Source organism: Scomber scombrus, chromosome 5, assembly GCF_963691925.1.
Source record: "Scomber scombrus chromosome 5, fScoSco1.1, whole genome shotgun sequence".
In the NCBI taxonomy this organism is placed as follows: domain Eukaryota; kingdom Metazoa; phylum Chordata; class Actinopteri; order Scombriformes; family Scombridae; genus Scomber; species Scomber scombrus.
In genome coordinates this window covers 23,517,281-23,661,459 of record NC_084974.1, presented here as the reverse complement: position 1 = coordinate 23,661,459, position 144,179 = coordinate 23,517,281, and the positions used below count along the sequence as shown (strand labels likewise).

Below are 144,179 nucleotides of genomic sequence, written 5' to 3'. Positions count from 1 at the left end.
GCAGTGACCTCAGTGGCTGAGTTTTAGCAATAAACCATTACAGCCATACTGGTTTTATTATTCAGTATCTTTACAGATGACTTTATTTTTGGCTGTGATGATATTTAACCTGTGGAACAAAAGGTTGGGATCAGTGTGAGGCTTTCAGATTCTACCTTTGGCCCAGATGTAGATGTTTCCACTGGAGTCTCCTGTGATGGCGTCTCCATTCTCAGCAAATGCCACACACAACACATACTTTGGCTTTTCATGTTTCTAGAGAGAGAAAGTTTAAGTTTAAGTTTTACTTACAAATATATTGTTCAGGTAGCCTCATTTATGATAATTAAGTATCTAATTATAGGAATGAGCTTGTGCTGGTCATTATGATGTGATCTTTACATTTGAGACGATTAACTCTTATGGCTAAACTGTCTATTAACGTGAGGAGACAAAATATTAAACACCTCACACTAAAATGCAATACAATTCAACAGTGACACCAGACTTATTAGACTGTATGTAGTTATTGAGTGTATTTTTTATCATACAGTGTGTTCATAAGGTTGATGTGAGGAGGGAGGGCAGTGTGACAGATTGTTATCACGCCATACCTCAAACAGGCCCTGTCTCTTGGTGAGTGTGTTGCCCTCCATGGTCCAGAAGTTGATGTGAGATTTTCCACAGGTGACAATCAGGTTGGCGTCCATGGGATGAAAGACGGCACCCAGCACAGAGTCATTGGAGCACTGCAGACACAGAAGGCATGAAGATGTAAAACATGTTTCACTGCTGTTATATAAATGATAAGGTAAGGTGATTAGAGGTCAGGGTACCTTGACATCAGCCAGTTGTTTCTCCTTTTGCCAGTTCCAGACCGACAGGATGTGATCGTTGGAATCGTCCACAGCGCAAAGGAAGGTGCCTCCGTTCTGATGAAAAAAGTAATAATAAGTTCATAATTCTTCAAAAAATGTTATCTTTTTTCTGGTCCAAAAATGATCTGATATCATCTTAGACATTTTCAGCACATCAAAAAGCAAAATGAACAATGTCAATGTCAACTTTATTTATATAGCACATTTAAAACAGCCAATGGCCTACCAAAGTGCTTTACAGCAAAATAAGTAGAAACAATAAAAACAAACAATAAAAACAATAAAAACAAAACTAAAAAAAAAAAAACTAAAAAAAAAAAAAATAATATAGAGAAATAAAACAGATAAAAGACCCAATAAAAGCGGCTATCCTCCACCAAAGGCCAAAGTGAAAAGGTGCGTTTTAAGTAGTGTTTTAAAAGTGGAGAGGCTGTTTGCAGTCCGCACAGTAAAAGGTAATGTGTTCCACAGGGTGGGAGCCGCAACTGCGAAGGCTCGATCTCCTCTAGTTTTGCTGATGGATCGAGGAACGTCCAAGACCACCTGGTTAGCTGACCTAAGGGCTCTGGAGGGCTGATGGAGTTTAATAAGGTCAGACATTCAGAGACTTAAAAACAAATAAAAGAATCTTAAAATCAATCCTGTATCTAACCGGAAGCCAATGAAGAGAAGAGAGCACCGGAGTTATGTGCTCTCGTTTCTTAGTACCAGTTAGGAGACGAGCTGCTGAGTTTTGAACCAGCTGCAGGCGGTTAAGCTCTGACTGGTCAATGCCGACATACAAGGAGTTGCAGTAGTCTAAGCGAGATGTAATAAAAGCATGGATGACTTTTTCAAGGTCTTTCTGGCTTAGATAGGGTTTAACTTTGGCTAGAAGCCTCAGCTGAAAAAAGCTAGACTTGACCACAGAGCTGACCTGTTTATCTAATTTAAAAGCACCATCAATAATAACGCCAAGATTCCTGGCGTGGGATCCTATGTAAGGTGCTAGTGGGCCAAGGGAGCTGGCAAGGACCTGAACCAGGTCAGGGCGACCGAACAGGACAACCTCTGTTTTGTTCTCATTTAATTTTAAGAAGTTTAAGTCCATCCATGTTTTAATGTCCCTCATGCAGTTATGCAACAGTTCAAAGCTTGTATTCTTTGGTAAATCACCAGTGTTAAATCCTCTGAAAACTGTACAGGATGTGAAGATGCTCACCGACTTGGAGAAAGCCACGCAGGTGACAGCTCTGTCGAACACTCCCATCCCGATCACATGGAGCGTGTTGAGACTCACGGAGTCCCAGACACGAACATGAGGAGCCAGCAGCTGTACAGAGAGGAAGAAACGTGTACGTCTGTTAGCTGGACAAACTAAAGTGACACACAAACAAAAAAGTGGGAGGATTTAAGAAGAGGAACTGATGAATGAATTAAACAACTTGGATAGTTTACATAATATTAGATAACATTAGCCACTGACTTTCTTTGACTCTCTGTTCAATGCATGATCAATTTACATTCTTAATGGGACTTTTACATCACATGAAATACTGTGAGAGAAAAAAACTGTTACAAAATCTGCTTTGCAAATTCAGGCCAACTGGTTTTAATGAGATACAGTAAGTCTCCTGTGCCAATATTAACCAGCAAGTTATAAACTGACACTCAGTAGGAGGATCTAAGTGATGCAAGTGTGGTTTTCACGGTACCTTTCCATCTTTAGAGTTGCCAGCGACTTGCCCCGTTGCTATGGTAACCATGTCAGGATGCACAGTCAAGCTAAGAAGAGAAAAAATAAATTAATTAATACTTCATTTTCATAACATTCATGAGCACTAAATGGAACCTACAGTCAGACATGTTTAGGATTTGCCATCACTCATCAACATAACAAGTCATGTTTTGTTTTTGGCCTCTGCCCTCCATTTACAAAGAAGTTTGGGAAATTGATTGATCGCTCTTCTGCTGTGATGATAGCAAATTTTAAATATGTGGTTAAGTAACACACTGTTGACATTATACTACAAAAGAATCCTTAAAACATAAATTGCCAAATTCAGTGATTATTCATTTTGGAAACTACAAATCACAAAGATTTATTACCACACGTCATATCATCTTTATCTCGTCAACATCTGTGCCTTTAAAAAAAAATTAAAAAAGTGCAATAAAAAACCACAGTAGTTAAGACGGGAGCCTTTTCATGGCAGGATGAGCGTGAGGACACGATGTGACGGCGTGGGAGAGGAGAACACGATTGTTTCCCTGCAGAGATGGAGAAGCTTTCCCAGCATGCCCCATGGGGGATTCAGTTTGTTTACATCCCTGTGGCTCCAGTCACAGAGCTCACTCAGGATGTCAAATAGCGCTCATTAAAGGAACCAAAAATCACATAAATGTTAAACACAGTCAGCTGCATGAAGCTGTCAATGACGTGTTTCACAAAACCAAGAATGATGAGAGAGGTGAGTGTTTTCTTTTTTTTCTTTCTTTTTTTAGATGTTGGAGTTCACGAGGAAGCTTCTGGCTCGAAACGTATACTATAAAAATCTAAGTACTGTGTACAAAATCCTTTCAGTAGATGAAATACATTAAATATTTACACTGAATGTTCCAGCAATATCAACGTATTATTGAAAAGATATATCACATGAAGAGTGACTCTGTTTAAACAAATGTTTCCATGTCCTGCTATCAACTTTATTCAGTGTACTTTTCTTCGTGTGTACTGCTCACACAGCACTTGAGTGGTTAATGTTTCAGCATAATGAGTATGTTAAAATGCACACTGGAGAAATGGGAGAAATATTTACATGCACTCTTACTGTAAATTAATGTATACATGCCGCAGATTGGTAATCAGGTTTTCCCTCTATCCCTGACAGTATGTTATATAATCAGAGACTTGGTTTGTTTTAAAGCCTGATGTTACTCACCATTTGACATCATCGTTGTGACCCAAGTAGTGTCTCTGCTGCTGCTCCTCGGTGTTGTACAGAACCACCACAGAAGCGTTAAAGTAGACAATCTCTCCTGTGGGCAGCAGGTAGAGGTTGGAGCGACAGTCACGACCGCGGTAGCCATACCTAGTCCACGCTTAAGTTAGGGACAACAAGATAGCTGAAGATAGACAGGGCCAACAAGCCAGAACCTTACATATTTTTTATTTTAGGCATTTAGCTGATGCTCTTTAATAAGTGAACTGAACTTTATCATACTTTTGGCATTTCTAGATTATCAGCAAATAAGAAACAGAGTCCAAAGGTGTGTCTCTCCAGAGGATACAAAACAACAAAGTGGTTATACATGTACATATGTGTGATAAAGAAGAAATTAAAGCTTCTATGACCCTAAGTTGTTTTTAATCAATTCCAGTTTCCCTCTGCCAGTCTGAAGGATACACCCACTGCAGTTTGAGCTTGCGGTCAGGCAGCGCCACCTTGTGGTCCAGGCTGTAGCTCTCCCTCTGCTGATCAGGGATGTGCATGGTGACAGGACGACCTCGGAGGAACATCCTCACATAGCCGTCCTCTGGAGGGAGAGAGAGAAACGGAAGGCAGGGAGTCAGAGTCGGTAAAGAGCACTTACTCATCCTATTTACAGCTCAGTAAAGTGGTGCAGTGATAGGATGGTAACTCTACTACAGTCTTAAATTAGACACACAAGACTTATCCATATGAATTAAAGCAAAAAAGCAAAACTTGAACTTACCTGCATTGAAGGTGCATTCTTTGGATTTGCTGAAACAGAGGAAAAGAAACATGAATGAAATATTTCATGTTAAATTTGATCTGAGCATACTCCATAATTAAAAATGACACTAAAAAGAGGGATAATGTAGATATTGTTTTCACCCAACTGCCTCAAACATTACACAGAACCTATGGTAGTATTGACACAGCTGCTGAGAATGTGTCTCATACAGATCACAGGATAATGTGGGTCTGAGAAGATTTCTTTGTAGCTGGAAAAGACACACAGCTAAAGACACAGTGGACTTATTCTTTCGCGAATAAAGAAAATGCAAATGAAGTTCTCTTTAATGTGACTGTGTGCACAGGTAGATAAAGAGAACAAGTGTCTTTGATCAGGTCAGCACATTCAAAGTACACAGACACATCCTATTTTGTGTGTAACCAAACATGGGTGGTGACACTTTTTTATCAGATAGACACACAGTGAATGTGGAGCTCGGCCAAACAGTTTGACGGAGGAGGAGGAGGAGGAGGAGGAGGAGGTGAGGATGAGAGGAGTCAAATGGAGAACTAGGACTAGTATCACCTGATGTCACAAAGAACAGCAAAATGCATGTAGATGAAAAACTTAGACGTTAAATGTTACAATCAATCAGTGAGTCAGCAAGTTTGCCAACATGAATAATTAGACCTGTCAATCAAACCCTGTGGCCGCCTCATCAGTTTGCAGCCGCTGCTCTTCTGAGTCAGCTGTCTGTCTGTCAACCAATCAGAACTGCCCACCGAGCACTGGAGAGCATGCTGACCACTCAACCTAACCTTTCAAGATGCTGCCTAACTTGTCAGATGCTGTTATCGCTTCATCTGACAGTTGGATATCACCATGGCAACAGCAGGAAAAAAGTAACCATAGATAAGATAAAAGGGAACTGAGGGCTTGTCTCTTCCTGCTCAGCAGCAGGAGAGTCAGGCATTATGTGTTTGACTTTCCTGTGGAAGCACAGGTAGAGGCAAAGTGGAAAACAGCCACTTTCTACATAAATATTTATTACAAAACCGCACACAGTGAGTCTAGACTGTCAGTAACGGCAATGCTCTGAGGAAAAACTGACGTGACTACCTGAATTTATCTCAGGTGGATGGGATCTGAAACAAACTGAAGCCAACAAGAATTTCTACATTGATGAAAAAGAAGAAATAAATAATATACAAGCATTTATAACTTCTTCTTAACTGTTAGTGCATCATCAACAAACTGAAACAAGGTAAAATAAGAAGAGGTGACATATGAGGGAAGTATAGGAATAAATTAGTTAAAAAAAATACAATAAGTGAAAACTTTCCCATTTCAGGAATAACAAGCCCTATGTGTACATTACATACATAAACTGAGGATAGATGCAGCAAACTATGAAATGTTAAGGTACTCTATGGAGATTTTACCCACTTATATTGCAATGGAGAACTGTTTTTACGAGTGTGTTCTGTTTAATTTGCATGCGGGTGATGTGGTCACTTCACATCCCTGTGGCCATTTTCAAACTATTTTGTTGATTGACAATGTGCATCACATTTTAAAATATTCAACAACAAAAAATGTGCTTTACAGACTTTTAAAAAGAAAGAAATGCATCCAACATTTCTTTTTAGAACTCAAGGACACAAACTCAAGGATAATGATCAACGCTGAATGTAAGTAGGATTTTTTGTATACAGGAAAATTGCACACTTCACCTTTAAGCACCGCGATGAGCTGCGTGTCTTGACTTATCCTGACATTTGTTTAACGGGAAGGTAACTAGAAAAGGTCACACGACACTCAGACAACTCACTGGATAAAAAAGCTAATTGTATTCATGAATGAATTTTTATATCATCATAAATCAGGTTTGCCACAATGTATTTTACATCAACAAATGACCTAGGTAAAAGAAAAGAGAACAAATAAAAAAAGAACGAGAATCAGAAAGCATAAAAATGAGACGTGTGTGTTTGAACATAATACGTTGCATTAAAGAAGATGAAACAACAGACTGCAGAGCAAACAAGTGACTGATCTGAGGACCTGTTTCATGTCTGTTGTGTTTCTGGACAGCTCGAGGCGACCAGGCAGGGTGTCCGCTCTTTAAAACAACCACATAAAGGCCCGTTTGTCTTTTGAACTGTGTTTGTGTGTGCGCATGTGTACGTGTGATCTGCCAGGAAGATGAGGAGTGGTTTGCTTCTAGCCAATCAGAGAACAAGATTGATTCAGAGCCAGTAATTAGTGCAGGGCATGCTGGGTAACTGGCAGCCAGGCAGACAGGACAGCTGGGAGCAAATAACTGTGGCACTAAAACCCATGCGGCTTTAGTTGCAGTCACCAGGTTTCTAGGGAGAGGGAATGCACAAACAGACCATTGATTAACATGCACTGAGTGTACTGTTAGCGTTTTCTGCTTGCCTGCACTCTGAAAACATGAGTTCTTTTACCAACCAGAGGGGACTGACAAGCAGCAAATACCCTTCAGGGGTTGTCTTGTCATTTGTCATTTGTGCGATCAAGATCCTAACCTCCTTCAGCCGAGACAAGAAGAAAAGAAAACTCTCTCATTGTGGTCTGGGCAGCCTCGACACACTATTGCTTGAACCTCATTAAAAGGGCACAAAGACAGCAGCTTGGCAGGTGATCAGAATAGCCTCCAATACAAGAGATAGAAACAGTAATTGATGTTTTGTGCTTCTCTAAAAACATCAACATGAACCCTTATTGCAGCTCAGGGCTTTCTCTGGGTTTTCAACCCCCCCAAAAAACATACTTGCTGTTATTAAAATATAAATGTTTCCAGGAAAATCAACCTCTGAATAACTCTAAGGAATCAAACAGTTGCTAAATCATGATGAATTTATATTTAACATGTTTTCAATTAGCAAAGTTAGGATATGCTAAGTCTGGATGCACTTGAAATTCAAAGTCCAGCGCTGATTGCTGTTGCCGTTCTTATCAAAAAGACTCCTCACCTGTTCACTGAGTGACTGGTCTGGCTTCCAGCTGGAGCCGAAGCGAAACAAAAAAGTTTATCAAAGAACTTTTCAAGTCACAAGTTTTCAATGTTTTTGCATAGAGATTAAAAGACCACAGCATGACCAAGTAATGAAGCTTTTATGTAATCTTGTGAATTAGCTTGTTTATTTGAATTTACTGAACTTGCCTCATACTTGTGTAATATTTTGACAACTGAATACATAACTTTTGTATTATTGCTAGTTGGTATCCAATTTCCAGTTTAATTAATGTATATTTGCGTTCAGTTTTACAGAATTTTCAAGCTGTCTGCTGACAATTTGCACAAACCTACACTTTTGCAGGTGTGAGTACATATTTTCGTTGCCGATTACATGGTTAAGAGGGAAGTCTTTAAGTGCCTTATCTAGCTGAGAAAGGCTGCAGTGTTGGATGTTGTAGTAAATCAGAGAGTTGATGGATACTGTGGTCTGAGTGATGGGTAGTGGTCTCCTGAACTGTGGGATCGGTGGTAATGGTCAAGAGTGTGTCCATTTCCTGGTCCATTATGACTGAAGTACTGCAGTGGTCCATTAGACTAATACTCTCTGAAGTCAGTGTGGCATTTATCTGACAAAATACCACAGAGAGAGAGAGAGGGAGACAGAAAGGTGGAGAAAGATTTGATTGGACAAAAGGAAATGATCTCAATTTGTTTATTGTAAGATCAGATCTTTTCCTCCATCAAAATTTGCATAGGTTAAGTCTGAATTAGGGTAAGTTATTTGTTCTAGATGTTAAATCTCTTCTATTTATTTTTCATTTTTTAACAAAGGTTATGTTTGGTATTCTTTGAAGCTGAACATTTTAAATCAACTTCATAATATTTTCCTGTGGATTAAAGCCGTTTAGTCTACAGAATGAAACACTAACACAAAAGGAGAGTGATATACTGAATTAACATGATATTCATCTTTTCCTTATTCCTTGTATTTGCATAAAGTCAGACCTGAATGGCAACACTCATCTTTGTACTCTGCTGTTTGATATAAAGGGTTACTTCACTTGCACTCTAAAATGTACAGTTGTTAATATTAGATGAGGAGAAAGGTAGCGATGGGGACAAGAAGTTTCCAGTTTATTCAAGAAAGACCTGGTTCTAGTGGTGCAAAATGCCTCTCTGCAGTCAGGGATTTGGGCATGATGTTTGTTGCATGTAAAGCAGGATGTCCAATCAATCTTATCAGGGTTTCTGTAAGCTGAGCAGCTTTCCTCTTATGTTTGTGGTCATAATGAAATGAGTCTCTGCAGTATTTTGTACTACCTTCTGTCATAAGTTGCTGTACAGGTTCACTAGAAAAAACCTAAATTTCAGGGTTATCAAAATGCAAAAGTGCACCATCCAAGGCAGTATATGTTTACATGACCTACATCACCTGTAGTTTGTACAATGTGAACATGTGTAATAATCTATTTGTGTGTTAACTTGTCATATAAAGCTGAAGCCTTGCCAAAATCAATTAGATTTAACAGAACAATCAGTTAACTAACATAACTGCTGAACACAGTCAGTGTGACTGGTCCTCTGTCACTTTACATCCACTCATCCCATCTATGTGTGTGTGTGTGCGTGTGTGTGGGAGTGTGTATATGCTTCATTACTGGACAGAAATGTGACATCTTTGTTTCCACCGTTGAAGAAGACAAAAGAACCACTGATGACACAAAAAAGCTGCATCAATTCACATAATGTGGAAATGAAATAGTAGGACATTTCTAAGCTATGCAGATCTACTTCTGAAAGACACCACATTTAGATAACGCTTCATTATTATTTCCACAGAAGTCAGATTTCATCTTTTGAGCAGACGAACTGAGTTTAATTCATTCCTCGAGAGCTTTCGTAATGAACAGCAGCGACTACACGATTATACTATAGTACATTCTTCTCATATGTCACATTTTTCTGGTGTTTTAATTTGATCTGCCTCATGCAATCTGATCCATTAACACAACCGGCTCTCATTTCTGTTGTATTCATGTAAGTGTGCTGCTGCCCCTCCCCACAACCGCACACAGTCCCGCAGACAGTACTGCACCAAAACGGATTGCGTGACAAGACCAGAGTTTCATTAATAAAAGAACACTTCCTCAAGCTGTTTTGAAGCCAGACCTAATGGCTGACTTTGTTTAGAGTGAAAAAAAAACTTTATATGGTGAAATCTCAATGCATTTTTAAACAAAAAACCTCACTGTGTTTCATTGTGTAATCTATGATCTATTCAAATAAAACTCAAACAACAAATAGAGTACTGAATGTGTGTGACACAAGGGAAGTATTTTTACATGCTGATGTTAAAAGCTGCACATGAATTTAATAAAACTTCTCTCAAATTGTTAACAGCTGGTAATCTGAGCACTAAAGCCTCCTTCGTGCACAAATAACTCAGTTATTTCATGTTTGTGCAATGAATCATTGAGAGTTCTTCCAAAAAGGTCCAACAATAAAGTCTATGCGCTAACAATCACTCTGTTAATCATTGATTATCTATTGTAAAAGCCTGTATTTACCTTGAGGATCTCTTCATGGCTGCAGGGTTTCCGTAACAGTTAGCTGAGCGACTCCTCTCCAGCAACCACAGCAACAAACTGACTTCCTCCTTCACTCGGCAAACTTTTAGCTCTGCCTGTTCAGCCCCTGTCACCCAATCAAAACACACTTCCTGACTGTGGAGCCCCACCTCCCCTAACCATGCTCCCTTTTAGCAAGAACGGTTAGAAACCTGATGCCATCAGCAGAAAGAGAGGATTAGAGAGGAGAAAAAAGAGAGCAGAAGAAAGAATGAGGTCTGACTGAAGAATGAGGTTTTGACAGAGAAGAAAAGTAGTCCAGAGGAAGACAAATTAAGGAAAGATTAAAAAAAATGGGTTTAGTAGAACAAGCCTTGAGAGACAAATCGATTAAAAGAAAAAAAATAATCAGAGAGATGGTGTGATTTGACTAAATAACAAGCCTTCCTCTTAACAAAACATCCAAAAACACAGCAACACATCACTGTATTCAGTTTACACCGGGCTTGTTTAATGATGACAAGTGACCAGTGAGTCGCGTTCACTTGCCTGTGGCATGTGGATACTTATGTGTCCATCAAGCTCACAGCTGTGGCATCGCAAAGACCAACAGCCCCATTACATAATTCACTGTGACATCTGAGATTTACTGAGGCAAATGTGTGTGAGTGCTGACTGTGGAAGAGCTACAGATGATGATAAGACACAGACAATACTACTGATGATGCTTATCTGTTTTTTTCTCTCTCTTTTTCTCATGCAGTCTGCTTCTCGAAAAACATTCACAAGTGCACTTTTGACTCCAGAAGCTAAACCAGCAGTTTTCATAGCAGGGGCTGCCACACTGCGGGCTGTAAATGTAAAAAAAACATAAAACATAAAATTCAGATACCGCTCTTCTCCTTTCCTGGATGCTGTTTAAGGAGGAGAGGCAGAGCAGAGGCATCTAGTCTTTGCCTTTTTATTCATGCAGCACTTCTCTGTTTGTGTTAATTCAACTATAAATATAAAGATGTGCAGAAAAAATACAGGTGGAGCAACATTTATGCTAATTTAATTAAGAACAGAGGAAAATAAACAAAGGCTTCATTTATAGTTTGCAGTTCATATGTGACAGCATTTAGATGAATGGTGAAATAATAATATATTTCATAATAATAATGATGATATGATGACATTTGATATCATGATTTGGCTTTGTATTATATGTAATACATCCTGTACATTATGACTATGAAAAATACCAAAAACCTAAATTAATCTTCTGCTTTTATTAATATTTTTAGGTATGACTAAAATGTAACTTTAACATCTAGACATTATAGGCTGGTTCAGTACTCACTTAAAGCTGTAGTGCAGGACTTTTGTCTCCCCCTTCTGGCAGTGAGACTAATTACAAAAACACTGTCAACATGCTTAAACTATAGGCTCCACTGTATGCTATGAATGTGATCAATTTGATCAAGTCTAGATGACTCACACAATTACATTATTTTATCCCCCATTTGAGTAGCAGAGAGCTAACTGGAAGTTAGCTGGGTGGGCTGGTGAAAATCTCTGGGTGTGCATTCAAAATATATATTTTAGAACACATATTTTTAAGTTGTATGGGTATGAATGGTATGTGGACATGGGTATGGGTGAGATGTGATTAGGCTTGTGCGTGTGTGTGCTATTGTTATGTGTATATATTTTATATGTTACATTTTATATTTTTATTCTGCAATTTGACTGCTCAAATGGAGTTTCATTGTATACTTGCAATGGCAATAAAGACTTATTGTACTCTAAATAACCAGAGTATGTCCAGGGTATGTCCCACCTGACATGAGATTTAAAAACTCTGTAAACTACTAAATACAGATATTTATCTGGTGGTGATAGGATTAATCAGCATTGTGTGAGCTTGTTTGGAAAGGGCTTGAATGCAACAGACTTTCATTTATAATGTAAGAGTTCGAGTTTTTCTGTCTGGCAGCTGCAATCAGGATTACTATAACAAGCAGTAACAAACCCTAATGAGACTCGTTTTCTTCTTCCTGCTTCTGACTGACACAGTTTGTTCAGACCGACTGCGGTCAGACTGTCTGATAGTCAGTCTGTCTCTAGACAGACAGACAGACAGACAGAGAGAGCATAGAGGTAAAACAGCTCATTACAGCAGTCTGACAGACCCTGGTAAATCTACTGACCCACAGTACACAAACATGCTCTCTGAGCTTGTTAGAGGGAATGTCAATTCAAGAGTCAATTGTCAATTCTACATTTATGTATAATGCAGCATTTTCTTCACAGAATAGTGAATGTATCCCACGTTTTAGGAATTGCTCATAGGTTTAAAAGAACACTGTATAATTTAGGCTGTTACCTTTTTCCGCCAGATGAGCTGCTAGAAGAAGTGGTTCGACTCCGACTCTCCGCTCCCATCTCTCTCCTCACCAGGGTTAGACGCTCTGTGGACATACTCTTCCTAGAGGAGAGGAGAGGAGAGGAGAGGAGAGGAGAGGAGAGGAGAAGAGAAGAGAAGAGAAGAGAAGAGAAGAGAAGAGAAGAGAAGAGAAGAGAAGAGAAGAGAAGAGAAGAGAAGAGAAGAGAAGAGAAGAGAAGAGAAGAGAAGAGAAGAGAAGAGAAGAGAAGAGAAAGGTGTGTAAAAATATGTTTAGAAATTGGCACTGATCACTGCCCTTCTTTATATCTACTCCTCAAGGCCGCTATTAAAAATACGAAATTTCACTCCTGGTGAATTTGCTTGGATGAGGGTGATAAAGATGAAACCAGGGTGACAGATAAGACAAAACGATGTGTAAAGGAATGTAGAGCGTAAAACGATCTGGCTCCACCGTGTCCATAGACTTTCTGGTCAAACATGGCAATTGGTCCAAAATATCACTTTGTGTTTCCTGTGTCCTGAAGCCTGTGTCCAAATTTTAGATTTACTCAAAAAGTTGTGTCAGTCTGCTGTTTTTCTTAGTGACTGTCTCTAATCTTTACTAGATTACCCTTTTAACCCTCTCACTTTACTTAGATTAAGATGAAATAGAAGAATACAAACACGTGTGTGAGCAACACGTAACACAGATTTGTTTGTGGCAAAGCTTTCGTTTCTTTAACATTGTGCGTACCTTTTAATAGACTGCAGCACCTCTTTTTTAGGAGACGAAGGAGAGGAGAGGAGGCGTTTCTGTTGAACATAGCCATTACTCAAAGGTCTGGAGGGAAGAGCATGCAACAGCTGACGCACTGGAAGGTAAAAAAAACTATCATTAGCTTCATGAAAACAGGAGGAGAATGTAAACAATTTAACAAAGAATTTAAAGTATGTAATAAAACAGGGTCAAAACTCAATCTCTGTATGTGTTGGTATGTGCAGTGAAACTCTAACATGCTTTTCTTTTCTTGCTTTTTTATTTTATTTTATTACATTTGCACACACATAAGACTGCATGAAATCCAGATAATATAAAATTAAAGTTATGTCAGGAGAGGTCAAGAAAAGAAAAGATAGCACAATTTAGGGAAATACACAACACACACACAACACAATCAGTAGACAACAAAAACAATACTTTGAATTCCTAAAGGTTTTCTGTATTTGACATAACTAAACTAAACTTAAAACTATCACCTATTAAATGTACTTTGTTGGCAGCATGCCAGTGGCTAAGACTTATGTAGGCTACATGTTCTTTAGTGATGATATGACCCAACTTTTTTCTCCCAATGACTAAACTAATAACTCTACTAAGCGTATCTGCTGATGCTGAGTACTAGTCCATCCAGTGCACTCTCTATCTCCAAATTTAAAATCCAGGGATTATAATGACATTGACAAAGAGACTGTTTGTAATGTGGATCCATCATCAATCCAACACCTTACTTACCCTTTGTAGGGGGTGGTGGAGCTGTGGTGGCCAGAGATCTCCTCCCAGCAGCATGCTTTGCCCCTGTTTGCATCCCCTGGCTCTGCTCCTCACAGTAGCCCAGTCGGCGTAGAGCGTCGGCCAAAGCTGCTTTCAGCAGCTGCATCTCGTCCTCTTGCAGCTGGAGCCTCTGCTCCAGATGGGAAACCCGGTCCTCCATGTCCATGTTGCTGCTGGCTGACACTGTGTCATCTGGACAGGGAGACAGCCAGAAGAGAAAGGGTTTTAGTTTAAATACTAGTTACTGCAGACTTAGAGCTTACAGTGCTGTTTAAAAAGCTGAAAATTGGACAAAAAAACACATAGTGAACTTTTTTTTGTTTACTTCCTTTCATTATTAGTAAATAACTACACTTCATCTTCTGTGGTTTTACAAGTCTGAACTTTAGCTAAATACTTTGTTACACCCCAAGGTAAAAATTAGTCAGTTGGTATTTTACTCAAAAACACTGCAGATGGAGGTTTTATCATCATCAACTGAGAAAAACTATCAAAGTAAAAAGCTATCATGGTTCTGGATGTATAAGTGATAGAGAAGAGATTATGAAGCAGTGGGTCAAAAGGAGTGTCCAAAAGAAGAGAAGAAATAATTTATGATGAAAATAAATTATAAGAACCAGTAAGCTGCCTGGGTATTTAAACATTTGGGTTCCTTTATTTTGGATACATATACAAACAGATGCTATAGGCGGGTGTTGTGGATATCTCCTGCTTCTGCTGCCTTGTGAATCAATAGTTTTGAGTTTCATGGTGGGGGTAAGAGCATACAGGACACTTGACTGGTTTAAATTATTTAGACTTTGGGTGTGAGTGTGAGGCAGAGATAAAGAGAAGGTAAACAACACCAGATACCAGGTTGTGTGGCTGCTTTGAATGGACACCATGTGAAAGTGGGAGGGAAAAAAAGACAGAAAGAGAGACGGAGACAAACAACTTTGTTCTCTCATTTACATCCTTGTGCATGATTTAATGACAGACTGTGGACTTTCTTATTAATAGCGACTCTACAAAGAAATGTCTGAAGTCCATTTTGCTTTTACAGTTTAGCGTACTATTTTACTGACATTAACTGCAGAGGGCGGTAATGGAAATGGTATGCATATTCCACTGACTGGAATTGGATGACTGCTATCTGATGTGCAGTAAACATAGATGATATTGATACAGGTTTCAAAGTAGGTTTAAAAAAATTTACTTTGTAATATTTTGTGGAGGAAGAAAATGAATGAAGCATGTTTGTTGGGTCTCAAGGGTACAGTGTGTTTTGGTCAGAAACGCTGAATGTAAACAGAACTGTAAGATCCACTTAGGCAAATACTAGTATTTGTGCTAATTGTTTCTGTTATAATCACATGCATCAAGTTCATACAGCAGTTTACATATTTTAGAGGATATTATGGGTAAACTTAGCTACACTACATATTGCACTGTGTATAATTGTGTTCGATAATTAAAGTCTATTTTTATATGTTCATATGTTCATATTTTCATACTTTTATATTGTTTTTAAAATGTTCAAAATAAATAGGCAAAAACATTTAAAGTAAGAATTTTGGGACTTTTTGAGTTGATGCTTCAGGAGTTACAGATTTAGAGTAAAGTACCAAAATGAACTTTGGTAGATTTTGGTACTTTGAATGAAATCCAATTTTCCTGTGAAAACCTAATGTACTGAGTATTCTGTTTTAATTCATTGGAAAAACTGAAATACATAAAGACCAAGTATTTAAATGAGGGTTTTGCGTGTCTTTATGGAGAGTTTGGACGAGCAGAAAGCTGCAAGCGCAAAATGAAATGTGATCAGGTTCTAGTGGAAGAGGTTAACAAATATATTGAGTTATAACAAAAACAAATATTACCAGAAAACCGACATATGGGAGAGTATTTGTGACGAAGTCAATGCTGTTAGTAAAACCAAAAATATTTCACTCCAAAATTATTAACACAGGTGGAAAAACTCCGTCCTGTGCGTATTCTGTCATTGTGCCTCTGTCTCCTCCTCTCCACAGTAACAGAAGTCATCTGTGCGCAGTGAGCAGCCGGCTAATACCTGTCCTTTAAAAAGGTATTATTTATAGACATAGCATCAGAAATAATACCTTCAGGTTTGGTAAATCACAATGCACGTGCTAAATAACATATTTGCATTTTCTCCTCCCTGTATTTTGCCTTCTGGGATTGAAACGCCCCATATTACATATTCATTATGGAAAACATACTAAATGGACAGTGCGTATTATCTTGCACAGTTGAAAGATGAAAACCTCAGTGCGCTGCGTTAGTAGATCAGCTTGCACATTTTTTGCGGGTGATGTCAAGTTTGCACACGTTTCTACACACGTAAACCTTAAGTAAATCAGGCCCTGTCTTAATCACAAAGATGTCCTATAGATGTCCTTTTGCTTCCTAAATGAGTTTCTGGAGCCACTTGTAAAACTTTCCAATAAAGGGAAGGCTCACCACACACACTCTTGTTTAACTGCATGCAAATCAGTATTAAGGGTAAACATTGTTTAAGCTTAAACCTGTTAGTCCTCTGTATTACAAACAAACCATTTTACTTCTGGTTGGACACGTTACTTCTGGTTGGACACAAAAAAGCTCACAGTGAAACAAGAAGGAAATGATTGTTTTGTAGAAGAAAATCTGGTTCAACCACTAATGCTAGAAAACTCAGCTGCCCCAACATGTGCCAAAACTGTCTGCCAAATAAAAAAATACATGCACTCCTCCCCTCACATCCCTGCCTCCGTCCTCCGCCTTTATTCCCCTCATCTTGACCTGTAATCAGCCTAATCGTCCACCGTCCTCTCACTCACCCTGGTGACATCATCGGACGCCTACCAGATTATGGAAGGCAAACTGCCCAGTGCGGATTATTAATCTGTGGCCCACATTGACAGATTACGAGCCGATAAAGTCAAAAACAAGTTTCTGTTTGGACAGAATATCTCGACCTTTCATCATGCGTCCTAAATTATAAACTCTATCCCCTCTCTGTCACGAAGCCAACTCTGACACAACCATGTCCTTAAAATCACAAATACAGATTTTTACTCAAATGAGATACTGTTATGCCTTTTAAAATGTTAGATCTACTGAGAAAGTACTTGAGTCTTAAAAATGAATACTGACAGTGTGCAATTATCTATTTTTAACACCTTGGATTGAATATATTTCTCATAAAATGAATATACTGTACTTTATATGCCACGGACTACATTGAAAGCCTGAGATTATTTATGAAAAACATACTTAATTGTGAATTTTGTTTTAAAATTTCTGCAATATCAATAACTACTTAACATCAATATCAGCCTTCAAACACCTGTTTCAGTTGAACACCAAGTTAAACACTTTAGTGACAATGAGCTAGATTCATTTTTAAAAGCAAAAAATTCAAATTCAAATATCACTATTTTAAATGCAATTACATCTGAACAGCAGAGCCAGTATGTCTCACGGCTGCATAGAAGATAAAACTACGCCTACAATCAAAAGAGATAAAAAAAGAAAAAAAATCAACCATGAACTTCCCTCCTTGTCATCATTATTTTTAATGCAAAGGTCACAATCATATTTACACCATCCATAACTTCAATAATATAAATTAAATTTAAACCTGCAGTAAAAGAGCACCGCACTGTAAAAAGGGGATTTTACATGTCAGACTGCTTCAGCTAATGCTCCCAGCATGCAACAGTTCAGCGCTGTGAGCTGAGCTGGGGGACACAGGGAGTACTGTTACTGTTACTGTATCACATCTCCCAGTCAAATGAGCCAGGAAGAGGCCGCAGGGAAATCAAGCTTCAGATTTACATACAGAAATCAAACTCAGGGGAGTTTTGCATGGCAGAAATGGACAGTGAACCAGCAGCAAAACACTAGATCAGACCACAGGCCTTCATCATTGTTTGTCTTCTTTAATTTCTCCAACTTTCTCAATTTATAAAACATTTGTAGTAGGGTTAGACTGATTTATCCAAATGATATTAGCCTTTTGTTTAATATCAGACATCAGATGTGTGGTCCATTACCAAAAATGAATGCTTCACTCTGACCACAGGGCTTTAGCTACTGAGAAAAAAAATGCTCACAATTTCTGAATTTTATATATATTAGCAATTCATTTAAACCTGGTTAGTATCCCAGATTTTCCATTACAACTGAAACACATTATGGCTGACAGCTTTTAAATGCCTCTCATTAGTCTTCATTTGCTACTGTTTCAGAGTCTTGACACTCAGTGACCCATTTGAAAATGAACTCTCAGACAATATGAGTAATGAAAAGCCTGGATGCTAAGGTTGGTAAAATGGTACAAATACAATCAAGTGTCACCTCTTGGCAGGGTGATACTACACAAACAAACAAACTGACAAATCTCTATGTGTCTATGATAGCTACACTAACACAAATCCATCTACTAATGACCAGATGACACACAGAAACCACCATAGACAGTCCTATTTGTAATCCAAGAGCAATACAACTCAATGACTCTTATAACTGAATACAGATGAGGTGGAAAGCACAGACCATAGGCTGAAATAACTGATACACAAACTGAGAAAAAGAGAAAGAAACAAACATAAGAAAGAGGCAGTAATCAAAACAAGAGGAGACAGATTGTAGGTGGGAGGAGATGTTGAGTGAGAGAAAAAGATGGGAGTAGAAAGAGATAAGAATGAGTAATTTTTAACTGAATACAGCAGTAATGCTGTTTATCTGAACTGATGTAGCCATTAGGAACACTAAACCGAGCATAGAAACAGAAACAACAAATGAGGGGAGATAGACAGAAATCATTACAGAGACCACATTGCTTTTCCATGTTTCTCTTGACTGAAGACTGTCAGAAATCATTCCCATTTTCATTATTCTACTATACAACATATAATTCTTTATATAGGGGAACTCTGTATAGTGTTTATAATGTGTATAGTGTATACTGACCATTGTTTGTACTGTAAATGGAGAATACAACATAAAAAGCCATAGCTATGCTAAACTGCACTCGTCAAACCAGGAAACAAAAATGCTGAATGATGGAAAAAGTAAAGAGACATTTTCAATACTTGTGTATATTTACCATTACTAAGAGTGGCACCAGAGAAAAGGCATGTTATTACTCAAATCAGAGAAGTTTATCCTCTTTAACCTCAGACTCGGCTTCTCAGGCTAAACTCTACGTTGTCAGAGTCTAAACTGGATTTCAAATGTTTAATATGCACTGGATATATGACTAAGTGCAATATGTAATTATTTACTGTGTGATATGTTACACTGATATTATATATATCAGACAAAATCTACAGACTCTGATCATGTGGCCATTAAAGTGAGATGAAGTTAAGATGCAAAAAATGTAATGTTCCCAACTTCAATTTTCAAACTTAAATATGCGCCGGGGGAATCTGTCTTGGCTTCCATCTGAAACACAGATGCAAACATAAAGATATGCATAGATGCATAGATAAAACATCAATGTAAAACATACAGTATGCATGTTTACTGTGCATGTCAGAATAAGATTATTAACATTTAGCTAAACATGCTAAATGCAATGAAAAATACTAAGAGAGAGACAGATGGGAGAGCAAAGAAAAAAAGAACAAAGATGGAGAGATCAGCAGGGTACACCTTCAACCCCTCTACTGACAGGACACCTGTTTAAAAACGCTGCAGAGCAGGATACTTTTCCATTTGCCCTTGAATTATCATGCACGCACAAATACACACACACAGACACACACACTGTTACAATGGTTACTCAGCATTATTCCATTACTGCCTTAATAAACCAGAGGCCACATCGACTTGATAGTCATCAGGCGAGACACACTCACACATTTTGTATTACTTGCTAACTTCTTTATCCGTCCCAGCACAGAGAGACATTAGTAAGTGTTAATGCAGACACATGACTGCTTCCAGGAACCAGAAAAATGACCACAGAGAGCCAGACAAGTGGTGGCAGAGCAGGAGTTTACAGAATGGAGTAAAAGGAAGGGATGGAGAGGAGACAAACGGGGAGATATGGAAGATGAAATGGAGAGAAAATAGTGAGCAGAGGGGGGTGGGCTCTGTGTGTGTTTGTGTGTGTGTGTGTGTGATGCTGGGACAGAAAAATGGACAATGGGAAGTCGGCGAAGGGCAAGAAAACTGAAGGCTGCTGAAATATTAATGGTGCAGTGAAGTGTTGATGAAGGTGGAGTTTGTCTCGCCTACCTGTCATTATGCCTCGTTGAGTGCTCGGTCACTCCTCCTGTCAATCAACCAGTCAGTCAGTCAGTCTACAGAGCAACAGCCAGTAAGTCAGTCAGTCAGGATGTCCACTTGCTCTCATTTGTCCTCCCCCAGAGGCGTCCTGCACTCCTACTCCATCCCCTCCCTGATCACGCTCTCTCTCTTTCACACACACCACTCCCTCAGTCATCCACCATCTCTTCTTCCACTCTCCATTGCTTCCTGGACCACTCCCTCTTCCTCCTTCCATCCCCTCCCCCTTTTTCCTCCTCTGCTGTTAATTCACTTTCATCCCTCCTCCTCCTCCTCCTTATCTCTCGTTAACTACAGGCAGAGAGAACTGAGGCAGAAGGGGTGGAGCCTGGCTCTGGGCCACACACACAGCACCAGCATCAGATACTGCTGCAGAGCTGGAATCCAGCAACACACACACACACACACACACACACACACACACACACACACACACACACACACACACACACACACACACACACACACACACACACACACACACACACACACACACACACACACACACACACACACATTTAATTAATTGGTAAGAACTGATGTGTTTTGGGGCTCTGCGCCACAGACAGGGGAACCAGAAAGTGGTGAAAGACAGATGAATTCATTGTTGTTTTTTGTCTTTTCATGGGATTTGTTGACAATAAGAGAGATACACAATAACAGAGATTTCAGCAAACAATCAGAATCGTAAAAACAACATAGTGACCGGCTGTATCCTTGACTTTTAACTGAACAACATAGAAAGAAAGAAAACCTGGTGGATAATGACTTGACTTTTTAGTAGACTTATAAAATTGGATGATCACAGGGCTGTGCAGCGGTACAATGTGCCATGATTGACTTGTTGTTCCACTCTCTATGCTTCAGTCGTCAGTCATTTCATTTCAATCTAAAGCTGAAGGAACACTCCGTGCTGCACTGCCAGCATACACCCAGGATACATTTACACTGTAGTGCTCTGCAGTTTCTTAACATAGTAAATGCTGTGCTGATGTCACCATGCGCTGTGTAAATGTGCGTATTTTTCAGCATACATTACAGCTGCAATTTGATGCAGCACTCTTACCAAACTGTATCATACAGTAAATAAAAAGAGTGGCACTTCACACCACAATTCACCCTGTTTTCCTAAATTAAATTCTGGAAAAGAGCACCAGTGATAAATATTCTCCACACACATTCTCCAGCTGGTGACTAAATTAAATCTTATGAAACCCAAAAGTGCACAGAGAAAGCTGAACACACTTACAACACCTACATTCTCTCAAACCTCCTTCAGACACTAAGAGGAAATGACCTGTAGGCACAGTGGAGTAGTTACTCCTTTCTGCCATTTGGGGCTGCTGGTCTGTAATTTCAAGTACAGATTTAAGTCATATGTGACTCAAGTTATTGTGAATGTATTTAACTCAGTGTTTCTTTTTCATACTGTGGAGACTCTTTTGAAAATGTCACAAGTTTGTCTGCTGATGTAAGGAGAGTATTAAAAATATTCAGGATTTCAAGGGGAAATTGTTTAATTGAAGCTTGAATAATCATCAGTGTTTGTTTAAAACTGCCTGTAATCCCAGGTGGGTGGTGTTTACCTCAGCAGGATCATTTAGATAAAGCTATGAAAATGTTCAGCACCAAGGAAGCTAAACTGACTATAGAACATCTATAAAACTATAAAAACTACAAAAGGGCGTGTGCACACTGTATTTGGCTCGACATATAAGCAGGTGGTGGAGGAGAGCACATCTGATGAACATGCTGTAGAGAATCTCTGGTTACAGTGAGAGAGAACAGATGGCAGAGGAGGAAGAGAGACAATGAACACAAAGGAAATAATGGAAGAAGATTGACAGACAGAAAAAGAAAGACAGAAGTTGCTTGATGCTCACTTTGCAGATGCTGCACTACTGATAATATGACAGTTGAGCAAAGCCTACAACTGAATATGCCCAACACAATTTGGTTCTATTATTCTCCAGCCTCTTCATGTCACCTGATGCAGCACAACTGAGTGAAAAACCTCATCATCGTTTCTCTCCTCACTTTGTGGTTTTCTCAAGTGCGGTTCTCACTTCACCAGGCGCTATATTCAGCGTCAACTTCAGCACCTATTGCAGCTTTAAAACGATTCCTGTTTAATTACTTAATTCAAGATTTAAACCTGCAGTGCAGAACTTTTACAGTACGTATAAATGAACGTCTGGTGTATTCAAGCCCCTCTGTATTTCACAGTATACAGAGTTTTTTTTGGTGGTGACATTCCTGTGCTGGCCGGATGAATGAACACTTACTGCATATGCTAGCATGGGCATCTGAAACTTCTGTCACCCAAATTCTGCTAACTTAAATAGGAATTAATATAATTAATCATGCAGCTCTTCTAGACTTTCCAAATGTTATCGGACCAAATGGATCAACTTCTAATAGTGAAACAAGTCATTTTGTGGTGGTTTTGTGACGCTCAAAACAATTTATCCACTGTTTTATAGCCACAACAGTAGCAATGGACGTAAGCATGACGTAAGCATGTGTTGACAGTGTTTTTGTGATTACTCCTACTGTCAGAAGTGGGAGACAAAAGCCCTACTCTCCAGCTTTAATATTGGACTTTAGCCTGTTGATCAATTTTATAGCTTTATAGCTGGATTCTTCATGCACTTAGAGGGGTTGTGTAATCCTAACGCATACAAATCAAGGCTCAAAACAGTCTCGCTCCTGATTTCACAGGATGGTCTGCCCCCCCATGTCTAACTCAAACAGTGTCAATCTGTAAAATCAGATGTTGTAATGTTTGGTTAGATGGAAAACCTGCAGACTATTGAACCACTTTAAGACACCTTTGGGCAGTTTAACAACATTGTACGAAACGCCTATAAGCATACAAGCAGACAAACTGCTTTTCCATTTATCCTCCATCATTCTGGTTTTTGTACTTAAGGAGAATTAGTGGATTTTCTCCCTAAACTTTATTAAAAACCGCTCTTACGAAATATCACGAGGGCTAGTGTATTCTATGTCTTTTTATGTCATATTCTTATTGGTTGGTTTGTAGACGTGGGTGGCAGAATTTGGTCCAATGAACTTTGCCTTAGGTGTCTTTGGACGCCAAAGATCCAAATTAATTGACGGTGGATATGTCTCACAGTGCGATTTAGGACACTGTTTTGGATTGATGACCAAAGATTTCACTACATTTCTCAAATAATTGTGAACTTTCGTCACAGACAGCCCAAAATCACACAGTGTAAAGGGGCCTTTTCAAGAAAAAAGGGGTCATTCAGAGTTAGGAAACTGAGGGTTTAGTCTGAAGTGCCCTTGATAAGATGCTGAATCTATTCCATCTCCAGGGAGTCTAACCTCTGACGTTTGAGAGGAGGAAGCCAAGCAAAAATACAATTCTCTTCTTTCCTTTTGGTCATCAACACAATATCTGTGAATGTCAGCAAGCACACAAAAGGTCTGTTATTCTGAAAACCTTCACATAGACATTAATTCTTTGACCTAACTTTACTCTAATCCAAACTTTAACCTGAAACTCAACCCTTACAAAAGTAATGTCGACAAAAGATGCTGATAAAACAAAAACACTACATTTTTACCTTTTACTGGAGGACAGCAGACAAAAAGCCCTTGACAAAAAAATGTTTTTTTTTAAACCCAGCTGATCCCTCACTGCATGCCTGGCCATCTGTCAACATAAGACATTATTTGCTTCATTTTCTTTTAATTTTTTTTACTGTGTGCGTTGATCTTAAGAGTTTAACTGGAATCCTTATGAAACGGTGAGCTGCAGGAGGCTTTGCACCAAAACACTCACCAAATGGTTTGAACGGCACATGTTACATCTTGGATAAGAAACATCACAGCTCTAAACAGACTCCCCTGACCCCTCGCTGTCTCTCCACCTGCCGCTCAATATGGCTGTCTGTGAAGTTTAATAGACTGCAGGGACAATCCAAGTAAAGCTCTCTCATATAATATGCATTAACTGACCTCTTGATGAAATTTTCTGACGGAGATACTATTGTTTTTTACATATTTTGGTAAAATGCAAAGGTGAACACGTACAAAATGAAGTTTTATTACACTACTCCACTTTATGGCAATACGTTTAAAATGGACCATGAGCTAGGGTTACCCAAAGAGAAAAACAGGCACCTATTTTGTTTGAAACTGTGCAATTCTCCTTGTCACATCAGATACTGTATAATCTGGCAGCTGCAGGTTATTTGCATTACATTTGTAAAGCAGGATGTGACCCAATACAAACGAACATACTTAAAAGTGACAGTCGGAAATCAACAGATATTCAAATCCACAAAATGGATCATGTTCATAAAGTTAAAAGTAGAAATATGATATCACAGCAGCATAGCAGGGCAACCTAGTATCCTTCCACCATGTTAGTGTTACAGTCAATGTGTGACTTGTGTTTTGTGGACAGCTTTTTGTTACTTTAGACGAAGAGGAACTTCTATCATATAAAAAGGTTAATGATACTGATAGGGAAATACCTAGCAGCTTATTAAAAAATATAGATAGCAGCCTGATATATTTCATTTTCTAACACTAAATGACAACATGAGACAGCAAAAATAACATTAAAGCAATGAGTGGAAAATGCAAGAGGAACCACAAAAAGGGGATAAACATTAAATACAATATAGCACTGGAAAGCTTTAAAAATAAAATAAACTAAAAATATATCTAAAATATGTCCAAGCATCTGTCTCTCTGTTTCTTGAAATCCCAGTTAAACATATTTATTTATTTGTGTGAGAGTGTAAAAACCTTTTTTTAAAACATAATTAAGATAGGTTTATTTGTATTTATAATTTTTTTTTAAACAAAAAAAAACAACACACACACACACACACACACACACACACATTTGTCTTAAAAAGTGGCAGCATATATATTTTGCACAATTACTACCTCTGAAAAAAAAGCCTAAAACTCGTGAAGACGTAGGTGTAATGCGTTCAATCATGTTAATTAAATGGATCAGCAGCTGAAAAATCATTGGCTACAGTCTATATTTTATACCGAATGAATGCCAATCGTCAATGTATTTACGATTCAATTTTGTGCGTTTTTCTTAAGACATTTCAGGACACGCGTCAAAATTAATGTAAAATCTCTCCATATTTTTCTTTTCGAGACCTTTTTGAATGAGATGAGAGCAGCCAGCTGTGCATTTTGACGTGTTATCTGATGATGTGAAATGAGAAGCGGCTCACCGTTGTTGCAGTACTGCAGCAGCAGGTTGGTGCTGTCATACAAGCTCCCACATGAAGCTATCCTCTCCGACATCCTTTCCCCTCTTTCCCTTATTCCTCCTCTTTCCAGCTTTTCCTCCCGTCGGTCGGCTCCTTTGTCCTCCTTTCACCCCTCTCTCCGTCACTTCTTCTCACGCCGTAACCCCTTCCTGTCTTCCCCACACATTCATAAACACCTTTACCTGCCTCAGCTCCCCCCCTCCAGTCTCCCGCTCCAGCCTGCACGTCAAGCTGCACGCTGCGTAACAAGCTACACATCCACTTCCGCTTTCAATGCAAGAACATTTTAATATATATTATAGTTTTTCTTCTTTCATAGTAACTTAAGATTCACGTCGATTGAGATTTTTTCATCAAATTTCAGTATTTCCAATAACATGTATGGTGTAAGATATCATTTGCATTCACATATATTAACTTGCATCCCATATAATTAGGCCTTTTCTAAGCATATTGCCATTATGTTCCCCACTAGCCTCTTCCCTTACATTGATATTTATATCATAATTTATTATTATGTATAATTTTTTTTACATGTATCTCAGCTTAATACTTCCAATTAAGTGGATTTCTGCATTTGTCAAATAACAATCACACACCCCACTGTAGTCTACATATAATTAATTACATATATAAAATTATTCACATTCAACCAATTTACCACTTTCACCAGGTCTGTGCTGCCAGCCGTGCAGGACCCTCTACATCCAGAGGAGGGTAAGGAGGAAAGCCGGAAAATCAACAAGGACCTCAACCATCAACCACCCCAGCCGCAAACTTCTCTCACTGATTCCATTAGGCAAGTGATGTAAAAGCATCAGAGCCTGATCCAGCAGCAGGCTTAACCACACACACACACACACACACACACACACACACACACACACACACACACACACACACACACACACACACACACACACACACACACACACACACACACACACAGTCTCTCTCTCTTTCTCTCCTACGCACTTACTCACCCCTTGCCAAACACACACACTTTCTTTTCCTCCTACACAATATTTATATTTTTATCAAAAGTATTTATCACACATCACTTTGCCTATTTACTACTTATGTGCATTACTGCTTCCAAGCACACCAATGTGCAAAATCATGTCTAGTTGTATATTTCACTCTCAGTCTCCCTCTCATTTTATAATCTAATCTAATTGAAACTAGAGCTGGAAGAAGCCAATTTTCACTCCCTTCAGTGTTTCCATCTGCTGTGTTGTTGTACATGTGACAATAAAACCTCTTGAATCGCTTTACAATAACAATATGTAACTCAGGTACATTATCATTCACCAACAATATTATTCTTGTACATATATTACATTTTTTTGCAACTATTGTCTTTTCATTGCTATTTTTTTTTCTTTATTCTCTCTATTGATGCTCTTTGTCTCTCATTTTTGAATTTATTTTTGTTACCCCCTTTGCTGCTGCTAATGTAAATTTCCCCACTCTGGGACTAATAAAGGAACATCTTATCTTGACTTGAGCAATAGGCTACTTTAATACTCAAATTTCACAATACATTTTGGACATTTAGGCCTATTGTTGCCTACAAATAAGCACATTTAATGTTGTCAAATAGACGTTTTATTTTTATGGTTTCTTTTTTAAATTTAGCCTTTAAATATGTTTTCAAGGTGACAGTAACATGGTTTTATGTTGAAGAGAGTACAATCCGCTCCCCGGTATTGATCGACTTGTCTCTTGTTTGCTTGATTAACATCCTTGGCTCCGTCTGCCTTGAGTGCTGTTGTTACCATAGCAACAGCCTCTCCGCCAGCTCCGACTCATAGTCATTGAAGGCAGCAGAGAGAGAGAGAGAGAGAGAGAGAGAGAGAGAGAGAGAGAGAGAGAGAGAGAGAGAGAGAGAGAGAGAGAGAGAGAGAGAGAGAGAGAGAGAGAGAGAGAGAGAGAGAGAGAGAGAGAGAGAGAGAGAGAGAGATATGAACCTGAACTGCTGGAGTCGGTTGTACACACACGTCTTGAAGTTTCTTATCAGAGAAAGCTGATCCAGGTGAGTTGAGTCACTGAATAATTGATCGAGGAAAGGTGTGTCACACCTGAGTGCACTATTATTTGTGGAACTGTTTACTTCTGCAAATGAGATAACTAGTAATATCAAAGTAAAGAAAAAGTTGTTATGAATAAATGATTCAATTGTATGTTGATGTGTGACATTGATCTCCTTGATCTACAGGATATTATTCTTATTATTAGGGCCATATATGTAAAAAACTAAAATAAAAATACTGACCTGGGGGGGTTAATATTATGAGAAAAAAAGTTGGATATTCTCCGACATTATAAAGTCGCTAATTTACCAGAAAAAAAGTTGGATATTCTCTGACATTATCAAGTAGCAAATTTAGAGAAAAAATAGCTTCACTTTGCAACACTGCTGTTTGTCGTGCATTGTGCCTGCCGTGGAAGAACTGATCAAATTGTAGCCTACTTTTCAGTTGGGTTTAGGCAATAAGGAGATACTTGTGTAACCCAGCGTTATAGGTCATTCTATTTTCTTTTCAGGAACGAGTATTGAAAAACAAAAAACGAGTTTTTTCAAATACATAGGCCTACATAACAATTAAAATCACTGGCAAACAGAAACAAAAAAATATACTTTTGTGCTTAAGTACATTTAAGAGCCTGTACTTTCTTACTTTTACTTATACTTGTACTTTTATACTACTTTTTTTTTTTACACAAGTATCTGTACTTCTACTTAAGTAGGCTACATAATGTGAATACTTTTGCCACCACTGATATTTAGATTGAATATTTATTTATACATTTAACATTTAGATTTAGATTTTAGAAGTAGGCTACACACATTTTAACAATTATATATAACATGTTGTTTTATATCTGTCTCAAATGAAAGAAAAATTAGCCAAATGTGAGTAAAGTGCATGTGTGTAAATATTTAAAATGTATCAGCTATAAAACTGTAACACAAATTTTGCAATCGGTGCCCAATATAAGACTATTCAGGCAATTTAAAAAAAAATGTAATTAAAAATATTGCACTTTAAAACGTGATTTCTTGACTCTTTCATCATTCATCATTTATTTGTATTGACATGAAATATAACTACTGTAGATTATCATGTCTCACTTGACATGATATTATTTGAAATTGTCACACTGATTTTGACTTGTTCATATTTATATTAACAATAACTGGCATTAGCTATCTTAACTATTAATATAGTGATACATTTCTTCACTTTGACCACCAGAGGGCAGAAAACACTCGTTTTTCCTCAATACACTAATTATAGCCATACAATTGAACAATTATAACGTCTTCTAAGCAGAATCTGTCCTTAATGACATTAAGCCAAAATGTGATGACAATTAACATCAATAAGAATTCATTTCTCAAAAGAGGCGGTTTTTTTTCCTGTACTTGTTTGTGTGTTTGTTTCTTTGTGTTTTTAAACAACATTATTAATACTAATAATACTACTAATAATAGCAACAACAACAACAAATAAAATAATATTATAATTATAATTATAATAATGATACCTTTATTTGTACAATAAATTCAATTCAAAGTGCTTTACAACAAATGTATATACAAGTGCTTCTCATAAAACTTCAAATCTCAAAATAATGACTTCGTGACTCAAAATAATGACTTTGTATCTCAAAATAAGTATCTCAAAATAATGACTTATCTCATGACTTATTAGTATCTCATTATTTTGAGATAGTATGTAATTATTTTGAGATAGTAAGTCATTATTTTGAGATAGTAAGTCATTATTTCGAGATCTTTTTTCATCACATTGTTGGAAATGGGCTTCAAATACCTGACAAACAAAATGTATTATTATTATGATTATTATTGGTAGTAGTAGTAGTAGTAGCAGTAGTAGTAATCATTATGTTGGCTAATGTTAAAAAAAAAGAAAAAGGAACAGGTCTGCGCCTGCGCCACCTACGTCGTCTTTTTGTTATTGTCACGTGATATCTGATGTTACGCCGAGTATAAATATTAAGTTAGTGCTAACTTCTAGAAATGATGAAATAGTGAGAAATACGGTGTGTTGACGTGTAACTAAGGTTTTTATACGTCGCTTTTACATTTCGCTTGTGGTAGTTGGATCCTCTGAAGCGGACTTGCGGTACTAACGGGATCAAAAACGTCCAATTATCGGGGGAAAATAGCATTAGCGTTAGCCAAAGAACCACAGACCCAGGTAGAGGCTTCATACTGAACATCTGACTGACCTGAAAGTAAGTTTAATTCAAGTAACTAATGCAGTGATTCAGTTTATATGTGGGGGGATTTTTTTCATTACGATCGAAATGTGTAGTTTGTCACTAGTGTTAATTTATACAGGTGAGCACATAGAAGTAGATGTTTCAATCCCTCAGATAAATAGGCACTCTAAAATCTTGAGTGGAGAAGTAACAAAAGTAACAAGTAGTATAATTTAGTATAATCTGCTACTACAAAATAATTGCACTAATTGCATATTATACATTAGGTGTATGAAGTAACATGAATAATGCAACAGAGTATGAGACAAAAATGTAACAACAGAAGGGAGACAAAAGAAAACAAATGGAAAGACAGAACTTACTACAACAAAAAATAAGCAAATAACAGAAAACAAAACAGAAAAGTCAAAAACATACAAAACAAATGGTATGGATCGTTTATCAATTATTTGTTAACCTTTATTTTACCTCGAAAGACCGTTGAGGAGGAATCCTCATTTACAAAGGTGTCGAGAAACAGATACGATACAGTGAGGTTAAAAACATCAAACAAATCAATTAAAATAAGGTCTGAGATAAGGCCTTTGAACTGCTGTAGTGGTGATTAAATTTTAAAAAAAAAATCTAATTTAAGGCCTTTTGCAGATTATTCCAAGTGTAAAGTGCATCATAAGAGACATTTTTCCTATTTTGGTTCTGACTAATGGAGTGTAGAGCAACAACCTATTTTGTGATCGAGTACAAATATCATGTGTCTTCAGTTCTTTTGTGGTAAGTACATACAAACTGAAGTCATATGTCATCTATTCTTTGTGGAATAATCGGATGAAACTGGATGAAATATAAAAGGCAGAGAAGATGATGTATCAGCATAAAAAGAGTCAACTGTGAAATATAAACTCAAATAAATAAAGATTTGCTCTAATATTGTTATCTCTGAGACTTTGCCATTGGATTCGCCAGAGCTGCGGAGCAGCAAAATCACCTTTAGTTTTCAGCCTCTTCCCTGCATCCTTCCTCTGTAAATTTACAGAAAAATAATCTCACAGTTATCTCTCCCCAGGTTGTTTTGGGTATGCGGAACCGACCGAGGGGTACCCAGCTGGGCTTGCTGCTCCTGGCCTCCCAACTGTTTCAGGTGGGTTTGGACAACATCCCCCCCGTCACTCTGGCTGTCCTGGGACTCAACGTGTATCTCTACCTGTTCCCCGCAGCTCCAATGATGAAGGTAACGCATTATTAAAATGGAGACAGTTATTTTATTTGTTTTTTATTAAAACATAAAAATGTCAGAACTAAAATATTTCGTAGTACATAATAATATAACGTACTTGATTATGTGGTCAAATGCAGCATAATTGACCTTTCTGACATCTGAACCATCTGTCAGGAAAGACATAAGATAAGCTGCTGTACTGTTAATATTATATGTAAAATCTTCTACTTATTCAATCCCCAGGCCTGTGTAAGTGTCCAAGAGGTATACATGTCGAGAGACTGGCGCCGTCTTCTGTTGTCTCCATTCCACCATTTGGATGATTGGCACCTCTACTTCAACATGGCGTCCTTTCTCATGAAAGGTATCAGGCTGGAGCGGCAGCTGGGTGGTGCCTGGTTCTTCTACCTGCTTTCAGTCTTCTCTCTGCTCACCGGGTTTGTCTATCTGGTGTTGGAGGCTCTGCTGACAGAACTCACCGACGACCCGTCCTACAGCATGACATGTGCTGTTGGCTTCTCAGGTATTAGTCCTCTCTGTGAGACTGAAAGATGTTTAATATGTGTAAAAATACATTCTTTTCTTAAAGTGAAGTTGAATAAATGCACGGAAGTATGTATTTATTGTAGGTTTAATGGTGTCCTAGTGTAGGGCCCGGCCGATGCTGGGTTTTTGGGGAGTGAAAAAATTCCGATATCGATATATTGGCTGGTAATATTATATGTACCGAATATATAGATAAGCAAATGATCCCTCAAATGTAATGAAGGCATGATATTTTACAGTTTAAGAATAAACATTATTGTATCAAATAACATCTGTTGCACTAAAACCATAAACTTCTGTGGAAATGTAATAATTAGAATTGGCAAAAAACAAATATGTCACAACATATTCACGACACTGATATATCTGTGATAGGTCAATATCGGCCGATAATAGGTCTGTAAGACACTGACCATGTAGTCACATTTTCCCTCAATTGAATACAGTCAGAGGCTCATGCTGCATCTGTCCCATCTGTCTGAGGATGAGAACAACTAGGAAAACCCACTTGTACCTGACCTACATGCTCTACTGCCCACCACCTCATAAAACCAAGAAGAATATCAAAAGTTAATTTTATGTACAGTAAAGCTAAATGCTACAACCTAATTATAGATGTATGGACTAATGGCTTTTTATTTATTTATTTGTGGGCTCTTATGTTGTTGTTGTTGTTGGTCGGATTGTAAGGCAAGGTCATAAAGGATTGCTGAAAGGAATAAAATACAGACCACCACCAGTAAAAGCTTCATAAATTTCAACTGGCGCTACACTCATTATAATGGTGATGCCACACTGATATCACATTGCAGTATAAGCACATATATTGTATCTCCCCACTCGAGTCCTACCATGGCAAAATTTCATTTATCTTTGTAATGATGATATATGTATAATATATATGTGTATGTGTGTGTGTGTTTCTAGGTGTCCTGTTTGGCCTGAAGGTGCTCAATAACCATTACTATCCAGGGGGTGTGACCTATGTGATGGGTGTCCCTGTGTCCAATCGCTATGCCAGCTGGGTGGAGCTTGTGCTGATCCACATAACATCACCAGGGTGAGTTACCAGACAGAAATCAACAGGAATAAATATACTGTAGAGGTACCAGTGTGAAGACTAGCATTGGCAGAGCTAATTGTTCTGTTTTCATTGGGAAAACCCATGCATAAAGGACCAGTTCACAAATGTTCAATTCTCCCCTTTGAAAACACCAGCTAATATAAGCTATTAAACAAGGTTTGTGTTTGTTTGTGTGTGTGTGTGTGTGTGTGTGTGTGTGTGTGTGTGTGTGTGTGTGTGTGTGTGTGTGTGTGTGTGTGTGTATGTATGTTTTTGGGTTTTTGTTTGTCATTTGTTTGTTTAACTACTGGCTGCATTATCAAGTATAGCATTTGAGTGATGATGACACAGTAATCATATCCCTTCTGTCAACACCCACACTAGATTACGTACCTGCCCTGGAAGATAGATCTAGACTGGCTGGACAGGTTTGATCTGTAGCTGAATGTGAAAAACACCAAGGAAATTTCTCTTTTTTTCACCTTCTCTAGAAAACAGCACCATAGGCACTACAATAATCCACAAGCAACCAGTTAAGGCAAATTAATGATCAGTGTCTGAAATGTCATAGCAACTCAACTGATATAGTTTAAATTGCCAGATATGGTGTTTATCAGCAGGTCAAACTTAAACAAAATAGACATAGAGATCATTTTAAAAATGAGTGAAGTGCATGGGTTCCTGTCTGATGCTATGGATTAAACCGTTCACCAGGTGGCAGTGTTTCATTAGTTAAGAGTTGATCTGTGCTCTGCTTCTTCAGGACCTCTTTCATTGGTCACCTGGCAGGTATCCTGGTGGGTCTGCTCTACACTGCCGGTCCACTGAAGACCTTCATGAAGACTTGTGCAGGTTTGAATTAATGTGCGAGTGTGTATGTTTTCACTGAGTTTCCGTCACCTGAGGTGCTTGTATCCTGTTGGAACACTTTTCCTGTCTTTTTTTTTTTTTCACTAACTTTGTCAATACAGACTGGCTCAGTGACATAACATATGTCTGTGTATGTATGACATATGTTATGTTACTTAGCAGGTGATTATTTTGAGTCTTTGTGCAGATCAGTGTGTCTCAGTCTTGATAGAAATCCGTCTACAAATCTAAACGCACATTAACAACACTGTTTGAAATGAAATCATCTGTTTGTCTTTACTCTCACCAGGGTTTGTGTCATCGGATCAATATTACTCCCAGCCAAGAGCATACTACAGATCCTCAGGTACCACACCCTTTAGAGAAGGTTACATACAAAGGCTTTGCCAGAATTTGATAAATTGGTTAACTGCAGCACAGTTGTTTGCATGATATCTGAGGTTGATCACTCTACAGAGAAATGTAAAGTCTTTGACCTGAAGGGACAGACTTCTAAGGACCTCCCCCTATTCGTTTCTCTACCACCATTGAAACTTTCAAGAAAAGACGTTAAAACTTACTTTTACTCTTAAGCTTTTAACTGTGTCTAACTGTCACTATGTATTTTATGACCGTGTATTTTTATTTCTGATTTCTTTTGATTGTGTTTTCTATTTTTTGTCTGTGTAGCCAAAGCCTGACCATCATTGGTGTGTGTGTGTGTGTGTGTGTGTGTGTGTGTAGGCTACAGCGGCACTGGTGGAGGATACCCAGGATACCAACAGCATACAACATACCAGACAAGAAATCATACAGCACCTTATACAGATAGACTGACTGAGGAAGAGCAGTTAGAGATGGCCATCAGAAACAGTCTGAATGAACCTGGTAAGTGAGGAGGATTGAGTAATACATAAAGTGTATATATATTAACAATAATAATTTCTAATGATATGTTGTTGTTGTAGGACAAACCAACCAGAGAGGAGCTCCTCCTCCGCCTGGTTTCCACCTCTCAGGGGACGTGAGAGCTGAGGAGATCAGGTGGAGGAGACTGAGGAGGTTTGACAGCTAAGTGGAGGGGAAGAAGAAGGTTTAGTTGACAAGACAGAACAAGATCTCACTGATGAAGCCTGGACCAAACTCTGCTCCTACAGGCTGAGCTAGAGTGCCCTGAATGAGAAGGTCTCACCACATAGTCTGACACATTCAGACTCTGTGTTAATGTGCCCCTGAGTGTTACCAGAGAGTTTATAGTAGCTATGAAAAGCTACTTGAATATGTAATCATTTGAGAGACCAGAAACCAAAGAGCAACTTAGATTTGGATATTTTTTGACAACACTGAAGTTGTCATCCAATTCTGGAATAACCGGCAACAAAGTTGGGGGATAATATTTATTGGCCAACTTTCTTTTGTTACACTACTTCAAGTTGTGATGGGGAAAGAAAAGACATCTTAATAAATGCCTTAAATTTGAATTATTATAGTATTTTCAAAGTATATTCAGCTGATTGACCAAAGCAAAGCACAAATTAGGCTTTGAACTTGTGAAAAGCTTTATCTCTCTTCATGCTGTTTATGATATTCTGACTACTTCAGTTTTTTCCTTTCAAATTGTCTCTCATCAGATTTACATACCCTGATTCATATGGTGCCAAAAACAGTTAGCTTGCTACCATAGTTGATGAAAGCTGTATAGATTAAACTATACATCTGGCCTCAGGAAGGCCCAATATGTTTCTGTTACGTGTTAATCAGTAATAAATGTTATTTTTTTAATCACAAAAATGTGCTACTCATGTACTTGTTATTTTTTTGAAGTTGGCTGAATTTCTAATAGAATCAAATAGGTTGTAACTTATGTTATATTCTGAAGCATCTTAAAACTTTTCATTTTCCATAAGATCTACAGTGTCCATAGTTACAAAGCTCAATCTTTTCATCTGCATAAGATCTACAGTATCCATAGTTACAAAGCTCAATTAAAAAATGTAGGGAATAATACCAAATCCATGTCATAAGTAGCATTTCTCATGGAGTAATAATTGAGGAAAAACATTTTTAGGAAAAGCATGTGTAATATCTTTTTTAACAACCTCAACTCAATACTACTCCAAACTTCTTTTTTTTTTTTTTACAACAATCTCCCCTGAGAGTGATATTGGCTTTAAGCAAAGTTGCAAAAGGAGTGTCGAAGAAGTGCATAGCTGGCTCTGGCTCTGATTCGCCTAAAGCCCTGAGGCATGATGGGAAGTAGGACAACCTAAATTAGAGCCAAGAAGCCAATGAGCCATCATGCCACATGGGTCTAAAACCATGCTGCAGCTGATGTGATCGAACTGTTCATCTCAGGGGTAAAAAAAAAAAAAAAAAAAAGGTTGTGTGTTAAATATCCACAGACAAAATTACATTAGGTGGATGTGTGACTGTTTTGACGTCTGATGGATTTGACAGTTTGCATAGTTTGATTCCTCATATTGCCGAAGGGAACGTGGGAGCTGAGTGGAGCGCGGGGCCCTGGCAGAACATGAATGGCGGAGGCTGAAGAGTGACAAGGGGATGACAGGATTGGGACGAGGATGACACATGGCGCACAGCAGTCTGTGTGTGTTTGTAGCATGGATGTGCTTTAAAGGCGTTTCTTGGCATGCTGGTGGGTTTTATGACTTTACTGTGTGTCTGTAAAAATTGCAGAAGTTGTATCTCATTTTATCATTTCACATCACCACTCTTCTCTAAACTTGATTTAACTGATTGATTCTGTGAAGAGCTCCACCTGCTGTGATACTGTCACTGAGCATTAAAAACTGCCTGCTGGTTCACGTGCAGAGGCTGAGTTCAGTTTTAGGGTGGCGAGCGAGAGCAAGTGTTTCTTAACCTTCATAAGATTGATTCAGTTTGTTCAGCAGGCGGTTAGAGTATGAACCTCATTATTGGGCTGAAGTGTAGGTGTTCAGCTGCTGCTCTGCACTGAACTAACCTTTGAGGCAGGTGCACGGCTTCGCTTTTGGCTCATATACACAGCACATAACGTGAATGCTGAAGTGTGAGTGAATGTAACAGTTGAGTGATTTGTTTGATCGGTACAATTTGCTGTTCAGTTACTTTATTAGACTAAATAAACCATAGCCATGCTGTTAAGTAAATGTTCTGGTCACCACAAAAATTTGTGAGGCTTCGTTGATAATTTTGTGATCACACTGGTTACAGGAATATGCCACCTCAAAAGAGAAGCATACAAGGTCATTTAATAATAATAATGATGATGCATTTTATTTAAGGGTCAGTGACAAATGAGGGTTGGCAAGATGAGAAATTCAAAAATATCTTTTAAAAAATGTTTTAAAAGCAGAATTAAGTTTGTTAAAATGTACATTTTGTATTTTTGTTGGTTTTATGTCATTTGAAATGACATTCAAATGACAATTTTTTAATCAGCTGAAGGCTCTTGACCCCATGGTGGTGAAGTTGGCAGATGGGCTAGAGCGCAGGATGGCAGAAGAGGATCGGACAGTGCGGGAGGGTGTGTAAATGTGAACAAGTTCAGAGAGATACAATGGTGCCAGGTTGTGAAGGACCTTGAAAGTGAGGAGTAGAATCTTAAAATCAATACGGGATTTGATAGGGAGCCAATGAAGCTGCTGCAGGGCAGGAGTGATGTGTTCAATAGAGGGAGTTTTGGTGATGATATGAGCGGCTGCATTCTGGACGAGTTGGAGTTTATACAGTGATTTACGAGGACAACCAAAGAGGAGAGAATTACAATAGACCAGATGGGATGTAATCAGGGTGTTTACAAAAAATAGTGAGGCAGATTGGTGTAAGTGATGGATGAAGACGATTGAAATTGTGTAGATGAAGGTATGCAGACCGAGTAACATTATTGATGTGGGCTTTAAATGATAAGGATGACGAAAAAGAAGAAAAATACATTATTTTATAGAGCACTTTTAACATTACTTAAAGATGCATTACAGAATCAAAGACAAATTAAAATAATAAAACCATACAGAAGAAATGAAAACACAATCAATAAAAGCAATGTAGAGAAGAAGAAGCACAATAGAAAACCAAAACAACAAAACAATTAAACAGTAAAAGCAGATTTTAAAAGGCGAGTATTGAGGAGAGATTTGAATTTGATGAGATCAGTGCAGTCACAGAGAGATTTGGGGAGTGAGTTCCAGAGAGTGGGGGCAGCAACTTGAGATGGCTCTGTCCCCCCCAGGTGTTTGGTCATGAGAGTGGTGGAAAGGAGGTTAGCATCTGATGAACGGAGGTTACGGGAGGGAGTGTACGGGTGGAGCAAGTCAGTGAGGTAAGAGGGGGGAGGGATTTGAAGGTGAAGAGGAGCAGTTTATATTGGATGCGGTGAGGGGTGGCCAACTAGTTTAGGTTCTGGAGGACGGTGGTGATGTGGCCGTGAGAACGAGTTTTAGTGAGGAGTCGGGAAGCAGAATTCTGAATACACTGAAGTTTATTGAGGGCTTTGGAGGTGGAACCAAAGAGAAGTAGTCTAGGCGGGAAGTAACAAAGGTGTGAATGAGGGTTTCAGCAGCGGAAAAAAAGAGAGAGTAGGAAAAGGAGGAACGATGGAATTGCTGATGGTCAAGGAGAAAGAGTTGGGTTTTGTTAAGGTGGATTTGGTCCGATGAGGAGGACCTCAGTTTTGTCACTGTTAAGTTTGAGAAAGTTGAGTGAGAACCATGATTTCATTTCCAGTAAGCAGTCGGAAAGAGCAGTGACAGGAAGTAGGCTTAGTGGAAATATAGAGCTGGGTGTCATCTGCTTAACAGTTGAGTTGAATATCAAATTTCCTGGGAATATGACCAAGACGCAAAAGATAAATGATAAACAGAAGGATGCCAAGGACAGAGATATCTAAACCAAGCCAGTGATACCAATGGAGGCTAACCTGTCCAGGAGGATATCATGAGAGACAGTATGGAGAGGAGCCCAGAATCCGATGCCAGGGATGTCTCAGTGCTGTGGAGGGGACGGAAACCATACTAAAATTCTTCAATATAGATTGTTATCGGACAAATGAGCGTGGACCTGGGCTGCAGTTCTTTCAAGTATTTTAGAGAGAAATGGCAGGTTTAAAAATGGGACGAAAGTTGTTCAAATCATTGGGATCTGCACCTGGTTTCTTGAGGGTTGGAGTTATTGCGGCAGTCTTGAGTAATGATGGGACAACACCGGAAGTAAGCGTTGACACATTTTGTGCACTTGCTTTTATTCGGTGTAACAGGTGTGTAGTGTTGCCACACTTTAGAGCATATAGGTGGCATCTTGGCTGCTGAACTGCAAAGTGCGCTAATTCAAATTCACCGCGACTTCACTTCCAAAGACGGGTTGTCGCTGCGGTGGCTGTGGGCCAATCACATGTTGTGTTGATTGGCTTTGAGTAAGTCCATACAAATAGGACTAGTCATATTTTATAGCTCTGGGTGCAAATAGGAACGATTGCAGGTATTGTTTGACGGAAGACATTTCGATACTACTTGGTATCGATTTATCTCGGTCGATACCTTAAAGGTATCGAGTACCGATACCTTTAGCCCTAGTGGGTAGGTAAGGGGTCTAACTGGCAGGTACTTGATTTGAATTTATGAATGAGACCAGATAGTTCAGCAACAGTTGGTAGTTTGAAGCTAGAGAGCGGAGAGCTGAAGGATATGAAGGCAAAGAGTGAGGAGTGTATGCAAAATTATTTGAATCAGTCAATGTCTGATGAATATTTTCAATTTTAGCATTGAAGAAGGCCATGAAGGTATCACACTGCGAAACTGTTTACAAGTGAGGTGGTAAAGCATCAGGTGGTTTCAAAATATTGTTAATGGTTGAAAATAGGGCTCTGGTGTTCCCATTGGTTGTCCTGATTAAGTTTGAGTAGTATGTGGTTTTGGCTATAGAAGGAGCTTTATAGTGAAGTATATGATTATGATACACTTCTTTGTGAACTGCTTGGCCGGTTTTTACATAAAGGTGCTCCAAACAATGACCTTTAGTTTTGAGCTGGCATAGTGCTGGTGTAAACCAAGGAGCAGAGTGGGTAAAAGATACAGTCCTGGTTTTCAAAGGTGCAAGAGTTTTTAACAGTCTATGAAGTCCATCATTGTAGTGAGAGACCAGTTTATCTGGGGTGGATCAATTGTCTCTGCTGGGGAAGTCATCAATTCCATTAGAGAGAGCCAACAAGTCATTATTCCCAATGTTTCAAATGAGATACAAAGAGACATATAAGTCTTGGATAATATTTGCTTTTTGTCAAATGATGACTAATTTGTGGTCTGAGGCAGAACAATTAAGAGGGGTTACACAAGAACAGTATATGAGGTCAAAAATGTGTCATTTGAAGTGTTTAGGAAAGTCAATACATTGCTGTGGTCCAAAGCTGTCAAGGCATGAAATAAAGTCCCTTTGAAGAATATTGTTGATGTGAATATTAAAATCAGCAATAGCGTATTTGGGGACACAGAACATAAGGTCATTAAAAAGGCAGAGAATTCATGTAAGAAAGCGTTATTTGGCTTGGGTGGTCAATAAATAGTGGCTAAGATAGTTAGAGTCCGGCCCTTGATTTGTAGAGCAATGGACTCAAATGAAAGGTGCACAGGCACCGTAATAGAGGACACTTTCTACTAACTGTATAGTATATGCCAGGGGCGCGGCACAGTGGTAGTGACATGTAAACAAACCTGGGTTGTATAGTTTGATTAAGGTGTGAAATGTCATTAGGTTGTTGTCTCATCTCAGTCAAACACAAAAAAACTAGTAGAAGTAGAAAAACTGGTAGCTACAGAACATTGAGCCAAGACTTTTGAGGGAAAACAGTGTGTTAAGGTTATGATGTTTGATTGTATTGTCAGCTTTCCAACAAGATGACCTTTTAGCTACCGGTATACTGTACAAACACACCATGACAGTGCTCTATTTCAGATGTGACATGTAGGTAAGCCTAAAACCTGATAGTGACTAACCTAAAATACCCTTTGGATCTCATGCTGAGCTTAGAATAGAGAGGCATGCTGCCCTGCTGCCATGTGCTGCATACCCATGATCCCTTGGAAGAAAAAAAACACACAAAAAAACACACTCCACTCAATCCAACATGAAGGTCAATTTGTCTTTGCGTCAGTCAAAGCCAGCTGAGATCACAATAGACTCCTACGGGACTGATGAATATGTCATTGCATAAATGTAAAAAGCTTTTTGGAAGAGAGTTTTGGATCACTCTTTATTTTTGTCCCCACAGCGCAGTAATTAACTTCATCAAACTCAAATCCTGCTCAGTAACTCCTAAAGTCTCGTGGAGAATGGTATTAACTTGTGCAGAGGTATAAGCCCAGGGCTAATTTTTAGAACAGTTTTATCACTTGTGCGCCAGAGTTACATACTGGCGTTGATGACTAAAGAAACTTGCCGCACTATTTATAGGATAATCTCATGAAATCCCCCCCACCCATCACACTTCCAGCCCACCCTCATCCTCCCACTTATAATTATCTTGCCGACTTTGTTCTCCACTTGCTCTGTTCCTCCCTGCTCCACAGTGGAACTTAATGGAACTTCCTGTTTAGCAATCAAAGGCTGTGTGCACACCCACTCAGGTGTTTTTAAGTTGTTATTGTTCATTAGAGCTCTGGTCTAATCAACCAAAATCACTAAACCCATAACAATGATAAAGGTCTAAGTTGGTGTGCCTTGAGGGTTTAACAGGACATACATACACAGTCCTGAGATGAGGTCTAATAAGGCAAAATAAGTGAAAAACCCATGACTGAATCACAGCATTTTGTCTTGTCTTGTTTCTGTTTTTGATTACAAAATCATCTAATTTGCACAAAGTGGGAGCTATTCTTGTATTCTGTCTACTGTGAGACCCACATTTACATGTGTTGCCCTTGATGAAGGTTCAGAGCTAAGTGATGAATTGAGTAAAATGTTAATTTTTTATTACAAGTCGTCCTAAATGTCTGGGCAGCTCAAGGTTACAATTGTGAGTCATATATTGCATCACAGACTGTGGGAGTAAACAACTCATTATTCACAGTGTTGTATAAGATGCCTATGCAACACAGGGGAAGTTATTTACAGCTATTTATAAAAATGTATTATGTAATTTGCAACATACCAACTTCATCTGTCATCAGAGGATACGCACAACAGGAAAACACAGTGGGAATTCCATTGCTAAAACTCTGGCTTAGATTTAGTGAATAGATAGTAGGCTACTGTTCCGACACAATGGCTTATTTTCCACCATCCATCTATCCATCTACATTCCTGCATCTGCTTTTTGTGTCTGTCTCATCAGTTTTATCAGACACACTGTATGGATTGTATTGCTCCATATGTGTTTGCATACTAAGACTCTCTGCATTCACACAGATTTCATCTTCCGGCATTGAGTTGCAGATGCTGTACAAATGTCAGTTGCTTCAAAGTTTCTAACGCCCCTCCCCTTTTGATATAGATTTTTTTTTTTAAATCAGACAGCTACAAAGAAAAGACCAAGTGTCATTAACTGCATGCCTTGATTTAGATAGATAGATTAGTTATTATTACATGACATTTATTCAGCAGAAACTTTTCCAAAGCAAATTAATTTTGGGTTCATAATTGTGCACAAAGACACTGACATGTGGACAGTATGAAACTAAAGAGAAAGGGATACTCAAGGACTTAGATAAGCAACCAATTGCAGTCAGAAACAATAAATTAATTAATAAAATATGGAAACAGAGACTGAAGTAAAATGCTGTACCAACATCTAAAATACATTGTACATTAGTTGTGCATGTTGCCGTAACAGTGTTTTATATGTTCTACAGAAGCACTAAACACTCTCATCCAGATATTTAACTGAGCTTTGGAGAATCTGTTTTTCCTGAGCTGCCATCTGTCCATTTTTCTCTGTCTTTCTCACTCTCAAACTTAAACTTAACTATTTTCCAGGGTGGAATTTAGCTCTGCTTGCCTGTCTTATACACAAACAGTGCCCAATGCCTCTACTGTAACTTGACAGGTTGACAAGAGTACTGGAGACTCACGTTCACCCCTTCAACAAATATTAAGTCAGATCTACTCTTACACTTCTCTTTCACCCGATCGTCTGCTGTGCTCTCCTTCTTACATTTCTCTCCTTTGTTCTCTCCTGCATCTCTCTCTCTCTCTCTCTCTCTCTCTCTCTCTCTCTCTCTATCTCTCTCTCTCTCTCTCTCTCTCTCACTCTCTCTCTCTCTCTCTCTCTCTCTACTGCTTTGCGAATTTTTCTCCCTTTGAATTTTGATTCCTCCCCAGTGTCTGCACTCCCCTCACGCTTTTTCTAAAACTCTCTTTTCCCCTTTTCTCTGTGTATCTCTGCTTCCTTGTGCGTGTCTTCACGTATGCTCTCTCTCTCTTCTTCCTCCCTTGTTGTTTCTTTCTGTTTCTCTCCATTCGTCTCACACAATCTAGCGTTGGTTTTGATCTTGCTATACCTCTCTTTCTCTGTCTTTGTCTCTGACGCATGCACGCACTCAGACTGTCTCTCTCCTCCTGGGTTGCCTGCAGATCAGAGTTGGCGTGTATCTCAATAAGCTGCAGAGTTACCGAGCTCCTTGATTCTTCCCAGCTAACTGGGTGACCCATTTCCGCACAAACTTGCATATTTTAATGCTGTGAAATGACATACTGTAAAGTGTTTTACCACACCAGTTCAACAATATACCTACACTACCAGCATGTGGTCTTCAGATGTATCAGAAAGGTTTTTATTCTAACTGGGTCACAGTATCTCACTGAATTTAAGATGCAGCAGTGGAAACTACAAAGTTCAGTTACTCAAGTGTTGTACACAAGTACAATTTTGAGGTGAGAGAGAAATAGTGACATTTGTATTCATCATTAGCTTTACTAATGACTTTTCAATCATGAAAATATACTGTATATGCCTAATAAGCTCTTAAAATCGCCTATTATGCTTTGCTATAGATGAAACTACCCTAAATCATACTATATATAGTAGTTCAACTAAGCACCAGCTGCAGTTACAGTATTAAAATGCTTGAAGACTAAAAGTACATTTATGTGTAGTGGAGGGTTTTATTTAATATGCTTACTTCATTTTGCCACTACACAAATACAAATACTTCTTCTGCCATTCAAATAAATTCTTTCTAGGGACAAAGAGAAACTGTGCCTCATTGTTTTGATTATCAAATTTCTATGCAGGTAAAGGGATTAGATTTTTCCCTATGAAGAGGAACTATGAGTTATGTATATGCAAAGTCACTCAAGGGAGTAAAACATTTTAAGTTTAAAGCAAATATGGGACAAAAAAATTATCTCAGTGACCCCTTGTGGGCCCCAGAACCCTACTGTGGGAACCACCATAAAATATATGAATGCTCTGTAATTGCAGATAATTGGGTGCCAATGAGTAGACTCCCCACCCACCACCTCATGACCTGCTGTGAAGTAAAAAACGTCTCCGGATCCACTCCACGTTTTTCCCTGCGCCCCTTATCCAGTGCTGTGCGGGCTATAAGGAGAATTAGAGGAAATAACATGACACAACAAACAAGAAGGGCGTACATAATAACAACGAACGACTGGTGCTGAAAGAATAACTGGAAAATGTGAAGGAATAACTGGAAATTAGGACGTATTGTATTTGCTGCCGCTGCTGCTGCGTTCCCGGAGCATCTCTTCTCCGGAGGATGCTGCATCTCTTGAACCGCCGCTATCTGCTGATGGTCCATGCAGTCTCCTTGGCTGTATCTCACTGTGATTATTACAAAGTGTGACGGGTGGAGGACGATGTGCAAACAGGCTTTAGAGGAGCGGAAAGGTTGTCTGCACGCTTAGAAGATTTCTCCAGAGCATCTGCGAGGATTGTACTGCGCATATCATCACTGCCGACTTCTGTTTACACGCAAAGGATTGAGAGAGAGAGAGGGGGGGGGGAAGACGGACTTGATAATCTCACTGTTAAATTATTTAGGAGTATCTGTTCCTCAGGATCAACATATGTTGGTGTTTCTGTCTTACATCTCCCGTGCGTGATTTTGAAACCAGGCTGTTAAGTGGCAGTGACACGGATGAAAGCCGATGGCCAGGCGCCCCAAATTTCCTCAGAAGGGGGATGCAACCTAAAATAACCCCGATGCCAAATGGTAAGAGGGCAGGTGTATGACCAGGAATCAAAGCAATTTCTCATTAATGTATTCATATTTTTGTAGGTCTTTGCTGTTTCTCTAGAAGCTCTGCTGCTTTTGCCCGCTTGCTGAATTATCCCTGCAGCTTTCTGCACACCGCAAACCGAGGGAGCCCTGAATCTGTGACACGTACTGCTTCTCCGGAGACTGCCCCCCACCCCTCTCCCTCCTCATCCCATCTCCCTCCTGTCCCCCCCTACCACACGGAGCCCGGACACGGGCGACTTTTTAATGGCTTTTGTGTTCAGAAGATGGAGGGTTTTACTGGTGCTGAACGTGCTCGCTGTTGCGGGGTTCATGACTTTCTGGGCCAAGTGCAACACACGCAGCGTCCAAATCGCCAGTCCGGAGGCTCCGGCAGACGGAAAGAGGCCCCGGGGCAATGGGACGACGCAGGGGCCCAGCATCAGCCATGAGCTGCTGCTGAAGAGGCTGAGCTCGCTGGAGGACGTGGTGTACAGGCAGTTAAATGGTAAAGAGCAAGTCAGTGTAACATTTAAATTGCATTTAAATAACACGTGAGCCTGGTGTCCCCTAAGGAATCAGCAGAAGAAGGAAAAAGTCAGTGCTGTGTGACTTTCTCTATGTGGCTTAATGGGAATTAAGTCACTGAAGACATTTCTGTCCCTCTCACTCTGAGCAGACACCTCTTATGTTATTACATATATTTAATTGTAACCTCTGCAGCAAGGACGCCAAGATCAACAATGAAATGTTAATTCATTATCACGATATCTCATTTAACATGAAATTAGTGTCAATTATAGGTTGGAATGGGAATGGAAAAGGTAACTGGATTAGTCTCTTTTTACTACAATTATGCAAGGTTACCCTGAGTTTTTTTTAAAAAGAAATACCTTTGAACCACATTTTTCACAAGAGATAAAACAGAAGAGGGAGCATATTACAGGCAATTTATATTGCCATTCCCATTTAAGTTTTCCAATTGACTAAAGTTAATTTAAAGTTAAAATTCAGATCACTTTTTTTCTATTTTGTTTTAAGTGTTGTACTATTTTATTCATCTGCAGAGGCACAATGTCGTTCCTCCTCCAGGGTGGTTAGAGGTGCTGGAGCGCTTAGGTATTTGGTGGCTTCAGGACAGTTCATCAGGATGTTTGCCAACACAGAGAGTAGAAAACATATTTAGTTGAAGGAGTCACTTTAATCACTTTGCCAGCCACAAATACACCCAGTCACACTAATAAGACTCTCATTTTCGCTCTAATTTCAAACTGAATGCCTAGAAGTTTCCTTAGCAGCTTGCAGCATAAAACAATGTTTTCGTCTTCATCATTAAACAAGTTTCATAAAGTATATTTCATTTTTTTTGGGTTCTTAAATCAATGTGCATGTAAATAACTCCAGGATTCCTAGAATAACACTATTCATGTAATGTGTCCTTATACTGAAGGTATTCTGTGTGAATCTGTGCCAGCATTTTTCATAATGTGAATTTCAGCTCAGAAGCTCACCTGTTTTGGCAGCCTGGTTACGTTCTGTATGTTTGTGTGACTTTTGAGCTGTGATGGAGATTCAGGCTATCAGCTGTAAGCAAGTTACTCAGTCAGACTAAAGGATCCCGACGTGTAATCTTCTCTTGTTTGCCTCGCCCAGGTCTGTCCAAATCTCTGGGTCTGATTGAGGGCTTTGGGGGTCGGGGTAAAGGCGGACTCCCGGCCACCCTGTCCCCAGCTGAGGAAAGCGATGCTAAATACCTGAGGGAGAAGTATGGCTACAACGCCTACCTCAGTGACAGAATATCTCTGGATCGGACCATACCGGACCACAGGCCGAGCAAGTGAGTATCTAACCATCCAGGTGATGTTGGTTTGGGGTATATTTTGAGATTTAAAAAATTGGACTTGAATAATTCAAGTGTAATTTTTTACACTTGAATGTGATCTGTGTGGACCCCAGACAGAATAGCTATTTATAATAACTAATGCGCATCCTAATAAACAAACAGTAGCCTGTTCTCCCTAGACATTGTCCCCATTACTAGTTAATGCAAAGATCTCACTGTTATCTTTGCAACTATTATTTTTAACTGAAAAGGAGATTTTCACTTTTTCTTTTAAGCATTTGGATGAAGTTGAGTGAACACTTGTCTTTTTAAAAATCCGAAACCTTCACGCTGAGAAACACAGATTAAAAATGTGGTATTGTGACCTTTTCCATTTTATCAGTCACTTATTGCAATTACTTACATGCAGTGTTGTTTTATAGAGCTCTTCACCTCCCTCTTTTATTCTCAGTCTCTGTCTCCCTCTCTCCCACTTACTCACATATTTGATGGAATTGCACTATTGAATAGGCTGGCTATCGATCTGCAGGCATGCATGCATGGATACCCAGGTACAGCTGCTCATAAACGGCACACCTCAAATTGTGTTTACACATCACTGATGAATGTGAACATCCTTGTGTATATCCTGGAGTGTGTGTTGGCGTCAACTCATCCATTTACACATCATTTGTGTGGTGTGTATCTGCATGCAGGGTGCAGGTTCTCTCCATAAATGCTCTGTTAAAGAGTCAGTCTCCGGTCTCCATTGCTGGTGAAGCGAGTAACAGCCCTTGTATTTGAAAGTCAGTCAGTAATGATGTGCTGTCAGCCTGTCACCACCACCAGCCATATATACAGTATGTATATATATATATGTATGTATGTGTTGTGTTTTTTGGGAGGCTGGTGAGGTGGAAGGATCAGAATCCAGTGCTCTCCTTTGTCACTTGTTGGGTCTTTTATGTTGCTTGGATCAAAGTGGTGTGTGAAGCGTGTTAGGGTGTGATATCTTCAGGCTTAGCAGGAGCATAGAAACTGAAGTGAGGAGTCAGCTGTGTTTGGCTGAAGCTCCCTTTACACTGCAGAGCCAGAGGTGGTGGTGAGATGAGAGAGAGGTGGAAAGAAATAAAGATCAAATTTCATTCTACTTGTAGTATAAAGAAGAAAGACAGAAGTTTTAAAGGATGTGGTATAAATCTGCTCAGTTTCTTCTTTATATTGATTTGTCCAAGACCTTCTTCCCCAAAACATCCTATACAGTGGTAAGAGCCAGATCAATATACAGGCATGACTGATTTTAGCTTATCACTTCTATGATGGTATCAGCATATATATTTATTGGCTGATAAGTAGAAAGAAACTGCTGTTAAGAAATGCCAAAAGAAACACCACAGTGACATTCAGATTACTCAGTGAAGCTGTACTGCTAATATGACAAGCCCACACTTTCACACTTGAAATCATTCATGCTGCTCTCTTCTTTCCGCTATGCATGCTGTTACTGGTTACACTGATTTGCACCATCCGGCCCTGCTGCCTCCTGTTCTTACTTCATATTACCATAATTGCTGTGGCACCTCTTGCCTTGGACATTATGTACACACAGTAGATTCCTTATATTAGCGTGATATGGATCTGCTGGGTATTTTCTCTGCAGACCCCCTGGGGGGCTTTTAATGCGCTCCCTCACACTGTTGCATTGCTGCTTGGATTCTTTTGAGGGTCTTCCTCAAACACAGCTCCTTCTCTGCAACTGCATGTCCTTTTGTTCCAAAAATAGACCTAAATTCTTTACATTATATGTTTGATTAAAATATATTTCTAACACAGAATTTATGATCATGATTTTAGTGGTATTTAGGAGGAGTCGAGGTGTGCAAAACTTTAGGATTTCCTCACATATATTAGCAAATAGTTGAAATGGTAAAATAAAACATTTCATTTGTTTGTAAATGTCAACATTCCTCATTGTTAATCTGCCACCAAACCATGCTGGCATTTGGAAATCTGTTTTTGAGGCTTTTCTGCCACAAAAAAAAGCCCAAGTGTCTCAGAAAAGTGTTTCATTAAGATTGAAGAAACACTTTTAATAAACATTTAATTTCAAATGGGAAATAAGATTACTGATAAAAAGGAGATGGTAAATGAAGGTGTTTAAACTAAACAACAGCAAAATAGGCCTCTTATCTGCAGCTGACAGCCACTGAATAGGCCAATTTGGAAAAAAAACGTGATTGTGATTACAGCTGAAAAGGCCTTTCAGCCTCTTCGAGATATCAGCAACCCCCTACAGGCAGTTTGGGGATGAGTGGGGCGTGCAAAGCCCAGGATACAGGATACACAGGCGGGCATGTGAAAAGGTTTTGTTTCATGGGTTGTGTGTTTGCATGTTTCTGTGCAGATGCAGAAAGGTCAGCTACCCGAGAGACCTCCCGCAGATCTCCCTCATCTTCATCTTCGTCAACGAGGCTCTGTCAGTGATCCTGCGCTCGGTCCACTCAGCTGTCAATCACACGCCAGCTCACTTGCTCAAAGAGATTATCCTGGTGGATGACAACAGCGATGACGGTCAGTAGAAATGAAAGATTTCCTTCCCCCAAATTTCAAGTGATGAAAGTGAAAACGTCTTTTACTCCTTTTGATTTTAATCTGTTGCATCTCAAGTGAAATACCGTATTTTCCTGTAGAGCCCAGTGAAGAGATACAGATCAACAGCAGGATGAGAGAAGACTTGTAATCTCATCACTCACTATCCTAGCAATAGTTAGTTTTAATTCCTTTTAATTTGAGCCATCAAAAACTTTAAACATCTAACTAGAATCAGAGAAATGCAGTATACTAGTTAGTGGATATAATCATGCAGATATTCATTTTTAAATATAGACAAACTCTAGGTATTCTTTATACCACAGCTGCTCTGCAATGTTTTTTGTGCTTATTTTGTTTTTAGATTTAGAAATTATTTAATCACATCACAGATTCAGCCAGCGCTCATGGTGTTAAGTGGGCTTTTAGTAAATCACGGTGTTAGTAAAGTGTTTTAGTAAAAATGAATATAGTTCACAAAACTTTAGCTATTTAAATAAAAATATCACCTTCAGTATTCAGAAACTTGTATTGTATTAAGCTTTTTACACACACATACACACACACAAACAGACACTATAAATAGAATTTGAACATTTCTGACATTTCATCCTCTAGTGACAATACATGGTGGCAAACATGCACTGAAAGCATAGAAAGAGTAGGAATAAAAATACACACAGTAACACACTCCAAACATAACAAAGCCTCATGAACATGCTGAAATGTGGCTCGAGGGATGGTGTCATGAAATGTTTAACAGGGCTTCGTGACATGACAAGGTAATGAGCGTATCCCTGACAAAAGCCGTGGTCATTGCTTTTGAGGAGCAGCATTTGCTGAGGTGACTGATGTTGTCGAATTTTTGCAGAGTGGACAGACAGATAGAGGCGGAGCGCCACAATTGGATGTCACGGCAGAGATGTCCCTGTCTTATTTATTGGGCAGTGCTGCCAAGTCGGGCTTTGTGAGATGGAGGGATGGGAAGGAGACGATGAGAGGAGGGGAAAAGAAGATGAAGCAAGGCAAAGTGAAAAGAGGAGAGGCAGTGTGAGAAAGATAAAGAGCAAGAGGTATTGGCGTTAGAGATACAGTTAAGAAGGGATGATGAAATAAGGAAAAGGTGGAGGAGTGAGGAGGGCTGGAGGGTTTGAAAATAGGCAAAGTGAAAGGAAGGAGGAAGAAGAACAGGAAATACAGAGATGAAGAGGCAACCGAGAATGAAAGGAGTGGCTGAGAGAGCAAACCAGGCTATTAGAGAAAGTGGCATAGAGAGAGAGAGAGGGAAAAGGATGAGGGACAGAGAGGCTCTAAGATAAATGAGGTCGGACAGAGAGGAGGAGTAAGAGAGAGTGCGAGGCGATGAATATCTGGAAGAGAGAGAAGGAGCAATCCAACAGAACGGGAAGAAAAGACAAATACAGAGGAAACGGGGAGCGAGATGAGATAGCTGAAGCTGTAAAGGATAAGCCTGGTGTTATTCTATTTCTTTTATTGTCAACAAATCTCGTGAAAACACCAAAAGAAACAGTATGTGAGTGTGTCTTCCCTTCCATGTCTGTTTCATTCAATCCCCAACTACAACAGATGACAAATTTAATATAAAAAAAGGTTTAGTAATTTTTCTAAAACAGCTGGGAACTGCAGTTTTTTTTTGCAATTGCTAATCAAACATGAAAATAGTGAATAACTTCAGTCACAATTAAGGATGACTGCGGCTACAATTCAGGCCTTATTTTTGAAGTTTTAGGTAAAAGTGACACTGTACTCACCAACTTCAATACTTAAATAGCTCTTGGAACGCAGCAACATAAGTCTAACAGGGCAAGAAACATGATGAGTCTGACAATCATACCAGTTTTAAACAAACTGTCAGCTGAGTCAAATCTATTTGGAAAAGAAAAAAGGTGAATAATGTCTATAATTACCACCCAAGCTGTCTGTTATAAGGGTCAGCGACAAATAAGGATTGCCAAGGTGAGCAATTCGGAAATATCTTAAAAAATAGTTTTGAAAGCAGCATCAGGTTTGTTAAAATGTACATTTTGTATTTTTGTTGGTTTTATGTCATGAAGACTGAATGCTCCTGAAAAAGTCAAATGGTGTAACCACAAAAGAATTATAAATATTAAATATTTGATCCACCTACAGTGTATTTAAGTGTACTTATACAAATAATTACTTAATTTTAAAAAATGTAAATGGTTCCTGATTGACATGATTCCCCAGATTAAATGTAATATTTAGAACAATTGTATTCCATTACCTTTATTTAATATAAAAAGTTGTAATGTAAGATCATGCCAATCTAACTGATATGGTGTTTTATTGAGAATTTAGCTTTTTTAAGCAAGTTTAATTATATGGTACAAAATTTTTATGGTTAAACCACTTACACATTTTTGCCATAATCCTCTAATATATTCTCTCAAAATGGATTAAAAGCAGTATTATGCTGGGTCCACAAGTTATTTTGAGTGCAAGTTATTCGTACGTTTACTTTCTAATTTTAACCCCTTTAAATTTGACTAAACTTACATGGACACAAAAAAACATCAGCATTGACTTCCACTTCCACACTGACTTCCTGCTTCCTGCAAGCAGCACTTTTCATAGAAAGATCAATTATTATAAACAGTACAGGTGAGCTCAATCTTCATTTTTACTTACAAATAAAGTAGTTTAGATAATCAGGCTAAAATTCATCATATCGATGTAAATCTCAGCAATGAACTTGGTGAGTACAAACATAACTGATTCACACAATGGCTAAAACTGAAAGTAGATGTGATGAACACTTTTGGGGTAGTAGTGAGTAATTCTCGCGGCAGAAGAGCAGACTATGTGGGATTGGCTTAAAATAAACTACAGTGCCATCGCTCTTGGTAATGAAGGTCTACTAATGCAACAATGAGGTTTTATTGATATGCTTTTAGTAATTGTTGCAGAAATATGAGCTGTATGGCACAGAGGACTAAGCACTAAGGCTGTACTTGTGATCAGCATCAATTCATCAAAATTGTTGATTGTCAGCTGCCTCCTTTTAATAAAAGAGTCTTGGAGATAGAGATAGTTGAACTCCTCACACCACCACCACCACCACCACCACCACCACCACCACCACCACCACCACTACCCCTCCACTTCTCTCTCACTTCACACTGCTGATTGGCCGAGAGCCAGCGATCCATCACAGGGGGGGAAAGAGATGCAGCGGCACAGAGGGCGAGGCATGCAAACAAATAACACTCACCACTCTCAGTGACTGCATGAGGCGCCAGGTTACGTAGCCGCGCATCGCACACAGCCGAGTGTGTATGCATAATGTGATGTATGTGTGAAAGAGAGAGAACAGGCAGCATGGGGAATGAGTTTGTGATCAAGAGTGTATGAGTGAGGAATAATTACATATAAAAAATGTTTTATTATGTGAGGGAATTTTTAAGCATATGTGTGTTTGTGATGTAGAGGAAGAAGGGTTGAAGATGTTGGGGTCCAGGGAGGGGAAATGGCTGATGTGGTGATAGGGAGATCAAAAGTGTAGCGGTCATTGATGCTCAGGAAGCTGCAGACTCCCTTTGGTGTCGTTTGGAGTCTTTTAGAGCTCAAAAACAGCACTGCAGGGAGCCAAGAGAGGAGATTTATATCATTTTTATGTTTCTGTGTGTGTTATTTTATCGAAACTCATCATTGCTTGCGGTGGAGCTTTTTGTGTGATTGTTTACGCCCGTGTAATGTGGGAGCGTAAGCCATACAGCAGATTTTTGATTTTTTTGTCCTGGACAAGAAATACATGTGATAATTATTCTAATTAACAAAGGAAATACATGACGTGAAGCTAATTCATATCTGTGATCATAGCTCTTGGATCAGGCTTGCTTTTTAACTACTCAAGCTGTGCATATAAAGATTCAGTGAAAAGACTGTCGTTATCGTGTTTTGATGTAATCTTCTTTTTACGAACTTCAGAGCAGCTGAAAGGGCCGCTGGAGGAGTACGTGAACAAGCGCTACCCCGGCCTAGTGAAGATCGTCAGGAACCAGAAGAGAGAGGGACTGATCCGTGCCAGAATCGAGGGATGGAAGGTGGCCACCGCTGAGGTGACGGGCTTTTTTGACGCCCACGTGGAGTTTACACCATCCTGGTGAGTAACTGGCATCAGGGTGGATTAAATAAGACCTCAGATCCTCAAAGTTAGACTTTTATGGATGAAATGATAACAAATCTTAAAATCACCTCTTTGAAATTATTACTTTGTATTCAGACACAATGCACTTCAATCAGCAACATTTATCCAGGTGTATTCATCACCAGATGAAATGGATTAAGACCCATCTTCTTTATACTTTACATGTGATCAATCTGTCTCTAATTCTGTCATCTTGCTATCTTTGCTATCTATGCCTATTCTGTTCATATATCTATTACATGTCTGACCATCCTAGAAGAGGGATCCTTCCTCTGTTGCTCTTCCTAAAGTTTCTTCAAGCTTTTCCTCATTAAAGGGGAAAGCGATGGGAATTTTTCCTTATTCGAATCAAGAGTCTAAGGATAAAAGGCATTTAATGCTGTAAAGAATGTAAAGCTCCCTGAGATAAATTTGTGATTTGTGATATCAGGTTTTACAAATAATGAAATGACTTGTCTTGAATTAAATTCAATAATAACTGTAATGAAAATGACAGGCTTGTATCACTTTTAAAAGAAAGTAACATAGTGCTTTGCAGAATCATCGAAAGAGACGACAAAGAATAGCAGTAGCAGCAGAAGCGAACATACAAGAAGCAATTTCACGCCCGAGAAATTTAAAGATAAGGAGAGTTGTAGAGCCTGTAGAACCGGGATTAAAAGATACTGTAGGACATTTAGCTCATCAAATAACAAACAAAACATAAAGGAAACATTAAAATAGGACGTCGAGTAGAAGCCTGTTTATATAAATACATTTTGAGGAAATGTTTGGAAGATGAAACAGATCTGAATGAGACATAAACACTTGACTGCTTACAACATTTTTGCCACATCCCACTGACACCTTTTTATAGGTCTCCTATTCGTTTTCCCAGCTCAGTGTGTACTTTAGAGTATGTACACAACCCAGTTCACTCAGCATAAATAGACACATGCCCTCCAGAGCTGCACTGAGCCGAATCAAATAGAATTTGTAATAAAGTTGGTACAACTTCAGGGACTTTCTAACTGACTGAAGTGGTTGAGAGTGGAGATCTTAAGAGGAGCTCTGTGCCGGCTGTCTTTGAGTTTGTGTATATAAGTGTGCACATGTGTACGTGTTTACTCTCTTGTCAGGGCTGAGCCGGTTCTGGCCAGAATAAAAGAGGACCACAAGAGGATTCTCTTGCCCTCCATCGACAACATCAAGCATGACACGTTCGAGGTGGAGCGCTACGAGAACTCAGGCCACGGATACAACTGGGAGCTGTGGTGTATGTACATCAACCCGCCCAAACAGTGGTGGGACGAGGGGGACATGTCAGCTCCGATCAGGTGAGTGAACTTCACCTACACAGAATGCAAAAAGGGACATTGCCTACATACTTCTGCATGCCCACATCTGTACACACACACACAAACGCAGAAATACAAAGTGAATCATTTCAGACTCACATCTTTATCAGTTATTTATGATTTTCATTTTTTTTAAAGGTGTTTTCATTGAGTTTGTGTGTCTCCACATACTCAAAAAATTCCCTTGTTGTGAATGCAGCGCCGAGAATGCTTTATGGAACAGAATAAGGTGATAAATAAACAAATAAATACACTGCAGATTGCCAGGCAGACTCCCACTAAATAATTAAAATGAAAAACGCTGCAAGCACTGAGTGTTATTTTCACCCGAATATTTACAATGAATCTGAATCTGATCCAATTTTTGAAATTCAAACTAAAGCCTGATGAAAATAGAAAATAAAAATTCATGTCACATTTAAACATGTACATACAAGTATATGCATGTGCACATACATACTGTACATACATCAAGAAACACATCCACAGATAAAGGCAAAGCAAAGGTTTTGTGTAATTTATTTTCTATTGTTATGTCTCCCTCGTGGCAGAACTCCTGCCATGATAGGCTGCTCCTTTGTGGCCAACCGTGACTACTTTGGCGAGCTTGGTCTGCTAGACTCGGGCATGGACGTCTACGGAGGGGAGAACATCGAACTGGGCATCAGGGTTTGTGTGTCACCCAGTTTCCTCTTGTTCCTGCCGCCTCTTCACGCCTGTAGGTTTAAGTGGAGCAGTGGCCGCTATAGCGAGGCACTGCTGATAAATGAGGCCCCATTAAGAGTCCTGGAGGACCAGTCCTGTGTGTTCAGCTCACAACAGGGCAATGGGGATAAATAGGTCCCATAGAGCGTGAAGGTTGGGGAGTTTGTCACTGTACATTTTGAGATACCAGACAGTCTGTGGTTTTACTGAGGTTTTATTAGCCTGTGGTTTCATGAAGGCAAAGAAAAGGACCTCGACCATTTAAATTCCCAATAGCCAACACTCATTACATAGCATTGTGAAATACTCAAGTTGTTAAACCCGACATAAGCAGTTTTTGAGAATATTAAACCAATTTAATCTGTAAGGGGTCACATGCACCTCATAATCATAAAACTAATATCCAACTACGCACCTCTACAGGTCCTTTTTTAGTTCTTTGTCTGGGTTTTTTGCCAAATATCTCAGTCTCAGCTCTCATGAACTCCTGTAGACAGCCACTTCCAGCAAAAAGCTCTCATGAAGCACTACACTCCCTTCCCAACACCAAAGATACTTTGTCTGTCTACCATTTAAACTACTAGACTAGTAGTTTAAGAGTCATTATTGGACTCAAATTCCTCAGCTGGCCAGAAACACAAATGCCAAATTAAGTTTCCCAAATCAAGCTCTGTATCTGTCTGTCTGATCTGATATTTACTGGCCCCTAATGGCCACAAATTCATTAACGCAGGTTGAGTTAATTACTCTGTTCTGTAATACTATAATGCACCTGCAGGTGTGGCTGTGTGGAGGCAGTATGGAGGTGCTGCCTTGCTCCAGAGTGGCTCACATCGCACGGATAAAGAAACCCTACCACAGTAATATAGCTTTCCATACACGGCGTAACGCCCTGCGCGTGGCTGAGGTCTGGATGGACGAGTACAAATCAAACGTTTACCTGGCCTGGAACATCCCCATGGAGGTACATGTATGAGAGCTCCTTCTCCAGTTTTTTTTTGATGAGGAAAGGAAAAGATTCACATTAACAAGTCAATTCTTAGTGAAGTTCATGAAAATATAAAGAGCAACCCTTACTGAGTGCCAGATTGTTCTTATATCATGTGTAAATATAAAAGGTTTTATAAACTGGAGACCAATTTATTCATTATTGTCTTGTAATCAGCAGACAGTAGCAAAATGGACATTGTGTTAAAATGTTGGGGATTACTATTTGAATTATCCAGGCGGAAAAAGACCTCTTTAAAGCGAAGACATCTGATAATGACTCCCTGTGCTCTTGCAGAACCACGGTATTGATTACGGAGACATCTCTCAGAGGGTTGCACTGAGGAAGAGTCTGCAGTGCAAGAGCTTTGAGTGGTACCTCGACAACGTTTACCCAGAGATGAGGAGGTACAACAACACGCTGTTCTACGGTGAGGTGAGTCAGGAGTCAAACTGACATGAAGGAGTAAGAGGGCCGGAAAGAGAGGCTTGCACATCGAATGTTTGGTACTTTTTCCCAAATGGATGAAACCACTGAAACAGATGAGAGAGACATTAAAAATATATATACCCACAACAAAAAGCCAGCTTGAGAGCACTCAGGGGGCATATACCTCTAAGGCAGCGGTGTCAAACATACGGTCCGTGGGCCAGAACTGGCCCGCCAAGGGGTCCAATCAGGCCCACTGGATAACTTTGCAAAAGTATGAATATTACAGAAAAATAATTCCAGTTTTTCACCATAAATGTCTTTTACTCTGAAATTTGACGACTTTTCCTAAAAAATGAAATTCTCAAAAATAATATTATATGATGTTATACTTTTGTATAGGTGCTACAAATTTTTGGCTTTTGGTGAAATGAACAGTCATTTAATTGTTTTACAAGTAGTTATGAGGTTTTTTTTAATGGTTTCATTAAGTTCTTGTCATTTTCAATAAATAAAACCCATAAGACATGCAATAGGACATGATATTGTGTGATGGTAGTGGTGTAAAACCTCTGCTCTCTGAATGTTACAGCAGCTTCTGTGCATAATAATCTGAAAAAATCAACAAACAGAAATAATAGAGTTGAAACTGCTAATTTTAAACAGTAAATTGATGTTTTTTCTGGCCCACTTGAGATCAAATTGGGCTGTATGTGGCCCATGAACTAAAATGAATCGGACACCCCTGCTATAAGGTGTTGGGGCTGTCTTAAAGGATTGAAGGTTATTTGAAGTTTTTAAATTTAGATCCAGGTCATGCTAATTAGCTGATGGTGGTTACGTTTTTCAGAATAATCAGATCCTGTTTGACAATATTTGGGCTAGATTTCCAAGATTTCTTTTTTTATTTCAGATTCGTAACTCTAAAGTGAGCCACCTGTGTATGGATCAGGGTATGAAGGAGAATCACACAGCCACGCTGCACCCCTGTCACGGATGGGGTCCTCAGGTACAGCACGGATACCACACTGCCAACAAAATGTCCACACTCTGCATCTCCTACCAACTATATTTGTTTCCCCCTTTAAAAAAAAAACACAGAAAACTCATTAGCAGGTTTTAATCAGTGATGTGATTAACAGCTGCGTTACACGGGCTCAGCTGGAGGATTTCAGCTGAGGCCGTGTCAAGATAAAAATCCTACTGTCAAGATAAAAATGTCTCCATGTTAGCTTTCTTTTTTTTCTTAACTGAAGGCCTGAGTCAGCCACTGTCACTTCGTCAGCCCGTCATCCCACAGGGAATCTCTTTTTAACTCACAGTGGTAAACAGTTCCTTCAGGGATGCACAGGTCTTGGCTCCGGTAGTAAAATGTGAAAATGTATCAAAGTTAAAAATAACTTAATCTCTGTATAGTGAGAGTGCAGCCAAATAACACGAGTGTCTGCTGCAGTTTTTCATCTGACAGAACAAATTTCTGTGCAGATGTCACGCACTTTTTACAGGTGACTGCACCCAGAAATGTCTTAAAAAGCAGCAGTGGCCTCTAGAGGGCCCACATGGGATTTCTAGATGTTTTAAAAATGCTGCATGGTAAATGGACTGTACTTATATAGTGCTCTTGTTGTCTTTTTAACCACTCAAAGCACTTTTACACTACATGTCACATTCACCCATTCACACACTGATGGTCAACCTGCTCATCAGAAGGAAACTAACATTCACTCACACATACATACACCATTGGTACAGCCATCGGGAGAAATTTGGGGTTAAGTCTCTTGCACAAGGACACATAGACTGGAGCTGATCTTCCGATTAATGGACGACCGCTCTATCTCCTGAGCCACAGCAGGAAGAACTGAAACTGGGCTGCTACAACTGTTGAAGACTTGAGTGAAACACAACTAAAACCAAACTCCTTTATCCTGTTGTAGCCTTCTTTGCACTTAAAGTTCTTACACTGCGACATGTAAAACTGTAGCTTTTTTTTCCAGGCGATACATTTTTGAAACCAAATCTGATGAGTCTTGGGCACATTGTCAAAGTCTGATGAAAACTGGTGATGCTATATAAATAATTATTATTTAATCTCAGATTTTACCATCCAGTAGATACTCATTTATGTAATCTAAGAATATGTACTAAAAACTTTAGGAACACACTTTAGGTTTTCAGAAGGTCAAGACGGAAGACACACCCTCTATGAAAATATCCATTTAGTTACAGAAGCAGATGAAACGAAGGGGAATTTCACTCACGCTTTAGGAGGAAGTTTTATTTTGTATTTATTTCCTGTGTTACTTCGCGCAGATTTGTCAACAATGTCCAAACAACAGAATTTCATTAGGAAAGCTAATCTTAGGCATCTCAGTGGGTTGGGACACTGTTGAAGCAACACTGTGATTTAGACTGATACGACGGGTGGGGGTTTCACTGGAAAACCTTCCACTTAGTAGGCTTTATCACTTAGTATCCCAAGACAAAGGCTCTCAGCACTTTTTGGAACATGGATCATGTTATTTCTGTAAGCAAAAAATCAGCCTGCATAATAGATAAAGTTATTACCATATACACAAACTTTAACTGGAACTGCAACCTGCTAAAACTTCACTCAGTTCTGTTTCTTTACTTCTTTTTATCAGCGTTATCACAAAGCTCAGGTCATTACTGCAGCTGTTAGTTGCTGCATGTTTAGTCACCTTAGTTCACCAAAAACACCCACAAATGCAAATTAGCTTTCTTACAGCATTTCTGACTTAAATTTGAGTAGCTGGTAGGAAACTCTGAAAACAAGATAAACAACAAAATCCATGATGTTTCAGACTGTCCGTGTACTGTGTGTTTGGTTCCCCTCAGTTAGGACGTTACACCAAAGAGGGTCAGCTGTTCCTGGGCCCTCTGGGTAGCACAGGGGAGGACACTCGCTGTGTGGTGGACGATCAGATCAGCAGCTTCCCTCAGCTCCTCAACTGTGACAAGGTGACCAACGTGAAGCAGAAGACGTGGCATTTCTCTCAGGTGAGATGAAGTAATGTAATAATGTGAATGTAAGAGAGGAGCACAGGGGTGAGAGAGAATATATAAATGGTGAGATTACAACTTTACCTTGTGTGTAAGTCAATGTATCTTCTAAAATAATGTTGAAACAATATTTGTGTTAAAACTCTTAGCTTTGTTAGCGCCAGAAGAACGGAATTCACACAGAGAACACAGCAGACCTTGAATGAAGAACACAACAGTGGAAGTAGAAAGTTGTTTTTTCAGTGGTCTTTCAGTTTTAAAGCAACTGTTTTCTGTGTTCATTTAGTATAACAAACACTTTATGCATAATTAATATGTTACCTGAAAAGGTTTAATTAGAAACACATCTGCCCACATCAGGCCTGGTTCTTGTAACATCTTTTTAGTCTCATGTGGTACAAAGACCATCTGTAAAACCTATTAAAACCAAAGCACGGTCTCTCCTCTCGCCCTGCAGAGTGAATCGATCATAAACCGAGCCACAGGACGCTGTCTGGAAGTGGTGCCAGCTAATGTTTACTTCGGCCACCTACTGGTCCTGCAGCCCTGCTCTGGACAGAGGTGGACCATCAAGAACACCATGAAACAGTAGCCCATCGGCCAATTTCACTGGGACCAATGACAACTGAAGCCATTTCTAAGTGCTGTCACTCGAGCTCAGCTTTGCTGTGGGACAGCTGATGCAGCAAAGGCTCCTCGTCTTCTCAAGAAAAGATGGAGATGGTTTAAAAGTGATGAGCTGTGCAACTCTCAGTTATGAGTTTTGTGAAAAAGTTTTTTTAGTTTTTTTTTTAAACTGGACATTAAAAAAAGATGCAAGTTTTGCATGAGGACTGTTTCTCTCTCTCTCGACAAACTTTCAATGTGACGTTGCCATAATTTCTGTGTGCCAGTCATTTACAATGTTTTTATGTTTAAGGATGGAGATTTGATCAGTCAAGACAGTCCAAAACTGTCTGAAAGGGGAAAAAATATGTCTTCATCCCTAGAATGTGTCTGCATTTCATGATGTATCATATAAATATGCATTTTAAGATGTGTAAAATAATAAAATACCTGGAATTAAATCTTCAGTAAAATGCACTCAGCAGAATACATCTGTAGTTTTTAATAGGCTTCATCAGTGGTTCCCAACTTTTTAGTTGAAGATACCTGAAAACGATTTAGTGCCTGCTTTTAACAGGCATTTATTTACGGAACATTGAATCTAACGTGAATGCCCAATAGTGATTTTTATTTTCTTCCAACAGAAGTCTAGACTGTAAATATTTATGAAGAAAAATGCATTCATAATAAATATTACATGGTGTATTAGAGCCTACTTTTTTCCGCAGTTATTGTAAACCATCTCAAATCACATTGTTGAGGGCTACTAGGCAAAATCATGGTTTTATATGTTGTGAACGCATTTGTCTTTTTTATTGTAATTTTTACTCAAAGCATTCTGTAGCACCAAATGCAGTACATCTTGTAGCATGATTGTAAGTACTGTATGCACATGGGGACAAAGTTTAGTAGAGATCGAGTTGATTCATTTTGTTACTTGCTAAGTGCCATAAATACTGCAGACAGCCAAAACTATCAGGCTGCAGCCTGAAGCACTGAAGAAGATAAAACTGCAGACTATGAAAGGAAGACTGAACCGAGAATGGAAAACTGCACAAGTGTATTGATTGTGGAAATGCTCGAGGCCTTCAAGGCCGATATTGTCAATGTACTGAGATGTATATGATGTCATAAATAATTACATGTTATCGGTTGGATTTTTGCTCCCAAGATTGTCTTCCAATAAACAACTGGTTTCCTGGTTTTTGCCTAGTTTTTATTTTAGAGTATAGAAATGTGGTATTTGAAATACTGATTAAGTATGTACTGTTTCATCAATGTTTTGTGTCATTAGTTTTATGTATGTTCATTTTTAGTCACTCTCAATGAATAGATCGAATTGTTCTTCTGGTGCAAAACTGTTACATTAATGTTTATAGATAGTACCATGTTGCTAAATTATGAAATTACCTCAACTTGTTAACATTCATATTTTCTACTGATAAACTCACACATGTAAAAGTCATTTTCACTGGACTAAAGATAAGCTTGAAACTGCAAAATTAGAAATAGCATGCTGGGTCACTCTCTTTTTAACTGCCCCATCCATTTGAATGGTTTTGGTCAAAAAAATTCACCTCATGCTGTGAAGCTGACAGCTGATAATAAAATACTTCAAAAGAGATTTCACCCTCTGCTACAGCTGCATAGCATCTGGTCCAACTTTGAACACCAACTTGGCTTATGAATAGTTTAATCACATATCCTTTATAAGAGTGGTACACCAAAATATTACACAGCATCTGAGGTGGCCAGGTGTCCCAACATTAAACTCCTGTCCCTATAAATGAAAAGTTATGGATTCAATCCTGCAGCTGCTGTGTGCCCTTGAACCAGACGCTGAACTCCTACTGCTTGCTCTTACCGAGCTGCTCTGGGTGAAGCATCAGCTAAATGTTTAAGATGTAAATGAAACAGGAGGAGCCTGCTGGGAGCACAAGGGCCTGTTTCTCGTAGAGCGCTGGAGAGGGTGGCGCGGCTCTGGAGGTCAGGACAGAGCCTGCATGCTAACATAACACTGAATGCTGATCAGACTCTTGAACAAAAGGGCTGCTCATCATCCCAAACATGAAACAGCATTAATATATGTTTGTTTAAATCCTGCTAAATGTCACAGTTGGTACAGTAAACAACACTAAGGACAGTTTAATCCTGATCAATTAAAATAATCTAAATAATTTACCTCATACTGTATTTTATACGTTTTAGAGGTGAAATCTTAATTTGGTTACATCATTGTGTTTTTTTCAGCTGGCGAAGTAATTAAACATCACATAATAACTCATTTATAGTTTCTATATTGACATTAATGTCCTAATCAGCAGCAGTATGTATCTCCCTGTCCGCAGGTAATGAAAGCTGGTTTTAATAACAGGACAGATAATCAGTGTTATTAAAAATAATCATGTCAACATGTGCACTGTTTGGCACCATGTTTGGCAGCCTGGCTGCAGGTCAGTGTCCCTGCAGCGGAATCATCATCATCACCTCTACCTGCTCTCTGGATGAAGAGTTCAGACGTGTTTATTTAAAATACGAACACAGACATTAAACAGAGAACAACACAGCACAACAATATAGCTTCAATATGAAAATGCGACAATGTGATATGCAGAAGCTGGACAGATAAAATATCACAATATAAGTTTTGGGTTTGGTTGTGAAATGAGACATTGAAAAACATGATGAAAGAATTAGGGGCAAAATCAAACAAGTAAAATTATAGTGGGAAATTTTGTCCTCATTTTACTTATTCTGGATCTTCTGCATGTGGTGGTAATAACAATAATAATAATAAGCCAATATATTTACTGGATGTGGCTGCTTTCAATGTCTTGATACTAGATCAGTGCTGTAGGCTACCCTCTTGTGGTCTTAGTGTGGTGCCACATAGATAATATGTAGTACATTGGTAGATAAAACTGAAGCTTTACATCTCACAGTATTTACACAGCCCCTACTTTTGATCAGTGATGTATTAATATTAAAACAATATCATGATGTGATACTAGATATTGTTTTGGACCTTGACGTATCATAATGTAGCATGGACACTGTCTTTTCCTGGTTTTGAAAGCTGCATTACATTAAAGTGATGCCATTTTCTGAATAACCTATTTCTGAACTTTGTCTCACCAATCTAGACATTATATCCACATTTACTGATGATTATCTAAAATCAGATTGTGTAAAATATTTTATGAGATGTCGTGTAACGGTTTGATTTTGTCCATATCGCCTAGCACTGGCTCGTACCCACAGTGACTCACAGTGTGTCACCAGATACATTGTGCATATTCTGCTCAAGCACACATCACTGAATCTACTGACACATATCGACAGTTTTGATTGAAGTTGTGACAGTCTCTGCAGCTGCATTTCTTCCCTCATCTATCAGCGTTGTCATGATGACATCTGCTCTGTATCCTTTTCTCCCTCTTTTGCCTTAGATCATTTCTGTCCCTTAGACCATGCTATTATAATTGAATTTTCAAGACTGGGGCTTGGATTCCTCAAAGTTTTGACAATCACAAAGTCTAAAGTGCCAGTTTAGGAGTAAAACATTACTCTGTGAATGCACTTCTATGAAAGCCCTAAAAATTTGACATTTACATGTGTTTCTCATTCTTTTACATTGATGAAGTTTACTTAGGGTATTTTTGAAGAGTCTGTCCACGATGCTCACAGCGACAAAGACAAAACTGAGGAGAACAATGTGTGAGCCATTTAAGGGTCCAATCATTAATAGCAGATTATGGATCAATGAGTCATTTTAAACATGTATTAAGGAGTGTTTGTTCCATGTTAATAAATGGCTTCAAAGTTGACGGAGGGATCGATTCCTGTGATTGAATGAACTCTAACCCACAATTCTTTAAAATGAGTGTTTAGTTCAAATAAATTAGAAAATATCTAAAATACACAATAAGTTATCAATTAACATAAATCCAGTGTAAAATAAATTTAAGCACCATTTAAAAAAAACAATGTTTTATTGCATCAATTCTTCATCATTTAACTTTTGTACAGATTTCAGTATTTACAAATTTGTAATTATTATGCCTCTAATAAATAGTACAACTGAAAGTCTTTCTCTCTAGTCTACATGTTTAAATGTTGCACATGCAAAGTATTTATAATATGTGCTTGTCCAATAGATATGCTGTCATATTAGCTATGTACAAAGTTACATAACAAAAAACACATGGGGTCCTAGCATAACATGCTACTCGAGAGACACTGCATTTCCCTCAAAATTAAAACTCTACTTTAGCGATTGAGACATGCAACCGTTCTGCAGGGGACAGTTCAATTACAGCAAAACTGTAAAACACAGAGACTGTAACTCATATCCACAAAATAAAATCATACACAAATTTTAAAAATTGAATTTTAAAGACAAAGTTCTTCTCAAAGAACAATAAATGATACAACACTTTCCAGTTAACCACTACATAACAGCAGTGAGCTGTGAAACTGGCGGAAAATTTCAAAGACAGATTAAAAGAAGAAGAAGAAAATTAAGAAGTGTGGCTTTTTCAGATAAACAACAAAAATCATAACCAGTGTGACCTACAAGGTTTTGTTTTCTGCACAAAGTGCTCTATTCAGTTTCCAAAATGTGATGTTGATAAATCATCTGTGAATGAAACCTTTCACAGGTTCAAACGGATTTTTCTGCCATAGGCAAGAAATCTATTCCTATAAATATACTGTTTAAATACTATGTGTTCACATACAAGTGCTGCTCCACCAGTAGTGGTAGATCAAAGTCAGTCTATACATTATAGATAAAAATCCTTATATTTTAACATTACAGATCAACATATGCCAGACATTGTGAGTATAATGCTATGAGAGTCCTGTCTGACATTACATTCCCATAGTGTTTACTTAGAGAGTGAGACATAAACACAAACACTGTGATGGGGACAGCATTGGTAACATGATCTCGCTTCACCTCAAGATGGCACTCTTGCACAAACTTGCAGCCCTCCTTGTCATTTCGTTGGAATGGACGACTTGAACAGTGCAAAAAACAGTAGCAGGAACAAACCAAATCTTGCATGGTATTTCTGCCAAGAAAATGCCCGTTTGATCTTGTGTTTCCATGTGTGAACAGGAAAAAGCGTCTATATTGTGTTTGTCTGGTTGACCTCTGCTGAGTTCTATGGCTTTGGCAAGAGGGTTGAGAGGAAGCAGAAAGGACCTTCTCCGCCTGCGTCTGGTGTGTTTGTGATGAAGCAGCCAACTTTCTGTTTGCTGAGCTCCTTCCCTGCACCTCTGAACCTGAGTGAGCAGAGGGCACCGACGGTCATGCACATACAGAGATACTGTACACCTTTTAACAGACACTGGAGACACGTCAGACGTGGGTTACGTTATTTACAGACGACACTGACTTGACGTGATCGCATGCACTAAATAATGTGAGTGTTTTTGACACCTAGCTGAGTTCATATGTGGAGATGAGTGACAGTGCAGGAGTTCAGGGCCGACTTCAGCTGGAGTCAGCGTGTGAAGACAAATCTTTAAATCATTTAGGGCTGTTAGGAAGTTTTCAAAGGCCTCAGGTTTCTGCAGTTTGTCGTGCTACAAAATAATTTAAAATGAAGCGATTGGATTTCGTGCAGTCACAATGATTTCTATTACACTCATTTTTATTAGGTCTTAACTGTGTCACTGATGCATACTTGATGATTTTACACCCTGTGTTGCTCAGAGATCATATTCAGGTTGTAGCTACAGGTTTTGAACATTACTCTAAATTGTTATTCTGTCAGCCAAAAAAAGCTGATAACCAATAATAATTCAAATCACTGTGAGGATCAAATATGTATGTATGGCTTTAGATTAAGTTTTACAATTAGATATGAGGATATGACATGTTGATAAAATACTGAATAATTCAAAGTTTTGTACACATTTTTTATGTTATTTAAAATGTCTATTAAGAAATAATATATAAATAACTAACTCATTACTTTATGTAATGCAGGATGCATAGACTACATATAAAAATGTGCTGTATTGTTTTGGACCACAACAATTTGTGCAGGAAACTTGAGGAGATCAAAAATTTTCACAGCACCAAGTTATAATTCATCAACTTGATTCTTAATGACAAAAAATAAATCCACCCTTTAATACCTCAACACTGTTATTGAGTCATCTGTTAGTGGTTTTATACCCTCAATTTGGTTGTGTTTATTTTTGTATATATTGATGTTGCGTTAGACTGGATCTGGAAAGCAGACAAAATGTATGTATTTGTAATGTACTGTAATGAAAAGGTATTTAAAACATTAATGATATGTTCGGGTTTTCCCAAGAATTAAAGAGCAAAACCTTCAATTAATCAGAGCGCTCAGGATGAAATCCTGCACAGAAGACGCCAGAGCCACAGCACACACTTCATTTCGAGCAAAAAGGTGGAATTCAAGTTTCCTCGGCTGGAAAACCTCTTTCTATTTTGCTCCATTAATTGCCCTCGCTCTTTCCACCTACACATTAACACATGGCTGAATGTGATAGGTTCACACCTGTTCTCTGTATGGAGGCTGTCCAAAGTCATTCTGGGAAACGTACGAAGCAGAAGCAGACAAGGCAGACAGAGAGAGAAAGTTAGGTCCACCAAAAAGTTGAATTAAATCACCTCACAAAATAAATCCTGGGGTTCACTGAACACCACAGACAGATTATGCATAATAGTGTGAGAGTATTGGAGGGTGGATTTTTTTTACATTTAATAAAAATAAAAAAAATAAAAAAAAACCTCTTTCCACTCTGAACAGTGTTCACCAAACAGGAGAAAGATCCAAAACCAAAACGTAGAGACTTTCAGAGCTCCTATGCTCACAAGGCCAAGACTCAGACCTGGAGTTACCATTCAATATTTTACTCGCTTGACTGCTTGATGTGTAGGACTGATGAACTGATGCCAGCACCTCATACCAGCCCACAGACACAGTAGTTGAAAATAGAAAGTTGGAGAGCTGAAGTATCGTAGCACCACAAGATCTCCAGGAGCTGTGGCTTGACGCGTACAGATCCTTCTGCTTGAATGTCAGCGAGCTCCGCCATCCTCCTTCCAGAAAGTATAATAAGAGGGCAATTGTTCCCATTCTCAAATTCTCTCTCGGGGCCCTGACTGCAGCCCAGGTAGCTCATCAGACTCCTGTAGGTGACAGATCTGCAGACACACACGTCACATCTCGCCTACTGGAAAAGTGAGCAGTTCTGAACTCCTGCACTTAATTAATTTATTTTTTTAAACATTTTTTTATTGCATCAGGGAAACAGAGACGACAAAGTATTATGCGTAATGTCAGCCCTTGAGTGTCCCTGTCAGAGTAAAGGGGGAGGAGTCCTGCATGACTCCTCATGCTGGCTTCATGGTTTCACTGAACGACAAGTGGAGAGGCATCACCTTTTCAAAAATAAAACCTCATTAAGAATAATTTTAAAAAACTGAATTTGTTGATGGTTATTCTGCGTGTCATTCCTTTAAGTTCTTTTTCTTTTCGACAGGGATATGACCTCACCCACTGGCATGCACATGCAGGCTGGCTTGTTTCCCGCTCACAGTGGGAGCAGCTACTCCATGCCGTTTCTCAGCATCTGATTGGCCGCGATGAGCATGACGCTGATGATGAATGCCATGGCAAAGGCGCAGATGAGGCTCTTCCTCACACAAGTCTGGCGGTTTTTCTTTGAAGGGTGAACTAAAAGAAAAATGAGAAAAAGATGAACATAAATTAGAAAACAGGCAGTTTAAAGGGTGGTACTACTTCTGCTTCTGGCATTGATCATTTTCTGGGGTGTACATCTACGTTTATTTAATTTGTGGAGTTTTTTTTCTCCTTAGTAACCTGGTCTTTGTCAGATGCCATTCAAACTAGAGTGGCATCAAGTACTGTAACCAATAGACCCTAATATTTGAGTCATGTTACTCCTCTCAGAGATTTAGTTTGTGGTTTATTAGGAGAAGAAATTCAATTCAAACCAAGTATCACAAAGGACCCCAGAAAAATGTGTGATCTTAGGAGGTAGATGTTGTGATCTGATGCTTGTAAAGTCTAACATTAAAAAAAAAAAGGCCAAAATTAAAAGACACCCAAGTCTGCACTGAGTAATCTGGACTTATTCTTTCATACATTCTTATGATAGACGAATTCCAGATTCAACACAAAAATAAGATATCTGACTCTGACAAGCAAAGCAGCTGCAAAACCTTTGCCAATAAACAAGGTGACATTTAACAAATCTTCTACTTCTTCTAACTTTTAATTAGGCCACAAAAATGTGCCGTGAAGAGAGATTTTCCACTACATTTCAGACCAAAAGAAACACAGTTGAGGTGTGATCTCACATCAGGGTTCTGCTCTGAATCCCAGCTGAATGAGCAGCGGGTTGCTGGGAAGTGACCAGCAGAGAGGAACACTGAGGTGAGCGTTACAATTCACAGGACCAGACTGATTTCACAGCAGCAGACACACACCAGCAAAATGACCACAGTAGTATGGGAATGTTTAAACTATGAACAAAAAACCAACACATTAGAACAGACAGTTTATGTTTAAATATCATATTATATGGTGTTAAAGGCTTATTTAAAGTGGCATGCCAACATTTTTACACACAGTTAACTTGTTATGAGGAGAACTACTCAGCCTGTGAAAATGGCTATAAAATGTCAGCTGTGGCTCTGAAGGGAGTTTTCTAATGTTAAAGAAGTAACCCCGATGATGTCATCACAGTTACAAAATGGAGGTGTCAAGCTTGAAAGAAGTGAGCATAATGAAAGACGCTATTGAGTCGCATTATGGGAAATTTAGGATTGAGCGTGTTTGGAGCTTGACCCATACTAAAGGACTATAAATTAGGACATCACAGCTTTTGCTTCTGCAATTTTGTTCATTATTTTTTTAGTCTCTCATTTTAGTCCCCCAACTTAACCCTTAGATGCATAAGTGGGGTCAAAAATGACCCCAGCAGTAGTTTTTTTGCAATATCATTGTAATTTTAAATTTTTATCGTTTAATCTTCCATGTATTCCTCAAATAGGTTGTCTTTGACACGAGGCCATTTGGATTTGTATCTAATTGTTATATTTTTTAAGTAATCACATTTTTTGTATCAGTACCACACTCTTCCATACGCGGGGTCAAAAATGACCCCAATCATTTTCTATGGAATTTCAAGGGTTAACCCTAGGAACCTTTGATTTTTATCAACTGTGACTGTCAGGTATATATTTACTGTCGATCCACACATCTAATGTCAGCAGTCTCACCACCCCTAAAGATTATTTTTTCACAGCAACATACATGTATTATTAGTACAAGTATTATCATCATTTTTATACCTGAGAATATATATGCTGTTATAAAATATGAACTTAATTTCCAAATACATGATTTTTGTGTGATATAGTGTTGTGTTATCATCATCAAATTGTAAAGTGTCCTTGGATATGTGAAAGGTGCTATATAAATCACACCTATTTTTATTATTATTATAATTATTATTATCAAATTACTTTCTAGTTAGCTAACACTAGGTAACTAAGATAGCTAACATTACTGCATTTGTTGTGTAGAGAAGCAGACTCTCACTATGATGGTTAGGGTTAGGGTTATGACAGGGCCTACAGAAGAGAAAGAGGTGTAAGATGTGTGCAAAGCCACCAATAGTTGCTGGAAATGCAGTGACCCTGTGTGCAGTGCTCACAGCCAGAAACAAGTAGTTTGTAACAGCTGCTCACAGTGAGAAGAAAGAAGACGCGTGTGTGTACATGCATAGACAGACAGACGGATACACAAACAATGAATGTTGAAGTTGTGATAGCATGGAAAACATGAAATCATTCTTGTGTTATAATATTGCATTAAATGCATTGATTCTAATTGGGATACTTTTTGGATGTTAACCGTTTTTGACCTTTTTAAAAGCTGGGATAAAAATGTTATAAAAAAGTGATAAATGACCATGTCAAACATGAAATAATTATTTTGTTGACCAAAATATAATTCAAATCATCATCTTTAACCAAAATGAAATACATTTCTTAAGTTTACAGCATAAAATGCATTCATTTTAATTGGGGTCATTTTTGACCCCACTCATGGAAGAGTGTAGGTATCGGTAGGTCATGCATCTAAGGGTTAATGGCAGTGTGATCCTAAATCGGTGGAGTACCCCTAATTATGGCTGATCATGGTCATCAGATGGTGACAAAACCCTGTTACATACCATACACAAATACATACACCCAGTCACTTTGTAAAACTAATGCAGTCTAATACAGAAGCTCTGCAAACAATCCTAAGGTTTATGTTAATATCTGTATAAACATGTTTGAAAGATTTGTTAATTCAATGTACAGGTGTAGTTTGTATTGCTGTTAAATTATATTGTGTTATACTGATCGATGTTTTGTCCAAACCCATATATGTATATTAATGAGGGTAGACAAAAAAGTTAAGATATTCAACATTTCATTGTAAAAAACAATGGTACGGTGTGATGAGTACCATTTTCATGCATCAACAGCTGCAAAATGTAACACAGGACTGCACTTGTTTCCATAATATCATGAGAATGCCAGTAAATTACAACCTCAGGGATGTTGAACTTAAGTATATTATTTAGAAATCCAAGCTGACACACACATTCACACAACAGCAGTCCAGGCTCTCTTTGTGAGATAATTTTCTGGTTCAATCAACCTCCGGCGTCGGCTGGTAAGTCAACTGCTCTTCCTCCCTGTGGTGAAGACTGCGAGTGGTGAGAAATGATTTTACCGGGGCTGTGTTGTAATTAGGGGGACCTGGGCCAATGACCCACAACCACATGGCTCACTCTCTCTCTCACTCACTCTATTTTTAACTCTCAGTTCAAAAAGCACTGAGGTCATCAAAAATCCTTCTTGCTGTTCCAAAGAAAATGCAATGTGGAAAGTTGGACAGAAATTGCTACATCTTTCTTGGCTGAAGCTTTGAGGCGAAATCATTAGCTGGCAGTCTCCAGCTGAAAAATACTATTCCAGACTCTCACATACTATAAAAAGTGCCTTTTGTCCAAACAGATTGTCTAAGAATAAGCTATTGAAGCCAGTAACCATCATTACTGTATATAACTCGAACACTGGATTAATGTTGATCTTTAATCTCGGTTCCTGTGTGTACGCAATCTATAGTAGACTATATATATTTTTTACAACCTTTATTTAACCAAAGTTGATTTTCTGAGAGCAAAGGAAGCCATGGCTCACACTCAGAGTTACTCATATTCACACCTGGAAGTTGCCTAGTACAACCGCAGCCTGACCTGTTGTCCATTGGCACCAGAGCAGTGGAAATGAGGGAGTTTTATCCTGTAAACCTTTAACCTGCTGAAGATTTGAACTGGTGATACTTCAGTCACAAGCCGCTTATTTAAAGGCCAAGGTTCTTGTGACGCGACACAAAAATCTCCACCTACTGGGTCAATATAAACCCCCCCACCCCCAAATAAAACACTGTCTGGCATGAGATTATTTCACAGATTTTTAGTATAAATCAAACTGTTCGAAGAATTTACAAGAATTCAGTGTCCTTCATGCTAATGCTGCAAAGTACTTTATTCAATTTCAAGACATTGATAATCATTTCTAGCAACCCTCTGAGAGACAGGGAAAACTGCAAAAGAGTGAAATAATCCATCAGATCTTTTCTTGTTTTACATAAACTCATCAATTTTCTGTTAGGTGCAAATGAAATTTATGAGGGATCCTGACCTGCTGGACAGATGGCCCCTTTCAAAAGATCAGAAATGCTTGTTTGACTTAAAATATCAATCTGAATGAAAATTGAGTTTAAATATGATACTATGAACTAAAATAAAATATACAACTAAAACAAACCTACTGCAAAATTAATATTCTTTCCACCAGTATAGTTCAGGCAGTTATGTAAGAAAGTTTATTGAATCCAACCTGGGACATTCAAATATGTAAATGTGTTCTCGCATGAGGCTAAATGTCTTAAAAGCTGAAAGAGCCTGAGTTGATAAAGTAGTTGTTTTTTTGCAGTTCAGTTGAGATTTCAATTATCTGTCTTTTGCTGTTTAAGTCAGGGTGAGGTGAACAAGGTGTCAACGGAAAGAACATGTGTTCGGCTGCTGCTTTGACTATGAAGATGGGAGAGCTGGGGTCCAGACGTTAGTTTTCAGCCCAGTCGCCTGAACTTGCTCTCGGCCTCGTAAAACACCTCCTCAGTCACTCAAAGTAACTACACCACTGCCAAATGTCCACAGTGATTTTCCTCAGTGGGCTACTGTGGTCATGAAGGTAATGAGGTGTGTGCTGGTCTCCAAGGCTGCTGACCTACAGCTGTCTATAATCACACGTGCTTCAGACGCATTATTCTTTAGTGGATAATCAGTAGAAACACTTCACAAACAATCAAACTGTAACCTATTTTTTTATTATATATTACCAAATAAAACCAAACATCTTGAGAAGGAACTCAAGGGTCTACTCGCAGCAACATGTTGCAATCGTGCATCACAAACATGTAATATAAACATATTGGTAAAATGGGGGCTCTTAATCTACACACCTGTATAGCAGCTGTGACATTCATGGATCAGAGTCGATTTCCACGCTCGCGTCTGTCAGCCAGGCTGCTCCCTGAACAGCTGCTCCAGCATGTTCCTCTGCGCTTTACGCTATTCGTGCAATTGGTCCAGCAATGAATCAGTGCCTGGTGAACTTCTATGGATCAGTGGTTACATTCTTTATTCCGCTGTTTTTCCAGCTCCACACCATATTGATTCCAGACTAAGGTGAAGCCAGAGGGAAATCAAGTGCCTCTTATACTACCTCATATATCAGTTAACTGAAGCATTAAGTACCAGAGTTGCATGATGAACTGTACTCTGGACGAATCTCACTGTGGCACAATTTATTGATTTCTCTATGACCAAGCACATTTTGGTGTCCCCGTGTGGCAGGTGGGACTCACGGGCCTCGGGTCAAATGTGATTGCTCTGTATGAACCTGCGGTGGTCCATCTTCATCATAAAATCAGTTGTAACATCATGTTGTCATCACTCAACATCAGTTTTAAGACCCTGATAAACTGCTGGTGCTATCTGTGTCCATCCTCTTTGACACCAGCGTTACTGCATTGCCTCTGTGACAGCTCATATTCACAAAAAAAGCTGGTGTGTGTTTAAGAGTGACATTAAAGGATAAGGCTCCATCTTTATTATGTACAAATCTCCTGTGCAGAGCCAAACCAAGGTTGTTGTGCTACATATAAGGTTATAATATGTCGCTATTATTTGTCTTTGGAGCTGTTTCCAAACACAAACTACCTTAACTGTAATCTTTTGGGCGAAGTAACATGTCACCCAGTTCCTGACAGCTAACTGATGTGTCTTGTTTTTGGAGGACAGACGTTTATGGCACAGAGGAATAAGATATATCAAGCTTTGGATGCACATACAATACTTGTAAGTAGGATAAATTCATTGTTGGTTTGGCTCTTAACAGAGATCTGTTGATAATAAGAAAAAATAGGCTGTTTGGCCTCTGTGCATAATTTTGGTCCACATGGACCACAAGGAATTAATCTACAGATGTTCCTCTTCAAAATGAGACCAAACTTTTCTATGGATGTCAGTTTTTGAGCCACAAGAAAGGCCAACGTATGGCCTGCAACAGAGGAGGTAAGCCTCGTTTTTATAGCTAATTTGCCAGAAATGCTTTTTGCTACATCATAACACATCATAAAATGGTGAGGATTGCTAAAAAGATGAAAGATCAAGCTTTATGTAAGGCTCAATAGTAATGACATTATACATTTTTTTTTTTTTTTAATTGTGAGTCAAATTGAAAATGCAGTCATAATTGTGAACAAAATGTATTAGACTGATGCGTCCAGTAGTATCTGAGATTATCTGCGGACAGATACACACACGGACACACACACATGACCATGATTATAACAAGATTTTGATAAGGAAATGAAATATCAACAAATTGAAGCACTTTTGACTCATTGCAGGACTCATTACAAAGTACACTGGGATCCTGCTCGACCATGCTGCCTTCAGGTCATGTAGGAAATGAGAATGTTATTGCTCAGCATTTCCTACACCCAAAATGCATGTGTGTCTAGACAAAACTGACATCTTTTTAGAGTAGTTGAATTGCACATGTGGAATCAGTCAAGGTAAAAACACATTTATGTCACATTATACAGATTAAAAGTACTTACTTAGAAATGTGTCTAAATGCAGCATAAAGTGGGCTAAAGGTCAGCTGAAGAAAAGTGAATTTCAAATTCTAACCTTTCATTTATAATCTTGATTTCCACCTTGACAAAAGGTGTCCCTCGTTAGTCTGCGTATGGATCTGTTTTGACTTTGCAGTGGAAAGAGACTTAACTTCTCCAATGACATCTATCTCAGAAAAAGGTGAAAAGACTAGAGGTACATTTATTTAAGTAACTTCTCATTTGAATGTCTCTCTTGGCTGTTCAGCAACAAGCATCTGCTCAGTAACAGCCAAACAGATGCTTGTAAACATGCAGTCTCCTGTACATATGTTAGTTATACAGAACTGCCTGGACTGCAAACTGAGCAATGTGACACAAAACTATCCATGGGCCCCATCTTGCGCTCGGCGCACAACGGATGGGGGGCGCGACGCATGTGTCTTTGTTAGTTTCCCCCAACGCAGTTGTCATTTTCTTGCCTTGCGCCCACGTTATTTAAATAGCAAATGCACTTGCACCGGTTTGTGCTTCCAAAGGCGTGTTGGTCTCCAAATTCAGCTGTAAATATTTTATGCACATTTTTATGTAAATTACTTTTTAAGTCTGGTTCTCCAATCAAAATGTGGCAGACATTTTGATGGGCTCCCAAGGTCGACTCACTGAATCTGCACACAAACCAATCGAATGCAGACAAAAATGTTCTCAAATGGTTTGAGATATGATTTGTTTGAAAGAGACAATTACATTTCCTGTTTTTATAACAGCTGAGTGGAAAAAAGTCCTAGAATACTCTTAGCTGCTCTGATATCAATAAATATTGGATGGCTGGTTTTTGCATATTTAATCTCTGCTGCTTCTGAACAGGTGGCCCCCTGACGCCGGTCCCCACGAACACCCCAATCAATAAATTAGCAGGTGTGCTGTGACTCTGTTGGCTGTAGATCTTGACGAGAAAGCTCAAATTCTTCCTGACAGCATGGATTACTTTCACTCACACACACACACACACACACACACACACACACACACACACACACACACACACACACACACACACACACACACACACACACACACACACACACACACACACACACACACACAAACACACAAACACACAAACACACAAACACACACACACACACACACACACACACTCGCCTAAGTGTGAAGTTCGCTCAGGGTTTTTCGCTTACCTCCCTCAAACTCTGTCTGACAGTTCCCAGAGTTTTCCTTCAGACTCTCTTCCTCATTGATGATGATGTTCTCAATGTCCTTCATGGTCAGGTGGTCGCGGAAGGCGTAGAACAGGATGTGTTTCAGCTCCTCCAGGGTGATCCTCTGCATGTCAAACTGCAGGAGACCAAAATGAGGAGATTTTTCAGAAAGAGGAACAGTTTTTTTTGCTCTCTCACATGAATAAACAGTGTGTTTTCTCATATGCCCGGCAGGGGAGTGAGTGTCTTAACCAAACAAGTAGTAACAGATGTGTACTTGACACAACTCTCCCACAATTTTTAGGACTAGAGTACACAGACTTTAATAAAACAATACAAATAAACACACTGTAGCTCAAACACCTCTCATGAGCTTTTGCTGCCAAAAATAATTTACATTACAAGTACAGAAAAAAACACCTTACACATAAATCAGCATGCATGTACTAATATTTCTTTACCTTGCACATCCAAGTAGCTCTTATACACGTTGCTCTAATGCATTCACTTTAATCAGTGTTGAACAAAGTTGATGCATTCATTAAATTGAATGCACTGGAGTTACGGCCACAAAGTGATTGATTTATTGTTCAATTTAAGCATTTACACCATTCAATCCAAAAAGAGGCACACACACACACACACACACACAGACATACATACACACAGATACACTTACACACCACAACTTGTTTCCCCCCCGGAAACTCAGAGGAAGAAACGACTCTGCTGGCCATTGATCCACATCCTTTGCTTGAAAACAGCAATTCACTTAACACTTAACAGCCGTAATTAAACAAAAAGTATATATTTTTTCTCAATATTGTATCCCTACATGCAATACAATTAAACCAAACAGGAATAAAAAGCTCAATTGACAGGACATGAGTGAATATGCCACAAACCTGACTGAGAATAAGTTCAATAGAAATTCATTTGAAAGGACGCCAATGCACCCTCTCATATTTACTGACTCAACATTTGTTTCTCTCATTTGTATCAGGCTATTGATAAAATGCTGAACACACACGATGACCTAGCTTATTATAAAAACACTTGTTAAATGCCGCTCCGTTATGGTGATACAAGAGAATTAGCAAATGAGAGATTGTAGCTCAGTCCCTGGCGTAAAGATGTAGGCATGGCAGAGTTCAGACTGAGAGGAAACTAGGATACAGAGGCACAGCCAGAGCTGGCATCACACAGTAAAGGAAAAGGTCACGATTGGTCTGACAGGGAGAAACATGGACTGGTAAAGTGGAATACCAAATACCCACAACATCGCATCACATTGACTCAGCGGTTATAGCACTATCACTACTGATGTTAAAAAGGTGTGGACTTGAACCTGCCTTTTGTGATTTTTACTCATTTAATAATAAAAAGTAAAAATAATTATATACAGTGTCTGCCTGTTCTGTAATGTTTATGAGCTGAAGTAAGTGAGGAGTCCTGTAAACCAAATAACTTTTAATGTGCTTCATTGTCAATCAGTAGTCATACCAAAATGTCATAAAAATAGGCAACAGGTTTTAACAGAATGTTAATGACAGAAACACTTACTTTAAGCTTAACTTTAAAATTGCAGGGCAATATCATGTCAAAGAAAGGCCCCATGAATTTGGAAATAGCTGACATTACAACTCTAATAAATATTTTAAGGACAGTCTGTGGCCAAGCAAAATATTGTAATTTTGTTTTTCCTCTGACATTGCATTTCTTTATCTGCACTGGACCACAGGATTAAGTTTCTTCCAAACTCTAAAATAGCGCTACCACAACTACTAGTACTACTTTAATACGTTTTTCTGGGTTGTAAAAGCTGTGAATTACCGTGGACTGAAATGGATTGTCTGGTTTTAAGAGACAAATTGTGATTTACACATCTGCTAGTGTCAAGACAGGTAGAATAGATGTGAGAAACTCTTGAATGCTGCCATTTCGTCACTGTAAAACTCCACTTTAACACATTTTCATCTCAATTTGGAAATCTCTAATCCCCGAGCGCATCTGCAGGACTCAGCAATATTGCGATAAATGATGCACATCCACAGAGAGAAGGATAATATCCACTGGACTACCTGGCAGACCCACTGGGTAGATAACTGCGTAAATCACACTTGGACATAAATATCCCTTTCCTTCAATACCATTTGTTATCTCTCCACCTCAGAGTGAGCTAATGAACACTCACTCAATCCCACCTCAAATGATAATCAACCTCCATAAAGATTCATTATCAAAGCTAATTAAAAGTTGGGGGTCATCATTTGTTTTGCCAGGACATTAATCTAATGGGAAAGTAAATGTAAATGTTGGCAAGAGGAAGGTAAAGTAAAAGGAACACAATAATAGAGTGATAAATCACATACGTTGCAGTGAAATGGAGATTTTGAGCAGAATAAATGGTTATTCCATATATTGGCTGCATACATGTAAACATAAAATTTGGTGGTGCAGAATGCTCCAGATATGATGTTTGCATGGAAAAATGACATCAGGCATCACCTTGAGATGACATCACTGCCACATACTGATGCAGTATAATTAGCTCAGTTTTTTTATTTTTTAATAATCTTTTAAAAATGTTATCCATCAAAGTGGTTTATAAGTGTCTACAGAATTTGGCACCAAATGTTCTATGAACGTTTTTTAGTATTAGGATCACTAGGGGTGCAACAAGTGGCAAATGTAAAATTGCTCGCCATTATAGGTCCTTTGGGCAGTCGACTTTTTCCATAATAGGCTCTCAAATGTGGAAAACATTGCCAACCGAAATAAAAATAAATGAAGATATTAAGGTTTTTGATAGAACCGTTAAAGACTCGCTGCAGAAGAATCAGATCCGTATGCACTTTTTATATGGCAGGACTTGAAATGTTTTTAATTTTATGTTTTAATTGGTATTTAACTTGTATACGATTCTTTTTCTTTCTTTCTGTTACTTAAAGCCTAACTACGGACTGGAGTTGGCAACTAGCAATAGCTATAATCTCTGTCTGCAGAAAATCAGTACTTCAACTGTTTTTAACAAGGGGAAATTTAAACATGAATTCACTATTGTTGCAAAACCTAGTGCTACATTTCTTTTATGCATTACACTTATTTATGTATTTACAGACTAATTCAAAGCAAAATTGTATCCTTCGAATGAGAATAAAGTACTTTGCAAATAAATGTGTTATGAAAGGCTGCTACAACCAAACTACAACTACTAAAACATGCAGCACTGCACTGAGATTGAGGATATTGACAGTTGTACTATAAAATTAATCAGCCATAATATGGATAAGTATTGCATTGCTGACTCCACTAATGCCTACAAGTTGTAAAACAGACTATATAAAATTTAGAAACTATGATGTATTTTGACCAGCTGTCAAACACTGTAAAATAACTTCATAAAGTCATCACACACACGATGTCTCACAGTAGAGGACTGTTCAAGTGAAGGCCATCTGATGCTAATGAGCTGCAGCAGAAACCTTTTACAGAGCAATGTGCCTCCAGACTTCTACACATGCACACAAACTTTTGAGCAATCTCACAAAGTCTTTTTGTGTATAATTGTCCATATCTGCCTAATTGTCATCATAATCATCATCATCATGTGCATCACATAAAACAGATGTTTCCTTTTATTCAGAAACAGAAAAGCTCTCCCACAGACAGCAGAGCTCTGGTTATTTCTAGTTTCCATCTGAGAAACAGAGAAATTTGCGCTAATCCGCCCTAAACAGACAGATCCACCTGGAGCGATCCTGGAGCATCTGCCATTTAAAAGTTGAAGCCAAGTCCTCTGTCACTTCTTCCCAAGGGAGACAGGTTGGCGGCCCTAATTGTGTTTACCCGACATTCGCACAACCTTGCTGCTCCTACCGACGCCATCGCTGGCGGACATCAACAGACTGCCGGAGCTTCATTTGCCAGGAAAAAGAAGGACAAGGCGGAGGATGGATTTATCCACTGAGCACTCCAGTGGCAGATAAGAAAAAGCCATTTTATTTTCTCTTTCCACATTCTAGAGACTATATTCACATTCAAGCGTGGAGTGACCTTTATGGGAGAATATGGTGAAAGAAAGGGGAGTAGAGAAGAATGACGTCCCTCGACCTCAAGTGACTCCGGCAGAAAATATCTTTAGTAGGACACCTAGTGTTGTGTGAACTGCAGTTTTATACTGAACCCCATGCACAGACAGGAAACCCTAAGCAGTCTCCTTTGTCACACTGTCTTCATAGAAGTTCAGTCTGAAGTGTGAATGCATGCCTCAGGCGAGGAGACTTTGGAAATGTTGGAAATGTTACACACTGCGAAGACTTGCAGTGGTTAAATTACAGAAGGAGCTTAGCAGTGAAATGAAATTGAATCTCAGACAGAATGACGTGAGTGGCGTGGTCATTACTATCCATCTCATTTGAACTGACCTGCTCATTAATCTGCATTCAATTTGTGTTTCCTAATATCAACAAATACAGAAGATTCTGGCTCTACTCTATGGCGCCACTAGTCTGATTTTTAGGAAACTGAGTATATTGGCATTGAAAGCTGCAGAAGGTTTGGGACCATACAGGTTCTGTAAAACCCTAAATGAACATTACAGAGGAGAAATATATTTACTTTAATATGAGTGGTAAGCATTATTAGAGTAGTACAGGACAATTTATGTACTATATCTTTAGAAAGTATTGATTGTAGTTTTTTTTGTGTTTTATCACTTCAGTGCATTTTTTTGATGAATGGAAAAAATGTAAAATCACTGCAAAGTGATGACAGGATTTCCACCCATTCATTGTACAGTCTATGACTCTGGGGTTGAAAAAACATTATTGATCAGGAGGCTCGAGTGTAATGTCAAAAATATCAGGATTATGTTTCCTAAACCTTGGCAGGAGATACAATTGACCTACTTTATACATGAATAAATTGACTGCAAAGACAAAGTGATTGTTTCTGGCTTGGTCTTTAACGATTAATCTGACAAATGGACAGCTTTGGTTACAATTCGACTTCAGACCTTTTTAAAAGCATAATAATAATATTGCAATTCCACTGACATCATTCAACACCTTATTAACTTTACAGGAAATGTAACAGGATGCAACATGATTGAGTTCATGATCACAACAGCAACAAGAAAACAAATGCTCACCGATGCATTTTTTGCCATCATATTTTGCTTTTACACTGTATTTTTCTATAAATGAATGTGCTCTGTATCTGTGGATAGTGGGAGGAAGACAAATTTCCATGAGAACACATTATAGAAATATTATCTTACACATTTGTCTTCACCTCTATGTTAAAACAAATACCATAAAGCTGTAATTATCATAAGCATCATCAAGCTTAATCTAAAGAGACACACAGAGGTTGATTTTCTCACTCTGGTAGGAGAAATGTCCTTGGATTAAACCATGAACTTTTTCGATCAATTTTTGCTCATTGATTGCGTGTCCGTTCTTCACACCACAAAGTGGATTTTAGGGTTCAAGACACGGAGGGGGAGTCACCGTAAAGAGAAAGCTGTGATCCTCTCTGCACTCGTAAACGAGGCGTGTTCAGCTGCTCACACACGCAGGCTGTGACAAGGTGCCAAGAGCCAGCATCCATCCATCTGCTGAGTTCAGCCCTTTGCAGTACTGCCAAATCATACAGCCACAGATAATACTCTGCATACACTGTAGAATCCAATTATATGCATTTGCTAATCTACATTTCAACATAACAGGCTGGCAAAGGTTTTGTTTTTAATGGCAGAAATATTACTGCATTTGAAACACGGTGTAGCTGGGGACAAGCTCATTGGATTTGAATGCAGAGCAGTGTGATGAAGCCACAGACAGCCAATACTCTCTTTTATATAATACAATGTTGCTTTAAATCTGCCATGCTCTTCATTGTTGGTGTCTGAAGCTGATTTTGGAAAATTGTGAAGTGGCAGGGAACTAACAGCATTTCCATTTCTGTGACTTTTTGAGAGGCATCCTGTAATATAATGTGTAGATGTTGAAATGCAGCATCTGAATGAAAAACAAACAAACAAACAAACAAACAAACAAACAAACAAACAAAAAAAGGTGGCTTGACAACCATTTGAGACAGAGCCACATGAGTGTTACAGACAGATATTCCGTAATTTCACGAGGTAAACAAAGATTTGCAGATTAAAACCACAAATCTACAAACTCACAAAGAACACAGGCACCTGGCAAAACCTCTAAAGCTGTTAGGTATGAAATCCCATGAGATAAGTTGGGCCTCTTCTACAAAATCACATTATTGTGAAATTTCAAGGCTGTACAGTGTTGTCTTGAATATCACGGACAGTTATTGAGAAAACTTTGAAATGTGGATTACAATACCTGAATATACATTTATTTCTTTATTTCTACATGATTGTATTTCCAATCAGTTTGAATGGATGGAAATTCTCTTGGACTTTGGAAGTTGCAGCTATCAATTTCACAATTTTGACACTTTCTCTTTTTATGCAGGTTTCATTTTCATCACCATCCAGTCAGACATGTTGAAAAATCCAATTCTACACACTGACACTGGCAGTGACAATGACTGTTAACAAGCGGAGGTTTTCACAGCTATTAGCCAGCATAAGCACTGGCATCATAGGCTGCTGCATGTCGTGAGAAGTGTGCAGTAATCATTCGTCATTACACGACTCCACCTAACGATCTCTGAGCTATCACTTTTTCAGGACGTCCTTCTTGCAAACCTTTCTACTGCTTATGGTTGGAAGTATTTATTGCCTGGACATTTATTATTTATAAAGCAATTTATACACACTCTTGCATTATTCACGATACAATATCTGAATATGCTCCAGAGTTTTTCCAATAACAGCACCCCTCAGTCTCAAGAAAATAGCCTATATCCGCTTCATTTTTTATATTTAAAGCTTTTTTCTTTCCATCATGACTTTCAGTGAAACTTGTTTTTATAGCCTAAATGTTTTCCTGAACTGTGAACACCTGTCTATTATTCATCTGCATCAGTATCACAGCTAAAACAAATCTTACCACACTTATATATACTGCACTTATTAAAGAATGAATCATTTTACTACACCAGTATAAAACCCAGAAATTAATTCAGTATATTAACAAGAAAATTAAGCTTTTAGCAAGCAACAATTGCAGCAAATTACTCCACTTTGAACACTGTAACTGTATTTCCAGAACTTGCCACAGGTAATAATGCCAGACTAAGCTCAGTATATTAATTATGTTCTGCTCTATCTGTGCTTAATGTCCAGCTCTAAAATGCACGTATTCTTCTTGATGGTAAAATGAATGCTCAGCATCTTTATCGATGTCTGCTTTTAAACAGCCTATCCATCACCCCCAGAAGTGCTCTGGGGCCTTCAGGAGAAATGTATGTCTCTATTACCACTGTGTCACCCGGCTATCAAAGGTTAGAAGATTAATTGAGAAAAAAAAGAAAACATAACATGCACCGTGAGAGTCACAACAGGCGGGAAAATGATTGGTGATCATATCTCGAACTAGTCACCAGAGTGCTAGAAGTGACAAAAACATTGGCCGCGTGGGAACTTTGATGAAAATGCACCTCAACCGTGTTGACGTCTCTAAGCAATGTGCCTCCCAGTGATTGAATTTAACACTGTGATCGACAACAGGTAGACAAAGAAAAGCTAATGCAGTCATACAAAGTTTGAGATGCTGCCCTGAGGGGCTACATGAAGGGGCAAGTATGAGTTAAATAAATCACCATAAAATAAATATAAATAATTAGTAATTTAAGCAATTTTTTGGCTTCTTAAAACACAAGCAGCTAACAGAAAACTTTGATCAAAGAACTTCAGATAAACGCTCACATCAGGCATTTAACAGTCTGCGGAAATCTATCTGAACTTCAGTACAGAAAGCAATATGCTCCCTTCAAGAAGTCCCCTCATTTTACATTCATATTTCATTTGCTATATAAAACCTGAGCAGCAGCGAATCAAAAAGGACAGTAAAGCTTTTATAGATGCTTAATTAAGAGGTGATCTTCTGAAAGTGAAGAAAGACGTGGAACTACCTGAAGCCACTGAGCAAGTTATCAATAGCCAATTACTGTTAGTGTGATTAATCAAGGTGAAATTACTCCTATTAACCCCTGGAGTGGAGGAGACAAGGGAAGCTGCCGGAGGGTCACCACCCTCATTAATGGGATTCAGTGGATCTATATGCACTGCCTCGTGAAATTCATTGAAGAAAAAACGAGGAACAGAAGAGACAGAAGGAAAGAGAAATGTTAAACTGGAGGGATGGGATGAGTTCAGAACAGTAAGAGACACACACACATGCCTGAAGAAGTAGAAGGAGATCAAATTAATTCTAACCCAAACTTAACCTTTAGATTTAACATTCAATAGCAGCTCAATCGAAACTTGAGAATATTCCACACATGGTTTTAATTAAGCCCAAAGGATAGCAGCTTTTGTCAACAGGAGCCATACAAAAGCCAGAAACCGATGATACAGTATCCCACTTTTCTCATCTTAAAGTAGTTGAAACTGTGTTGATATGACAGAATCCTAATTAAAGCCAAATTCAAACCAAGAGCAGCAGACTCGGCTGGCTCGTGGAACAGGATCCAGGCATCAAACAATAAGTGCACTTATTTCACTTTTGTTCTTGTTTTTCCGCCTCTCGAACTTTCAAAGAAGCAACACTGGAGCGAGGAGATGTACAGTTTAGACTTTGCCTGCTTTGCTATTTTTTTTTCTTTTCTGTCTCTGTTAGAAAAGATTTTAAAAACAACATCCAACATGAGCTGCAGGGGGAAAACAGAGTGCATCGTCATGTCGGCCCACCTGCCTACTCGCACATCTGAAATTAAAATCATCTCCACAGAAATGTCACATTAGCTGCTCTGTTTTAGTATGTCAAGGACTCAAAGCCTGTACTTAAAAGCCACAGGAAAATGTTAATTTGTGCATTGACAAAAAAAAAGTTCAGATGGCGAAAAAAACCTCAACTCCAACCATCCTGGGAAATGCTAACAAACTAAAACATTAAATGATTAATGGCGAGCAAAAAAGGTCAAAATCTTTTGAAGTCATATCCATATTCAACGTTCAGCCCTGCTGTCTGCAGCACTGATGGGCTGCATCACCTGGAAATTTAAAAAAAAACTAAACAAAAAAACAACAAGAAACCAGCCTTATCTTTCCGATTGCAGTCAGCTGACAAATGATTTCCTCCATTCATCTAAATAGGATTCTAAAGTATGATTTCTTAGAAGATAAAAATGAAGAAGCTCCTCTCCAAGAAATCCAGCACGCCCGTATAATATAGTCAGGGGCATTTATTTTGATTGGCAGATACGTCATTAAAATGCTGGGCACACAAACGATCCCTCTGTGTGCGTGTGCGTGTGTGCGTGTGTGCGTGTGTGTGCGTGTGTGTGTGTGTGTGTGTGTGTGTGTGTGTGTGTGTGTGAGAGAGCAGTGTGTGTTTTCAGTTGAGCGACTGTGCAGAAAATGCAGTAATGTGTTACAGACACTTCTCAGAGCCGCGGTCTGCATGAGAAAGAGCTGAAATGAAGTGAATCATAGAGGTAGCCGAGCTGACTCATGTAATTAAAGCTACAAGGAACATAAGGAGGAGGAGTCGGGATGAGGAACAGGGAACAAAAATGTCACACACTGTACGTGAAAAAAAACAACTAATAAATCATGCAGAGAGACTTTATATGATACAGAGAGCAGGCAAAAGAAGAGGCAGAGTCAGATGAGCTCTCACTTCTCAGGAGGCCTGAGGGTGTGCTGCTGCTCCTGCTGCTGCTTCTCCACAACCAGCAGAACTTCAAACAGCGCCATTCATGTTTCCTTAGTGCTGGGAGATGAAGAGTTATCAGCCTGACTCAAGACTGATTGGCTGTACAGTATCTCTACTGCTCAGCACAGACTCTGCATTTACATCCACACAGTATACTGAATAATATCTAAAACTATTAAGGTTTTACTCTAAATAAGCTGCTTACTGTGTTTATTCTGCTTTATCTAAATCCCTAAATGCACAATTCATCCTGCAGTAACCTGTAAGATTCAACACCAACAGGTAATGTGTCCTGTGAGTGCTATTAGATATAATTAATTATACTGCATATATTAGCATATAAATACTGTATGTGAACTGATGTATATGTTAGTGTAATGGCTGTATCCCACATATGTTTAGAAGCATCATGTCAAGAATGCATCAATGTCACTAAAGGTTACTGCAAACAGTGACTGTACAGAACATGTATGCTATTGTAATTGTTGTAAATTGGCATGAAAAGTAAAAGTTCTGTGAGAAATATTATAATTTTACTGAAATAAAAACAAAAGGAAGTTTTGGTAATAAAAAGAAACCAAATTTAATCAGTGTGAACTACAAAACTAAATCAAATAACATAACTTTGATCTCCTTTCAATCCCAGCAACAAGGTTTTTTATTATGTTATAACTTAAGACAGTTCTCACCAAAGTCACAGTTTTTTGATGAGTTCATGATCCCAAAATTTGATTCAGCCTTAAGTAAACCTCTGCAAGTCTGTAAAGCTCCCAGTGTGTTATCGAGCCATCAAACGATGTCCACAAGTATGGTGAATGTTGAGAGGAATAGACAGACCACCTAAATTTACCTCTATATTAACTTTGACCCTATATTAATTACACTATATTCTCTTTAAAGGGACAAAATCTTATAAAACTAAAATAGAAGAACCTGCAGACAGAAATACTTTTGACAAGACAAATGAACCTGTAGCTAAACTTGGAACAAATTAAAGAAACTTTACTTTAAATATTCTATACAAAATTCAAATCAAAATTACGATAACATGTAAAAACCACCGTGTTAACACTAGATGACAGTTATCACTGCCAAACTCATCTGGATTTCTAAATGCACGGTAGTTGCTTGAACAGCGGCTAGAACAACCACTAACAAACCTACGGCCCTTACAGTTTGTTAAGGTCACACCTTACTTGAAAAAGGTCCCACCCCCTCCATTATCCTACATAATGAACTGCACGTCACCGGCCCAATATGAGAGGCTGCCCTAAAGACTTTGGATTGGTTCTGCAGTGCAGTTTTTTTTTTTAACTCTCTAATTGTCCCAGTTTTCACAACAAAAAACTGGCAGATTGTCCTCAGCCTCTGTGAGCGAAGCATTTAGGGACTAACTTGTGAGTCTACACAGTGAGTGAAGATTCTGGCTAGGGATCAAAAGGCTGCTCTTTTCTGGCAAAACAGCACTGTAACACTTGGCACGATTGAGACAAATGGAGTCATTTTTTATATTGATAATCCTCCATAATTCACCTCCTAACCTCTGTGCTGGAATCCGAGGATGAGCACATTAGACAATACTCAGAGTGGATCGGGCTGTTTGAAGGAGGGTGATTAGTATGTGGAGGAAGGAAGGGTGGGCGTGTGTTCATGTGAGGGTGAGTTGTTGGTTAGCTGTCTGTAACATCATGTCTCCGTGCCGCCTTCATTGTTATTCAAGGCCATGCCTGACAAAGGGACTCCCCCCTCTCTGCCTCCCTATCACTTATAGCGTGTTTACATCGTACATGGCAGATTTGAATCCATCAGACACCTACAGTAACTGCCACCTCGCAAAAAAAGTACTGGCTCACCTCATATTACCAGCCTGCAGGAGGACTATTGATAGTCAGCAGTTCTTCAGGGGACATCTTTATTTAAATTTCTGCAATTTTATGTTGCAGGTGGAAAGTTTGAGTTATGCCTACTATACACATTGTGGACATTTAATCAAAAGTATCATTGAGTAAATTCTTTCACATCTTCTATTTGGCTGGAAAGCAAAAAAAAAACACTGCTGTGAAGCTGGAAATGGAAATCATATCTGTATGGCTACAGGGTGTCTATTGCACTGAGTAATGGATAATGTGGAGCTAAAATGCAATAGCTAGATGCTAATAAAAGAAAAGCATAGGTTATATACTGTACATGATGACAAGTGATAAACACAACAAAGTAGTCATGTCAAACAGAGGCAGCTGGTTGAGTACAAGGAGAGCCAGAAATTAGGAGAACAACTGACGTCTGGTCCAAAACAACCAATCAGAGAAACTACACTGGCACGTTCTTTCATAGCCTAATTATTGGCAAGATGGTTTTAATAATTTAATATATAATAAATAAATGATTAAGTAAATACAACTTTAAAACATTTTTTTAATGTTTTCAATGTACTAGCCTATCATAAATATTGCTACCGCTACAATACTCTGCAATAATTTAATTGTATTGCATTAATCAGACAATATTGTCCAATCCTAGATGCTCAAATGTACCCAAAAATGTATATTTTAGCCAACATTGTGAGCTCTCTTTTACAGTCACTTTGCTTCAAAAGGCCATCTAATCTAAGCTTAATTATCAGCTATTGCTTGTTACTATTTTTTTCTTTATCATGTAACAGCTAAATGAAGGAACATACATGAGGAAAACTAAATAGGAAATAATAGAATATAGAAAATTATTGAAAATGAAAATTGTCTTTAGTTCTCAAAGACATAAAATCATCATATATGATCATTCATATCAGGAGAAATGCAGTGTATAATAACAGTTTGACAGCCTCTACAAATGACTCGCCGTTTCTAGGACATTACAATTTATTTCTGTGAATGAGGCAATAAATAATGTTGCATATATTTGATATGTATGGCCTACAGACAGCCGTAGTGCAGATACAATTACTGAGCACATGACCAACTCTCATTTACCAGTATCAGGCTAACTCTGCAGGATCCAAGACAAATATTAGCTTACTCTCACCTCTGTCTCTAAAAAATCATTACTGAAGCCCATGAATTATTCATCACAGATAAGTTGTCACTATGAATCAGGAATAAGGAATAATAATGGAACCAATTTGTGATGAAAGTATACAATGTGAAGGTTTAAAGGAGGCAGAGGCTTCATATTCAAATCTTAAATGTAAATGTTGGTCTAACACCAGATTATTTAACACCAGAGGTAAACAGAAAAAGTCACTTTTTTGTTAAAACGTTGGAACTGCAGTCTTTAAAATACATATGCGTATTGTATCCTAACTTGAGAATAATTGCTTGTTCACATGTTTATGCCATATTGATCCTGCAAGATCACACAAAGCGGTATTTTACATTTCCAAAGATAGCATCTCGGGGAAGATTGCGTTATTTTAATGCTTTTGTCATGTCAAAATCCCATCTTTACAAAAAGTAATCATTTCAGGGACCAAGAGAAAATAGTTTTTTGTTTGATGACATTTTAAAATGTCAATTTTGAAAAATGTGACGTTTGTCACCATCTTATCTGAATGTATTAAAAGCAGTGTGTAATAAAGTGCTTTGACTTGACACATCATTTTACGCTTCATGCTGAATCATCTTTTATAAAATGAAATACACATACTATACTATTTGCACATTGCTAGTCAATGTTTTGTACATTTCCTACCCTTCTATTATAAACTTATAACTTGTAACAGCTCTTTTCACTTAGAGATGTACAATTGAATATGTAAAATAGATTTTATATAATTTATGATGACTTAAATTTGTGTATATTGTGACTTTTATGCACCACAACACCAAGGCAAATTCCTTGTGTGTGCAAACCTTACTTGGTAATAAACCTGTTTCTGATCCTGAGTCTGTCTAAAAACAAACAAAACCCCCCCCCCAAAAAACCTGAGCTGTATCTCTTGTTCTATCTGCTCATTAGACTCAGTGTTGCTCATACCTCTTGCCTGTCGACTTCTTGCCCCCTTTTTTTTCCATCATTAGCTTGAAAAACTGGTATGTTTGGAGGATTCATTGACATTTCTGCAGTACGATTTATTTTATTAACATTTTGCCAATACACACCAGGACTTTGTTAATATAATATACCACCAAGTTTGGCTCAGCATCTTTACCATTTAAGACAATTTAATTATGATAATGATTTAGGCTGCATAACTCATACGGTGCACGGACAAAGGAACAAATGCACAAATTAAAACTAGAAAATGACCCCTTTATGACTTATGTTGGTGTGAAACAAACTTAATAGAAATCCTTTCTTATACAGTGACTTTATATTGAAACTTTATATGCTAGACAAATTAATGTCGCTCTGCTATTTTTTGCTGTGCTTTTTATTCACTACCACAATACTAGTTATAGAATTAACTTCATCAGAGAGTAAGGAGATCATAGTGTATACTTCCTAAAAAATGGAAATACAATGATCAGTTATCATCAAGAAAATCATGGTAAAAAGTATAGTGAATGTCAAAATCAAAAGGGACATAGTGTTCCCTTTGAGTTGCTTCTGAAACAAAATGATAATTAATCAACTTTTCTGTCTTACAAAAGCTTCAAGAGAAAAAGATGGATTGATCCGTCAGAATGTCAGGCAAACCAGTGATTTTGGTGTTTCATCAGGAAACACATTTTCCACAAATATTCCTCCTCAGCATTGCAATAACATGTCTTATTCAAAGTGGGCCAAGAGTTTAAAAAAAAGCATGTGGTAAGATTACAGTGCAAACAGCTCTAAAATAATCCTGCTCATGCTTTTCTGTCAGGAGGTAAACAACCTCTAATCAGTCATTTCTCCTGTCTGTTTACCTGTGAGAAACATAGAAAACTCAACAACATACACAATAGTCTTTGTTTTGGAAAAATAATACAATTATTAAATTGACAGTACACTGAATTTACACATTGCTATTTCTATTTACAGGTGTGGTACTACTGTATATGTGGAAATCTGTTTTTTATAAAGTCTTGTGTGGCTCCAGAAGGAGGTAAGTGAACACATTACCCATTTCTATCTTAAGTTAACAACCATATGCCAGAAAAATCTGTCAGGGGTCGAGTTACATTGTGGGTAATGTAGGCACAAGAAGATGATTGTGTGGAACAAAAAAGGGCAAACAAAAATCTCTGATTCTGGTGCATCAATTTTTTGTTGATGCACCAGAGTTGTTTTTTTTTTTAGAAACTGTCCTTTCTGAAGTCAGACAATGTTATACAAGTACAATGATTAAATTGATGGAGCACTCTTTTAATTGCCTGTCTGTCTGGGATATCAAAGTCCACTGGACCTATTTGCACTGACTGCTTATAAAAAGGACAATAAATGGTCTCAATGAACAAAGCTTACCGCTACAGTTTAGGAATGTTCTGCCTTCTTCATCCTATAAGTGTCGTCCATTATCTGACTACTGGAAACAATTTTAGTAATGAGGATTTTCATGCATTTATCACTCTTTATTAGTACATTTTGAAAATATGAGGAAAACCAACACAATTCATCAGACAGACTATTATAGTTCTTATTTACAATATCATTGGCAGACTGTTATACATACAATTAAATACTAATAACTATCTGTGCCTATTACGATATTTGCAGGTTTGTGATGGATCCCAAAGAGTCTAAGGCTGGCCTCGGTTGCACTCTGCAGCTTGTAAAAATCATAAAATATCTAAGAGGCCGTCCAAGCTCCTCTATTCAAAATGAAATGTCTCGCTTCTGCTTCGGAGTGCAGTCGACTGAAGCTATTATCAGTTGGGAAGCTGGCATCTCCACAGTATCTCTTCTGTGATGTATTCCTCCGAGAGTGAATGTAAAACATCCGAGTGTAAAAATGTGATATTTGTAAGAAGCTGTTTGGTTTTGATGGACTGATATCAAAACAGGGTTTCTGTTTTACAAATAGGTATAGATAGCTTACTCTGCTGTCAAGCTGCTGTCACTGTAGATGAATATATTGACATGCACTTAGGGACATTATAAAGAAAAAAATACATCAAAGAACAACATTGTTTAAGGAACATGACTAGAAATGCGTTTCCAGAAAAAAAGTAGAGAAACAGCAACTTTACAGGAGAGAATAAGATGTTAATATTCATGCATTCATCTTTTCAACATTTTTCTGAGTTGTTGGCGTGTCACTGTCAGCACACAGACTTTCAGCATCTCTACTTTTAAAAAATGTGCAAGCCGGAATGGATGCCCTCTAACTTTCTAAATTACACCAAGAAGAGTACAGACCTTGAGGTGTTGACAACTCTTTTCAATCTTCCTCCCTTCAGTGATTTGTCTTCCTCATGAGGGCAGACAAAGTGATTATCCAGGTCTTCTAACCACCAGTCAATAATAATAATGATAAGACAGACACTGCGTAGACGTTACCAACTACTCCAGTGAGCTTCACGCTCGTTCACCAACACACACATAACCACAAACAAACTGCCAAGGCTCTTCACAGAACAATACACATCTGAATGCCCATTTTCAAACCATAATAACAGTGAACCAGACCGGCAATACTCAAATAATGTCCGTACATGTTGAAGGTATGATTCATGCTGTCATTATTATGCTTTTCAGAATATAACATATACTGTAAATGTTTTGTTTGTAGCGTGTTTGATATTTCATATGACATTTGATAAATGTTAAACTTCATGTATGCGTCATGAGCAGTGATTTGTTTTTCATGCTCAGGAGGAGGAAAATTCAACAGCTTCTTCTTTAGACCTGCTGAATAGGCTGAGGTAGCATTAGTCACTCACAGATGACAAAAAAAAAACTACACAAATAACTTTAATGACTGAACATCTGAATACTGGACAAGCTGAGCCACGCAGTGATGGTGGTCATGAATTATTCAGTATAACATCAAAAAACAAGTTTCAATAAAGCTCCATCACAAAATTTGAAAGGGCACCAAGTATACACATTCTTGCATTATAATATAACAGTGTATACAGTATGCTATTAGGTGATCACAGGACCCTGCGGTTAATGAAATGCTTACTGACTTTTCAGCTATATGGACTCAATGATAAGGACTGTGAGGGAAAACAACGTATAGACTGAAATACAGACACATGACAGGCCAAAGCACATAGTTTGGGGTGAAACTGCAAAACTAATCCTGAAAATGTCTTCCAAACAATAATGTGAAAGAAGCCAAAACCCAAATTGAATTAAAAGTTTTGGAAGTAAATGAAGATAAATGAAAATCTTTGAATGGGACACCAAAGTAATTTGAACTCAAATCTAAAACAGTATTTGCCCAGATACTTCTCTAAACACAATTTGCTTCCTGCAGCCTATCAAAAGTGCAAGCACAATATAGTTCAATATTTCCTCCTCTTTTTTTCACAAATCCTTTTTAGGGTCACAATTTTCATGAATACTGATATCTTGATATATGTTCAACATATTAATCATGCACACACTTCTTCATGATTCTGCTGCCAAGGCTGCTACTGCTGCTACTTCACTACTAAGTCATTTTATATTTGGTTAAATGCCCTCCACAGGCGTCAATAAAAAACAAATCTAACCTAACCTAATCTAATCTAATCTACTCTAAACTAATCAAATCTAATCAAGAGCCATACTCCACAGCAGGTGAGAATAACAAACTGAGATCTGAGACTGGGTGAGCTGGGTGAAAGCCGAAGGCGGGGACCTTGGCAGTCGGACCCTCGGGTGCAGAAGCTAGCTCTAGGGACGTGGAATGTCACCTATCTGGTGGGGAAGGAGCCTGAGCTGGTGCATGAGGTTGATAAGTTCCGGCTAGATATAGTCGGCCTCATCTCGACGCATAGCAAGGGCTCCGGAACCAGTCTTCTCGAGAGGGGTTGGACTTTCTTCCACTCTGGAGTTGCCACTGGTGAGAGGCGCCGGGCAGGGGTGGCAATACTTATTGCCCCCCGGCTTGGTGCCTGTATGTTGGAGTTTACCCCAGTGGATGAGAGGGTAGCCTCCCTCCACCTTCGGGCGGGGGGACGGATCCTGACTGTTGTTTGTGCCTATGGTCCAAACAACAGCTCAGAGTATCCTCATTCTGCTGGGGGACTTCAACGCTCATGTTGGCAACTACAGTGAGACCTGGAAGGGTGTGATTGGGAGGAACGCCCCCCCCCCCGATCTGAACCCGAGCGGTGTTCTGTTATTGGACTTCTGTGTTCGTCACAGATTGTCTATAACGAACACCATGTTCAAGCATAAGGGTGTCCATATGTGCAGTTGGCACCAGGACACCTTAGGCCGCAGTTCGATGATTGACTTTGTAGTCGTGTCGTCGGACTTGCGGCCGCATGTCTTTGACACTCGGGCGAAGAGAGGGGCGGAGCTGTCAACTGATCACCACCTGGTGGTGAGTTGGCTCCGATGGTGGGGGAGGATGCCGGTCAGACCTGACAGACCTAAACGCATTGTGAGGGTCTGCTGGGAACGTCTGGCAGAGTCTCCTGTCAGAGAGAGCTTCAACTCCCAACTCCGGGAGAACTTTGACCATGTACCGGGGGAGGCGAGGGACATTGAGTCCGAGTGGGCCATGTTCCATGCCTCCATTGTCAAGGCGGCCGACCGGTGCTGTGGCCGTAAGGTGGTCGGTGCCTGTTGTGGCGGCAATACCCGAACCCGCTGGTGGACACCGGTGGTGAGGGATGCTGTCAAGTTGAAGAAGGAGTCCTATAGGGCCTGTGGGACTCCGGAGGCAGCAGGCAGGTACAGAAAGGCCAAGCGGAGTGCAGCTAAGGCGGTCGCTGAGGCAAAAACCCGGACATGGGAGGAGTTCGGTGAGGAGGGTGCGCTGCTGACCTCGACTCGGGACGTTGTGGATTGGATGGATCAGCACCTCCGAGTCCATGGTACTCAACCGGAAAAGGGTGGAGTACATTCTCCGGGTCTGGGATGAGATCCTGCCCCAAGTGGAGGAGTTCAAATACCTTGGGGTCTTGTTCACGAGTGAGGGAAGGATGGAGCGGGAGATCGACAGGCGGATCGGTGCGGCATCTGCAGTAACGCGGACTCTGCACAGATCTGTCGTGGTGAAGAGGGAGCTGAGCCGAAAGGCAAGGCTCTCGATTTACCAGTCGATCTTCGTTCCTACCCTCACCTATGGTTATGAGCTTTGAGTAATGACCGAAAGAACAAGATCGCGGGTGCAAGCGGCCGAAATGAGCTTCCTCCGTAGGGTGGCTGGGCTCCCCCTTAGAGATAGGGTGAGAAGCTCGGTCATCCGGGAGGAGCTCGGAGTAGACCCGCTGCTCCTCTGCGTTGAGAGGAGCCAGATGAGGTGGTTCGGGCATCTAGTTAGGATGCCTCCCGGACGCCTCCCTGGTGAGGTGTTCAGGGCACGTCCCACCGGTAGGAGACCCTGGGGGAGACCCAGGACACGCTGGAGAGACTATGTCTCTCGGCTGGCCTGGGAACACCTCGGGATCCCCCGGGAAGAGCTGGACGAAGTGGCTGGGGAGTGGGAAGTCTGGGCTTCCCTGCTTAGGCTGCTGCCCCCGCGACCCGACCCCGGATAAGCGGTAGAAAATGGATTGATGGATGGATGGAGACCTTAGACTAAACGGGACAAGTGCAAAACAAAGCAGTAGGTCTTGGGTGTCTCCTGTTATTTTGGTTAAAGTATGAACCATAGCGTAAAAAGAATATAAATCAGAGCATGTGGTGATCAATAAATACAGCCAGTCACATCACTGGTCTTCATAGCTTTGAAACAGCTGTGTGTAAAATCACAGTGAAACACGGCATCAACTCAACAAATAGAAAAGTGTTTCTCCAGGAAATCATAAGTTGTATGTTGAAGAGCATCACAAAGTACTACAAATCGTATGTAGCATGAAACTTTAACATTTTTTTAGGTGGAAGCTTCAAATACGCCCATTTGAGTTTCCTGCCTCTACCTGCACTTTGTAATTTTTAATTTGTGAAAAATAAACTACATTAAACAAAAAATCTGTGCATTTTAAAGAGTTTATTAGTACAATCATAATATAAATAATGAAGGCATTTAGGGCTTTGTGTGTATGTAGGTACATGTATGGCTATCATTTTGAGAACCAATTTGAGTTTCATAGTGAGGACATTTTGGGCAGTCCTCACTTTCTGACACACCTTCAAAGGACCGTTTGAGGCTTTAGACTTGGTTTGGGGGCGCAGGTTAGAATTGGGTTTAGGTTCAGTTTAGGGTTAAGGTTAGGGTTAGACATTTGGTTATGGTGGTTAAGATTAGGGTGAGGGGCTAAGGAATGCATTATGTCAGTGAATGTTCTCACTAAGACAGCAATACAAACATATGTGTGTTTGTACGCACACACGTTTAACATTAAATGTTATTTTGTGATCACACTTTAAATGCATCTACTGGTTGGAGAGTGTTTAATTATACTTTATTTGCATTTTAAGCATTATTTTTCCTTTAATGCTGCTCATTTTTGATAGTATTTAGTTAGTGTACTAGTTGGTTTATAAGTTAATTTGCTGTTGTGTATAAAATCAAGGAGCAGGGTGCCTTTAAGCTAGAAATAGATGAGGCTCAGAGACGTCAGTGCAACTTCTAAGGCCACAATTTTGACCAAAATAGCAACAAACTGCTTAGCGGTGCCTCATTTGAATGAACCTCACAGCTGTTTGTGCTTTTCCTTTCACCTGCAGCACAATTTCAAGGTCAGAAAAATAACCTAACTGCTTGAGCTCTGTTTGCAGTGCCTGCGATGCTCATTACCCTCCACACATTAAAAGTTGTCAGATACATGAAAAAACATAATTCCCACACTGATATTCTTTGAGTCAGGTCATGTTTGGTTTAGTGGACATTTTTAGGAAGTGTCAGAATCGGTTTGTCAGACTCATTCTGGCTCGATTACGAGAAAAAATAAATAATTGTACAGTATATGGAGTATTTGGAGCAATGTGTTCCAAAAAAGCCTCTTCAAAAAGCTTTTGTTTTGGGCAAAATCACTGCCATAAAATACAGCAGAGACAAACAATATAATAACATTGTGTTTTAGTAACTTGAAGAGAGAACAGCATGCCCAAATGTGTTTGTATTCTCCTGTGTGTCTGCGATCAAAACACAATTATACAAGTAATAATATTATCATACAATCTCATGCAAGGATGGCACATACACTGTGTTTCACAAGTTACGAGTTTTGACTTTTGACAAGTAACGTCCTCACAAGTGTTTGTGTAATGCATGTTCTGCGTTTTCATTCAGAGCTGCTGTGTACTTCAACTGAAATCAGGTCACTTGGCATAAATCATCATCTCAGTGATGAGTCACAACCCGACTCAGGGATTAATTAGCACATTGTAAAAGGGATGTTGACCTGTAATTAAACACACAGTAGCAACTTGATATCCTGTAATATGTAATTCATGCATGAGTAATTGCCACATTTAGGAATAAAGCCTTTGCGTATGACATGAGGGAAATTAAAGTAATACCAGTCCGTCCTAATAAAGAAAATGGCACGCTAAAACGCAACAAAGGACTAATATTAAGAAAAAGAAATGACAGATGTGGGTTAATGGAATTTCAAGAAATACAGTTAAATCCATATTTGATGGTTAAAGATCAACTAAATCCCCCTTTTTTGTTAATCATGCTGCTGATGATTAGCAAAAACAGCAAAAAAAATAAAATGTTTGCAGTTCTTCAATTACAAGCTCATAATTATCCTGACGGGATAATTAGATACATTAACAAACTGTTGAAGAGATACGAATGAGTGGGAGGGTGAGTGTGTGACAGTGAATGAATCATTTTCCCATCACTCCAGCTGGTGAGGATGTGACACTTTGCCTGACATTAGTGGAATGAGAAAAAAATCTGTCAGCTAAAAAGACAGGAACTGAATGGCTCTCGTGGTTTCAAAAAGACCAAACCGGGGAACATAATATGAAGTTCGTACGAGTGAGCCAGGGGTCGGTTTGTGTCACCCTACTGAGTGAGTCCTGTTCTGCTTTGATGGAGACAAGCTCTAACAACCTCCGTGGGGGGAAATAAATACTTAATCACAAAATCTGACAAAACACCAGATGGAGGAATACAGTCAAATGCTTTGATAACTGAAGATTTTAATAAGGGTAACTCAAAAAACCCCACCCAGCTAAATGCTTTCAGCAGTGTACCGTTGTTTTATGCTTATCATGATGTACCGTATGTTTTATGGATAAGATCAGGTACTCCAACTGGCTCAGGCATTAGTTGTAGGGTTGATCAGTCATAAAGATACAGCAGTTGGTGGTTTTATTAAAAGACTTACCAAAACTAACCAAAAAAAAGTGATTACTGCTAGCTTTTAATCTTCTAATAAGTCTAAAATGCACTGTGGCCCAATGAGTGATTCTTAAAAGATGAGTTTATTGGGTTCTTCTTCTTCTTCAGAGGCAGATCATTAAAATAAGGTGTGCTGAATCAATGTACTGTAGTAAAGATCAAAGAAGATTTAAAGTTGATGTGAAGCTGATACTGACCTTTACTTCACACAAAAAAAATTCTAGTACAAATAAAACACTACGATACAGTAAGGGACTGCTCTAAATAATAATTATTACTTACACTAACTTATCAATCATGAGGTAAAAATGAATGATGATGAGCGCACAGGTGTTCGAGTATTTAGAGCGCAAACCATATACGCAGCCGACCCCGGTTCGAATCCCGATCGGAGGTCCTTTGCTGCATGTCACACCCGCCTCTCTCTCCCATGTTTCCTGTCGGTCTACTGCTAAATAAAGGCGTCTATGCCAACAAAATCTAAAAAAAAAAGAAAAAGAATGATGATGATTGCATTATTTCCTCAAGTCAAACTTTATGTAAATCTTCAGTTTGGTCTTGTTTCTTACATTTGTAAGTTTTAATTTGAGATTTTGAGTAGAGGTTTCTGGCACAACTTCACCTTCTTTCAAATTGCACGGACAAGAGGAAAAAAACTATAGAAAGGTCAAAACTCCAGCAACATTTGTAGTATACAGACCAACTTTATTGTTAGACCAACATGTTTTGGCTTGCAGCCTTCATTAAGGTCAAGTTTTCTTAAATTTGAGATTTTAAAATGTGTTTTTCACGATAACTTTTTCAATCAGTGTTATAGATGTACAAAGAACCATAATCACAGATAATCAGGCTGTACCGGTTTCTTCTCAACATTACAAAAACGTGAAGCTGACTTAATTAATTTTTGGCGTCTAGACAGCAGAAAGAAATCCCCAAAAAGATGACAAACACACCACCTGATATATAATCACCTGGTTCTTATGTCTAACTATCTATTGTCCAATATGGGTCTCTTTCTTTTCTGATGACAGGAGTAATCTCAAATGGGGTTGATAAGAACTTCTAAACTGAACTAACCTTAACCCTAAAACAATGAGCTTAAAGACGCTATATTGACTGATAATTTTCGGTGGAAGAGCAACCTGTTTGTTATGACACGTTATCATTTTATTGTGTTTTAATATAATAATGAAAAGTGCTGCCTTAAAGGATAAAATGAAAAAGGTGATACATCAGATATCAATATCATATCTTAAACCTTTGGAGCAAAACACTGTGTATTCTTTTACACATTAATATTAATGACATATTATCTATATTCTCTTGTCAATCAAGTCCTTCCGTTTTTAAGGATGCAACAATATTGATTAAGGTCAAGTACAGTTTCTGAATTTTGATGAGTTGGACATAATGAGCCAGCGTCCTGAGTTGTTCTGGTAAATGCTTTATTCAGTGTTTGTTGAACTGTGTTGTTTTTCTTCTTTTATTCTTGCATTGCTGAGATCATTTGCATTATTCTATTGTTTAGTTTTGTCCTGGTGAGCAGATGTAATCTTTTAATGTAAAATAGAAACCACCTCAACAATCATGTGGTTTAAAAACTTCACCTGACAACAGACATTCAACAGGAATGATTGAACACAGAATGAATTTGTAGAAAGAGGCTGAATCATACACCACAGACCATTAACATACTCAACCATCCACACCTCAAGCGGCTAATCATCTGTGAGGCATGTGGGGAAATAATCATGATAAATAAAGGCTTGCGGTACACTTTTACGTTCCTCTGAATACGATCCAATGTCAGATGAGTTGTTTGCTGCTTCTGAGCAATAATTCATGAGACAAGAAATGTGTGTTTTGTTGTAAAAGTAACAAAACCCCAAGCCAGCCAACCCACAACAATCAGCCTTACTTAAGGAAGGGAGGGCGGGGGTGGGGCTTTTCAGGCTAGCCACCCTCCTGCATAAGCCAAGGTCATTGTAGCAGCCAAATGGGGTTGGCAGCGCATTAGCCCAGCCTGCTCCCATACCTCCAAAGTCTCGTGTCCTGGCGGTGTAAACCACAAGCTCCTGCCCCTAAGAAAATGCTTGGGTCTATCCGATGATTACATCAAGAGGACGGGCCTGCCAAGTGTTACTATCAGTGCCAAATGTCCCATTCTTCCCCCTTCGCACCTGCTTGATTTGTCATCATTCCCATTCATGCTCTCTCACTCTTTCTATTGTCTGCACATTTCTCACTCTCTGTCTCACTCAATCTGTGTCACTCCTATACTGACATTTTCTCTCTCGTCTCTTACGCCACAACCTCCTGTGTCACTCATCAGACTCTCAAAAGGCCCGGCTATCCAAAGGCCTGTCAGGCTCACATATTACCTTCATAAGGCACAGCATCACTCAGGAGACATCAAGAAGCCGAACAGTAAGCCTTTGTTTTACATTACCCTCAAGAGAGAGCACAGACACAGGGCAGGTATGGAAACCAAGTTACACAAAGAAATGATTTATAGATGTATTTGTAGGCAGTACGTCAAAGTGGAGAAGAATATCTGAGCTTTGCCAGAGCACTTCAATCCAAACCAGGGTATTTTCTCTGCAAGATTAAATCCTCTAAACTCTGGAGTTGATCGTTCTTATAAAGAACATGAAGAATATGAGGCCCCTTCTCTAAAAATTGTAAATGGATTAACCTTTTGTGTTTTGACATTTTCTTTACTCACGATTTTCAAGTAAGACATTTCCCCCAACACCAAAATGTTTCTTTCCCAGACATCATAATTACATAAAGATGTACTACTTCATGTGAACGGCTATATATTTAAATTTGAGTTTGCTTGAAGTGAACCTCTTCTAAAATAATTTCTTTCATGACTTCCTTATTACACCACACCAGGATTTAAAACAGCTTTCACAGGTAAATGAAAGTTAAAAAAAAGAGTTTACATGTCATTGTAGTGGTTCAGTGAAACTGTACATTTGGGTACATATCAACATGAGGTTCACCATCTTAGTTTATCATGCTAACATTTGATATTAAGCACTAAACACAAAGTGCAGGATGCCGATAAGATTGTCATTTTGCAGGCATTTGTTCATAAACTTAACCTTTACATATTGTTTATGGTCAAATTTGACCCATTTTTTAGGTGCGTTCAGACCAAGCGCGATGTTGCGCATCGAGATTACATGTTAAGTCAATGCAAACGCGCGATTAGACACGAATTCGCGCCGGGCGACGCGATAACGCAATACACGCGACACGATGCCGCGAAAATCGCGTCAACGCGTGAGTTGAAAGTGTTGAACTTTTGCAGCGACATCGCGTGACGCCGTGCCGCGATAGCCTATCAGCGTTGAGATTCTCCCGACGCCACTGACGTCACGTGCAAATTTTACATTATGGTCACAAAATGGTCACGCGACGAAACTCGAGCGATAGCGCGACAGATTATCATTTGTCGCGTTCATCGCGCTTGGTCTGAACGCACCTTAAAAACACTGTAAAACATTATTTTAGCTGGACATTTCCTAATGTCAACTACAGAATACAAAAAATGGTACACATGAGAGAAGAGGTAAATGATGCATATTTTTATATATGCAAATGTACAAGTTTAAAAAAAGAAAAATTAAAAATCTGCATTCAAACATGTTGTATTCATCATATTGTATAACATGTTCTCCTTGACCAGGGGTGTCAAAAATAAGGCCTGTAACTTATAACTTGTTAAATTAATAGTTAATAGTTTTAATAAGATTGTTATGTTATAAATATTTTGTATGTGGCCCTCGAGCTAAAATGAGTTTAACACCCCTCTCCTGGACCATAAAACAGTGATTTTGACAGCCTTTTTTCCCCACAAGATTAATCAAACAGAAGGATTAATCAAACATTTATTAATTACTGACAGGGAATTTATGAATGTGAATTGGTGTAGAGACTAATTATAAGAATATGAACAGTATGTGAGGGTTAAGATGCCAGAAGTAAAGTTAAGGGATCATATTTCAGTCTAGACCGACCGATGAACATTGCCATCATCACCACACGCCATCAGTTTGGCAACAATACTTTAAACATTGGGAGTTAAATGACCTTTGTTTCTGGACAAAAAAAGTCCCTGAAGGCTGAAGAATAAAAATAATTATGATTATTTTCCTGCTCTCCTTTACAGTAATTACATTTCAACAAAGACGTATCAATTTTTCCGTGTCTTCTTTCATGTCCGATTCAATTAATCCTGTGACTTTGCAAAGTTCAAAGAAGAAACGTGTTTGGGAGAGTAAAGTTTTACCTGCCAGAAGATCGTATCTATTGTGCTCCCCAGGAAGCTCTCTCTCGTTTCAGACGACAGGAGTTTGGGTCCGAGGATGGTCATGAACTCCTCGAAATCAACCTGTCCATCACCTGACACAATAAAGAAAGAAAAAGAAGATTTAGAAGATGATGCAATGATATTTACATTGTTAGACGGTTGCGGTGCCACGAAATCTATCCTGAATATCCAAAATGGTGATGCCAAAACAAATAAATCAATCAATTCATCTATTTCTATTATCTGATGAATGTTTATTTTGTGGAAGATTTCTTTATGAGTTGCATGTTATTATCCAACCCTGCAAAATAGTTTCTTTTGGATCTGTGTTTGCTCTTTTTTTCCTCAGCTCTCTCATCTTCCCTTTTTAATTTCAATTTTACCATCAAATGCTTCATCTTATGCTTCCGCATGAGCACAACCTTGCTCGTATCCTTCATTGGTTTAAAGTGAGAAGGGAAGGTACGGTGAATGACAAATGATGTTCCTGTCTGGGACAACTATGGCTGATTTGCCCCTGAGCAGAACACTAAGTAGCTGACAGCCTGCAGCTCAATGTGTGCACAGCGTGTATGAAAGTTCAGCAAGGTTTTGAGGGAAAATGAGGATACCGCTATGAACTTAAATAACATATAATCAAAGCATTTGGGACAGCAAAAGCTTTCTGCAGCTTTATTTTAATTTTAATAGTATCCCATGTTTGTGGCTTAAAAGGAAATATGGATTCTGCTTGTGTCTTTGTTTTTATAATAAAAAAGCAGTTCAGACACTTTGATATATCCTTTACTACTGAGGCAAGACTATAAAATAAGAACAGCAGTTATCTCTTACTAGCTCTATAATACCAGGTGTGGAGTAGATCAAAGTTTACAGCTACTCTTAGACTCGTAACATGGAGCCCATGCTGTGCACATTGATTCAAACACTACTGATCTGGAAGCTGTCTGATCGCTGTCAAAAATACTGACAAAACACATCATCAAAACCCTTCAGACAGCAACCGATCAAACAAAACACATTATGGATTCATATTGACGATGTTCAACACACATTTCTTCTTTTATTCTTTGGGTGGAAAGTTTTCATGGGCCAAGTTTCATCATTTCCCCTGCACAGTTTGGATGTTCTTTGTTTTGTTGTATTATCGGTAAGTTTGGATGAATTGATGTTTATAATAGACTAAGGGATGGAAAATTCAGCAATACTGTTTATGTGCTTAGATTGAAATTCAAATCTTTATATTTTAGATTAACGGGACAGACAGACAGAGAAGCCTGCAAGCAAACAAATAATCCTAAACTCAGAAGCATCAGATAAATACACACCAAAGACAATTCTTTATAATCCTTCATTCTTTCAAAACCCCTATTTGCCGACTCTTTTTTGTTGTTGTTTCTCATGTCCCTGTTGTAAACCAATTTTACCCCCTACTTCCTCCCACCTGCTCTTTCTTTATCTGCAGATGAGACAGGGACTTTGTCAGTAGAAAGTTACCCATGCAGGACGACTCAATCTGCCCCAAACTATCTGCTCCTCTTCTGACTGTAGTGGCCACCCTGAGACACGTCAGCAACTTTAGTGTTTGACGCCAGTGACTGAACTTGTATGCATGAATATTCAGAACTTCAAATGCGTGGCTACGGGCCAGATAAAGAAGTGTCAAGACCTGGGGATGTCAGGATGGGAGGATGGATGGATGGACGACTCTGGAGATAAAAATGGACTGGGTGAGTTCAGATTAAATGGAATTAAGTTAAATTACAGTTGTTGCCAGTACACAACACACAAGAGTTGTTTTTAGTTCGAGCAAGCGATATTTTCATATTTCCGCTACATCAAATTAGCTTCTTTCAGAAAACAACTCCTGCAGCAGACAGTCAAAGTTAGAGACTAGCTGTAGAAGATTAACGTCTTACACCTAAAGAACCAGGAAATTCCCCTACATGTATGTAGATATCAGACCAGAACACACAGAAGAGGAATTATTGAATTTCAGGTGGCCAGAAACAGTGCTAAGATGGTATTCTGTGTCTGTTGGATGTGTGAGAGGAGAATAGTTTAACAGTTTAAATATAATAAACATAAACATAATATGAACTGTGTTTCTATGAGTTTGTCTTCTTGCCTGTCTGTGTAGTGGTCAAACATATGAATTTGTTGCAACTTTAGTCTTACTGTGTTTTATTTATTTATTCATTTATTTATTTAGTATTGGAAATGTATTACCTTTATTGCCTATTTTCTAGAGATGCTGTGCTGTCTCGTTGTTTTTGTAACAATGACAAATGAAATACTTTGAACTTGAAAATGAACTTTCTAAAATCATCATGAAATTAGTCTACCATTTTAAACAATTCTGTCCTGTTAAAGACACAAAAATGACTCTTCTCATTTCATAATTCCTCATCTGTCACAATTTAACAGGCACTTTCTATGCACTGTATGCTGGCAGAGGCTCCTGACTGCTCAGACTCCTGAGTCTGTAGAGATAATAAATGATTGATCATCCTACAATTTTTTTGCTGACTGAGTTGATATGAGGAAGCATGAGAGCAAGAAGAAAACTACTTTCAAATGAACAACCTGCTTTAACTGACAACCACAGAACCCACTTAATAAAAAGTTATAGTTTTAGTATTTTCTTTTTCTATCAAACTCTTACTTTTATGCTATATTTGTACTGTCCAGTGAGGATTAAACTTCAAGATGGTGCCAGCTGGTTATCTGCTTTGCAACTACCAGTTTTATAAGTAAAAAATCATGGGTGTTAAGTCAAAATTGAAAATGACACCTTAAAAATGCAGGTCTGCAAGCTAACTTACTGATCTGCTGTGCTGATTTGGTTAAATGACACATCATACTGACATTTTAAAAGTTTTTAAGAGCAAATCTATTACATATACTGTAAAAAAAAAAAATCCAAAACCGAACCTCCTTCTTCTTACTTCCTCCTTTTAAAAATATAAGTATTTCATGTTGTACTAGATGTGGATAAAAAACAACTATGAAACATAATCATCCAAAAACATTGTGCAAAACAGTGGAATATTTTAGCTAAAGCTCTCTCTAGAAGCCCTGTTTGCTTTATATATGGTTGTATTTTGGTGTATCCACAGTTTGTGACAGCTCAACATTATGTACAAAGTTACTGAGTCACTTTTTGTGTCTTTCTGAGTAAAAGCGGGCTGTTTTGACTAAACAGTCTCTTCCTGCGTTATGTCATCAACCAAGCATCCTGTTTCAGCAGGAAAAGCACAATGAATTATTAAATCCTGCTCCCTTAACTTAAAGACAACTCAGAATAAAGACAATAGAGAAGAAAATAAATAAATGTTGGAGTTGGTAGTCAATACATGCCTCCACAATATCCTTCTAACTATGCAATGTAGGGTTTTATGTGCATAATAGTAAGCATCTAAAAAGTATGAGAAATTAGACTCAATCCAAAGTCAAACTTCCGTGCAATTTTACCATCACAAACCAAAATTCACGAGGCTTTAAGAGATTAGGGCCAAAGTTAGAGAAAGGCAGGGCATCCAGGAGATTGTGTGTGATCTATGTGGAAAAAAACCGAGGCTGCTGCAATGCTGTGATCTGGAACAAAGAAGAATAGTAACACCTCTCCATGAAGGGCACACCCAGAGCTCAATAACAATCACATGGATTTGACAGCGGTGATGAGCAGAGAAAATAACCTTTCAGTACCTTCTAGCGATTGGCCGGATTTAGCCACTGGGCTCAAAATCTATGGCTGTGAACTTGGATCCAGTCCTCACATCTGCCCACTTGGCCAAGATACAATCAACATCTATTCAAATTCATCTGTTAATGCCCTTCCTCTCCTCCATGCCATGTCCCTTGATTAGTGGTTCTTTATCATTATGTGTATCACAAAATAACAAAAATGATCTCACATTTGTTTATTTAACCCTATATTGTGAAGAACTGCTCTCAAATAACTCAGTGTGTCAACTGAGAATAAATAAACACATTGATTATGTTAGACCTGTAATTAACTTTTTAAAAATAAATATAAGAATTTATGTCATCATTTAAATCTATTAGTCAGGAATTAGTGAATAGCTTCAGGCCAGTTATATACTTCTGCTCATTTGTTTGTACGTAAACCAAAAAGCCCAATTACAATTTTTACTTAATTAAAGTAAACAAAAGTATTTCTTTATTTTAAAGATTAAGAAAGAAAGAAAGTGTGTGTGTGTGTGTGTGTGTGTGTGTGTGTGTGTGTGTGTGTGTGTGTGTGTGTGTGTGTGTGTGTGTGTGTGTGTGTGTGTGTGTGTGTGTGTGTGTGTGTGGTGACATTGAATTGTTTTATGTTCCCATGGTTGGACACTAAAATTGGACATTTATCAATTAAGGCTTTAAGAAAACTCTACCTCCTATGAACCAGTCTAGAGTGCCTCTCTAGCCTCTTATCGGTTTCTCAAAACCTGTTGGAGTGAACAGTCTTCACTGAATAGAAATTTTGCAGATACCACAAAGACAAAGATGCAGCATTTGCCAGGAAACCAGCCAGTCCTCAGGTTCAATAAGGGCTAAAGAAAACCTCCAGTATTTTACCAATGACATTTATAAATACAAACAAGTTGACCTGGCCCCTTTATGTGAAATAAGTTTTCTAAAAAGCAATGCTGACACACTCAATGCAGATTCAAACACAGAAAAACCTAGCAAATAAAATAAACAGCACTACGCTTCACAGTTAAAGGTAGAGTCAGTCATTGTGGAGAAAGATTTTGGCATTTGAACTAAAGATCCAAACAAACACACCCCTCCTTTCGTGCTCCTTCTACCTCCCAAATTCATGGACATGCATTGCCAAGGCAACGACCGCAAGAGAAAAATGGCAGAATCTTGAGCAATACATCAGCTGTAGAGTCACTTCTGTTCCTCTCACATATTATCACCCTGCCATCACCAGACTTACTGACAGCAGAGATTTACTGAGCCCAAATAGTTTGTATGTCGGCTCCACAGAGAAGAAATCAACAGAGTTTGTATTTATTGATTTATTGATATGGTTAATAAGATCTAAACACATATACAGCTGGATATTTGTGAGATTTAAACAGTTGCCTGCTCAGATTACGCTTCACTAAACGTGATTCGAGTGTAAAAAACACGGGGACTATCTGTTAGACTGTAACAGATTCAGTGTGGATTGATATATTTAATACATTGGAAGCATATCCGTTCTATGGGAGAAAAGTGTTTCTATGTGAATTGACCACAGCCTCCCCTCTCTTTCTCCAGTCCGGCAGCCCTCCTCCACCATTCAAGGGGTGCTGGAGACTGGACATTGTCATGTCCTCACACTGACAATTATTCTGATTACTTCCCCCTGTCCTGTGCACCATCACGAACGCCCCCTGCTTATTGGCTGTAATAGTGTTCTGAGGCTCGGTCTGAGCTACTTTCTTTGCTTCCCATTTACAGAGCCGGGGCTGTGTATGAACACAGGATTTTTTTTTCAGTGCATGCACAGAACAGACAACTAGCAGACTGCAAGGAGACATTCACTGAATTTGACAAAATGTATTGAACAATCTTTCACTTACTCTATCTTTAACCTGATGAGTTTGTTACACAGAGCCATCTGAGAAGCTGTCGTTGGAAACTGTTTGGAAAAGAGCAGACACTTTCAAAAAAATCCCATCTCCTGCCAAGGTGATGGAATTAACCATCTGTCTATCACTGTCACCATCTTACCTTGCGAGGCAGCTGAAATTGCAAGATTGGGACATCACATGACAATCCTCATTAGATGCTGATTGGTCCAAACCTGACAAAACCCTGTGCCCGTATCTTGCCCCTGGATGGTGATAGCTTTTCCCTGAGCTAACAGTGCAGCAGAGAGGCTGCTCTCCACTGCTGGAAACTTGACATTAATAACACAGCAGAGCACACAGCCTCTCCTCATTGTTATTCTCATACAGACAGAAGACTGTGCAATGCTTTCAAATTAGTTAATTCATTAATTAATGTAGTTAACTTTTGGTTGCGGGCCACTTATCTTATCTACCAGTTATTTGTTATATATTCATGAGCATGCAAGGTCATTGATAAACAGTGGAGATAATTAAACAGTTGCAACGATAAGCTGAATTGATAATGACATTAGTATCAATAAAATCTGAACAATCAACATCCCTATACAGCTGCCTCACAAGGTAACTTCACTGTCTCCCTGAGACAAAAGCTGCTGTGACCTTCAGTCAGCTCCAAAAGTAGCATAACATGCTTCTTCACATCACAGCGGATGACCTGACCGTGAGGCACAAAAGCAATAGTTCCCTGAGTTTCTCAAGTGGATGAGTCAAAAAAGAAATAAACGCAGTTGGACTTCTTTAAATTTACTAAATTACTTTAATATTCAGCCATGAATATTTACAATATTTCTCTTTCCGCTGTGAAACTGAAAAGCACTTATCAAATGCTGTGATACCAGCAAGAAGAATTTGAATATTTTCCCAGTGATCTGACATTTGCATTTTGCATTTTCCCATCCCCTCCTTTAAAAAAAAAAAAAACAATTTTAAGAGACTAGCTTTTATATAATGCCAATCACACTTAATGCAGACATTTTGCCTGAAACCTGGCTTGGCACAAATTCTGCCTGGAAGAAGAGGGATTAGCTATGTTTGTGTTTTCTCACAGCTGAGAATCTTCTCTCCGAGGACAAAAGGTTGAAAGGTCACAAGAGTGAGGATGGTGCTGCAGAAACAAACCGCAGCTGATTCAAATCTCACTTTGATGACTGCATGAACTAAAATAATTCTGGATCTATTGTTAGAGTTTAATTTTGCGATGCATTTCCAGCTGCTGCAGTAAATGCATTGATACAGTTTAGTCCTTGGATAACCAATATGAAAACCCATTTTAATAAAAAATATACATTCCCATGCCCTACATGTGTGCATGTGTTATAAAGACCTTGCACTTCTTTATTTAGATGTTCCACACCTGGATTGGTTTCGCTGTGGTCATTTCATGTGTCAAGTGGAAGCTACGAGTGGTTGAGATTGAAATGATCAAAGAAGCATGAATGAATGTTTTATGCATGACACACAGGGAATATGTAATATGTGCATCTGATGAGGTAAGACAGGTAAAACAATGCCATTTATTGCAATTCTTGGCACGGTTGCCTACAGAGGAGACAGGTTCCTCATGATTTTTACATTTTTATGACAATGAATAAAGTGTTTTTTATGTCTGTATACGATGTAACACATGTGAGGAGGAACCCTATTTGAATCACATGGTATGTCTTTGCACCTGTGTGTGTGTGTGTGTGTGTGTGTGTGTGTGTGTGTGTGTGTGTGTGTGTGTGTGTGTGTGTGTGTGTGTGTGTGTGTGTGTGTGTGCGTGTGCGTGTGCGTGTGCGTGTGCGTGTGACTCACCATCCATGTCTAGTCTCTGCATGATGATGGCAAGCTCCACTTCACTGGGCATGTACCCCAGAGAGCGCATGGCCATACCCAGCTCCTGTTTGGAAATGAACCCGTTTCCGTCTCGATCCAGCACCTTAAAAGCCTCCCGGATTTCTGCCAGGACAAACAGGAAATTGACTCAGCATGTATTAACAATGCCCTTCCCTCCTACTTCCAAGTTGCACAAACACAAACACTTATTCATGTTTATTGACAGCAATGCTTGTGTTGAGACTGCCAGAAAAAATTTTCTTCACACTGTCCTCTGTATTTTTTTGGATTTCCTTCTTTGGGAGTGATACACCTGAATTCATCTTGCATTTAATGAAGTTAATTGGCATGTCACCCTTTCACCTTGTTCACCATCATTCGCACACCTCTCTCTCCACCCCCCCACCCACCTTCGTGTCTGACCCAGCTTTGGGCTGCACGTTATGCAATTGGTCTTGCACCACTGCCTCAGGTTAACAAGATCAATTGCCCCCATCGATTCATTTTCTTCAGCTGCTGTCACAGCTGCTGTCATCTCTGCTCATTTTGTTTTGCCTTCACATTCTTCAACATCACCCGTCAGTGTTTTTCTCTGTTCTCTATGTCTCCTATTTTGTTTTCACCTTCATATTTTATATGAAGTAAGTAAGTATATTTTTGATATTTCAGTTACGTCATAATTCAAAGCAACATTCAAAGAGTTAAATAAGTGACACAAGGTCTGTTTTTTTACTTGTTTTATTGCCAGAGTGAAACCTGTGACCTTCAGGATATTGGACTTTTCCTTCAAACCCTGAAGATACTCACTGTGTTGAATACCACCCCCACTGATGCTGCTCTATAAATAACAATTCCTGCTCAGTATAGTAAACAGCTGTCATGAAACAGTCTCAGATCCTATTTGTGCAGCATGTCTGTACAAAGAGAAAACAACAGCAGGATTTATCACAACAGTTTGTGGTCCTGACTAGTGTTCCGTTTCAAATCCGATCTACTGTACATTGATTGTCTTAAGTTTATTTTAGCCACGGTGCATCCATGTTGTGCTGCTGAAGCTACGATTGACTAACATTCACAACAGAGACCAAAATGCCTCCGTTGTGCACAGTTGAGTCAGCAGCTGGTTCACTAGCTGCTCGATGTGTCGTCAGTGGAAGGAGTCAGCAGGCTCCTATGTGCTTTAAAGTCCAACTGAGATCACATTTAGTCATCATCTTTTTGCAGTCAAAAATAGTGTCAACAAGTTTTTGAAATGAAAATTTAATGGGGGTTTTTATTATCGAAGAAAGACAAAAAGGTCTGGATCAACAGTTGTTTCAACAGGCTGGAGGGGCGCGTCAACATTTTATTTGATTGATGTCTGACTGAGTGGCAGTGTTGCATCATAGGGAGTGAGAGACAAAGAAAACAAACTTGTGCTGTAGCTACATGTCATGAGCAGATAATCTATTGTTAGCAGTGGCACTGAAGAGTACCTCAGCATCTAAACAGATCAGAGTGATCTATTCAGGTATGTTTAAATGCTGTTTTATGTGCTACAGCTGAGCAGCTAATGTGCACTAGTGCTATTTCACTAGTGCGCTCTTCCCCAGTGAATGTGCCTGTGGCTCTTGTGTTGCGAGGCAGGCTGGCTGTTACTGTTACCACCTGCCAGCATGATAGAAGAGTGACGTTAATTCTTTATGCAAATGTGGTTTAAAATAAAGTGCTTTGATTGGCTGTATGCAAACAAGCTCCATCTATATGTAGCTGGGGAACTGATGGTATTCTGCTGAATTAATGCAAAAAATGGGTGGTGCGATCATGAAACCATAAAATATAAATTTGTCACTTTACGTTTCTGATTTCCTTTCAAAGGAGAACGCTGGTTATACACCGCTTATATATTTACAGAGCAGACATGTATGCTGTAGAAGGCAGGAGAAAAAAAATCCAATTTAATTCCACTTGGATTTAAATAAAGAAATGCATATTTTGTAAATGTGCCTACAGGCAGAAAAGGGTGTATGGCAAGAAAATGGAGGAAGACTGACAGGCATCTGGTGTTTTTAAATAGAGGTGGAATGTCACTCCTCCAAAGAACATTATGATGGCATGACATGCATGATCACACTGTTGAGCAGTGAATAATTTCAGACTGGAAAGTGGAATAGATGGTTTAACTCCATCCTTCCCAGGGACCTAAGAGGCAGAGTTTTAATCTCTCTACATATACTGTAGAGGATACTGGCACTGCACATCTCTCTGCAAGTGTAACAGCAGCAGCTAAAACGGACACATTCAGTTATATCATGGCCAAGATTCCCAATTCAATATCTAAATGCCACATCGGTAGCCATGTCTATGTTGTTGAGCCCTCAGAAGTACATAAAAACAATGCAGTTTAAGACAAGACAGGACAATACCATAGAATTAGAGTAAAAATGACAAAAAAACAAGACTAAAGTCCCATCCACACTAAGAATTATAACTATAATTAAAGCCGCAAGCGGCGATGGCGGGCCCTCGCTCACCCATGCCACCGCGGGGCCTGAGGCATGGCGGGGCTGTGGCGTGAAGCAGAAAGTGAGAAAAAACCTGGAAGGAGGCCAAAAATGCAATGTTTCGTTCATCCAGTAGGGGGCAGTCAGAGGTAGTTACACATATGGTCTGGTGTGGTCTGGTGTGTTCAGGGCGGCCACTCATCAGTCATGTGAAGTTTGGAGTGAATTGGACAAAGCATGAAGGAGTTATGAGAGCTTGATGGTTCATCCACCAGGGGGCAGTAATGGGATGCATGCAGGTGTGTTCAGGGTCAGTCCCTCATCACACATGTGAAGTTTCGTGGAAATCGGACAATGTTGATGCAAAAAATGGCACTTCCTGTTTCCACCCTGGGCGACATGAGCGACACCCCTATCAGATGGAAGAGGTCTCCACCCTGGACCTGTGTATCAATTTTCATGATGATACGTGTTCAATAAAGCCATCAAAAAGCCAAACGTATTTTCATGGCGAGGAATTGATGGTAGCCACGCCCCCACAGGGACGCCATTACTCGTAGCTTCACAGTGTTCATAATGTAGCTTCACCAACTGGTTCTGCATGTTTTAGAAGTGGAATGAAGTTGATGGGGTCAACTATGTATTTTTCATGAATTTAAGTTCACTTCCTGTTACCACCGGGGGGCGCTATGAGTTACGTGGGAAGTTAATATATTGGGACGTTCAGGGCGGAGCCATCATCATGTCCAGCAAGTTTGAAGCTGATTGGATGAAGTATGTGGGCGTGAGAGCCACTCGTATGTACATGGTGAGTACGCCAAAGTTAGTTTAGCCCTGGCAGACACGCCCTTTGACCTACAGATGCGCAGAGCACAACTTAAGCTCAGCTAGGTCTGGAGATGTTGCGTACCTAATTTGAAGTTGATCGGGCAAACGCTGCGGGAGGAGTTAATTTTAGGCGGTAAAAATCAAAACCAAAATGGCCGACTTCCTGTTGGGTTGAGGTCATGAGGTCAAGAGGCTTTTTTGCATATGTGGGTATAATACATATGTGTACCGAATTTTGTGAGCATAGGACAAAGTTAGCAAAATTCCCTATGGGCATTTTTGGACTTTGTAGGGGGCGCTATTCCGCCATTATGCGTCGACCATGTGCGACCACCCAAAAATATCGAATTTCGAATGAGGCCGGACGTCCGTGCAAAAGTATAAGCATTTTCGCATTTGGGAAAGGGGCGAAATTGGGGCACGAAATGTCGGAAGAATAATAATAATAATAATAATAATAATAATAATAATAATAATAATAATAATAATAATAATAATAATAATAATAATAATAATAAACATTTCAATAGCAATAACAATTTCAATAACAATTTCAATAGGGCTTTCGCAAGGCGACTTGCAGTCGCTGCTCGGGCCCTAATAAACATTACAATTTCAATAGGGCTTTCGCCAGGCGACTTGCAGTCGCCACTCGGGCCCTAATAATAAACATTACAATTTCAATAGGGCTTTCGCCAGGCGACTTGCAGTCGCCGCTCGGGCCCTAATAACTAATGTAACTATTTAAATTACTTAAAGTAAAAACTTATTACAATTGATTACGTTTCTAATCTTGTAACAAATGTTTTCAACTGTTAGGGTAAGTGTACCCATTAAGCCCAACAAAATCTAAGTTCAGGTGTTTTTCATGGATACTGTTATAAGGGAGATCATTTCTTATGAAGTAAGATTTATCTGTCATTTGAATATGTATTCATTAGTTCATGTAAATTTTGGAATATAAAATAAAGATATTTGATGAAAAAAGTCAAAAGTCTGGCATGGGCTTAATTGGTACTGTTACACCATTTAAGCCAATGTGTGCTCCAAATAAGCCCAGATCATGATTAATTTACAAAATATAAGAAAAATATTGATTTAAAAGAATTAAATACAGCAATATATGTATTCAGTAACATGTTAAATTTGAGCAGCAAAGCAGTGGATTGATTTCATTGGCAGACTTGGGGCGCTGCAAATTCAAATGAGAGAATCAATCAAAAACATGCAAAGCAAAATTAATATTGTTCAACATATAGCCTAAGCTTTTTACAGAAAAACTTTCATGTTGTAACAGATTACAGTTACATTTATTCCATCTGCACATTCAGATACAATTTCCTCCCCCATTATGCACCACTGCGTGCTGAACTGCCACAATGTCATGATGTTACTTCTTTTCCTTGTGGTTGTGTTACAGTCATGTTATTAAGGTCAATATTGAAATTAAAGTTGTGGTGACAATGCTAACAAATGTTCCAGCTGTGTCTCCATTGATGCCAGGCTTTACTGCTGTATTCAAAAGGTCACGCTGCATGTGATACTGAGCAAACTACATAATGCAAGTAAACAGGCATCAGTCATTCAAGCATCATAGACACACTCACAACACACACATGCCCTCATTACCATTTAACAACACAAGGCATAATTTGCATACAAAATGAACAAACTCCACCACTTCAGATTTCTGTTCCATCAAAGTTGGAGTTTGCTGTGATGATTTTTTGTTACTTCTTTCCCTTTGGTAAATACACTGTTGTCCATAAAGTTGGAATAATTTTGTTTTCAGACACATTCCTCTTTTTATTTTCTATTTATACACATCACTAATCACCTTTGACCAGGTGCAATGAGATTGATCAGTACAATTTTGAGCATATAAACACTTTATCTATCAAGAATAAATCACATTGTCACAATCATTTCATGAGAAGAAGTGAAAAATATTTTATTCCAACTTTATGGGCAACACTGTATATTGACTGTACCAAATGTTAGGTTTTAGGTTGGAAAGCAGTGCAATATTTCCAATGTGCCAAAAAAATCATGATGGATAGGAGCAGTTATGCATTAAATAGACTGAGTCATTTGAATATGTAAACCTAGTCTGTGTTGTTATTCTGTCCTAACACGCTCCAGATACAGGAGAGTGCTCAACAAAGGCCTGAGTCACTGATAGATTTATTCATGAGACACTCATTTCAATGCAGGAAAAATAATCTGTATGCCTTTGATGTGTGTGTCTTAGTATTTGCGAGCGTGCCTCTCCAGAAAAAATAAATACATCTGTAAAATAAGGCTTTGTTGTGTGGTTACAAATGGTCATGATGCCTTATTTGCTGAGGACTAAGCTGTTTGGAGAAGCAAGAACGTGCTGCTGCAGGTTGAAGACTGTGACCTCTTATTATCTACTGGAGATACTTAACTCAGGGAAAACACTGTTCTCACTTGTATGAGACAATTCATAATTTATGCTCAATTTATGCTTTTCTGTTCCAAATCATTTTCCAGCAGAGTGGTTCAGAGTAATGGCTGCTGATAATAAGATGATTGATGGACTCATGTCTTAATGATGATATTTGGTTCCGTTTGGCAATTTATTGTTTCAAGCAGTCCAAACATTTTGTTGGAACCTGTTTATTCTCTGAAGAAAAATAAATTAGAAGAAACACTTGATAAAAATAGATTTTCGTTTAGTTTATATAGGAATTTATCAGCTATGCTAGGCTCTAGGTATGACAAGGTTGGTAAATGGACTGTACTTATATAGCGCTTTTCTAGTCTTTTTGACTACCCAAAGCGCTTTTACACTACATGTCACATTTACCTATTCATACACTGATAAGCAGGCTGCCACGCAGGGTGCCAACCTACTCATTAGGAGGAGACTAATATTCACTCACACATTCATACACTAATGGTGCAGCCCATGGACACATCAACATGTGGACTAGAGGAGCCGGGAATCGAACAAACAAGCTTATGATTCACTCTACCTCCCGAGCCACAACTGCCCCAACAGATCGGAAATATCTCAACAATTATTAGATGAATTGTAGTGAAATCAGGTACAGATATTCATGGTGCCCAGAGGATAAATTCTATTGACTCTGTTGATCCTTAAATGGATTTACCAGACACTCATTTTTCCTAGATGATAACATTTTCTGCAGATATCCATGTTGCCCAGATGATAAATCCTAAAAACTTTGATAATCTCAGCTGACTTCTCCTTTATCCCCGCCATGAGGTAGATATTTGTGGTTTTAGGTGGAATATCTCAACATCTGTTGGATGGATTGCCATGAAATTTGGTATTGATATTTGTGTCTCCCTCAGGATGAACTGTAATCATTTTGGTCCCTTCAACTTTTTATTAAGTGCCATAATCTGGTCTAAATTACAGCTTGTCTAATATGGTTTATGGCTAATTACCTGAAACACATTGATGAAATGTCCATTATCCCCAGCTGTACTTAGTGCTTAGAGCTAAGTAGTGTATTTTAGCATGTCATCAATAATGCCAAAGTCTTCACATAGTCACTAGCAAAGACTTGAGACTCTTAAGGGCCGTCCACACTAAGAACGATAACGATAACTAACTATAACTATAACGACAACGATGTGATCATCCACACTTACGAATGATAACATCCTGTAGACAGTGGTGCCAAGCACATGCTGCAGGTTCCAGCTGCGTTGGCAGCAAAAAAATGTATTGATGACATCTTACCGCTGTATGTTTTTACGGAGAAATACAAATAAAAAGATTAATTGATATATGCAGGTTTTGAAGTTTTACTGGAAATGTCACACTGGATGCAGATTTTGTCATGCTGTATGATTTATGGGAAGGATCTTGATTGGCTGTCAGCTGTCATTCATCAAATCACACTGAAAGTTATCTCAACGATCATTCAACACTGTCATTGTCGTTATAGTTGTGGTGTGGGCTCTGTCCTCCACTTGAGATACAATGATTTTAATACTATATATTTATAGTTAGGGCCCGAGCGGCGACTGCAAGTCGCCTGGCGAAAGCCCTATTGACATTCGTTCATGCCCCAACGTGCAAGTGACCCCAAAGTGCAAGTGACCCCAAAGTAATCAAGTAATCATGTGGTATGGAAGACCCCCGGGGAAAAATGCTATATTGAAATTGTAATGTTTATTATTATTATTATTATTCTTCCGACATTTCGTGCCCCAATTTCGCCCCTTTCCCAAATGCGAAAATGCTTATACTTTTGCACGGACGTCAGGCCTCATCCGAAATTCGATATTTTTGGGTGGTCGCACATGGTCGACGCAGAATGGCGGAATAGCGCCCCCTACAAAGTCCAAAAATGCCCATAGGGAATTTTGCTAACTTTGTCCTATGCTCACAAAATTCGGTACACATATGTATTATACCCACATATGCAAAAAAGCCTCTTGACCTCATGACCTCAACCCAACAGGAAGTCGGCCATTTTGGTTTTGATTTTTCCCGCCTAAAATTAACTCCTTCGACAGCGTTCGCCCGATCAAGTTCAAATTAGGTACGCAACATCTCCAGACCTAGCTGAGCTTAAGTTGTGATCTGCGCATCCGTACGTCAAAGGGCGTGTCTGCCAGGGCTCAACTAACTTTGGCATGCTCGCCATGTACATACGAGTGGCTCTCACGCCCACATACTTCATCCAATCAGCTTCAAACTTGCTGGACATGATGATGGCTCCGCCCTGAACGTCCCAATATATTTACTTCCCACGTAACTCATAGCGCCCCCCGGTGGTAACAGGAAGTTAACTAAGATTCATTCAAATTACATACTTTGCCCCATCAACTTCATTCAGAACCAGTTGGTGAAGCTACATTATGAAGACTGTGAAGCTACGAGTAATGGCGTCCGTTTGGCGACGCGGCGACCATCAATTCCTCGCCATGAAAATACGTTTGGCTTTTTGATGGCTTTATTGAACTCGTATCATCATGAAAATTGGTACACAGGTCCAGGATGCCGACCTCAACGTCTCCATTCTCTCATAGGCGATCTCACTCGTGTCGCCCCCTAGTGGAAACAGGAAGTGCCATATTTTACATCATCATTGTGCGATTTCCACAAAACTTCACATATGTAATCACTGTCCCACCCTGAACGCAACCGCTTGTGTTTTGTTACACTCTACTGCCCCCTGGTGGATGAACCATCAAGCTCTCATAACTCCTTCATGCTTTGTCCAATTCACTCCAAACTTCACATGACTGATGAGTGGCCGCCCTGAACACACCAGACCATATGTGTAACTACCTGTGACTGCCCCCTACTGGATGAACGAAACATTGCATTTTTGGCCTCCTTCCAGGTTTTTTCTCACTTTCTGCTTCACGCCACAGCCCCGCCATGCCTCAGGCCCCGCGGTGGCATGGGTGAGCGAGGGCCCGCCATCGCCGCTTGCGGCTTTAATTCCATTTGAAATAGGGTAACTAGCAATCTGTAACCTATTACATTTCCAAAGTAACCTTCCCAACCCTGCATGTTCCTCAAGACAGTGATAGTGATCTATATATGTTGGGTTTTTGTATATTAAATGTACCTTACATCATGATTAGTTTAAGTATCTGTCTAATATGCATATTGCTACTAATTTATTTATCATGTAAAGAAGTGTAGATGACAACATTGCCACGCTAAATAAATTATTAGTGGCCACAAGGAAACGCTTCACTTAAAAATTCTTCAACATAACACTTAGGTGGTTTAAATTATATGCCCCCATCAAACAGTATGCAAACTTTATGAGATGGAGCTAATCACACATGCAAAATGGCTCCAAAAGCCTTGAGCCCAAATTTGTAATGAAGCCAAGTCCTCTAAATAGCCCTGTTAACGTGATGATGAGGTAATCCAATCCATTTCATACTCTCAAACTATTTACAGTCCATACATTCACTAATTCTGCCTTCTTGTAATAATTGGCATTTCTTTTCCCTCCCATGTTTCCCCCATATATATGGCTCTGAGCATCAGTATTCACAAGCATTTCAGCTGTCCCAGTGGGATTGAGCAAAGGGAAAACACAGTCAGCACCCTGGATAGCTCCCCAGGGTCCTGCTAAGACGTGTTGCCAATGGAAGTTATACAGATAAGTAGTAGAGAGTAGATACAAGTGTTACTCTGTCTGTGTGCTGCATTCAAGTCAGCACATAATGTACACCTGGTTCCAAATCCACCGTCAGTAAGTTCACTCCCAGTTCCAGTCCTGCAGGTACAAGTCTCTCAGCTTCTTGGTGACGGAGAATCTTCTTAACCCAGGTACAAAAACCGCCAAGTGGGACCTGCTGTTTATATGCTCATGGAGTTGGAAACAAGCAGCCTATGCTGATGCCCATCAGCTTTCCCCGCTCCCTCTTTTGCTATCTTTCTGTCTCTTTCTCTCTCTCAAGGAAAGCTCACTGCTGGTGGTCCCAGCAGAAACAAACCTCCCCTCAGGCTTACTACCGTCTGGTCCAGCTCAGCATGCTTAAGGAAAGAAGAGCCTGAGTGACAACAAGAAGGATTTGTTTTGCTGTTCTTTCACCAAACCTATAGCCTATTTTAATTTTCTTTTTTGCAGTACAGCTGGTCTCCAGGAGTACTTTCACTGTGAAACCTGCCAGAAATTCACCCTTGACTGCCATTAATGATACAGAGTCAGCTTGACATGTGGTGGAGTGTCTAGATGGTGCTTAACACTGTTAAATTACGCTGACTTCTGCAGTCCACTGTTATAGCCAGACTGCAGCTCACACTTTTCCAGAATGTCATCATTTCAACTCTAACTATCCCAGTATAGTGTACAGTTTACAGTATATTGCCTATGAATTACACTGAAAATAAATATCAGCTGTATAATACTTGAAAATAGTCGGGGTGCTGAGCTCAATAAATGATTCTTAACAAAGTCCGCTAAAATGTCCACATGTCCTGCTGTAGCCACTGTCGAGCTGACCCATGCTGGTCTGGGGTCATAAAAAAGGGTTGTTTATATTTGATTTGCATACATCTAAAAAGGAAATAGGTTTCCTCAAATGCACAAATGTAACCAAAGGTCACTGCCCTCATGCAGCTCCTCACTCAGTAACAACATGACTGAGAAAGCAATGAAATACAGGAGGAAGAGTGCCCACTAAAGCAGTATTGCCAAACTGAATAAACAAGATTTGGCATAATTCACAAACCTTTATGTCAAACATGGTCATGAATATTAAGTAAACTGCAGGTTAATCTCTTTATCAAACAATATTCGTAAATGATTTGTAGAGATTGTGTTGAACTGAGTAAAAGTCCACTTCCCCTACATGACTGTAGCTCATGAAATGTTGCATTAAGACTTTGCAGAAACCACTTTGCAGCTTGCTGTCTCATAATACAACACTCTGGAGAAGTGATGAAGCAGGTTTAAAAACTTGTAGTTTGCTCTTTCATGAGCATCATCATGAGCGTGCGATTCTCCAGCTCTCTGCTCTTTTCTAGGCCTTGCCTGCACCACAACTCGATTTTTAATACATTTGTTAATAACTAAGAAAAAAGAACTCCTCACCGCACAAAATCTACAAATTGCTTTCAGATGGCACAAAGAATTAGATGGCATCAATCATTCATTTCCCACATTGTAATAAATGTGGTTTATTACTTTCAGAGGGAAAGTCAGACATTGATGCAGTGTTAATGAAGACACTAACTCTAACCAGCATTAGGATGTAAAAGCTCAAACTAAATCTTCAGTCTTCAGTTGAGTGAAAGATCCTGGTTTGGGCTCTTGACTGGATCACAGATCAGAGGCTCAGCTTTGCAGCCCGGCTTGACAGGAAGTCTGTTCCTGTTCGCACACATTGAGTGAAATCTCTAAGATCAATGGATCTTGAGAACTGTGTTTTTAAAGGATTAACCACTGATCTTACATAGTATAAAGATATATTTACAGATCCTGTACTAGTCGATTTATCATGAACTCTCCTTCATGCTGTAATGATACCGTCAACACTTCAGGCACCACACTGGAGCAAAAGCACAGGCCATTTTTTTTCTTTTCTTAAATTATTTATCACTTTGTTTTCTTGTCTATAAACTCTACCTTCTCATAAAAAATGAAGGCCACAATTTTGCAGTTGAAGTCCACATAACAAAGTTGCCATCCCTGTTGCTGGTGAATCACTGCTGGATGAGATCAATATTGAGACATCCACATCCAGCTACCTCTAAATGACTGAGTGTCGATCTCGTCAAATCCTTAAGCATTATCCATACAGTAGGAAATACTTGAGAGGCACTTTCTCTCTTTATAAATCCCATTAGGCAACAGCAGCATCTCATGAGGGATTAGATATTAACAAAACACACCAGCTGACTGATTCCTCACCGCCAGCTGTGTGACAGCTTGGCCCGCTGTAGAAAAGTTTAATGGCACTCGACGAATACAGTAAACTGCTTTTTTTTAATATTTTGAAGCAGAAGTATTGAATGTGCAACTAAAGTAAATGAACACAGAAACATACAGAATGATGCATACAGTATATTTACACATCTATGTTGTTGGAAGGTAAACCATATTATTTTCAGAGTGAGTTAAACCACTCATAAATGCCATCATTCGGCATGTAAGTGATACTGTAATCTATCAAATGTAAAATTGTTTGTTTTTGGCTTGTATATTCAAATGTGTGCAATACATACATGCAAATATCTGTATATGATTGATTGATTGATTTTAATTTATTATTGTGTCATGCACAAAGTGTCCAGTCTAAAACAGGCTTTCAAGACACCATGAAAAAGAAACAAAAAAGAAGAGCCCACGTACCAGATACAGGTAATGCTAAACAAATAACCTTCCTGATGTTTTTTCCAAGCTTAAGAGCCAAAAGTAGCCAACTTATAAACATTAAAATTAAACAACCATGCCTTTCTGTCATCATCAGAGCACCAAAACAATTTCTAGATTTTGATTCTGGACATTTCATTAAATATCGGTGTTCTTAACTCATTATAAAAAAGGACAATACAGAAGATGATGTGATTCGTTCACACAATTCACATAACCATCCTCTTGAATATTTTTAAATCCGCCAACATCTATCTCTCTCATATATATATATATATATATATATATATATATATATATATATATATATATATATATATATATATATATATATATATATATATATATATATATATATATACATATACATATACATATACATATACATATACATATACATATACATATATATATATATATATATATATATATATATATATATATATATATATATATATGTATGAATAGATGAATGGATAGATGAGAATTGCAGTGCTCCTGTGTTTTTAATTTCGAGATAAATGTCTTTGAAAGGTTTGGCATTACAGTCACCATCATAATATGTGGGACTTAAACATAAGCGTAAAGTTGGAATCTGTCTTGTTTTTTTACTCTCAAGTTGTTGGAAAGTTATTCTGCATTAGGTGCTACTAGTTCCTATTTGTACACTAATCATGGATGAAAAAAACAACTTTAAGAAAATAAGAAGAGAGAAAAGATATTTGACAATTAAAGTCATAGGGAGCATCTTTTTTTAAGTGGCTCCATGGACATTTATCCACAATGGACATCACTGGAAATACTTATCTGCAATAATCCCAGCAGTATGTGTTTGACATCTGTATAGTCTGGTTTGACTGGTTTATGGCACTGAGAAAATGGATGTGATTTTTTATGCGTTTCATTTAAGTGTCTCCCTGACTTCCCTTCACTTCAGAGCATGAATGAACTATCTCTACCACTCAGATTTACCGGTCTAAAAATCCAAAATGGTGACTTTCTAGCTACAAGCCTGCTGTGATACCACCACTCAACCAACATGCTGTGTATAGCAGCATTTCTGTTTGTGTATAACAGTTCTGGAGATTCAAGATTCAATAAGTTTATTGTCTTAAGCATACTGTAGTAAAAACACAGAGGTTCAGACAATGCAATGAAATTCTTACTTTGCTGCTCTCCCTTATATACAACAATAACAAATACACTCACCGGACATGACAAAAAGATGCACACAACAATAATATATTAAAGTTTTTTTTTTTTTTAAAGATAATTTAAAAAAAGGCTAAGAAGAATAAAATTAAGTTAGATGAAAAAATAATAATAATAAAATTAAATAGGCAATAGAAGTGCCAAAAACCTGAGTAAAATGTAGTGTTTGTCTGTTTCACATTGTCTAGTTGACTCTCTAACCACAAATCATTTCCTATTCACCAAACAACATTCAACATTCATTCAAACAGGAACAACAAATTAAATATGCTGCGAATATCTCCATGCATATTAAAAATCGACCCTGCCAGAGTATCTGGCTATTACTGTGTGCTGTGCAGCCAATTTTCCAGGTGGCAGTTTAATGTTGCACCAATGAATTAATATTTTTGGAGGTCTGGAGTAGTCTAGTTTGTTTGCTGCCTATAAGGCTGCCACTGCTGACTCGGGCGGACTGTTATTGATCAGGTTTGTGTTCTGCAGGCCGGGGTGATTACTCTCAGACAGACTACAAAACAAAAGGGTTCATACACATAGGCTCAGCTACAGTACAGACGTGAAGTCGGAGAGAGAGAAGCCAACACACCACAGATGCTCCTAGCGAGATAAGGAGTGCAGAGAATAATGCATTACTCTACTTTCTTTTAGTTCAGATGAGGAGGATGCTGCTGGTTTTGTAACACTACTGTTTTTGAGCACATTAGTCAGTTTTCCAACCTTTAAATAAAAAAACCTGTCATGAGTCTATCTATTGTTACCAGCCTTTCAGTATGCCGCATAATGAGTGGATCTGTCTGGTAACAGGAAATGTTATCTGAAACACAAAGCTCCATATGGGATTTGGATTCTGCAGTTTGTACGACATAAACTTAATAATCTCTTAAATCATCAACATCTTTTTTGCTTTTTTGCTTTCATACTGCAGCCAATCTTGTTCTTCAACTTTTGGTAACTTTTTCCCCCCCGTAGTGTCAGTTTTTACATCCCTCTCCAGCTGGCATGAAGCGTAACTAAACACAAAGCTGCAGTGAGTTTATAATCATTTGTATGCAGCACCATACTCCAGGTGCAATTATTTTAATCTTACTTTGTTGCAATGTTGTGCTCTTATACATAAATTAACTGAAAATGTGTATAAACAGACTAAAGCTGGCTTTGGCTGCAGCTGAAAACATAAAGCATGTATTCCCCACAACAGATTATTACTTCAACATTGAAGTGCTACTAAATAAATTCATCAAATTAAAACAAATTCATTAGGTATGTTTTTCAAGTTATGGTAACATGATGATGATGATGATTATGGCAGGTAGCGGGAGCTAAATCTTTTTAAAGTCCCCATTAAATGACACTCTTACTTCCTTTGATTTATTGTATTTCTTGTTGAAACAGGACATCAGGGCGGGAAATACTGCAGGGAGGCATCATTTGCAAGTATAAAGCAATACGATATCCGTTTGGGAGAGAGGCATAATTTTATTTTAAGGGACATGTGGACAAGAGAGGATGTTGAAAGATTTATGAAGATTTTATTGGTTGAAATTTCAATTTACACCCACCAGTGCAGAATGATATCACCATTTTTTTATTCTGTTCATATTCTGCTTTACAGGAAGTATGTGAAGTCATTTAATGGGGACTTTAAAGGAAAATTAAGCATGAGTTTACTGAGAAGCCTCACCATGGAGCTCCTCCACAGAGATGCTGGCCAGCATGTCGCTGTCACTGTCCGACAGCGAGCGACTCAGGTAGTTCCCCTTGTAGAGCAGGCCTGCCGTCACATGGTGGAACGGCATCTTCTCCCTGAGAGACGACAGAAACAGATGGAAACATTTAGACGGCGGTGAAGGAAGGAAGAGAGGGAAATGAAGAGGAGATTTCCCTCTTGGGGTTGTTTTGGGAGATTAATTCTGAACGACCAAAGCACACTACACGTAACACATGTTTCTAAATAACGTTCATCAGCAGGAGAGCTACATGTGTGATATTTCATGATTGTCACAGATTTATTGTACATGAAACCTGTCAACAAGCATTTAAATTAGCCACTTATCAAAAATGCAGAGATAAAAATTAACCTGTGAGGCACATTAACTCCCTTTCTAAGTCAAGTAAAAACACAACATGAACAACGTGTGAACCCCATAATCAGCTAAGAGGGAGCTGGTTTACCCATTTGTGATACTGGTGAAGCTAAAACAAATGATCATCCAATGGGCACAACACAAACGAGATCCATAAATGAAGCAGAACTCATTCGCTAAATGGGAAAATCACACAGTGAGCGAGACTCATATAACCAGAGGTGAACACAGTGCTGGTGTGTGCTGGTGTGTGTTGGTGTGTGTGTGTGTGTGTATGTGTATGTGTGTGTGTGTGTGTGCGCGCGGCGTGGCATGACGTGCACGTGCGTACTGTATGTGCAAATTCGACTGAGGCAATTAATTATTCAATAAAGTGAAGCCCATGGGCACAGGAGGAAAATAAGAGCGTGGAGATTTGGACAACTACTTCCTCCTCTCTAATTGGATTTCGTCTCGATGATCACTTTGAGGAGACGCTTCTGAGACAGAACGAGCAGTTCAAAATAAGCTGAAACATCACACCGAGAGTGCGGTGCAGAAGACAGCTCTGAAGCATTTTGCTTCTCGCTGTGTTTCTCTTTCACCACTTGAACTCTGCTTCATTTCTATTCAGAATCCAGCATAGCTTCACCATGACAATAACTTTAATAGCACATTCTCTCAACATTTAATGACGCATTTAAAAGTGACACATGGTTTTTGTACACTAGAGGACACGTTTGCTGCGCATACAGATCGATTCTTTGGGTTTTAAGCAGCATCTACAGAGGTAACTCAAGGTTTATGACCATTATTATCAATAGACAAATGTGGGCTGCTTTTCCAGGTTACAAACCAAATGAATAAATATGTGCTCTATTTAGGTGAATCAGTCCTATTCCACAGCTTGGAAATGTTTCTAGTTTCCTTCCACACATCTCTTATCACTCATAAATCACACATCGACGGGTCATTCATCATTGTGGTACTGCCTTTTAATAAAGAACTGTTAACGAAACAAAGGGTTTATAAGTTGGTTTAATGATGAATGTTATTTATCATACAGGATGTGAACTTTTGACTGGTACTGTGATGTTTATACTGTAGCACCTTCTTTTAACACAAAAGTAAGACATACATATATAACACAATTAGACACCTTAAATTGACAGTTTGTTCACTTGCAGAGCACCCAGACCACAATGACACAGTTATACCTGCCAGTGGAAAAGGCTTACTATGAAGTGAGAATCTCATGTCTCTTTATTTTATGAGCAGGAAGCTCAATAATAAAGGGAACCAGGGTACACAATTAACTTTTCATTGATAAAATAAACCAAGTTGGACCTAAAAACAAATTAATTTCATTTTGAAATGACCCGACCTGAAAAAAGTGAAAGGAAATTGTCCTTGTAATAACTGTCCACATAACCAGCAAATAAAATAAATTAAAAGATAAAATGTGTATTGTATTTCATTTTAGCACCACTAGCCACGTTTGAAGTCATATCTCTCCACTATATTTCACTGGCAAACATCCGTTACCCCACAAATTGAAAACCGGTCCCTACATCTTTCTTGTTTGTCAGGTTAATAAGTATGCATATCAAGACGCCCGCAACTATGCCTCAAGCTCTTTTTACGACCTTCTTTTCTCACATGTTAGGGTTGGGGTTTTTCAATTTCTAATCCATCAATTATTCAGTCACCTCTTAGCTGTCATTACGAATATTACAATAATCTCTCTTTTTTGCTTGTTCCATATTATCTTTACGTGCCAAAGCCATACATTCTCAGCTGTTTAATGCAGGTGCACGCTATTCTGCGTCTACTTTGCTGTGTCCAAGAAGAAATATTGATCAGAATGAGTAACCACGCAGGTAAAGAATTTACATGTTTCATTAGAGTACATTTTTCAGGAGCAGACTGAGCATTCAGCGTTAAATAAATCAATGGCTTGTTTTGAAAACCTGAATGACTGTGAAATGGTTTTAAAAGCAACAGAGCGAAGATTGGAAATTGGGGGAATACATTAAAAAATTATGTTATGCAGCTTAAACTTTTGCCCTTTGGTTTAACAGTGGCAAAAGTGACTGTGTGTTTGTTTAATGTGTTTTTCGATAAGCATGGGGTGTAATTGTGGCGCTCATTGGGAAATTTTTCACGTTTCTGGCACTTTTGGCCCTGCTTTGTTCAGTAATATGCTTAGTTAAGACCTCACATTAACCAGCACTGAGTGGAGGACGGACATGAGATTTAGCATCAAGGACCAGGAAGTTGTTGATGTTATTGACCATGACACTGAGACAAGACAAGATGCAGGAGAAGAAGTCCAGAGACTGGACCTAGAATCAAAGTGAAGAGCCAGCGTCTCTTAATTCTTTACAGTGGTGGAAGAAGTATTCAAGTCCTTTTATTTATATAATTTATATTATGAGTAAAAGTACCAATACAGGAATATAAACAAATCCATTACATTTAAAAGTGATGCACTCTTACTTAAGTAGGATTTTTCATGCATTAGTATTGTTAGCTTGAGCTAGTCAAAGTATTACAGTAAAAGTACATAAGTATTATGGGCTTGATGTAGTCAAAGTATTACGGTAAAAGTACATAAGTATTATGGGCTTGATGTAGTTAAAGTATTACGGTAAAAGTACATAAGTATTATGGGCTTGATGTAGGTAAAGTATTACAGTAAAAGTACATAAGTATTATGGGCTTGATGTAGGTAAAGTATTACAGTAAAAGTACATAAGTATTATGGGCTTGATGTAGGTAAAGTATTACAGTAAAAGTACATAAGTATTATGGGCTTGATGTAGGTAAAGTATTACAGTAAAAGTACATAAGTATTATGGGCTTGATGTAGTTAAAGTATTACAGTAAAAGTACATAAGTATTATGGGCTTGATGTAGTTAAAGTATTACAGTTAAAGTACATAAGTATTATGGGCTTGATGTAGTCAAAGTATTACAGTAAAAGTACATAAGTATTATGGGCTTGATGTAGGTAAAGTATTACAGTTAAAGTACATAAGTATTATGGGCTTGATGTAGTCAAAGTATTACAGTAAAAGTACATAAGTATTATGGGCTTGATGTAGTTAAAGTATTACAGTAAAAGTACATAAGTATTATGGGCTTGATGTAGTTAAAGTATTACAGTAAAAGTACATAAGTATTATGGGCTTGATGTAGTTAAAGTATTACAGTAAAAGTACATAAGTATTATGAGCTTGATGTAGGTAAAGTATTACAGTAAAAGTACATAAGTATTATGAACTTGATGTAGGTAAAGTATTACAGTAAAAGTACATAAGTATTATGGGCTTGATGTAGTTAAAGTATTACAGTAAAAGTACATAAGTATTATGGGCTTGATGTAGTTAAAGTATTACAGTAAAAGTACATAAGTATTATGGGCTTGATGTAGTTAAAGTATTACAGTAAAAGTACATAAGTATATGTACACGTAATATATGACATCATTAGATTATTAATAGTGAAGCATCAGTGTTAGAGCAGCATGTTACTGTTGTAGCTGCTGGAGGTGGAGCTAGTTTACACTACTTATACAGTCAGCTAGTTTAGTCCAGTGGTTCCCAACCTAGGGGTGGGGCCCCTCTACCAGATAAATGTGAGGGGTCGTGAGATGATTTATGGAAGAGGAAAGAAGAAAAAACAAAGTTCTGATACACAAATCTGTTTCCAGTTTTTAGACTTTTTCTCTAATCTTTGAATTTAGTGAAGTATTGGATCATTTGACCATTTATTGAAATGAAACCATGTGAGAAGTTTTGAGGGGAACATCACTATTTGGAGGAGCTGTTAACAACTCATAGACATCTGAAATGGGAGCTGGACTACACACTGCTTTTTGTAAGACACTGGTTTCATAATTTACAATGTGTTGTATTTTAAAAGCTTGTTATATTATCCATTGTGTCAAATCTTCATCTTAAAAGTAACTAAAGCTGTCAAATAAAGGTAGTGGAGTAGAAAGTACAATATTTCCCTCTGAAATGTAGTGGAGTGGAAATATAAAGTAGCATCTAATGGAAACACCCAAGTAAAGTACAAGAACGTTTTACTTAAGTAAAACACTTGAGTAAATGTACTTAATTACTTTCCACCATTAGTTCTTTGGTCACACTTTTTTACATGTCAAAGAGAAATACTGCAAAAAAAGTTCTCTCTTTTTATCTGATTGCTGTAGTTACTTTTACAAAGTCTTTATAAAGATAATATGCTGAAATAGTAAAACTCCTGATCTTCAACCCTTGAGGAAGACAGCGGAGAACAGAGCTGTTCACATCCTTCAGCATCATTAAACTTGATTAAATTGATCAAGGTCTCTGCTGAACGAGATAATTTGCCCTTCAGGAGCACAGCCACATACAGTAATCACTTCAATCCGAAAGTGATCACCACAGCTTCAACCAAGACATCTTCCTGCTCCCCCCAACCCCCATCAAATCACTATTCGCTGCATATGGTGATATACAGGTTGAAAAGAATAAGGCGAGGAGTCTGGGATTTAATACTCTGATTGACTGGCTGATAAAAATAAGCCATAGAAATGACTTAGAGATATGATCACTGCATGGCACCTCAGCATTTTACTAAGCAAGCTGCTCTGCCAAATTCTGCATCCTCAACTCTTTGAAGAGAGATAAACACTTTTTTCTCTCATTACTAAACCGCAACTATGGATATTCAGTGACCATTTATCTATCAATTACTTATTTGTTTGATTGCTTAATCTATGAACAATCATAAAAAGGTGAAAAATACAAAATAAAATTAGCAGAGAACAAGGTGTCTTCAGTGGAGCTGCATGTAGACTAACACTAAAAGCAGATGATCAAACCTGCCCTACTTTTATGGGACAGTAACTCAAATGTTACATCACGGTGAGGCCATTAGCTGATGCTGTTATCCGAAGTGACTTTCAGTGGGCGAGGCAGCCGGGAGTCGGGAGACGACGTCTGGCTCAAGGACACGTTGAACTGACAAGAAGAGCGTGTGTGTGTTGAAGTGTGCACTAGCTGGGATTGGACCTGTGGCATTTAATCACAGGAACAACCTGCCACTCTGCTGTTTCTTGTGCAACAAATTTAGGCCGCGACGTCTTTCCACACAATGATCAAACCATCACAAGAAGTCGACTCATAAGAGCTGAGTGACTTGAAATGACGGCTGCAGATAGGTCACACTTTGGTAATTCAATTTTAACAATAGCCTTCCCACACTACACCTGGCACATGGAAAGTAATCAGTTGATTACATGGTTTTAAAACTTCCCATTTTCCGAGTTTAGAAAAAAAGGCTTCACACAGTATCTACCAAACTGGATTACAGTGAAGTATCTATCCCTCTTTCCCCTTGATTCCTGTCTGACTATAGTGTTCTATCTAATAAAGGCAAAAATGACAAGAATGTTACATTAAAAAAAACACCAAAAAAACAACTTTTTAAAAATGTTTATACCCATTCAGCCACAATGAAATTCCTCTAAAGGTAGCCTAACACATAGACAAACTATTATAGCATCATAATAGCCTTTTCAAGACGTCCAGTGTTGTTAAGGCTGGGTCACAGCAGAACTGAACCCAATTACAGCAGAAACGTACAGTAAATAAAACTATCCCCACCCCCCCTCCCTAAAGTTGGGTGCAAGCCTTAAAGGGAAAACACTTCTGACACTTCAAGGATAAGACAAAAATGACATGACTAATCAATACATCTTGACCCTGGAGGAAGAAGCAGTACGGTTTAATTACGCTGTCGCCATTTTAATGACGCGTGTCCTCAAAGAACCGACGGTAAGGCGAAAATGAACCCAGCAACTAAATATCATAGATTAGTGTCCCATCTTGAACATACAAACACGGAGGTGTGGTTAAGAGGTCGGGATCATTAATGGGCTGGATGAAGAGGACAGACATGACAGTTTTTATAAATCATTTAGTCTCTTGTTTTGTGCTAAAATGTCAAATAAATAAATAAAAATAGTGAAAAATGTCCAACCAACAATATAAAAACAGAGAAAAGAAGCACATTCCCACATTTGAGAAGCAGCTGTTCGTAGGCTTTGCTTCATAAAAGACTTAAATGATTACCTAATTATGACTCCTTTAATTAAATGATTCATTATTCACTTTAGCACTAATGATTGTGAGTTGTAATAATATACTGCATCAGTATATTACTACACTTGATATTTTCCAATTAGGCAAATAGTCTGTTCCAAGATATTGTTTTGAGGAGATAATATTGTGCCCTTTTGAAATATTGAGCAGTAATTAGATGATTTTTGTCCAAAGCAGATATTATGAAGCCTGACAGTAAACAGGCTATTTCTACACCTGGATCTCCTCCAGTGTATTGAAGCTGAAATGTAATTACATGGCAGTCAGTACCTAAAGTGCCAACCTCCTCCTCCCTCTTTTTTCTATAAGAAAATTACTAATCAACTCATGAACACGCCAGAGTACCAAAGCAGAGCTCGTTTCTGAGTCTTGACTCTTGAAGAGAGTAGAAATGCAACCTGATGAAAAGAGCGCAGCTTTATTCAAAGCTTTCTGCATGACAAGGAGGCCAGATGGCAATTTCTCATATCAGACCTTGCAGCAAAACAGCCAGTAGCAAGTGAGAGGGACACAAGCAGAACATTGTGTACCAGTAGCAGACCCTTTGGCCACCAAATCAGTTCCTTAAAGACAGCCATGACACACTGACATCTCCATGAGTGTGTGGAAAAAGGTGTGTTAGGAAAATACACCAGTCCTGTATGTATCAGGTTATCAGGCAGGATGTAATTCCTCTTTCAAGGTACAAAGAGGATGCTATTTTCATACCACTGACAAACATAAAGAAAAAACACTTAACTGTAATACCAAAAGAAAGGTGAGCTTTGCTTAAAAAAGGGCTCATCCACAATGAACCACTGCATCGCGCTCTGTTGGTTCATATCTTCTCACATATTGCTTTTTCTTATTGATTACATCCCAATCAGAGTGATGGGATGGCAAAATGAAAACACCTACCGTGACATCACAGACTGAGGTGTGGCCACAACAGGCAAATGTGTGCCAGTTTACACCCATAGAGAGCAAGCAAGCAAGCAGCAGGTTCTCAGTGTGGCTTCACTAGTTTTCCATCACTGCTACACAACATACAAAAACAACCAACTCCTAATTAAAAAGAATGTCCTGTTCAGGAAATGACAGCACTGTTAAAAAACTGAGCCATAAACTTTATATCAAGTCAGAAATGAGGTATTCTGGTCATGCCCCACTTTTTTTATTTTATTTTTTAATGGATATTCTCAGAGGCATTTGCATATAGCAAGGCAGCATGGTGCCATGTGATGACTGTCCACTCATATGGATTTGTGTAAACGTTGTCATTGACAACTCCGTACACTGCTGCAGAAAACAGACAAAGGCTAAAAAACAACCACTCCATCTAGCACGTAATGATTCACATCCATTAAATATAAATTGCTTTTAATCAGCCAACCATATTGAGTCCCAAGGTGTGCAAAATGAAACTAAGTAAACACTTACAACAATACAAATGTGTGTGCCAAAATTTGTCCTTGCAATGTATATAACAAGATGAAAAATATTACTATGGATCAAGGAGACAAGCTTGAAGCTTTTTTGAGCAATTTATAGTCAAAATACTTAACAGTACTTATAGACTGTGCAGTGGAGGCACCACAGGAAAAAAGGAATCAAACGATCTCCAAACTGAGAAAAAGAGACGGGAGTGTCCCACAGAAGTGCCAGCTATCTACACACGTAACCAGCCTCTTCCTGCAGCAACAGACTCTTTCTCTGTTTCTCCCATGCTGATTCTTACCCATATTGTTGGCTGGGATTGTATTCGGCAGGATACTGCAGCACAACAGGCTCCCTCACCGGGCTCTCCATCACGTCCTCCGCCTCGTCCCGCAGGTACGGGTTGCCCGGCAAGTCTCCGTTTACCTCTGAGGGTGTCCCCGGCGGCAGCAGGCCGGTGGGCTGCACCGCCTGAGGATCGGGCTCAGTGACCTCCTCCTCCATCAGACTCTTAGATGTAGCCGTGCCTCCAGCAGTAGCAGCAGCAGTAGCAGACTGCCTGTCCCCAAACCACTGAGCCCGGCTGCCTCCACAGTTTTAAGCTTGTCCCAGAGCAGCAGCATCGGTTCCCAGAAACCGGTTGTTAATATTTGAGCCGTGAGAGCAGGTACGATGTCTCCTCTCACGCTCCACTCCCTCCCCCTCTCTCTCTCCCTCCTTCAGACTATCTCTCTCTCTCTCCTTCTCTCTCACTCACTCTCCAGTGCAAACATTCCTCCACATGGGGAGACGGAGTTGAGGGGCTCATTAGTGAGTCCCAATGACAGACTCAGCCCTGCCTGCCTGTGGCTGTGCTCGCAAAATACACACAGAGAGAGAGAGAGAGAGAGAGAGAGAGAGAGAGAGAGAGAGGCGGGAGAGAGACAAAGGCAAAGAAAAGGAAAGAGAGGTAGACACTCTGAGGCAGACAGAGAATAAGAGCGACAGACTGTAGACAGATGAAGAAGGAAGGAGAGACCAACAAGAGCTGACAGGAAAGAAAGACACTGGGAGAAAGTCGGAACCAAGAATGGCAGATAAGGTGAAAGAACAGAGAGACTTCTTATGTGTGTGTGTGTGTGTGCATGTGCAATAGCGCGCGCGCGCGCACACACACACACACCCCCTTAACATCCCAGTGGATTATGTTTACAGTGCGCTCAGCCCGGTCAACACGTGGATGCTGTGAAGTCACATTACACAGACAGCAACACATATCCTGGAGAGCGCGCCGTGCGTAAAAGCGTGCGCCACCGTGTGGAGCAAGAGCGCGCTTTGAACGCTGCTCAACGGGAGGACGGTGGGCGGGGGGGGGGGGGGGGGGGGGGGGGGGGGCGGCAGGCATCCCAGCGGGGGGTCCACAGCGAGGTCTCTGCTGAGCACCATCACATTTCCAGTACATCACATCGAACCCCCCACCCCCACCCCAAAAACACACACATACACACACACTTCCTGTGAGCTGCCTGCAGTGTGACAGAAATTACATTCATGCAACAGCTATCATCGTCACCAACATGCTTCAGCGTCTGTACTAGCGTCTGTACTGTACTAGTCCAACTAGGAGACATTCTGCTCAGTTCATATGTTTCTGTGAAGTTATAGTCTAAAATAAATACAGCCTACCAGCTAATGTGCATCTTTAAAAGCCAAATGCGTTTTTATCTCAACAAGATTGATCATTTATTCACTGATTTATACATTACAAACTTTAAGAAACATCTTTAGGCTGCACAAAAAGATACAGTATTGATTTAAATATACATTTTAATTCACACCAGCCTATTTGTGTTTGTATAGGCTACAATAATATCAGCCTATTTCCAATCCAAACAACAGGTGTGGGCCTTTGAGGAACCCTTCTGTGATTTAACGCGGACAGAAACACATCAATGGGCTGTAAAACAAAGCTCCAGCCTAATTATTTTCCACTGGAGGACAATTATTCTCTGATTTATCCAACTTACCTTCTAGGGTGTTACGTGCTGAAGCCTATCAATCAAATCCGTTAATCGATGTCCGCAGTAGGATCCGGTTAAGAGAGTTGAAATGCACTACTCAATCAGCCTCGTTGGTCGATCCGGGTTGTTTGTGGTGTTATTAATTATTCCTTTATTTGGGAAATGCAGCGCAGTAATTTCTTCCCATCGTTAAGGAAATATGTCTCACCGGTTGGTTTGTGTGTGTTTGTGTGTGTTTTCCCCCTAATATGAAGTCCAGCACTGATCAGTCAATCCAAATTACACTTTTCGTCAAACTCTCAATTTTTAAAAAATTATGTTATTTCTTATTCCGCTCCGTATCCGGTTAATATTCACAGGCGGTGAAGTCTAGTCATGAAAAATGCTTTCATTGCCCAAGTCTGTTGACTCCAAAGTAAAGATCCATTGACTGAAGATCCACACTCACAGGTGCTAAGCGGCAGTGAGATTGATGAGAGCGGCGCGGTGGCCAAAGGAGACGCTCCAACCCAAATCAATACGCCATTGTGCAGGAGAACAGCGATTGGTTGCTTTAACTTCTGTTTGCCTTAATGGCTTAATTGTGTCATTTTCAACCAAGATAAACTAATAAACATCCTCCATCGTCCGAAATTGTCCAACTGTGCACATTTCCCTTCCAGCTTTTCCTGAGCTCGACATTAAAGAAAAGGAAGAAAAAAATGAAACTGTGGCAATTATGTTTTATATTCAAATGTGCTTTATTGGCATGAATGAAATGACACAAAAACAATACTGTCCAAGCTTCAAGAATCAATGAAACATAAATTGAATTATAAACACAACATTAAGATTGATTTAAATTAACTATATGCAGTCTATCCAATGCATGTATTTGTGTGTGTGCAGTTTTAACTTAAGCCACTTTCGGGGACACAAACCAAACTTAACACCAGTTGATTGGAGACAGCTTAACTGTGGAGACAGCAGACAACAGTCTTATTGGTAAAAAGCTGATTTGGGGTCAGTAATTAATGTTAGGCGTAGGTTAGTAGTGGTTATGGTTAGGGTTAGAGTAAGTCTCCAGGAGATGAATGTAAGTCTATGTAAATACCCCAAAAGTGACATAAGTAAGACTGCGTTTGTGTGTGTGTGTTTGTGTGTGTGTGTGTGTGTGTGTGTGTGTGTGTGTGTGTGTGTGTGTGTGTGTGTGTGTGTGTGTGTGTGTGTGTGTGTGTGTGTGTGTGTGTCATTCACAGTCCCTCAGGTTGTGGCATGTTGATATATTGGGCAGCAGGACATGTCCTGTCTCCTCCTCAAATGTTTCTTATTTCACTGAATGTTTTTTTACAAAATAATAAAATAATAATGCCTTCATTCACAACCACAAAAACACAGCACTTTAGTATTATTAAAAAACAAAAAATTATATATTTTCATATTTGATCTCAAAATAATTTCAGAGGGTTTTCTTTCATTTATTTGATTTTCATTTTTAAATAGTTTAATTTCACTATTACAACCCAGTTTCCTGTACTGTCATAATTTCATGATGAAACCGACAGGTAACTTTTCAAAATGGCACCAATTGACATTTTCAAGCATGTTGTTGATTTCCAAGCACCTATTTTCAGCCTGGCATACGTTTTCAATGTAAGATGACATTTATTTTGGTGAAGTTGGTTTGAAGAATATATAATATATGATTTTGGTTATATTTGGTTGGATTTTTTAAATGATTTGAATAATAGTTCATGATTTGATGAATATATTCTTTATATTGTCATTTAAATTGGGAATTACTTCTTTCGATGTAGTTTTTTTCCATAGTGTTTACTACTTTACATAGTGTTTAAGTGTCATCACAGTGCCACTTGTCTTTTCTTGAGCAGAGATTAAAAGTACTCAAGTTGCTCTGAAGAAGCTGTCCCCATGCTGTTTCTTACCCACAACCTGAAATAGACGCTACCTTACACCAAGTGTTACAATAACTTAAAATGATGAGTAATTTTGGTGAAAAAGCATATCTTACCATATCTTTTTTTATATTAGAGGGTGTTTGCTGCTTTTGGTGATTTTAAGGTGAACTTTAATGTATTCCAGCAAATAATGGTCTTATTCCCAGAACCCACGATGACCCAGTTCAGTCTGTTAAACTGAGTGATGGCTAGAAATGCCAGAAACAAGACCGATGAGTCAGAACAGCCTCCGGCAATGTGATGAATGACTAAATAAATCAGAGCGTTTCCTCTGAAAGTCTGCAGGTAAGTGATTCTCTTAGGATGAAAAGGACCCCGTTTTGAAACTGTTGGAATTGAATGATGTTCAAAATAAAGCTGAGTCAAGACGGGAACTCTGTCCATGGTGCTAAACAAACAATACCGAAATCTCCAACTGGAAGAAAGAAAACTGCTCCTTGAAGTCGAAGTCTTAAAGCTTCAAGAAGATGTATTAAAGTCGGAGAAGCAGTTAATGGAAGAGTAAGTATGTTGTGGACTTCTAACAGATTGAAGTTCCTGTAATTGAGGCGAGTTTTAACATGAATTTACTGAGACTGTAGTGCTATATTTCTTTTTGTCATATAATTTAAATAGTTTCATCTGCTAGTGCTCAATTGCTCATTGTTATTGGGGTTTTAATTGAGTAATCTTTTATTCATTTATTAGAATCATTAATCAAATTCTAACATATTATATATCTATATATATTCATTGTCTTGTGAGAAAGTTAATATGTCTTCTTATAACACCTTATATTGTTTTTTATTTCATTTCTTTATGTAACTGAATGGACAACAGAGGTAGGCAACACAGCGTCTCAGTTTCAGTGATTTTTAGCTGTGATTTAAGTCTGTCAGCAAACATCTGTCGGATATATCAACCATTTCCATTCTGCTTTTCTGAATCTTCTCCTTCTAGGTCAGGAAACCAGTATCCCTTATGGTAACAAGGGTCTTAGGCCTGAGTTAGCCTGGGTGTAAAGTGTCTAGTTTCTTTTGGCTCAAAATTATTTTTTATGAAAAGGACTATACTGACTTGCATTAGACTATTTTATAAGCAAAATTAAGGTTGGCCTAACACTACAGACCAGTCTAAAATATCTTTGTGAATCCGGCCCCTTGCTCTTGCAAAATGAAAAGTTATTCTGGTACTTTTTAGAGGACATTAAACAGTAATAATAAATATGTGTTGTGAGTTTTTCACACCAAAGAAAAATGTGTTATCAATCACTCAGCCAAATTTGACTGATTAAAAAAGAAAAGCCAAGTTGATAAAATTAGGTTTCAAAATCATGGGAAAAACAAGCAGTATTTTTGAGCTCTGAAACACAGTGGGCGTGACTGCTGAAGGGGCTGAAACCACGTCCCCAACTGAACAGTCTGACCCTCTGAACTTAACAACGCCCATGCCAAGGTCCCTTAAAAACATACAATCTAAAACAGGCCTTGTTTGTAGGGGTGCGACAAGCTAATTCAAACACAAGGTGATGATAAATGCTTTGTACATGTGGCATTGCTAATAAAACATGCACACAAAAAGTTGTTTCTTATTAAAAAGATGCAGTTGATTTATTTTTGATGTGGATCCCTACAGATACCTACTGATTGGTATATTTGGAAGTTTGAACACCTGGTGATCTCACAGGAGGCAGAAAGCTGAAAGAAGTAGGAAGAGGAAGCTGCTGCTGCTTTGCTCACCCTCCTGACACGACATGACATGAATAAAAAGCTAAAGAAATGACTAAACAGGTAATTCACTCAATTTCCCTGACTTCATATTTACTGGGCATGTGCCTGAACTTTGCACTTTGTAGAATGATGATCTACAACTTACAATCCTGTCTCGCTTCACAGGATTGCCAATTAATACTACAAAAAGAAGAGATTCCTGTACTAATTAATGCAAGGTTTTTACATTTGCAGAACCAAACACATATAAGCTGGCCATTTGGTGTATTGGAGGTGTATTTGTATGTTAAAAGACAAAACCTTTAGATGTTTACATTACAACTAGGAGAAACTTAGTTGAAAAGTTGGTTAAAATGTTTTACGTACATTATAAAGCATTTCTGAACAGACTATATTTTAATGTGCAGTTTATCGAACTGAAATGCTGTTTGAACAACAGTTATCTGCAGCCTAGATGTCTAAAAATGTACTTTCCAACTAACTAAGCCACCATTTGACCTACAAATCATCAAATCAATGCAACATTATCAGTGTGAATATAAAGCAGAAAATATGATTTGCAATTAAATGCTTCTTAGAAGCCTGAGGTTGATTTCCTCTGAAAGCTATAGGGCTGATGGCTGAGCACGTTCTGCTACACTTACTCTCTTTTTTTATTCCTATTCCTCTCAGTGTAATCAAATGGATGCCTATGTCTAACAAGGTATTACAAGAGTAACAGTGGTGATCTAGATTCAGGGTAATGTGCCCAGAAGGGAATGCCTGAGGACAAAAAAAGGCCCTGCCAAAAATGCCACCCACTTTTTTTACTGTCATGGTTACAACAATTATTTTTCACATTTTGAGGCATTTAGAGGGTTTTAGAAGGTTCTCACCCAGTGTGACTTAGCATGAGTCAGCAGGTAGGAGTCAGACGTCTCAGTACTCTCAAGCATAAAAACATACCTGCTTAGTTATTGTATAGTCTCAGTAATGCTGGATATAAAGTTCAATAAACACCAGATATATGTGGTGTTTATTGGACACAAAGCTACTTCAGAGCAAAACAGTAGTTATTTTCACCCAAATGATCTCTTCAGGTCAGTGAATATTTTGTTTTATGAAAGACCTGAACAAAATGGAAGTGGATTGATACAAAAAGGCCTGTGCACAGAATGTAAAGGAGTGAAGCAGTTCCTCCACCGAAAAGCCTTCCAGGTATGAAGCAAGAAATGGACGAAAGAGGAATAAATACTCAATATGCATGTTGTTTTTGAAGCTGCTGGACTTCTATTACCATTATATTTGAGTGTTTATGGGTCAGTGACAAATAAGGGTTTTTGTAATAAATTGTTATTTTTTTTGTTACAAAAGGTAAGACTGAATGCTCCTGAAAATGTCAAATGGTGTAACCACAAAAGAATGATAAATATTAAATATGTTATCCACCTACAGTGTATTTAAGTGTACTTAAACAAATAATTACATCATTTTAAGAAATTCAAATGTTTCCTGATTGACATGATTCCCCAGATTAAATGTAATATTTAGAACAATTGTATTCCATTACTTTTTATTTAATATAAAAAGTTATAATGTAAGATCATGCCAAACTAGTTGATATGGTGTTTTATTGAGAATTTTATTAATTATTTGGTACAAAGTTTCTATGGTTACACCACTTAAGACATTTTTGCCATAATCCTCTAATATATTCTCTCAAAATGGATTAAAAGCAGAAATGTTATGCTGGGTCCACAAAAAAAGAATGTGAAGTTATTTTAACCCCTTTAAATTTGACTAAACCACATGAACACAAAAAACGTCATTGACCCTTATACAACATTTATATTTTTTTGCAGTGTGCCGTACATCAGGGCATAAAGTATAAAAATAAAGCAACCTGATTGTTGGTTCCAATCCCCAAGGTCTAGTATTTACTTCCAGATTGATCCGGTCGTGTGGTCAGAGAAACGGCAAACTGTAATATGTGATTGATGCATTTATCCAAAGACCTTTATGCTATCATACTGTAGATGTGTAAATGCTACAGTATACATACAGTAATTTTATTAGGAACAACCTATTACTTTGTTTTCTAGTTTCTGTGCAATAGATCAGTGCAGTTTTAATGCACTAACATTACCTACAGTATATTATGTACTTTATAGGAGCCCAAAGGACAGGAGCAGTGCTGGTCCTGTGGTTGTTGATCATCAGTATTGTAAATAACTCACAGCTAAATCAGGATTAAGTACAAAGCTGATGACTGCTGCATAACTAAGTTTCCCCACAAGAGTTTTATAAAAATCTACATAAGCACAATAAGTACAATAAGTATGTACTGTAGAGAAACCTTGCCATAAGTGAACAAGTGAACTTCGTAGATCATTACTGAAGTGATTCAGAAAGCAAAAACTAGTCTTATTTTTAAATGCACTAAAGCCTTAGCAGTTTTATCAGGTTTTACTTTATTATGTGGCTCCTGCAGGGAACACTGTGAGCTTTTCTGACCTTTTTCTTTCTTTCTCTTTTTCTTACAGACTTCTAATCACACACAGTACAGTACACACACACACACACACAGTACAGTACACACCATGTATCACATATCCAATCTGTGCTCCATTCCTACACCAGATCAGCCTTGGAAAGCTCATCGTCATGAGGTGTGTGAGTGTGATTTGTGTGTGTATCTATGAGTGTGTGTTTGTGTGTGTGCATGTGTGTGTGCCTGTTGTGTGCCTGTTGTGTGATTGAATGAGTCACAGAAGGAATGAGTCTCTTCCTTCTGTAGCTTCATCTGACTTTTTCAAAAGCAAATCTGATGAGTCAATAAGTCTGGATGTTCTGGATTTGCTGAAATAAAATTAAAAAGTCTTCACTGATGCTGCCTGACAGCTGCTGAGGATCACAAAGGTTTAGGAGGCTTTGTATTTGCAGGGGACAACTACAGGGATTTTCTTGTAAAATCTGAACAAATACCAGTGTGATACATATGCAAACAGCACACATCAAATGATAATTGTCATCGCTGAAAACATGGCAGCCATATACAATGGAATATTACTCTCTGAAATAAAATGATGCTTTAAATTCAAAGTCAAACAGTTGCTTATTATCTTTTTGCTTTCTTTTCATTTCTTTGTTTTCACAACACTTTTCTTTCCGATATCAATTAAAAAATCCTGCATTATAATGAAAGGGTAATTCTACAGAGAGAAAGAAAAGAAAAGAAATGCAACATACCAATCTACAAACCAAAGTTTAAGAGTTTAAATAGACCAGGCATATACAAAGTTCACATTTTTGATGCATCCTAAAATACTGGTGGGACAGATGTGGAAAACTGCAATCAATCTTATCAAAACATTTCAACCAGCATCTTTCTCTATATTTTCTATACAGTACCAGTTTATTCCCATTCAAAGTCAAAGAGACTAAAGACTTTCCCAACATGCACTGGGAGAAAGGCAGGGAACACCAAGGACAAGTCTTTGGTCCACAGCACACACAGACAGTCCAGTGTCAGCTTCCTCCACAGCCCAAAGAGAGGCTCGGTTAACCAGGGACTTTAAATTGCCTGTTTTGTGAAGTCACTTGGACATTTTTCCAGCAATAAGGCAAAACAAACAAACAAGTAAATATAAATAACTGTATAAATACTCCTTTTAACATGGGCAGACTGACTTCTTTTATTTATTATTTTTTTATTACGACTGAATTTAAATTAGTCTTGACTGAGGAGCACAGCACAGTCATTTGATGTTCTGCAGCTGTTTACCTTGTTCCTGATAGAAGAAGCTGGGACCAAAACAAAAAAAAAAAAAACAGCCAGCCTCGCCTGCTGCACAGAGGCCTGACAGCTGCCAAAAATTACAGGTCTGATTGCCAAGGGAGCTACCTGAATGGAAAATGAAAAATGTGCCCTATTTTCTTTCAGCCCAGGTGACCGACAGGGCCTGATATCGAGGCCAGCATGTGGCAGCCACTCTGCTTTAATACAGACAGGTACATTAGAATAGCTTTCTATAATTAGATGCAATAATTATATAATTTAATACATAAAAGGCATTCAACATGATAAATTTAGCTTCTTGTTCACCAAAACTCCAGTTAGTAGTTAGGAGCTTAGAGGTCGGAGCAGCCTGTCAGTAAACATGTCAATTTAATATAATTGCAACAGAATGATGATGAATAGGAATTATTTATAAAAGAACATATACTTATAAGAGAGAGAGAGAGAGAACAGCAAGTTCTGGAATAGCATTTCACAAATCTCACAAGTCATGTTTAAGGCAGAAAAACCACACTTTTAACCAGATCTCCAAATGTAAACATGATGATGTTATGATTGCTTTTGGGAATTGTGTCTATTTTCATGATTGGTGGGTTATTGTATTGCATTTCTTTTTGGGATACTGTGCAACTTGCATCTGCAGTCTTTTGTAAAATAAACAAAGAAAAACAAAATGCCCACGCATGCTTAAAAAAAAAATCTAGACATTTTTGTCTATACTTTAAATATTGATGGTAAGATTCAGGAAATGCAGCCCTCACACATCTGTCAAGCTGTCTAGCTGTAAACCACCTTGTACTGTTTCTCAAAGTTAATAAAGAAGTCAGCAGATAAGATCTACTCCACACTTCTGCAGTTTCAGAGAAGAAAAGGCCTATTCAGTCAGTCAAGCATCAATCTAGCTGATTCTGCTGACTCGGTCGCCCACAGCAATGACATGAAAAGAAAGTTCTAAATATTGTATTTCCTGGTGCAGTATTTCTTCTAGTTTAGGTTCAATTTTCCATTGTCACGTATCAAAGACAGAGAAGAAAAAAAAATGTTTTCAATGCTTATTTCCCTTTACTGTGGTGGTATTGCAATATTGTTTTTAATTAGCCAAAAACTGAGAGAAGCAGCACAAAGCGGTGCAGACAGACAGGTACAGGTGTGATCAAAATTAAACAAATAAGATGCACACATAGAGTCTCCTGGTTTGTAGCATTTCAGGAGCAGACATGGACCTACTTAGGACTTTGTCTTGTTATATATACATTGGACTTGTACAACTTATTTTATTGTTAACTTCATGTATGTTTTTATTATCACCGCCCGCTCCCCACCTACACTTCCTATTGCAGAACCAGCTGGTCAAGGAGGGGGCAGAGTTAAATGATAAATAGACTTCTGACCACTTTAAAATACATGTAGACATTCACCCTTTCACACACACACACGTTCATACACTGACTGGAGAGGCTGACATGCAAGGTGCCAACGTGCTCATCAGCTAATGCACATTCACACACCGCTGGCACAGCCATCAGCAGCAATTTGGGGTTCAGTATCTTGTCCAAGGACATTTGGACATCTTTGAAATGTAGACTGGAGGAGCCGGGAACTGAACCACTCTGGTAGGAAAATTAAAATAACAATTGTGCATCATTACAAAACCAAAAAATTCCTCTCGCTGACATACACACACACACACACACACACACACACACACACAAACATACACACACACACACACACACACACACACACACACACACACACACACACACACACACACACACACACACACACACACATAATGTGTATATTATACACAAACAACTGCAAGATATATGATGCTTCCATGTAGCTTTGGTGTACACTCAAAACCAGTTATTTTTATTCAGTATGATGACCTTCATGCACCTTATTCACTTGACCTTCTTATGTCAATTGAAGTAGTGTTTTTTCTATATTGACTGTATAGCCTGTTCAATATGTTGAGAGAGCTCATAATATCTTC

General features: G+C 38.7%; 4 protein-coding genes across 4 annotated transcripts in view; 2 read left to right on the top strand and 2 right to left on the bottom strand.

Annotated features, from left to right (window-relative positions):
- The window catches only part of eml2 (EMAP like 2), a 16,909-nt gene extending 6,754 nt beyond the window's left edge, over positions 1 to 10,155 (bottom strand). The window contains exons 1-9 of the mRNA XM_062419064.1: positions 10,092 to 10,155; positions 4,554 to 4,582; positions 4,244 to 4,373; positions 3,779 to 3,928; positions 2,552 to 2,621; positions 2,059 to 2,169; positions 816 to 911; positions 594 to 728; positions 156 to 255 (exon numbers count right to left, since the gene is read on the bottom strand). Coding sequence (XP_062275048.1) covers positions 156 to 255; positions 594 to 728; positions 816 to 911; positions 2,059 to 2,169; positions 2,552 to 2,621; positions 3,779 to 3,928; positions 4,244 to 4,373; positions 4,554 to 4,582; positions 10,092 to 10,108 — 838 coding nt within the window. The 5' untranslated portion in view covers positions 10,109 to 10,155. The remainder of the gene's footprint in view (positions 1 to 155; positions 256 to 593; positions 729 to 815; positions 912 to 2,058; positions 2,170 to 2,551; positions 2,622 to 3,778; positions 3,929 to 4,243; positions 4,374 to 4,553; positions 4,583 to 10,091) is intronic.
- Positions 10,156 to 29,577: 19,422 nt separating this feature from the next.
- rhbdd1 (rhomboid domain containing 1) lies at positions 29,578 to 35,262 on the top strand. Its single transcript, XM_062419303.1, has 8 exons — positions 29,578 to 29,832; positions 30,884 to 31,048; positions 31,280 to 31,559; positions 32,510 to 32,642; positions 33,409 to 33,497; positions 33,805 to 33,861; positions 34,239 to 34,382; positions 34,463 to 35,262. Exons 2-8 carry the CDS (start codon positions 30,896 to 30,898, stop codon positions 34,567 to 34,569), a joined length of 963 nt encoding a protein of 320 aa, XP_062275287.1. The 5' UTR covers positions 29,578 to 29,832; positions 30,884 to 30,895; the 3' UTR covers positions 34,570 to 35,262.
- Positions 35,263 to 44,932: 9,670 nt separating this feature from the next.
- galnt17 (polypeptide N-acetylgalactosaminyltransferase 17) lies at positions 44,933 to 60,340 on the top strand. The gene is made up of 11 exons (XM_062419113.1): positions 44,933 to 45,173; positions 46,319 to 46,502; positions 48,892 to 49,058; positions 53,046 to 53,220; positions 54,384 to 54,581; positions 55,154 to 55,271; positions 56,086 to 56,271; positions 56,593 to 56,730; positions 57,638 to 57,733; positions 59,584 to 59,745; positions 60,206 to 60,340. The coding sequence occupies exons 1-11, from the start codon at positions 44,933 to 44,935 to the stop codon at positions 60,338 to 60,340; spliced, it is 1,800 nt and encodes a 599-aa protein (XP_062275097.1).
- A 7,610-nt stretch (positions 60,341 to 67,950) lies between these two features.
- Positions 67,951 to 133,158, bottom strand: caln1 (calneuron 1). The gene is made up of 6 exons (XM_062419462.1): positions 133,037 to 133,158; positions 124,783 to 124,904; positions 109,709 to 109,852; positions 102,267 to 102,379; positions 75,818 to 75,974; positions 67,951 to 68,078 (listed from the first exon to the last, which is right to left on the bottom strand). Exons 1-6 carry the CDS (start codon positions 133,105 to 133,107, stop codon positions 67,951 to 67,953), a joined length of 735 nt encoding a protein of 244 aa, XP_062275446.1. The 5' UTR covers positions 133,108 to 133,158.
- Positions 133,159 to 144,179: the final 11,021 nt, after the last annotated feature.

Coding starts and splice junctions, on each gene's coding strand:
- rhbdd1 (XM_062419303.1), top strand. CDS start 30,896: ATGCGGAACCGACCGAGGGGTACCCAGCTGGGCTTGCTGCTCCTGGCC. Junction 31,560..32,509: donor ATGTGCTGTTGGCTTCTCAG/GTATTAGTCCTC, acceptor GTGTGTTTCTAG/GTGTCCTGTTTGGCCTGAAG. Junction 32,643..33,408: donor ATCCACATAACATCACCAGG/GTGAGTTACCAG, acceptor CTGCTTCTTCAG/GACCTCTTTCATTGGTCACC.
- galnt17 (XM_062419113.1), top strand. CDS start 44,933: ATGGCTTTTGTGTTCAGAAGATGGAGGGTTTTACTGGTGCTGAACGTG. Junction 46,503..48,891: donor CCGGACCACAGGCCGAGCAA/GTGAGTATCTAA, acceptor GTTTCTGTGCAG/ATGCAGAAAGGTCAGCTACC. Junction 56,731..57,637: donor ACACGCTGTTCTACGGTGAG/GTGAGTCAGGAG, acceptor TTTTTATTTCAG/ATTCGTAACTCTAAAGTGAG.
- caln1 (XM_062419462.1), bottom strand. CDS start 133,107: ATGGAGAGCCCGGTGAGGGAGCCTGTTGTGCTGCAGTATCCTGCCGAA. Junction 102,380..109,708: donor GCAGAGACTAGACATGGATG/GTGAGTCACACG, acceptor TTATTGTGTCAG/GTGATGGACAGGTTGATTTC. Junction 68,079..75,817: donor TCAGACAGAGTTTGAGGGAG/GTAAGCGAAAAA, acceptor TTTTTCTTTTAG/TTCACCCTTCAAAGAAAAAC.